The following is a 144,179-nucleotide window of genomic DNA, read 5'->3' on the forward strand; positions in this document are numbered from 1 at the left end:
GATGCGAAACCAAGGTTGATTCGATGGATTGTATTATTACAGGAGTTCGATATGGAAATAAAAGACAAGCGGGGAACTAAAAATGTTGTCACAGATCATCTTTCCAGATTAGAGGGTTGTGAGGGACAAGAACCGGCAAGCAAGGAGATTAATGATTTTTTCCCTGAAGAACATTTGTATGCAATACAGAGTTAGAATCCGAGGGTACTCCATAGTTCGCAGATTTTGCAAACTATATGTCGGGGAAGGTACTAAAGTAAGATCTAAGTTTTCTGCAGAAGAAAAAGTTTTTCAGCGATTTAAAGAACTACTTTTGAGATGATCCTTACTTGTTTCGTATTTGTTCCGACCATGTGGTTCGACGATGTGTATCAAGGGAAGAAGGATGGAGCATTATTGTACATTGTCATTCAGGTCCCGTTGGGGGGCATTATGCTTCGAGCAAGACCGCCGAGAAAGTCCTTGCAGCCGGATTTTATTGGCCAACTCTATTTTAGGATACCCACCAGTTTGTTCTTCGATGCGACAATTGTCAGAGGGCTGGAAATTTGTCGCGGAGAGATGAAATGCCTCAAAATCTGGTGCAAATTTGTGAGGTGTTTGATATGTGGGGAATTGATTTCATGGGACCATTCCCGAGATCTAATGGAAATCAATACATTTTAGTGGCAGTCGATTATGTCTCTAAATGGGTAGAAGCTTAAGCCCTTCCAACCAATGATTCTTGAACAGTGGTGAAATTTCTGAAGAAGTTGTTTGCTCGGTTTGGGACCCCATGAATTATTATAAGTGATCGAGGAACTCATTTTTACAACATACAACTTGCCAAGGTGTTAAAGTGCTATGGTGTACATCATCGTCTCGCTACCCCCTATCACCCCCAAACGAGTGGGCAAGTGGAAGTCACAAATAGAGAGCTCAAGAGGATTTTAACCAAGTCTGTGGAACAAGGGAAGAGGGATTGGTCAGAAAGGTTAGATGCCACACTTTGGGCCCATCGAACAGCGTACAAAACACCAATAAGAACCACTCCATACAATCTGGTTTATGGAAAATCATGCCACCTGCCTGTGGAATTAGAGCATAGGGCATATTGGGCAATCAAAGCCATGAATTTTGACTTGCACAAGTCGGGGGAATAAAGATTGCTACATCTGAATGAGTTGGATGAATGGAGAATGAAAGCATATGAGAATGCACGAATTTATAAGGAAAGAATTCGGAAATGGCATGACAAGAATATTAAAAATCCGAAGGAGTTCAAAGTAGGGAATCAGGTGTTGTTATTCAATTCTCATTTACGGTAATTTCCGGGGAAACTCAAGTCCAGATGGTTCGGCCCTTACACGGTGACCGAAGTTTCACCTCGTGGGGCTGTTGAAATCACTCACCCGGAGAAGGGTATGTTTAAGGTAAATGGACATAGGCTGAAACCATATTATGGAGGAGAGGTTAGTAATGTCGAAAAAGAAGTATTTTTCATTCATGAACCCCCGTGAGGTAAGGTGAGGTACGTCAAGCTTAATGACATAAAACAAGCGCTTCTTGGGAGGCAACCCAAGTGTTTACTGTTTTTCTTTACTAGTTGTAGTTAGTTTTGTATGAATAACTTGTTGAGTGTTGGTGTCTTCATTCAGAATTAGTTGTGCTGCGTTTATTTTGGTGGATGTTTATATCATCATGTGTTTTCATAAGGATTTGGCGAAGATTTGGTCGCTTGAGCTTGTTTCTATTGTTTTTCACTGGTATTTGTTGCATAAAAGGGCAGGCTCTGAATGTGTAAACATGTTCAGGAAATTTCTACAGAGCCTGCACAGTTTTTCAGGTCATCCAGAGAAAACACACGGGCGTGTGGAATTTCCACACGCCCGTTGGGTTGTATTGCGAGCTCATCCAGAGAAGACAAAGGGGCGTGAACTCACCCTTGTGAGCGACCCTGTGAAAGACAAAAGGCCGTGCAGAATTTCCGCACGGGCGTGTGTCGTTCTGCAGAGACTTAGCACATTTTCCCGAGAGCACACAGGGGCGTGAACTCGCCCCTGTTGGAAACTGTGTGACACATACAAGGGCGTGGGTATTTTGCACACGCCCGTGCAGATTCTGCAAATAATCCCCTCTCTATCCCGAGAGCGTACAGGGGCGTACGAATGCCCCTGTGAGTTGCGCCTGTGACGGTCCACGACCGTGCGGCATTTTAGCACGGGCGTGTGAGACATTTAGTGAATCCTCTCGGTTGAACAGAAAGCGCACAGGGGCGTGTGGCTGCCCCTGTGGATCGGGCGCACGAGCGTGGCTAATTACGCACGGCCGTGTGGATGGATCAGAGTGGCTACTATTTTCCCGAGAGCACACAGGGCCGTGTGAACGCCCCTGTGAGCTTCTCATGCAAGGGTACACAGGCGTGTATAACCTTGACACGCCCGTGTGGTTGCGCAGGCGTTATAAAGCTGTATTTTATGAATAAGTTTATCTCATTCACACAAACCCAACTGTATTGAAAACATCCTACAGCATTTCGCCCGACCTACTAGCGATATTCTTTTGCCGGTAACTTGATTATTTCGACGATTTCAAAGGGGGTTGTTGTTACAAATCATCGGTAAAACATTTATTTCATCTTGATGATGCCCTACTTTTGGTTCTACTCGAATTTATTTGTTTAAACTGGCAAATGTGTCTTGGCTTTAAGAAAAAATGATTTGTGATACATCTTCATGATTTTTAGAAGTGAGAGTGAGATGCATTCACTATTTTAGCCAACAGGGTCGTGCGGTTGTCCACGCCAAGTGAATCCACACGGGCGTGTCTATTTTCTCACGGCCGTGTGGATTCCTGCAGAGCCATTTAGGTCGAAACTGATTAAGCTTTCTTTCCTCAAAATATGCAGGTATGGCTCCCAGATCAAAGAGGGCAGTTGGCAAGTGTCCCACAGAGCCTACTCCTGAACCGAAAAGCATAGAATTCATAATTCCCGAACATAAAACTAGATATGAGCGACTGGCGAAGCTTAAGTTTGATCAAACAAGCGTCGCAGACTTGAGTTCACTTAGAGAGGTACAACTAGCGGATGATATGGCTGATGAGGTTGAGGAATTACTGTCAGTGTGTGGTTTGCGGAAGCTGTTGAGTATTCGTGACCCTGCTATCCGGCCACTCACGTTGGAGGTGCTTACTTCATTTGAGTTTGATCGCTCGTTTGCTGACTTTAATAACGTCAGTACCATTCAGTTCAGAACCTTTGTGCAGCATCATAGTATGAGCCTCACGCAGTTTACTATTGGACTTGGGTTATATGATGAGGAGTTCACAAAAACTGAAGAATATGATGAGATGCCGACTGACTATTGTGGAGAATTAACGCCCCAGAAAGCATACCGAATATTATGTGGAAGGGGGCGATACAAGCAAGGAGTGTCCAAGGCTACCTGTCTCTCTAGACCTAGCTACAGATATCTTCATGCCATCCTGAGTAGATCAGTGAACGGTCGCGGCGACAGCATGGGAGTTGTCAGCAAGCAAGAACTTTTATACTTATACTCCATGGTGCGAAACGAGCCGATTCATCTGGGACATATTTTAGCGGAGTATTTGAGGCATCAGGGGCATTATCCCAGGCTTAGTGTCATTTTCTCAGGTCCATACATCACTAGACTCATTCGTGGGATGGGTTTACGAGATACGTTTCGAGGGACTGAGAAGACGACAATACCAGTCCCTCTCGAGTTAGAGACAATGAGGCTCATGGGCATGATCAAGAAATATCCAAACGGTGTTTATGTGCTAAACATACCCACATCAGAGCCAAATGGGACTGAGGAAGCTACAGCCGAAGGGTCTCAGCCAACTCTAGGGTTACAGCAAGAGAGAGATCAGACAGAGGCCGTACATATGTCTTCACCATCTCGGGCCCATGATCGTTTTGAGAGGCTCGAGAGTGCCGGGGAGTTGGCTCGCGCAGAGATTGCAGAGATGAGGGCTACGCAGCCCACTCAGTACACAGAGCTTATGGCACGTTTCAACACACTACAGCAGATTTTAGAGCGAGACGTCTCCTCATCATTCATCCTGCGACCGATGACTCCTCAGGATCCTTCGGCATCTTCACCACCTCCACCATCACCTGCTCCAGTACCGGCGGATCCACCACATGTTTCCTCACCAGCAGCATCACCACAAGAGGAGCCAGAGCGTGGCACCGACACTTGATTTATTTCCTTTATTTGCACTTTTATTTTTGGACTTGTTATCCTCAGAAAGGACTCTCCTTCTGAGTTTAGTTTGTTTTGTCTCGAGTTGTATTGCTTGCTTTATCTTTTATATACTTGAGTTTATTTTTCTTTTATTGAGCACTACTGAACCCCCTCGTGTATGTGTGCAAATGGTCTTGTCAGTATGGGAATTGAGAACTAGTCATGGACACGGCAAAAGTGGGCCGTGTGAGCTTCACAACCCATTGGAACATCACTCCCAAGGATTTGACTCTACTCAAATGCAACACTAGGAGTCAGGGGAGTATTGTTTCAATTGCTTCTCCCACATTTGCATGTCATTAGTATATACCTTTTGAGTGAGCTTGCATATGTACATTGAGGACAATGTACAACTTAAGTGTGGGGGGGAGTTCAAAGTGCACATATTTTTTACACTATTTTTGATTGACATATATGCTCACATAGCCAATGGCTATTCACCATAGTTGCAATAATGGTATTCTTTAGTTTAGGAGAATTTTTAATATTGAATGTTCTCATGCTCTAATTCTTGCTTGAATTTGTAGGAATTTTTGCTCGATTTATACTTGTTGCACTACTCACTCTTTAAACTCTTTTGGAAACTCAAGTTTAAGGTTAAAGGGACTAGTTGTAGTTTGTTTCTTGTGTACCTCAAAAGGAACAAAATGGTTTTATTGTTTAGTTATGTGTGTTGGGTGGAAAGAGCTACCTTCCATGATGTATGAAGCTACTCTCATAAGTCAGATACTAGTTATGCCCTAATGAGAGAAAGAGCTATCTCATGGGATGTATGAAAGCTACCACCCCAGTAGAAAGAGCTACCTCCTCGAAAGTGTGAAAGCCACCTTAGCGGCTGCTTGGGAAAGGGCTACCTTCGAGGATGTGTGAAGCTACTACCATTGTGAATTTGTTGGTACTTTTGTAGATAAATAAGTCCCTTATGCCTAGAACTTTGAGGAGTATACCTTGGGTTGACTTGAGTGAGTCCACACACTTACACGATTTCAGGTTTATTGTCCTTTTTGATTCAAGTTTTTAGCTAGAGCATTAGTTTTTCGTATTTAGTTTTGAAATTTCCCTTGCTATTAGAATGCTTTCTTTGCATGCTTTGGTGAACCTAAGGCCAAGGACTTCTAATATTTCCTTCATCTATGCATACAATGTTTTAATTTTTGCTTGAGGACAAGCAAAAGCTTAAGTGTGGGGGAGTTTGATAAGTGTTTGTGTGATAAAAATGTGAAGTGTTTTTTCCTCATGATGTGCATTACTTTTAGCAGGTTTAAGCGCTAATACATGTGTATTTGTGTTCTTTTGCGCATGTCGAAGCTAATGTGGATCGTAATGCACCAATATTAAAGCCGATTCAGCCCCGATTTCAGTATCTTTTGATCTATCTTTGGCTTATCCTTTTCTCCATCTTTTCCCCAACTTGAGAGAGGGCTGCGGCTAGGGTTTTGAGAGGTATTGGCAAGGTCTTGGAGCTGGTTCTACGGCTCTGACATCGCATCTAATTAGGAAGAAGGTTGGTAAGGGAGCCTCCGTCGGAGTGATTCGGCAAGGCATATCTTATACCGGATGAGGAGATCATTGCGATGAGTAGAGGACTCTTCACAAGACCATCGACATGACTATCGAGGGAGTCTTCCTATGGATTATTTACTTTTGCACTTGATTTCATTATCGTTTGTATTAAACTCCATGGAGAGCTAAACCCCTAGTGGGTATTTGGGTATTTGTGAACCCTAGGATGTATTAGTTTTTTTGAATCTCTTTATTATGCTTTCAATTAATTGATGTTGTTATGAGTTCCAATATTGAATGTTTGTTGTTTGAATACTCCCTTAGAGTGACACTAGAGTTGAGAGTTCACCCGGTTACCCTTGTGAGTGAGTGACACACCACGAGAGTTAGACGAAGCTTGATTGGAGAGGGTTGAGAGAGTGAGTCGAGAGGTACAGGAGCGTCCCTTTTCCCCTCCGGTGTGATAGATTCTACCTCTGTTCCTCGAGTTCTTTGCGGCCACAATAGAGTGATTGGGCTAAGGATGACCTTCCGCTGGGGCTTAATTGCGAGTGCAACGGAGTGAAGCATTGAGATGATTTTAGCATCTAGGGCTTAATTGTGGCTAGGGACCTTTCTTCTGGACCAAAGGGTTAGGTCTATAATTAGGAAGAGATTTATCAATTGGAATCCCCAGAGCTCATTGCAATTCTATGCGAGTGCGAGGTGTTGAGATTGTTCGATTTCTCCTCCGGGACATGTATAGAATTAGGCATGGTTGACCTTAGGTTTGGGACCATGTAGTTAAGGATGTCCACGACTCACCGTTGCATTAGTTAGGAAGCATAATAGAGAGTTCTTGCACTTGAAACTATTGTCCTAGGGGGAGCAATACCCGGGTAACCCATCTTTATGGATTGCCTTACCTTCTCCTCACCCGTGCTTTCTCTCTTGTTGTTTTTACTTTTGTTATTTCACATTACTTGACACACAAATCACTTTTCATCTTTCACTTAGCTAAGAGACAATATAAGTATTTTTATTCCCTGCTCCCTGTGGATACGATACCCCCACTCACCTGGGGAATTATTACTTCGACAACTCCGTGCACTTGCAGAATACCTGTCAACTCGCAACTAAGCCCCAGCGGAGGGTCATTCCTTAGCCCATTCACTCTATTGTGGCCGCAAAGAACTCGAGGAATGGAGGTAGAATCTATCACACCAGAGGAGAAAGGGGGTGCTCCTGTACCTCTTGACTCATCCTCTCAACCATCTCCAATCTCGCATCCGACCTATGTCTTCGCGTTTGAACCTTATCAAGATTTCCTCCAAAGTTGGTGCATTACGATCCACATTGGCTTCTTTCTCTAACATTCGTCTTCACAACCCAACCTACGTAAAAGAATATAGATGCACACATATGAATGCTAAAACCTGACAAAAGTAATGCAAATCATAAGTAAGGAACGGTTCGCATTCTTATCACACAAGCACTTATCAAACTCCCCCACACTTAAGCTTTTGCTTGTCCTCAAGCAAAAATTAAAACATTGTATGCATAGATGAAGTAAATATTGGAAGTGCTTGGCCTTAGGTTCACCAAAGCATGCAAAGAAAGCATTTTAATAGCAAGGGAAATTTCAACACTAAATACGAAAAACCAATGCTCTAGCTAAAAACTTGAATCAAAAAGGACAATAAACCCGAAATCGTGTAAGTGTGTGGACTCATTCAATCAACCCAAAGGTATACCCCTCAAAGCTCTAGGTATAAGGGACTTATTTATCTACAAAAAGTACCAGCAAATTCACATCGGTGGTAGCTTCACACATCCTCGAAGGTAGCCCTTTCCCAAGCGGCCGCTAAGGTGGCTTTCACACTTTCGAGGAGGTAGCTCTTCTACCGGGGTGGTAGCTTTCACACATCCCATGAGATAGCTCTTTCTCTCATTAGGGCATAACTAGTATCCGACTTATGAGAGTAGCTTCATACATCATGGGAGGTAGCTCTTTCCACCTAACAAGCATAACTAAACAATAAAACCATTTTGTTCCTTTCTCTTTTTCATTTTTTTTCGAGGTACACAAGAAACAAACTAAAAATAGTCCCTTTAACCTTAAACTGGAGTTTCTAAAAGAGTTTAAAGAGTGAGTAGTGCAACAAGTATAAATCGGGCAAAAATTCCATCAAATTCAAGCAAGAACTAGAGCATGAGAACATTCAATGTTAAAAAATTCTCCTAAACTAAAGAATACCATTGTTGCAACTAAGGTGAACCGTCATTGGCTATGTGAGCATATGTGTCAATCAAAAATAGTGTAAAAGATATGTGCACTATGAACTCCCCCCCACACTCAAGTTGTACATTGTCCTCAATGTACATATGCAAGCTCACTCAAAAGATAGTTATTAATGAAGTGCAAATGTGGGAGAAGCAATTGAAACAATACTCCCCTGACTCCTAGTGTTGCATTTGAATGGAGCTAAATCCTTGGGAGTGATGTTCCAACGGGTTGTGAAGCTCACACGGCCCACTTTGCCGTGTCCATGACTAGTTTTTAATTCCCATACTGACAAGACCATCTGCACGCATACACGAGTGGGTTCAGTAGAGCTTAATAAAAGAAAAATAAATTCGAGTATATAAAAGATAAACCAAGCAATACAACTCGAGACAAAACAAACTAAACTCAGAAGGAGAGTCCTTTCTGAGGATAACAAGTCCAAAAATAAAAGTGCACATAAAGAAAATAAATCAAGTGTTGGTGCCACGCTCTGGCTCCTCTGCTAGTGCTGCTGCTGGTGAGGAGGAACAATGTGGTGGATCCACCGATGCTGGAGCAGGTGATGGTGGAGGTGGTGAAGATGCCGAAGGGGCCTGAGGAGTCCTCGGTCACAGGACGAATGATGAGGTGATGTCTCGCTCTAAAATCTGCTATAGTGTGTCGAAACGTGCCATAAGCTCGGTGTACTGAGTGGCCTGCATAGCCCTCATCTCGGCAATCTCTGTCCGTACTAACCCCACCGCACTCTCGAGCCTCTTAAAGCTATCATGGGCCCGAGATGGTGATGACAAATGTACGGTGGGTGCGTCCTCTGCCACCGAATGTACCTCGGTCTCCATCAGTGCTGGCTGAGGCTCAAGAGCAAGCTGTGATGCCTCGGCCTCCTCAGCTGTCTCTGGAGCTGGTAGTACCAGAGCGTAAACCCCTGTCCGAACTCTGCGGACCATGGCCATCAACCTCATCGTCTCTAGGCTCAGGGGGTAGGTGTGCACGTCTCCTCGGCCCCACGAATTGTATCCAAGAGACCCATTCCCAGCACTAGTCTCGTAATGTAGGGACCTGAGAAGATCGCTCCTAATCGAGCATAATGCCCCTGATGACTAATGTACTCCGCGATGATGTGTCCTAAGTGAATCGGTATGTGCTGCACCATCGAGTACAAATATAGAAGCTCCTGCTGGCTCAGAACACTAGTGCTATCACCACGGCCACTCAACAACCTACTCATGATGGCATGTAAATATCGATATGCAGGTTGGGAGAGGCCAGTGGCCTTGGACACCCCTGGCTCATACTGGCCCTGACCACATAATGTCCTGTAGGCTCTCTGCGGGATCAAGGCGCCAGGATAATCTGTTGGTAACTGAGAATACTCCTCAGTGTCTGTTAATGCCTCCACGTACAAGCCAAGCATAATCAAAAACTGGGTGACGCTCAAGCAATGGTGGTGTCCAAGTGCTCTGAACTGAATGGCATCAAGACTATCGAAGCTCCCATATGATCTATCGAACTCGAATGAAGATAGAACCTCCAGTGCAAGTTCTCGGATGGCTGGCTCTCAAATTATCAATAACTGTCTCCAACCACCCGTGGAAACGAGATCCTCAACTTCTTCCGCAAACTCATCTCCCTGCTGCAGATCTCGCAATATACTCGTGTATAGAAAATGAGTCTGTCCGAACCTGAGTCTTGACAAGCGTTCATAGCGAACCTAATGCTCTGGAATCGCAAATCTAATGCCCTCAAGCTCAGGAGATGACTCACGCGGCCTCTTATCAGCTTTCTTCTTCGAACAAGGAGCCATAATCTGCAAAATTTTTGAAAGAAACCAATCAAACAAGTTTATAAAACAATGTTGCAGAAACCCACACGGTCATGTGGAATTTCCACACGCCCGTGTGGATCCACGGGGCGTGAAAACCGCACTACCGCGCCTCAAAAACCAACAATACAGCCAAAAATCATCTTCTAATTTCTTTCTAAACATGAATAATTGTTCTAATCATAGAGACGAAGCATTATTAGCTAAATTCATCAATGAAAATCATGAATTGACGAAGATAATAAAAAATAGGGCCTTACCGATGAGTCGAGAGGAAGAAACTTAGAGTCAGCCGGAAAACCTCGCAAAATTCATACTAAATCGGCGCTAGAGGGTCGGGAAGGAATAGAAGAATGTTCTCAGAGCGAGTGTGGGTGTGAAGATGAAGAAAACCGAAAAGATTTTAAAGAAAACCCGCAGCTCTTGAGTTTCTGTATATCCACACGGGCGTGCGGAAATTACCCACGCCCATGTGACTCCACAAGAGAGCTTCACTGGGGCTGATACACGCCCATGTGCGCTCTCGGGATAACACTCTGAACACATCCACACGGCCGTGCGTAAATTAGCCACGCCCGTGTGCCCGACCCACAAGGGCAGCCACATGCCCCTGTGCGCTATCTATTCAACTGAGAGAATTCTCTATGTGTTTCCCACGCAAGTGCGGAGAATCCACACGCCGTGGATATTCAGCAGCGCAACTCACAGAGGCATTCACACGCCCCTGTGCGCTCTCGGGATAGAGAAGGGATCATCTGCAGAATCTCGCACGGGCGTGTGAAAAATACCCACGCCCGTGTGTAGGTTACACAGTTGCCCAAAGGGGCGAGTTCACACCCCTGTGTGCTCTCAGGAAAATGTGCTAAGTCTCTGCAGATTGACACATGCCCATGCAGAAATTCCGCACGGCCGTGTGATAATCGCAGGGTCACTCACAGGGGCGAGTTCACGCCCCTGTGTCTTCTCTGGATGAGCTCGCAATACAACCCCACAGGCGTGTGGAAATTCAACACGCTCGTGTGTTTTCTCTGGATGACCTAGAAAACTCTGCAGGCTCTGCAGAAATTTTCTGAATATGTTACACATTCAGAGCCTGCCCTTTTACTAGTGAAAAACAATAAAAACAAGCGCAAGCGACCAAATCTTCACCAAATCCTCATGAAAACACATGATTATATAAAAATCCACCAAGATGAATGTAGCACAACTAGTTCAAAATGAGGACACCAACACTCAACAAGTTATTCACGCAAAACTAACTACAACTAGCAAAAATAGTAAACACTTGGGTTGCCTCCCAAGAAGTGCTTATTTTACATCACTAAGCTTGACGTACCTTTGTCTTACCTCACGGGGGTTCATAGATGAAAGTTGCCCTCTTTCCCATGGCTTGAAAGCATGATGAGCAAAGTCTCTTGAGAGTAGAGGGTGAATTGTCGGGCTTGGGACCACCTAGCAATGGTTCATCGAACTCACTCGGCTTGCGCACACCTCCAATAGTCTTGGAGTGTTTCCGAAGGCATCTCCTCACCCTCTTCATTTTCCGGATCACCTTCTTCAAGATCCCCGGGGTAGACGGTACCTCTTCATTCAAACCAAGCATCATTACTTCTTCAATCTCCCCGTCTTGGTCGAACAAACCCTCATATGGGTCCGGATTAAACATTTCCTGCACGTATTCATCAATAATCTCATCAGTAGTGTCTAGAAAATATAAAGTATCATTAAAGTCAAGAGAATGCCGCATGGCTTCAGCGAGGCAGTATGTGAGCTTGTCATCTCCAACTCTTAGAGTTAGCTCCCCGCCATCTATGTCAATCAATACCTTGGAAGTTCGCAAGAACGGCCTCCCAAGTATCAAGGGTACATCCGCATCCTCATCGACGTCTAGCACCACAAAGTCGATTAGAAATATGTACTTGTCCACCTTGACAAGCACATCTTTGATGATGCCCCTCGGATGTCGTACCGTTCGGTCCGCCAATTGCAAAGTCATCCGAGTAGGCCTAGGCTCTCCCAAGCCTAGTTTCTGAAAGAAGGTGTATGGCATGACGTTGATGCTTACCCCTGCATCTGCCAATGCCATCTTTTCACCTAGATTGCCAATGTTGCACGGAATGATAAAGCTTTCCCGCGTCTTTCTTCTTATTCGGCATATTCCTTTGCAAGACCGCCGAGCAAGATGCATCTAGAATCACAGAAGCACTCTCCTCTAACTTCCTCTTGTTGGTCAACAAATCTGTCAAGAACTTAGCATACTTAGGCATTTGAGACAATGCCTCAACAAAAGGGATGTTGATGTGCAGTTGCTTGAATAGACTTAGGAACTTCTTGTATTGCTCATCCGCTTGGTCATTCTTCAACCTTGAGGGGTAAGGAATTCTTGGCTTGAAAGGTGGAGGTGCCACCTCCTTCTCTTTGCTTATTCCTTCTTCAACCTCTATGACCTCGGGTGCATTTACATTGGGCCTCTCACTTGGAACCTTATCTTCAACCTCACGACCAATTCTCAAAGTGATTGCCTTCACATGCTCACTAGGATTCATCTCGGTATTGCTCGAGTAAGCTTCCTTGTGGTCTCTCCGCTAGAGACTTCACGATTTGTCCAACTTGGTTCTCAAGATTGTGCAAGGACGCAGTGTGATTACGAAGTATGGCCTCAACTGATTCAAACATCGAATTTGAAGATTGCACAAATCTAGTTAAGGCCTTCTCTAAGTCAGTCATATGGGTCTCCAAGCCAGAAACTCTGTTCTCAACGGTTGGGGCTTGTTGTTGTTGGAAACCCGACGGCCCCATGGCCTTCTGTGGACCTTGATTGCTCCATGAAAAATTGGGATGATTCTTCCAACCCGAATTGTAGGTGTTGCTATATGGATTCCCTTGGTTCCTCATTGCATTACCCACAAAATCAACCTTCTCATCTGAAGATACATCACCAATGGAGATCGGGCAATCGGAGGAAGCATGTCCTCCTCCACATCCGCTATAAGTTGTCATGGCCGCCACTCTATTCGAAGTTAGAACATCTAACTTCTTACTCAATGATTTGACTTGAGCTGCCAATGAAGTTACCGCATCTATCTCATGGAGCCCGGTCACTTTCTTCTTCTCTCTAACATTCCACTGGTAGCTATTTACACCCATTTCTTCAATAAGTTGTCGGGCTTCATCGGGGGTCTTGCTACCTAAGGTACCTCCTGCTGCCATGTCCAAAAGTTTTCATGTACTCGGATTCAAACCGTTATAAAAGGTCTGAACAATCATCTACTCCGGGAATCCGTGTTGTGGGCATTTGCGCAAGAGCTCCTTGAACCTCTCCCACGTCTCAAATAGAGACTCCAATTCTGATTGTACAAAGGATGAGATTTCATTCCTAAGCTTTGCAGATTTTCCGGGAGAGAAATAACGGCCAAGAAAAGCTTCTACCATCTCGTAGCATGTGGTGATCGAGGCTTTAGGTAATGAGTGTAGCCATTGCTTTGCTCTCCCCTTTAGGGAAAATGGGAAGGCTCTCAACTTGATGGAATCATCCGTCACTCCGTTTATCTTGAGCATATCACACACCACGAGAAAGTTATCTATGTCACTGTTTTGATCCTCATCGGCCAAACTATTGAACTGTGCGGATTGCTACAACATGTGGATGAATGCCGACTTTAGCTCGAAGTTCTGAGCTGTAATCGGGGAACGCACAATGCTCGATAGTTTCCCCAATACTGAAGGTCTAGCATAATCAGAGAGTGTCCTCTGCTGCTCATTTTGTTCTGCCATATTGTCTGAACCTTCAACTTCCAAATCAGCTAAATTAGACGGTTCTTCCACAGGTTCTTTCCCTTTTCTTCTAAGTGTTCTTTCGAACTCGGGATCTCCTTCAATCAATATTGAGGGGTTCCTTCGGGTCATCAACCTGAAGCTGCACAAAGGAAAGAAAACAAATCAGAATGATCATAGAAAAGAAGATGTGAAATAGAATGAATGGATGAATAGCTAAGAAAACAAAAGTGCAAAGTATCTCTAAACGCCTATTCCCCGGCAACAGCGCCAAAAACTTGACAGGTACTCCGCAAGTGCTCGAAGTTGTCGAAGTAATAAATCCCCTGGTGAGTGGGGGTATCCTATCCACAGGGAGTAGGGAATAAAAATACTTATATTGTCTCTTAGCTAAGTGAAAGATGAGATAGTGATTTGTGTGTCAAACAATGTGAAATAACGGAAGTGAAATCAACAAGAAAGAAAGTACGAGTAAGGAGAAGGTAAGGCAATCGATAAAGATGGGGTACCCGGGTATTGCTCCCCCTAGGACAATAGTTTCAAGTGCAAGAACTCTCTATTATGCTTCCTAACTAATGCAATGGTGAGTCGTGGACATCCTTAACTACATGGTCCCAAACCTAAGGTCAACCATGCCTAATTCTACACATGTTCCGGAGGAGAAATCGAACAATCTCAACACCTCGCACTCGCATAGAATTGCAATGAGCTCTAGGGATTCCAAGTGATAAATTTCTTCCTAATTATAGACCTAACCCTTTGGTCCAGAAGAAAGGTCCCTATCCACAATTAAGCCCTAGATGCTAAAATCACCTCAATGCTTCACTCCGTTGCACTCGCAACTAAGACCCAGCGGATGGTCATCCCTTAGCTCATTCACTCTATCGTGGCCGCAAAGAACTCGAGGAACGGTAGTAGAATCTATCACACCGGAGAAGAAAGGGGACGCTCCTGTACCTCTCGACTCACCCTCTCAACCCTCTCCAATCAAGTTTCGTCTAACTCTCGTGGTGTGTCACTCACTCACATGGATAACCAGGTGAACTCTCAACCCTAGTGTCACTCTAAGGGAGTATTCAAACAACAAGCATTCAAGATTGGAACTCACAAAAACATCAATTAATTGAAAGAATAATAAAAATATTTAAAGAAACTAATACATACTAGGGTTCAAAAATACCCAAATACCCACTAGGGGTTTAGCTCTCCATGGAGTTTAATACAAACAATAATGAAATCAAGTGCAAAAGTAAACAATCCATAGGAAAACCCCCTCGATAGTCGTGTCGATGGTCTTGTGGAGAGTCCTCTACTCGTCACAATGATCTCCTCGTCCGGTATAAGATACGCTTCGCCGAATCACTACGACGGAGGCTCCCTAACCAACCTTCTTCCTAATGAGATGCGATGTCGGAGCCGTAGAACCTCCTCCAAGATCTTGCCAATACCTCTCAAACCCTAGCCGCAACCCTCTCTCAAGTTGGGGAAAAGATGGAGAAAAGGATGAACAAAAGATAACACCAAAGATGCTGAAATCGGGGTTGAATCGGCTTTAAATAGGGCTGGAATCGGCATCTCACACGCCCATGTGATACTCCACACGGCCCTGTGGAAATAACGCACGGGCGTGTGGAAATTCCACACGCCCGTGTGGCTTCTCTGTTTCGCTCCTTCGGCTGGCTGTCAACAAAACCTGCTACAATTCCCAGCATGAAGTACTCCCGAGTCCATGTTTTCATCAAGATAACGTAAACGGGCTCACGTTCACATCGTGGATCACTTTGCTTCTTCATTGACGGACAAGTTGGTAGGGATCTTGTTCTATATGCACAAATCGGAATGCTTAAGTGTGACTGCCCTTGTTCCCCTCCAAATGGTTGTGCTAACTGAATTATAAGGATGTTGGCACACACTCTAGTGTCTCGCATCCGACCTATGTCTTCGCGTTTGAACCTTATCAAGATTTCCTCCAACATTGGTGCATTACGATCCACATTAGCTTCTTTCTTTAACAAAACTAATGCAAATCATAAGGAAAGAACGTTTCGCATTCTTATCGCACAAGCACTTATCAATTATACCTCCAATCTCTCAGAAAACACCCTTAATCATTCTCCCATCCTCGAATCATTGATTTATAGGGATTTTTACTGAATTTTTAGCTGATTTTAAAGTTTGTATCTTCATCTCATCGGTAAGCCTTGAATCCCTCTTTTATTCGCCATTTCTCATTCTCATTGGATTAAAAATGGTGGATGCGCTTTCGGTTTTCCCCTAGAAGGTTAAATGTGTGCTTAGAAGTAGTTTAGGAACGTCTTAGAGCTATATATTTAAATTCTTGGTGCGCAGCTATGCGGTTTTCACGACTCACGGATCTACACGTGCGTGGGGAATTTCCACACGACTGTGTGGATTTTTGCAATATTACTTTGTGAGCTTCTTTGATCATTTTTTTCTTTCAATTCTTGCAGATATGGCACCTCATTCGAAGAAGCAAGAGGATAAGCATCCTAGGGAGACTTCACCTGAGTTGGCACACATTGAATTTTCGAATCACGAGCACCAAACTCGATTTTAGCTGTTGTCGAGACTCAGGTTTGGACAGTCCCATTTCGTAGACTTGAGTCCGCTTCGAGAGGTGCAGCGAGGAGATGAGTTAGCTAATGAGATAGACGAGCTGTTGGTCATAGGAAGCTAGAGGAGGTTATTATCGATTTGAGAGCCAGTTTTCAACACATTAACGCTGGAGGTATTGGCGTCCTTCAAGTTTGATCGGTCGTATAGGAGGTTCGACAGCATTTGTTTATACAGTTTAGGGCATTCGGACATCAGTTCAGCATGAGTGTCAGTGAGTTTTCAGTTCGAATGATCTTGTATGATGAGACATACACAGATACAGAGGAGTATGGACACTTACCGACAGATTACCTTGGCACCCTGACCCCGCAACAGACATATCAAGCTTTATGTAGACAAGGGCAGTATGAATCGGGAGTGTCCAAGGCTTCATGGTTATCCCGACCGAGCTACAGATACTTACACTAAGTCCTTCGCAAATCTATGAATGGCTAAGGCGACAGCACAGTTGTTCTGAGCCAACAGGAGCTACTCTATTTATATTCCATTGTCCAAAACATGTTGATTCACCTGGGACACATAGTAGCAGACTTCCTGAGGCACCAAGCCAAGTATGTGAGAGTGGGAGTGTTACTTGCTGGCCCTTACATCACTAGAATCATCCTGGGAATGGGCCTAGTGGACGCCATCCGAGGTGCTGAAAAGACAGTAGTCCCCTTCCCACTCGGACTTGATACGATAAGGATGGTGGGGTTAGTACACAGATATGGACCTGGAGTATACATTTTGGCTACGCTTACCCCAGAGACCACCGAGGGCGGAGGAGACGCAGCAGAGGGTTCACGACAAGTCCCTGAGCCTCAGTTTGCACCGATGGAGACAGGGGCACCTTATAGTACATGTGTAAGAATGGCCTTCTTCGATGAGCATTACTTTTATTAGATTTAATCGCTAATACATGTGTATTTGTGTTCTTTTGTGGATATAGGGTTGTGAAGCCAAATATGAAAGAAAGAAGCGAAAGTAGATTGTGAATGCAATATTTGATGAAATCTTGGAAGGAACAAATGCGAAGACAGAAGTTGGGCTTAAAGATACGTGAATATGTGCTAACCTTTATGTATTTAAGAAATTACAATGATTTGGAGGGGCACGAGGGTAGTCACATTTGCGTATCCTGACTTATGCATTGATAGCAAGATCTTCTCTAATGAACCCGTTTATTGAAGAAGCGACGCGATCTACGGCATAAACGTGTGCCGGTTTATGTTGCCTCAATAAAAAGTTGATTCGGGAGTGTTTTTGGGGGGTACTGTAGCAGGCGAAAAATCAGGATTAGAGAGAATCCACACGAGCTTGTGAAAATCACCCACGCCAGTGTGGAAATTCCACAGGGCCGTGTGGATGCTCAATTCCAACCAATTTAAAGCCGTTTTTAAGGATGATTTCAGCATCCCCTTATTTATCTTTTCTCCATCTTTTGAGAGGCCGGCGGCTAGGGTTTAGAGGGGTTTTGGTAAGGCTTTTGGAGTGGTTCTCCAAATTTGACACTGCGATTCTCTCAGAAGATAGTTATTTGGATAGCTTTCGTCGGCACCAATTCGGCGAGATGTGCCCTAGGCTTGACAAGGGGGCCTTTGGAAAGGATGAGGCACTCCATAAGTCCATCAACACGAATACCGAGAGGGTTTACCTTTGGATTACTTGTTTTTACTTTCGATTTCACTATTAATTGTATCTTGCTCCACGGAGAGCTAAACCCCCTACTGTGTATTTGGATTTTGTAAACCCTAGGATGTTATTGTTTCTTTGACCTTTTATATTGCTTTCCCTATTAATGTTTTTAACTGAGTTCTAATCTTGTTGAATGATTTCTCCTTTAGAGTGACACTAAGGTTGAGAGTTTATATTGGTAACCTTTGTGGAAGGGTGACATGCCATGAGGGTTAGACAAAACTAGATTTGAGAGGGTTGAGAGGGTGAGTTGAGAGGTAGCGGAGCGTCCTCTTTCCCCTCCAGTGTGATTTATCCTACCTCCAATTCCTAGAGTTCTTTGCGGTTACAATAGAGTAAAGTACTAAAGGATGAACTCCGCTGGGGCTTAGTTGCACGAGCAGTAGAGTGAAGCGTTGAAGTGAGTTTAGTATCTGGGGCTTAATTATGACTAGGGGTCTTTCGCCTGGACCAAAGGGTTAGATCTACACGTAGGAATAGGGTTTATCACTTGGAATCCCTAGAACTCCATGCAACTTTGCACAGTGTGAGGTGTTGAGATTGAGTGATTTCTTGCTTAGGTTTGAGATTTTTTGCTTTAGGATTTCCACGAATTATTGAGCATTATTTAGGAAGCATAATAGTATATCATGCACTTGAAACATTAATCATAGGGGAGCATTGTCTGAGTACGCACTTCTAACGATTGTCTTTCCTCTCAATTTTATTGTGCCGCTCTTTCTTATTTCCTTTATCTCTTTTTATATCAATCTCATTCATCATACCATCGATTTATTCTTATCATAGTTGATATGTGCTTGTGTGATAAGAATACGAAGTGTTCTTTCCTTATTATGAGCATTACTTTTATCGGGTTTTAGCACTAATATATGTGCATTTGTGTTACTTGCATGCATATAGGGTTGTGAAGCCGAATGCTAGAGAAAGAAGCCAATGTAGATCGTAAATGCATCATTTGGAGGAAATCTTGAGAAGGATCAAACGCGAAGACATATGTCAGGTTCAAGATGCGAGAATGTCTGCCAACCTCCTTGTATTCAAGTTAGCACAATGATTTGGAGAGGAACAAAGGCAGTCACATTCAAGTATTCCGGCTTGTGCATGTATAGCAAGATCTCCACCAATGAGGCTGTTCATTGAAGAAGCAAAGCGATTTATGACGTAAACGTGTGCCCGTTGACTTTACCTCGATGAAAACATGGACTCGGGAGTGTTTCGGTGGCGGTATTGTAACAAGTGCACGGAGTCATCAAGTAATACCTCTCGTGCGAGCACGAGAGGGTCGTATTCCCTGGGCCCAAGGATCCACTCTTACTTCCTCTTTGCGTATTGTCTAGCCGAACGATTCGAAGGTTTCTCTAATCTATTAATTGAAATAAAAGAACTACAAGTGGAGACTAAAATAAGGCAAGGGTATAAAATCAGGGGAAAGAAATGGTCAAGGATGCGGATTCCCTAGGGGCTACTAAAGTGCAAAGGATGCTAAAAATGTCATGCAATTGAAGGTTTGGACCTAGAGATTTCCTAGATTAGATCAACCCGATGGTCACGGCCATTGACCCCTAATCCGGCATAAGTATTGACACAGAATTTCTTCCGATCAAATCCTCATACGATTGCATTAACAAATGGGGAAATCGCTAATTAGGGCCGGAACACAACTTGGTCTAGCCCTAATGGTGGAGGGGTACAGAATACCCGATGGTCATGGCGTATTCGTACATGAATCCCTTCCAAACTTGGCGTGTCTGTACAAGGGCGATAGTCACGCTACCAAGTACAACCTAGCAGTTGGTTTACAGAGTTCTCATGTAAGCAACACATCAAATGCACCAAGAATGAATCACAAACACACAACAATTGCAATAGACAAAATTAAATCATCCAAATACACAAGTTCACCCCAAGGTTCACCGGTATCCGGTGACCTTGGGGTCTACTCGTCCATACAAACAAATACAAGCAACAAGTCCATGAAAACAACTACAAATGGCATAAGAAAACTCCCTCAAACAATAGAAGTAGGAAGACAAGCCAAGTTAGGTGGAAATGCTTCCACGGACGCCGCAATGGGGGCGGCTTTCCTTGTCGTCTACAAACTTCCAAAGAAGAGATCGATGAAGATCTAGCCAAAACCGAGCTTCTCCCTTTGATTTCCCTTCTCCAAAACGTGTGATCTTGCCTCCTAAAGACTGGTGAAAATCGGCTCCAAGAACTCTCCAAAAACTCCTCTTTTTGCCCTAGAAAAATCACCTTAAATTTATATCCCGTCAGTCCATGTGGGCATCCATGCGGGCGCATGGCGCCCATGAAGCTCACTGTCATTCGCCCAGAAAACATTTCGGTGCTACAGTACTCAGCTACAGTGTTTTCCTACAGTACCGAGTCTTGAGAATTTCCAGCAAACCTCACGGGCACCCATGCGGGTGCATGAAGCCCGTGAAGCTCACAGCCAAATGCCCACAGCAAGAATAATGACCTGCTACATTACCGCTACAGTGCTGGGACCTCAAAAATGCCGTTTTTGGTGTCGAATTCATCCGATTTGCAATTTTGAGCATCGTTCGACTCATTTAAGACCTACAACACCGAAATAACCAATTTAGACTTAAACGGGCATCAATTCGTTAACATGTTCACAAATAATACAAGATTAATACCTATATAATACATACATTTAGGCGTTTATCAGATTGCTTATTTTTACTTTCGATTTCATTATTGATTGTATTGTGCTCCATGGAGAGCTAAACACCCTAGTGGGTACTTGGATTTTGTAAACCCTAGGATGTTATTGTTTCTTTGACCTTTTATTATGCTTTCCTTAATTGATGTTTTTAATTGAGTTCCAATCTTGAATGCTTGTTGAATGATTTCTCCTTTAGAGTGACACTAGGGTTGAGAGTCTATATTGCTAACCTTTGTGGATGGGTGACACGCCGTGAGGGTTAGACAAAGCTAGATTGGAGAGGGTTGAGAGTGTGAGTCGAGTGGTAGTGGAGCGTCCCCTTTCCCCTCCAATTTGATTTACTCTACCTCCACGTTCCAAGAGTTTTTTGCCGTCATAGTAAAGTGAACGGGCTAAGGGATGATCTTCCGCTGGGGCTTAGTTGCAAAGACAACGAAGTGAAGCGTTGGAGTGATTTTAGCACCTAGGGCTTCATTATGACTAGAGACCTTCCGCTTGGACCAAAAGGTTAGGTCTATCCATAGGAATAGGGTTTATCACTTGGAATCCCTAAAGCGTTTTGCAACTTTAAACAATGCGGGTGTTGAGACAGAGCGATTTCTCCACCGAGACTAGGTGTAGAGTTAATCATGGTTAACCTTAGATTTAGGACCATGTATTTTAGGATCTCCACGACTCATTAATGCATTAGTTAGGAAGCATAATAGTTGGTTTTGCACTTGAAACGATTATCTTAAGCGGAACAATATCTGAGTACCCCACTTATATCGATTGCCTTATCTCTCACTTTTACTTGTGCCTCTCATTTCTTGTTTCTTTTATTTTTGTTACATCACACTTTATCAACACAATCGTTGTTCAGTTTCACTTGGTTACATAGCAAATTAAGTGTCTTTACTCCCTACTCCCTGTGGATACGATACCCCACTCACCTGGGGTTTATTACTTCGACACCCGTGCACTTGCGGTCACATCCATATTCGGTTGTGTCAATAGTTAGATAGCAATCATTGTGTTTCTATTCACTATTCCTTGTGGATATGAAACCCACTCACCTGTGATTGATTACTTTGAACCGAGATCACCGAGGTCAGGGGTACACAGGTTGCGGAGTACGCATAGATGATGGCGCGTCTTGACACCATACTGTAGTTATTAGAGCGAGACGCGTCCTCACTTTTCATTAGGAGACCGAGGACTCCTCAGACCCCGCCAACAGAACCAGCAGAGCTGACCGCCAATAACATCGACACTTGATTCATCTTTCATTTCTTTTACTTTTGCACTACATTTTGGACATGTACACTCAAAAGGGATCTTCCTTCTGAGTTTATCTTTTATTGTTGTCTCGAGTTGTATTTTATTACTTCATCTTTATATACTCGAGTTGTTTTTTTTTATTGAGCTTCACTGAACCCCCTAGTGTATACATTCAGATGGTCTTGTCAGTATGGAAATTGAGAACTAGTCATGGACACGGCCAATGTTATGTCGTGTGTGCTTCACAACCCGTTGGAACTTTACTCCCAAGGATTTAGCTCCATCGAACGTAACATTAGGATTCAGGGGAGTATTGTTTTAATTGCCACTTCCACATATTTGCTTAATTGCTATACTTTCTATTGTGCTTGCATGTGTACATTGAGGGCAATGTACATCTTAAGTGTGGGGGGGTTCACTTTGCACGTGTCTTTTACACAAGTTTTGATTGACATACATGCTCACGTAGCTAATGGTAGTTCACCTTAGTTGCAATGTTTGTATTCTTCAATTTAGGAGACATTTTAACATTGAATGTTCTCATGCTCTAGTTTTTACTTGAATTGCTAGGAATTTTTGCCCGATTGATATTTGTTGCACCACTCGCTCATGAAACTCTTTTGGAAACTCAAGTTCGATGTTTAAGGGACTAATTAGTTTTGTTTCTTGTTCTATTTTGCTAGAAAAATTGAGAAAAAGAAAAGAAAAGAAAAAAATAGATTGTTAAATTGTGCACTAGAGGTGGAAAGAGCTACCACCTATGTAGTATGAAGCTACTCTCATAAGTCGAATACTAGTTATGCCCTAATGAGAGAAAGAGTTATCTCATCAGATGAGTGAAAGCTACCATCTCGAAAGTGTGAAAGCCACCTTAGCGGCCGCTTTGGAAAGGACTACCTTAGAGGATGTGTGAAGCTACTACCATCCTTTTGTTTTGTTATGCTTATAGATTAATAAGTCCCTTGTACATAGAACTTTGAATAGTATACCTTGGGTTGAATTGAGTGAGTTTACACACACTTACCTGATTTCTGGCTTGTTGTCCATTTTGATTCAAGTTATTCACTAGATCATTAATTTTTCGTATTTAGTGTTGAAATTTCCCTTACTCATAGAATACTTTTCTTGCATGCTTTGGTGAACCTAAGGCCAAGCACTTTCAATCTTTCCTTCTTCTATGCTTCAATCTACTATTTATTTGCTCGAGGACAAGAAAAAGCTTAAAGTGTGGGGGAGTTTGATAAGTGCTTGTGTGTTAAGAATGCGAAGTGTTCTTTCCTTACGATGAGCATTACTTTTATCAGGTTTAAGCACTAATACATGTGTATTTTGGTTCTTTTACGCATGTAGGGTTGTAAACCTAAGTATTAAGAAAAGAAGCCAAAAGTAGATCGTGAACGCACTTGACAGGTGACAGGTGCTCCGTAAGTGCAAGGAGTTTTTGAAGTAATAAATCCCCAGGTGAGTGGAGGTATCGTATCCATAGGGAGTAGGGAATAAAAATACTTAAATTGTCTCTTAGCTATGTAGAAGATGAATTAGTGATTTGTGTGTCAAACAATGTGAAATAACGGAAGTGAAATCAATAAGAAAGAAAGTACGAGTAAGGAGAAGGTAAGGCAATCGATAAAGACGGGGTACCCGGGTATTGCTCCCCTAGGACAATAGTTTCAAGTGCAAGAACTCTCTATTATGCTTCCTAACTAATGCAATGGTGAGTCGTGGACATCCTTAACTACATGGTCCCAAACCTAAGGTCAACCATGCCTAATTCTACACATATCCTGGAGGAGAAATCGAACAATCTCAACACCTCGCACTCGTATAGAATTGCAATAAGCTCTGGGGATTCCAAGTGACAAATCTCTTCCTAATTATAGACCTAACCCTTTGGTCCAGAAAAAAGGTCTCTAGCCACAATTAAGCCCTCGATGCTAAAATCACCTCAACGCTTCACTCCGTTGCACTCGCAACTAAGCCCTAGCGGAGGGTTATCCCTTAGCCCATTCACTCTATTGTGGCCGCAAAGAACTCGAGGAATGGAGGTAGAATCTATCACACCGAAGGGGAAAGGGGACGCTCCTGTACCTCTCGACTCACCCTCTCAACCCTCTCCAATTAAGCTTCGTCTAACTCTTGTGGTGTGTCACTCACTCACAAGGGTAACCGGGTGAACTCTCAACCCTAGTGTCACTCTAAGGGAGTATTCAAACAACAAGCATTCAATATTGGAACTCACAAAAACATCAATTAATTGAAAGCAAATAAAGAGATTCAAAGAAACTAATACATCTTAGGGTTCCCAAATACCCAAATACCCACTAGGGGTTTAGCTCTCCATGGAGTTTAATACAAACGATAATGAAATCAAATGCAAAAGTAAACAATCCATAGGAAAACCCCCTCGATAGTCATGTCGATGGTCTTATGGAGAGTCCTCTACTCGTCGCAACGATCTCCTCGTCCGGTATAAGATACGCCTCGCCGAATCACTCCGACGGAGGCTCCCTTACCAACCTTCTTCCTAATAAGATGCGATGTTGAAGCCGTAGGACCTCCTCCAAGACCTTTCCAATACCTCTCAAAACCCTAGCTGCAGCCCTCTCTCAAGTTGGGGAAAAGATGGAGAAAAGGATGAACCAAAGATTCTGAAATCGGGGCTGAATCGGCTTTAAATAGGGCTAGAATCGGGATCCCAAACACCCATGTGGATACTTCACACGCCCCTGTGGAATTTCCACACGGGCGTGTGGAATTTCCACACGCCCGTGTGGCTTCTCTGGAACCACGATTTTCGGCCGCCTATGAACATTAACTGCTACAGTACCTGCCAAAAAACACTCCCGAATACATACTTTAATCGAAGTAACGTAAACGGGCACACGTTTACGTCATAGATCGTCTGGTTTCTTCAATAATCGTCGCATTGGTGGAGATCTTGTTACACAAGCACAAAACTGGAATACTTAGAATGTGACTGCCTTTGTGCCCCTCTAAATCATTGTGCTAGCTTGAATACAAGGGAGGTTGGCACACATTCTAGCATCTTGAAATCGACTTATGTCTTCGCGTTTAAACCTTATTAAGATTTCCTCCGAATGGTGTATCCACGATTCACATTGGCTTCTTTCTCTAACATTCGGCCTCACAACCCTACATGCGCAAAAAAACAAAAAAACACATGTATTAGCTCTTAAACCTGCTAAAAGTAATGCACATCATAAGGAAAGAACACTTCACATTTTTATCACACAAGCACTTATCAACAGGTGCTCCGCAAGTGCACGGAGTTGTCCAAGTAATAAATCCCCAAGTGAGTGGGGGTATTGTATCCACAGGGAGTAGGGAGTAAAAATACTTAAATTGTCTCTTAGCTATGTAGAAGATGAATTAGTGATTTGTGTGTCAAACAATGTGAAATAACGGAAGTGAAATAAACAAGAAAGAAAGTACGAGTAAGGAGAAGGTAAGGCAATCGATAAAGATGGGGTACCCGGGTATTGCTCCCCCTAGGACAATAATTTCAAGTGCAACAACTCTCTATTATGCTTCCTAACTAATGAAATGGTGAGTCGTGGACATCCTTAACTACATGGTCCCAAACCTAAGGTCACCCATGCCTAATTCTACACATATCACGGAGGAGAAATCGAACAATCTCAACACCTCGCACTCGCATAGAATTGCAATGAGCTCTGGGGATTCCAAGTGATAAATCCCTTCCTAATTATAGACCTAACCCTTTGTTCCAGAAAAAAGGTCCCTAGCCACAATTAAGCCCTAGATGCTAAAATCACCTCAACGCTTCACTCCGTTGCACTCGCAACTAAGCCCCAGCGGAGGGTCATCCCTTAGCCCATTCACTCTATTATAGCCGCAAAGAACTCGAGGAACGGAGATAGAATCTATCACACCGGAGGAAAAAGGGGACGCTCTTGTACCTCTCGACTCACTCTCTCAACCCTCTCCAATCAAGCTTCATCTAATGACACGTCCGAATATGCATGTGTGTACCGCAAGTGCACGGGTGTCGAAGTAATAAAATACCCGGTGTGTTGGGTAGTCGAATCCACAAGGAACGAAAGTATTAGTAATAACCAATTCTTAATTATCTAGTCGAAATCAATGAGTATGATGGATTAAACTAAATTGCAATTAAAACAAACAAGTATGCAAGAAATTAAATAGAAGAGTCTCAATCACTAAGAATGAGGTACTCGGGCAATGATCCGCCTAAGAGCTTCCATGAAACTCAATGATTCACTAAATGTTGTAGAACCGAGTTTAACGAGTCGAGGTAATCCACAAATAACCAAATCTTGTCTCCAAGCAAAAGGTACTAGTCCCCTACAAGGTCCCGGCGCAGAAATCAAACAATCTCAACACCTCACACCTCATATGACCGCAATACGCGCTAAGGAAACCTAAGAGTGAAACCGCTTCCTAAATGTAGATCCAACCCTAATTCCCAGCGAAGGATCCTAACCCCCTACAAGGTCCCGGCGGAGAAATCGAACAATCTCACACCTCTCACCAAATATGGTTGCAAAGAGAAAAGGGAACTCGAAGATAGGAATCACTCAATCGAAGGGGAAAGGGGAAACTCCTATATCCTAAGGCTCACCCTCTCAACCCTCATTAATCTTGGAAATCTAGCTCTAATGGAGGCATCTCACATCAAAGAATGAATTCATGCAAGGTAAATCAATCACAAGGATTAACAACACTAGCAAACAATTAAATCACAAGATTAAAACTCCAAACAACTCGGATTAACTAGAAGCATCAAGTAAATCAATACAAAATATGGATCTTAGGGTTCACATGCCCAAATACCTACTAGGGTTTAGCCCTCCATGGGTCTAGATACAAAGCAATGAAAAATACAATGAAAACCAATAAAACCCATAGATAAAAACCCCCTCGAATTCATGCGGATTGGCCTTGATTGGTAGTTCCATGTCATGAAAGGTTCCTCTCCGAAGCTAGGTCGCCAATGCTTTCCCAATGCTATGACGTCGAAGAAACCTATCAAAGTTGGTGAAGAACTCCCTCTCAATTGGCGAAGACCTTCCTATCAAACCCAAGCCGTCTTTCTCCTTTTGTTTTTTTCAAATCTCAGCAAAAAGTCCCTTTAGAATCGGCTAAACGGTGTATTTATAGCCTCATCACGCGCCTGTCACGAGCCCCCACGCAGCCACGTGGATTTTCCACGCGCCCGCATTGACTGAAGGAATTTCCACGCGGGCGCGCGGAATTTCCGCGCGGGGTGCGTGAACAGTAATTTTGTTACAGTACTTTACTACGATGATTTGCTACAGTTCTTTGCTACAATGATTTTCACAAACGTGATGACGTACATTCTCCTCTTCAGGCTACACAATCGGGCACACGATCATGTAGTAGGCTACTAGGCTTTTCATTCATCGATGCGTCTTGAGAGGTCTTGAACTCTTTACAAAAGAGAGGGAATGCGGGGATATGACTGCCTTTGTGCCCTTCCACTTATGAATTGGCTTGCATAACCATGGAAGTTGGCACACATCTCCGCTTACACGAACTCCTCTTTTGTCTTCTTCCTTCATTCACACAAGAACTCTCAACTTTGTGCCTCAGTAGCCTATCTTCGCTTTCTTTCTCATCCTCCATGCCTTCACAACCTATATGCATAAAAGAACACCCAATACACGAAATGAGACATAAACCATGAAAGATATGATGCTCCATGCATGTAAAACACGTATAAAAACATGTTCACTCAAGCACTTATCATCTAACTCTCGTGGTATGTTACTCACTCACAAGGGTAACCGGGTGAACTCTCAACCCTAGTGTCACTCTAAGGGAGTATTCAAACAACAAGCATTCAAGATTGGAACTCACAAAAATATCAATTAATTGAAAGCATAATAAAGAGATTCAAAGAAACTAATACATCCTAGGGTTCACAAATACCCAAATACCCACTAGGGGTTTAGCTCTCCATGGAGTTTAATACAAACGATAATGAAATCAAGTGCAAAAGTAAACAATCCATAGGAAAACCCCCTCGATAATCATGTTGATAGTCTTGTGGAGAGTCCTCTACTCGTTGCAATGATCTCCTCGTCTGGTATAAGATACGCCTCACCGAATCACTCCGACGGAGGCTCCCTTACCAACCTTCTTCCTAATGAGATGCGATGTTAGAGCCGTAGAACCTCCTCCAAGACCTAGCCAATACCTCTCAAAACCCTAGCCGCAGCCCTCTCTCAAGTTGGGGGAAAGATGGAGAAAAGAATGAACAAAAGATAAACAAAGATGCTGAAATCGGGGCTGAATCGGCTTTAAATAGGGCTGGAATCGGGATCTCATACGCCCATGTGGATGCTCTACACGGCCCTGTGGAAATAATGCACGGGCGTGTGGAATAACACTCTGAACACATCCACACGGCCGTGCGTAAATTAGCCACGCCCGTGCGCCCGACCCATAAGGGCAGCCACATGCCCCTGTGCGCTTTCTGTTCAACCGAGAGAATTCTATAAGTGTTTCCCACGCCCGTGTGGATAATCAGCACGGCCGTGGACAATCATAGGCGCAACTCACAGGGGCATTCACACGCCCCTGTGAGCTCTCGGGATAGAGAAGGGATCGTCTGCAGAATCCCGCACGGGCGTGTGGAAAATACCCACGCCTGTGTGAAGGTCACACAGTTGCCTACAGGGGCGAGTTCACGCCACTGTGTGCTCTCGGGAAAATGTGCTAAGTCTCTGCAGAATGACACACGCCCGTGCGGAAATTCCGCACGGCCGTGTGATAATCGCAGGGTCGCTTGCAGGGGCAAGTTCACGCCCCTGTGTCTTCTCTGGATGAGCTCGCAATACAACCCCACGGGCGTGTGGAAATTCCACATACCAGTGTGTTTTCACTGGATGACCTGAAAAACTCTGCAGGCTCTGCAGAAATTTTCTGAAAATGTTACACATTCAGAGCCTGCCCTTTTACTAGTGAAAAACAACAGAAACAAGCTCAAGCGACCAAATCTTCGCCAAATCCTCATGAAAACACACGATGATATATAAAAAAAAATCCACCAACATGACCGCAACACAACTAGTTCAAAATGAAGACACCAACACTCAACAAGTTATTCATGCAAAACTAACTACAATTAGCAAAAACAGTAAATACTTGAGTTGCCTCCCAAGATGCGCTTGTTTTACGTTACTAAGCTTGACGTACCTTGTCTTACCTCATGGGGGTCATAGATGAAAGTTTCCCTCTTACCCATGCCTTAAAAGCATGATGAGCAAAGTCTCTTGAGAGTAGAGGGTGAGTTATGACAGGTGCTCCGCAAGTGCACGGAGTTGTCGAAGTAATAAATCCCCAGGTGAGTGGGAGTATCGTATCCACAGGGAGTAGGGAGTAAAAATACTTATATTTCTTCTTAGCTAAGTGAAAGATTTAATAGTGGCTTGTGTGTCAGGTGATGTGAAATAACGAAAGTAAAATCAACAAGAAAGAGAGCATGGATAAGGAGAAGGTAAGGCAATCGATAAAGATGGGGTACCCTGGTATTGCTCCCCTAGGATAATAGTTTCAAGTGCAAGAACCCTCTATTATGCTTCCTAACTAAAGCAATGGTGAGTCGTGGACATCCTTAACTACATGGTCCCAAACCTAAGGTCAACCATGCCTAATTCTACACATGTCCCAGAGGAGAAATCGAACAATCTCAACACCTCGCACTCGCATATAATTGCAATGAGCTCTAGGGATTCCAAGTAATAAATCTCTTCCTATGTATAGACCTAACCCTTTGGTCCAGGCGGAAGGTCCCTAGCCACAATTAAGCCCTAGATGCTAAAATCACCTCAACGCTTCACTCCATTGCACCCGCAACTAGGCCCCAGCGGAGGGTCATCCCTTAGCCCATTCACTCTATTGTGGACGCAAAGAACTCGAGGAATGGAGGTAGAATCTATCACATCGGAGGGGAAAGGGGATGCTCTTGTACCTCTCGACTCACCCTCTCAACCCTCTCCAATCGAGCCTGGTGTGTCACTCACTCACAAGGATAACCGGGTGAACTCTCAACCCTAGTATCACTCTAAGGGAGTATTCAAACAACAAACATTCAAGATTGGAACTCACAAACACATCAATTAATTGAAAGCATAATAAAGAGATTCAAAGAAACTAATACATCCTAGGGTTCACAAATACCCAAATACCCACTAGGAGTTTAGCTCTCCATGGAGTTTAATACAAAAGATAATGAAATCAAGTGCAAAGATAAGCAATCCATAAGAAAACCCCCTCAATAGTCGTGTCGATGGTCTTGTGGAGAGTCCTCTACTCGTCGCACGATCTTCTCGTCCGGTATAAGATACGCCTTTATCAGAGGCTCTCTTACCAACCTTCTTCCTAATGAGATGCGATGTCAGAGCCGTAGGACCTCCTCCAAGACCTTGCCAATACCTCTCAAAACCCTAGCCGCCGCCCTCTCTCAAGTTGGGGGAAACATGGGGAGAAGAATGAACAAAAGATGCTGAAATCGGGGCTTAAATAGGGTTGGAATCGGGATCCCACACGCCCATGTGGCTTCCACACGCCCGTGTGGCTTCTCTGGAATTTCCACATGGGCGTGGGTAATTTCCACACGCCCGTGTGGCTTTTCTGCAATTATGATTTTTGGCCGACTGTGAACAGTAACTACTACAGTGAATTGCTACATTGATTTTTGCTACAGTACCAGCCAGCAAAACACTCCCGAATCCATTCTTTCATCGAGGTAACGTAAACGGGCACACGTTTACGTCGTAGATCGTCTTGCTTCTTCAATAAACAGTCGCGTTGGTGGAGATCTTATTATACAAGCACAAAGCCGGAATACTTAGAATGTGACTGCCTTTGTGCCCCTCCAAATCATTGTGCTAGATTGAATACAAGGGAGGTTGGCACACATTCTATCATCTTGAACCCGACTTATGTCTTCGCGTTTAAACCTTATCAAGATTTCCTCCGAATGGTGCATTCACGATTCACATTGGCTTCTTTCTCTAACATTGGGCCTCACAACCCTACATGCGCAAAAGAACACAAATACACATGTATTAGCGCTTAAACCTGCTAAACGTAATGCACATCATAAGGAAAGAACACTTCGCATTCTTATCACACAAGCACTTATCAAGTTGTCAAACTTTGGACCACCTACCAATGGTTCATCGAACTCACTCGGCTTGCGCACACCTCCAACAATCTTGGAGTGTTTCCGGTGGCGTCTCCTCACCCTCTTCATTTTCTGAATCACCTTCTTCAAGATCCCCGGGGTAGACGGTACCTCTTCATTCGAACCAAGCATCATCACTTCTTCAATCTCCTCCTCTTGGTCGAACAAACCCTCATACGGGTCCGGATTAAACATTTCCTGTACATATTCATCAATAATCTCATCAGTAGTGTCTAGAAAATATAAAGTGTCATCAAAGTCAAGAGAATGCCACATGGCTTCAGCGAGGTGGTATGTGAGCTTGTCATCTCCAACTCTCAACGTTAGCTCCCCGTTATCCATGTCAATCAATGCCTTGGAAGTTCGCAAGAACGGACTCCCAAGTATCAAGAGTACATCCGCATCCTCATCGAAGTCTAGCACCACAAAGTCGACAGGAAATATATACTTGTCCACCTTGACAAGCACATCTTCGATGATGCCCCTCGGATGTCGTACCGTTCGGTCCGCCAACTGCAAAGTCATCCAAGTAGGCCTAGGCTCTCCCAAGCCTAGTTTCTGAAAGAAGGTGTATGGCATGACGTTGATGCTTGCCCCTGAATCTGCCAATGCCATCCCTTCACCTAAATTGCCAATATTGCACGGAATGATGAAGCTTCCCAGGTCTTTCTTCTTATTCGGCATGTTCCTTTGCAAGACAGCCGAGCAAGATGCATCTAGAATCACAGAAGCACGCTCCTCTAACTTTCTCTTGTTGGTCAACAAATCTTTCAAGAACTTAGCATACTTAGGCATTTGAGACAATGCCTCAACAAAAGGGATGTTGAAGTGGAGTTGCTTGAATAGACTTAGGAACTTCTTGTATTGGTCATCCGCTTAGTCATTCTTCAACCTTGAGGGATAAGGAATTCTTGGCTTGAAAGGTGCAGGTAAGCTTGGTAAGCTTCCTTGTGGTCTCTCCGCTAGAGACTTCACGATTTGTCCAACTTGGTTCTCAAGATTGTGCAAGGACGCTGTGTGATTACGAAATGTGGCCTCAACTGATTTAAACCTCGAATTTGAAGATTGCACAAATCTGGTTAAGGCCTTCTCTAAGTAGGTCATATGGGTCTCCAAGCCAGAAACTCTGTTCTAAACGGTTGGGGCTTGTTGTTGTTGGAAACCCGGCGGCCCCATGGCCTTCTGTGGACCATGGTTGCTCCATGAAAAATTTGGATGATTCTTCCAACCCGAATTGTAGGTGTTGCTATATGGATTTCCTTGGTTCCTCATTGCATTACCCACAAAATCAACCTTCTCAACTGAAGATACATCACCAATGGAGATCGGGCAATCGGAGGAAGCATGTCCTCCTCCACATCCGCTATAAGTTGTCACGTCCGCCACTCTATTCGAAGTTAGAACATCTAACTTCTTACTCAATGATTCGACTTGAGCCGCCAATGAAGTCACCGCATCTATCTCATGGAGCCCGGCCACTTTCTTCTTCTCTCTAACATTCCACTAGTAGCTATTTAGACCCATTTCTTCAATAAGTTATCGGGCTTCATCGGGGGTCTTGCTACCTAAGGTACCTCCTGCTGTCGTGTCCAAAGGTCTGAACAATCATCCACTCCAAGAATCCGTGTTGGGGGCATTTGCGCAGGAGCTCCTTTAACCTTTCCCATGTCTCAAATAGAGACTCTAATTCCGACTGTACAAAGGATGAGATCTCATTTCTAAGCTTTGCAGATTTTCCGGGAGGGAAATAATGGCCAAGAAAAGCTTCTACCATCTCCTCCCATGTGGTGATCGAGGCTTTAGGTAATGAGTGTAGCCATTGCTTTGTTCTCCCTTTTAGGGAAAATGGGAAGGCTCTCAACTTGATGGCATCATCCGTCACTCCGTTTATCTTGAGCATATCACACACTCGAGAAAGTTCTCTATGTGACTGTTTGGATCCTCATCGGCTAAATCATTGAACTGTGCGGATTGCTGTAACATGTGGATAAATGCCGGCTTTAGCTCGAAGTTCTGAGCTGTAATCAGGGGACGCACAATGCTCGATTGTGTCCCCAACACTGAAGGTCTAGCATAATCAAAGAGTGTCCTCTGCTGCCCATTTTATTCTGCCATATTGTCTAAACCTTCAACTTCCAAATTAGCTAAATTAGACGGTTCTTCCACAGGGTCTTTCCCTTTCCTTCTAAGTGTTCTTCGAGCTCGGGATCTCCTTCAATCAATATTGAGGGGTTCCCTCGGGTCATCAACCTGAAGCTACACAAACGAAAGAAAACAAATCAGAATGATGATAGAAAAGAAGATGTGAAATAGAATGAATGGATGAATAGCTAAGAAAACAAAACACCTACTCCCCGGCAACGGCGCCAAAAACTTGACAGGTGCTCCGCAAGTGCACGGAGTTGTCGAAGTAATAAATCCCTAGGTGAGTGGGGGTATCGTATCCACAAGGAGTAGGGAGTAAAATTACTTAAATTGTCTCTTAGCTATGTAGAAGATGAATCAGTGATTTGTATGTCAAACAATGTGAAATGACGGAAGTGAAAGAAACAAGAGAGAAAGTACGAGTAAGGAGAAGGTAAGACAATCGATAAAGATGGGGTACCCGGGTATTGCTCCCCCTAGGACAATAGTTTCAAATGCAACAACTCTCTATTATACTTCCTAACTAATACAATGGTGAGTCGTGGACATCCTTAACAACATGGTCCCAAACCTAAGGTCAACAATGCCTAATTCTACACATGTCCCGGAGGAGAAATCGAACAATCTCAACACCTCACACTCGCATAGAATTGCAATGAGCTCTGAGGATTCCAAGTGATAAATCTCTTCCTAATTATAGACCTAACCCTTTGGTCCAGAAGAAAGATCCCTAGCCACAATTAAGCCCTCGATGCTAAAATCACCTCAACGCTTCACTCCGTTGCACTCACAACTAATCCCTAGCGGAGGGTCATCCCTTAGCCCATTCACTCTATTGTGGCCGCAAAGAACTCGAGGAACGGAGGTAGAATCTATCGCACCGAAGGGGAAAGGGGACGCTCCTGTACCTCTCGACTCACCCTCTCAACCCTCTCCAATCAAGTTTCATCTAACTCTCGTGGTGTGTCACTCACTCACAAGGGTAACTGATAAGTGCTTGTGAGATAAGAATGCGAAGCGTTCTTTCCTTATGATTTGCATTACTTTTGTCGAGTTTTAGCATTAATATGTGTGCATCTATGTTCTTTTACACAGATTGGGTTGTGAAGACGAAAGTGAAAGAAAGAAGCCAATGTGGACCGTGATTGCACCAATGTTGGGAGAAATCTTGATAAAGTTTAAACGCGAAGACATAGGTCGGGTGCGAGACGCTGGAGTGTGTGCCAACCTCTTTATAATTCAGTTAGCAAGACCATTTGGAGGGGCACAAGGGCAGTCACACTTTAGCGTTCCGACTTGTGCACGTAGAACAAGATCTCTACCAACTTGTCCAATAATGAAGAAGCAAAGCGGTCCACGACGTGGACGTGTGCCCGTCTACGTTACCTCAATGAAGTCATGGAATCGGGATACTTCGTGCCGGTTTGTAACTGGATTTATTGACAGCCAGCCGAAGAAGCAAGAAACAGACAAGCCACATGGGCGTGTGGAATTTACACACGCCCGTGCGTTATTTCCACAAAGCCATGTGGAGTCTCACACGGGCGTGTGAAATCCCGATTCCAGCCCCTATTTAAAGCCGAATCTGCCTCGATTTCAGCATTATATTTATCATCCTTTGTTCATCTCTCCCCCATCTTGAGAGAAGGCTGCGGCTAGGGTTTGGAGAGGTATTGGCTAGGTCTTGGAGGAGGTTCTACGGCTCCGACATCGCGTCTCGGTAGGAAGAAGGTTGGTAAGGAAGCCTCTGACAAAGGCGTATCTTATACCGGATGAGGAGATCGCGCGACGAGTAGAGGACTCTCCACAAGACCATCGACACGACCATCGAGGGGGTTTTTTCTTATGGAGTGTTTATCTTTGCATTTGATTTCATTATCTTTTGTATTAAACTCCATGGAGAGCTAGACCCCTAGTGGGTATTTGGGTATTTGTGAACCCTAGGATGTATTAGTTTCTTTGAATCTCTTTATTATGCTTTCAATTAATTGATGTGTTTGTGAGTTCCAATCTTGAATGCTTGTTGTTGAATACTCCCTTAGAGTGACACTAGGGTTGAGAGTTCACTCGGTTATCCTTGTGAGTGAGTGACACACCACGAGGGTTAGACGAAGCTTGATTGGAGAGGGTTGAGAGGGTGAGTCGAGAGGTACAGGAGCGCCCCCTTTCCCCTCCGGTGTGATAGATTCTACCTCCGTTCCTCGAGTTCTTTGCGGCCACAATAGAGTGAATGGGCTAAGGGATGATCCTCCGCTGGGGCCTAGTTGCGAGTGCAATGGAGTGAAGCGTTGAGGTGACTTTAGTTCTACGGCTTAATTGTGGCTAAGGACCTTCCGCCTGGACCAAAGGATTAGGTCTATACATAGGAAGAGATTTATCACTTGGAATCTCTAGAGTTCATTGCAATTCTATACGAGTGCGAGGTGTTGAGATTGTTAGATTTCTCCTCCGGGACAAATATAGAATTAGGCATGGTTGACCTTAGGTTTGGGATCATGTATTTAAGGATGTCCACAACTCTCAATTGCATTAGTTAGGAAGCATAATAGAGGATTCTTGCACTTGAAACTAGTGTCCTAGGGGGAGCAATACCCGAGTACCCCATTTATATCGATTGCCTTACTTTCTCCTTTCCCATTCTTTCTCTCTTGTTTCTTTCATCTTTTGTTATTTCACATCTTTTGACACACAAATCACTATTCCATCTTTCGCCTAGCTAAGAAGCAATCTAAGTATTTCTAGTCACTACTCCCTGTGGATACGATACCCCCACTCACCTGGGGATTATTACTTCGACAACTCCGTGCACTTGCGGAGCAACCTGTCAAGTTTTTGGCGTCGTTGCCGGGGAGTAGGCGTTTAGAGACACTTTGCACTTTTGTGTTCTTAGCTATTCATTCATTTAATCTATTTCACATCTTCTTTTCTATCATCGTTCTGATTTGTTTTCTTTCTTTTGTGCAGCTTCAGGTTGATGACCCGAGGGAACCCCTCAATATTGATTGAAGGAGATCCCGAGCTTGAAAGAACACTTAGAAGAAAAGGGAAAAGACCTGTGGAAGAACCGTCTAATCTAGCTGATTTGGAAGTTGAAGGTTCAGGCAATATGGCAGAACAGAATGGGCAGCAGAGGACACTCTCTGATTATGCTAGACATTCAGTTTTGGGGACACAATCGAGCATTGTGCGTCCCCCTATTACAGCTCAGAACTTTGAGCTAAAGCCGGCATTCATCCACATGTTACAACAGTCCGCACAGTTCAATGGTTTGGTTGACGAGGATCCAAATAGTCACATAGAGAACTTTCTTGAGGTGTGTGATATGCTCAAGATCAACGGAGTGACGGATGATGCCATCAAGTTGAGAGCCTTCCCATTTTCCCTAAAGGGGAAAGCGAAGCAGTGGCTACACTCATTACCTAAAGCCTCGATCACCACATGGGAGGAGATGGTAGAAGCTTTTCTTGGCCGTTATTTCCCTCCCCGAAAATCTGCGAAGCTAAGGAATGAGATCTCGTCCTTTGTACAGTCGGAATTGGAGTCTCTATTTGAGACGTGGGAAAGGTTCAAGGAGCTCCTGCGCAAATGCCCACAACACGGATTCCCAGAGTGGATGATTATCCAAACCTTTTACAACGGTTTGAATCCAAGTACAAGCCAACTTTTGGATGCGGCAGCAAGAGGTACCTTAGGTAGCAAGACCCCCGAGGTATGCCGACAACTTATTGAAGAAATGGGTCTAAATAGTTACCAGTGGAATGCAAAGGAGAAGAAGAAAGTGGCCGGACTCCATGAGATAGATGCGGTAACGTCATTGGCGGCTTAAGTTGAAGCATTGGGTAAGAAGCTAGATGTTATAACTTCGAACAGAGTGGCGGCCGTGACAACATGTAACGGATTTGGAGGAGGACATGCCTCCTCCGATTGCCCGATTTCTATTGGTGATGTATCTTCGGTGGAGAACGTCGATTTTGTGGGTAATGCAATGAGGAACCAAGGGAATCCATATAGCAACACCTATAATTCGGGTTGGAAGAATCACCCAAATTTTTCATGGAGCAACCAAGGTCCACAGAAGGCCATGGGGCCGCCGGGTTTCCAACAACAACAACAAGCCCCAAATGTCGAGAACAGAGTTAATGGCTTGGAGACCCGCTTGAATGACTTAGAGAAGGCCATGACCAGATTTGTGCAATCTTCGAATTCAAGGTTTGAATCAGTTGAGGCCACACTTCGCAATCACACTGCGTCCTTGCACAATCTTGAGAACCAAGTTGGACAAATTGTGAAGTCTCTAGCGGAACGACCACAAGGGAGCTTACCGAGCAATACAGAGATGAATCCTAGAGAGCAATTAAAAGCGATCACTTTGCGAAGTGGTCGCGAGGTTGAAGGCAAGCTCCCGAGTGAGAAGCTCAATGTGCATGTACCCGAGGTCATAGAGGTTGGAGAAGGACCGAGCAAAGAGAAGGAGGTGGCACCTCCACCCTTCAAGCCAAGAATTCCTTATCCCTCAAGATTGAAGAATGACCAAGCGGATGATCAATACAAGAAGTTCCTAAGTCTATTCAAGCAACTCCATATCAACATTCCTTTTGTTGAGGCATTGGCTCAAATGCCTAAGTATGCTAAATTCTTGAAAGATTTGTTGACCAACAAGAGGAAGCTAGAGGAGAGTGCTTCCATGATCCTAGATGCATCTTGCTCGGCGGTTTTGCAAAAGAACATGCCGGATAAGAAGAAAGACCCGGGGAGCTTCATCATTCCGTGTAACATTGGCAATCTAGGTGAAGAATTGGCATTGGCAGATTCAGGGGCAAGCATCAATGTCATGCCATACACCTTCTTTCAGAAGCTAGGTTTGGGAGAACCTAGGCCCACTCGGATGACTTTACAATTGGCGGACCGAACGGTGAGACATCCGGGGGGCATCATCGAAGATGTGCTTGTCAAGGTGGACAAGTATATATTTCCTGTGGACTTTGTGGTGCTAGACGTTGATGAGGATGCGGATGTGCCATTGATACTTGGGAGGCCGTTCTTGCGAACTTCCAAGGCTTTGATTGACATGGATGGCGGGGAGCTAACGTTGAGAGTTGGAGATGACAAGCTCATATACCGCCTCGCTGAAGCCATGCGGCATTCTCTTGACTTTGATGACACATTAGATTTTCTAGACACTACTAATGAGATTATTGATGAATATGTGCAGGAAATGTTCAATCCTGACCCGTATGAGGGTTTGTTCGACCAAGAAGAGGAGATTGAAGAAGTAATGATGCTTGGCTCGAACGAAGAAGTACCATCTACCCCGGGGATCCTGAAGAAGGTGATCCAGAAAATGAAGAGGGCAAGGAGACGCCACCGGAAACACTCCAAGACTGTTGGAGGTGTGCCCAAGCCGAGTGAGTTCCACGAACCATTGCTAGGTGGTCCCAAACCCGACAATTCACCCTCTACTCTCAAGAGACTTTGCTGATCATGCTTCCAAGCCATGAGTAAGAGGGCAACCTTCATCTATGAACCCCCGTGAGGTAAGACAAGGTACGTCAAGCTTAGTGACATAAAACAAGCACTTCTTGGGAGGCAACCCAAGTGTTTACTGTTATTGTTAGTTGTAGTTAGGTTACATGAATAAATTGTTGAGTGTTGGTGTCATCATTTTAATCTAGTTGTGTTGCATTCATCTTGGTGGATTTATATTTCATCGTGTGTTTTCATGAGGAGTTGGCGAAGATTTGGTCGCTTGAGCTTGTTTTTATTGTTTTCACTGGTATTTGTTGCATAATAGGGCAGGCTCTGAATGTGTAACATGTTCAGAAAATTTCTGCGAGCCCTGCGGAATTTTTTCAAGTCATCCGAGAGAACACGCGGGCGGTGGACTTTTCCACACGCCCGTGGGGTTGTATTGCGAGCTCATCCGAGAAGACACGGGGCGTGAACTCGCCCCCGTGAGCGACCTCGCGATTATCGCACGGCCGCGCGGAATTTCCACACGAGCGCAAGGTCGTCCCGTAGAAACTTAGCACATTTTTCTCGAGAGCACACAGGGCGTGAACTCGCCCCGTGAGTAATAGAGGTGATATACACATCAGGCGTGCGTATTTTCCACACGTCCGTGTGAGTTCTGCAGATGATCCCTTCTCTATCCCGAGAGCGCACAGGGGCGTGCAAATGCCCCTGTGAGTGGAGCCTGTGAATGTCCATGGTCGTGCGGCTTTCCCACACGGACGTGTGGAACACTTAGAGAATTCTCTCGGTTGAACAGAGAGCGCACAGGGGTGTGTGGCTGCCCCTGTGGGTCGGGCGCACGGGCGTGGGTAATTTACGCACGGCCGTGTGAATGTGTTGAGAGCGTTATGCCGAGAGCGCACAAGGGCGTGCGTGCGCCCCTGTGAAGCTCTCCCGTGGTGCCCCACGGGCGTGTGTTATTTCCACACGGTCGTGTGGATATACAGAAACTCAAGAGCCGCGGGTTTTCTTTAAAATCCTTTCGGTTTTCTTTATCTTCACACCCACATTCGCTCTGAGAACACCCCTCTATCCTTTCTCGACCCTCCAGCGCCGATTTAGTGCGGATTTTTGCGAGGTTTTCTGGCCGATTTCAAGTTTCTTCTTCTCAACTCATCGGTAAGCCCTATTTTGGATTATCTTTGTCGATTCATGGTTTCCATTGATTGATTTAGCCAATAATGCTACGTTTCTATGACTCGATCGATTAGCCATGTTTAGAATGGGTTTAGAAGATAATTTTCGAGTGTATTAGTGGTTTTTGAGGCGCGACCATGCGGTTTTCACACCCCGTGGATCCACACGAGCGTGTGGAAATTCCACACGACCGTGTGGATTTCTGCAGCATTGTTTTCTCAACTTATTTGATCGAGTTCTTTAAAAATTTTGCAGAGTATGGCTCCCTGTTCAAAGAAGCAAGCTGATAAGAGGCCGCGTGAGTCATCTCCTGAGCCTGAGCGCATTCAATTTGCTATGCCAGAGCATCAGGTCCGTTATGAGCGTCTGTCGCGACTCCGGTTAGGCCAGACTCGCTTCCTGGACACGAGTATACTGCGAGATCTACAGCAGGGAGATGAGTTTGCAGCAGAGGTTGAGGATCTCGTCTCTACGGGTGGTTGGAGGCAGTTATTGATGGTTTGAGAGCCAGCCATCCGAGAGCTTGCACTAGAGGTCCTATCTACATTTGAGTTCGACAGATCATACGCGAGCTTCGACAGTGTAGACGCCATTCAGTTAAGAGCAGTTAGACACCACCATTGCTTGAGCGTCACTCAGTTTTCCATTTTACTTGGCTTGTACGAGGAGGCATTCACAGATACTTAGGAGTACTCTCAATTACCGACAGATTATCCTGGCGCCTTGACCCCGCAGAGAGCTTACCGGATGTTATATGGTCAGGGCCAGTATGAGCCAGGGGTGTCCAAGGCCACGTGCCTTTCCCGACCTGCATATCGATATCTACATGCTCTTATGAGCAGGTCGGTGAGTGGCCGTGGTGATACCACTGGCGTTCTGAGCCGGCAGGAGCTGTTGTATTTGTACTCGATGGTACAGCACATACCGATTTATTTAGGCCACATCATCGCCGAGTACATCAGTCACCAGGGGCATTATGCTCAATTGGGAGCGATCTTTGCAGGCCCCTACATCACGAGGCTAGTACTGGGCATGGGTCTCTTGGATACAGTGCGCGGGGCCGAGAAGACGAGCACACCTGCACCCCTGAGCCTAGAGATGATGAGGTTGATGGGGATGGTCCGCAGAGTTCGGGCAGGGGTTTACGCCCTGGTGCTACCAGCTCCAGAGACAGTTGAGGAGGCCGAGGCATCCCAGCCTGCTTCTGAGCCTCAGCTAGCACCGATGGAGGCCGAGGTACCTTTGGCGGCAGAGGACGCTCCCACCGTACATGTGTCATCACCATCTCGGGCCCATGATCGCTTTGAGAGGCTCGAGAGCGCGGTGGGTGTAGTACGGACAGAGATAGCCGGGGCTCGCACAGAGATTGCCGAGATGAGGGCTACGCAGGACACTCAGTACACCGAGCTTATGGCACATTTCGATTGTTTACAGCAAATATTGGAGCGAGACGTCGCCTCATCATTCGTCCTGCGACCGAGGACTCCTCAGGCCCCCTCGACATCTTCACCACCTCCACCATCACCTGCTCTAGCACCGATAGATCCACCTCATGTTTCATCCCCACCAGCAGCAGCACCAGCAGAGGCGCCCGAGCGTGGCACCGACACTTGATTTCATTCCTTAGTTGCATTTTGATTTTTTAGACTTGTTATCCTCAGAAAGGACTCTCCTTCTGAGTTTGGTTTGTTTTTGTCTCGAGTTGTATTGCTTGCTCTATCTTTTATATACTCGAGTTTGTTTATTTCTCTTTTATCGAGCTTTACTGAACCTCCCTCGTGTATGCGTGCAGATGGTCTTGTCAGTACGGGAATTGGGAACTAGTCATGAGCACGGCAAAAGTGGCCGTGTGAGCTTCACAACCCGTTGGAACATCACTCCCAAGGATTTAACTCCATTCAAATGCAACATTAGGAGTCAGGGGAGTATTGTTTTAATTGTCTTTCCCACATTTGCACTTCAGTAATATATATCTTTTGAGTGAGCTTGCACATGTACATTGAGGACAATGTACAACTTAAGTGTGGGGGGGAGTTCATAGTGCACATATTGTTTACATGATTTTTAATTGACATATGCTTACATAGCCAATGATGGTTCACCTTAGTTGCAATAATGGTATTCTTTAGTTTAGGAGAATTTTTAACATTGAATGTTTTCATGCTCTAGTTCTTGCTTGAATTTGTAGGAATTTTTGCCCGATTTATACTTGTTGCACTACTCACTCTCTAAACTCTTTTGGAAACTCAAGTTTAAGGTTGAAGGGACTAGTTTAGTTTGTTTGCGAGTTAAAAAAAAAATTTGGAAAAGAAAAGAAGGAACAAAATAGTTTTCTTATTTAGTTGTTCTTGTTGGGTAGAAAGAGCTACCTCCTATGATGTATGAAGCTACTCTCATAAGTCGGATACTACTTATGCCCTAATGAGAGAAAGAGCTATCTCATGGGAAGTGTGAAAGCTACCACCCCGGTAGAAAGAGCTATCTCTTCGAAAGTGTGAAAGCCACCTTTAGCGGCCGCTTGGGAAAGGGCTACCTTCGAGGATGTGTGAAACTACTACCGTTTTGAATTTGTGGTACTTTTGTAGATAAATAAGTCCCTTGTTCCTAGAACTTTGAGGAGAATACCTTGGGTTGATTGAGTGAGTCCACACACTTACACGATTTCGGGTTTATTATCCTTTTTGATTCAAGTTTTTAGCTAGAGCATTGATTTTTCGTATTTAGTGTTAAAAATTTCTCTTGCTATTAGAATGCTTTCTTTGCATGCTTTGGTGAACCTAAGGCCAAGCACTTCTAATATTCCCTTCATCTATGCATACAATGTTTTAATTTTTGCTTGAGGACAAGCAAAAGCTTAAGTGTGGGGGAGTTTGATAAGTGCTTGTGAGATAAGAATGCGAAGCGTTCTTTCCTTATGATTTGTATTACTTTTGTCGGGTTTTAGCATTAATATGTGTGCATCTATGTTCTTTTACACAGATTGGGTTGTGAAGACGAAAGTGAAAGAAAGAAGCCAATGTGGACCGTGATTGCACCAATGTTGGGAGAAATCTTGATAAAGTTCAAACGCGAAGACATAGGTCGGGTGCGAGACGCTGGAGTGTGTGCCAACCTCTTTATAATTCAGTTAGCAAGACCATTTGGAGGGCCACAAGGGCAGTCACACTTTAGCGTTCCGACTTGTGCACGTAGAACAAGATCCCTACCAACTTGTCCGATAATGAAGAAGCAAAGCGGTCCACGACGTGGACGTGTGCCCGTCTACGTTACCTCGATGAAGTCATGGAATCGGGATACTTCGTGCCGGTTTGTAGCTGGATTTATTAACAGCCAGCCGAAGAAGCAAGAAACAGAGAAGCCACATGGGCGTGTGGAATTTACACACGCCCGTGCGTTATTTCCACAAGGCCGTGTGGAGTCTCACACGGGCGTGTGAAATCCCGATTCCAGCCCCTATTTAAAGCCGAATCTGCCTCGATTTCAGCATTCTATTCATCATCCTTTGTTCATCTCTCCCCCATCTTGAGAGAAGGCTGCGGCTAGGGTTTGGAGAGGTATTGGCTAGGTCTTGGAGGAGGTTCTACGGCTCCGACATCACGTCTCGGTAGGAAGAAGGTTGGTAAGGGAGCCTCTGACAAAGGCGTATCTTATACCGGACGAGGAGATCGCGCGACGAGTAGAGGACTCTCCACAAGACCATCGACACGACCATCGAGGGGGTTTTTCTTATGGATTGTTTATCTTTGCATTTGATTTCATTATCTTTTGTATTAAACTCCATGGAGAGCTAAACCCCTAGTGGGTATTTGGGTATTTGTGAACCCTAGGATGTATTAGTTTCTTTGAATCTCTTTATTATACTTTCAATTAATTGATGTGTTTGTGAGTTCCAATCTTGAATGCTTGTTGTTGAATACTCCCTTAGGGTGACACTAGGGTTGAGAGTTCACTCGGTTATTTTTATGAGTGAGTGACACACCACGAGGGTTAAACGAAGCTTGATTGGAGAGGGTTGAGAGGGTGAGTCGAGAGGTACAGGAGCGTCCCCTTTCTCCTCCGGTGTGATATATTCTACCTCCGTTCCTCGAGTTCTTTGCGGCCACAATAGAGTGAATGGGTTAAGGGATGATCCTCCGCTGGGGCCTAGTTGCGAGTGCAATGGAGTGAAGCGTTGAGGTGACTTTAGTTCTAGGGCTTAATTGTGGCTAGGGACCTTCCGCCTGGACCAAAGGATTAGGTCTATACATAGGAAGAGATTTATCACTTGGAATCCCTAGAGTTCATTGCAATTCTATACGAGTGCGAGGTGTTGAGATTGTTAGATTTCTCCTCCGGGACATGTATAGAATTAGGCATGGTTGATCTTAGGTTTGGGATCATGTATTTAAGGATGTCCACGACTCTCAATTGCATTAGTTAGGAAGCATAATAGAGGATTGTTGCACTTGAACCTAGTGTCCTAGGGGGAGCAATACCTGAGTACCCCATTTATATCGATTGCCTTACTTTCTCCTTTCCCGTACTTTCTCTCTTGTTTATTTCATCTTTTGTTATTTCACATCTTTTGACACACAAATCACTATTCCATCTTTCGCCTAGCTAAGAAGCAATCTAAGTATTTCTACTCACTACTCTCTGTGGATACGATACCCCCACTCACATGGGGATTATTACTTCGACAACTCCGTGCACTTGCGGAGCAACCTGTCAGTAACCGGGTGAACTCTCAACCCTAGTGTCACTCTAAGGGAGTATTCAAACAACAAGCATTCAAGATTGGAACTCACAAAAACATCAATTAATTGAAAGAATAATAAACAGATTCAAAGAAACTAATACATACTAGGGTTCACAAATACCCAAATACCCACTAGGGATTTAGCTCTCCATGGAGTTTAATACAAACGATAATGAAATCAAGTGCAAAAGTAAACAATCCATAGGATAACCCCCTCAATAATCGTGTTGATAGTCTTGTGGAGAGTCCTCTACTCGTCGCAACGATCTCCTCGTCCAGTATAAGATACGCCTCGCCGAATCACTCCGACGAAGGCTCCCTTACCAACCTTCTTCCTAATGAGATGCGATGTCGGAGCCGTAGAACCTCCTCCAAGACCTTGCCAATACCTCTCAAAACCCTAGCCGCAACCCTCTCTCAAGTTGGGGGAAAGATGGAGAAAAGAATGAACAAAAGATAAACAAAGATGCTGAAATCGGGGCTGAATCGGCTTTAAATAGGGTTGGAATCGGGATCTCACACGCTCATGTGGATGCTCCACACGGCGCTGTGGAAATAACGCACGGGCGTGTGGAATTTCCACACGCCCTTGTGGCTTCTCTGTTTCGCTGCTTCTTCGGCTGGCTGTCAACAAAACCTGCTACAACCCCCAGCATGAAGTACTCCTGATTCCATGATTTCATCGAGGTAATGTAAACGGGCACACGTTCACATCGTGGATCGCTTTGCTTCTTCAACAACGGACAAGTGGTAGGGATCTTGTTCTATGTGCACAAATCGGAACGCTTAAGTGTGACTGCCCTTGTGCCCCTCCAAATGGTTGTGCTAACTGAAGTATGAGGAGGTTGGCGCACATTCTCGCGTCTCGCATCCGACCTATGTCTTCACGTTTGAACCTTAGTAAGATTTCCTCCAACATTGGTGCATTGACGGTACACATTGGCTTCTTTCTCTAACATTCATCTTCACAACCCAATCTGCGTAAAAGAACATAAATGTACACATTTTAATGCTAAAACCCGACAAAAATAATGCAAATCATAAGGAAAGAATGCTTCGCATTCTTATCGCACAAGCACATATCAGCACTATTTGGTGGAATCTTGGAAAAAACAAACGCGAAGACACAAGTGGGGATCTAAGATACGTGAATGTTTGTCAACCTGCATGTATTCAAGCCATTACAATAAGTTGGAGGGGCACGAAGGCAGTCACATTTGAGTATCCCGACTTGTGCATTGATAGCAAGATCTTCAACAATGAGGTTTTTGATTGAAGAAGAGTTGTGATTTAAGCCATAAACGTGTGCCCATTTATATTGTCTCAATGAAAAGTGTGGAATTAGGAGTGTTTTGGCGGAGTACTGTACCAGACAATGTAGCAAAAAAACTGTAGCAATATACTGTAGCGGTTACTGTTCACAGCCGGCTGAAAATCAGGTTTCTAGAGAATCCACACAGGCGTGTGGAAAGTCCACAGGGGTATGTGGATGCCCGATTCTAGCCCTATTTAAACCGCGATCCAACCGATTTTGGGAGCCATCTTTCATCATTATTCCCATCTTTTCTCTATCTTTTGAGAGGCTTGCGGCTAGGGTTTAGAGCGGGTTTTGGCAAGGCTTTTAGAGTGGTTCTCCGGTTTCGATGCCGCGATTCTCTTGGAAGATAGTTATTAGGGGAGCTTTCGTTGGCACCGATTCGGCGAAGTGTGCCCTAGACTTGACAAGGGAACCTTTGGAGAGGACAAGACCACTCCACAAGACCATCGACACGGATACCGAGGGGGTTTTCCTATGGATTACTTGTTTTTACTTTCGATTTCATTATTGATTGTATCTTGCTCCATGGAGAGCTAAACCCCCACCTGTGTACCTGGATTTTGTAAACCCTAGGATGTTATTGCTTCTTTGACCTTTTATTATGCTTTCCTTAATTGATGTTTTTAATTGAGTTCCAATCTTGAATGCTTATTGAATGATTTCTCTTTTAAAGTGACACTAGAGTTGAGAGTCTATATTGGTAACCTTTGTGAATATGTGACACGCCATGAGGGTTAGACAAAGCTAAATTGGAGAGGGTTGAGAGGGTGAGTCGAGAGGTAGCGGAACGTCCCATTTTCCCTCCGGTGTAATTTATCCTATCTCCGTTTCCTAGAGTTTTTTGCGGTCACAATAGAGTGAAGTGCTAAATGATGAAATCCGCTGGGGCTTAGTTACACAAGCGATAGAGTAAAGCGTTGAAGTAAACTTTAGTATCAGGGGCTTAATTGTGACTAGGGGCCTTTCACTTAGACCAAAGGGTTAAGCCTACATATAGGAATAGGGTTTATCACTTAGAATCCCTAGAGCTTTTTGCAACTGTATATAGTGTGAGGTGTTGAGACTGAGCGATTTCTCTACCAGGGCATAGTATAGAGTTAGTCACAATTGACCTTAGGTTTGGGACCGTGTGTGTTAGGATTTCCACGACTCATTAAGCATCAGTTAGGAGACATAATAGTTGGTCTTGCACTTAAAACATTAGTCCTAGGGGAAACATTGTCCGAGTACCTGACTTCTATCGATGGTCTTTTCCTCTCAATTTTATTGTGCCTCTCTCTCTTATTTCTTTTATCTCTTTTTATATCAATCTCATTCATTATACCATCGATTTATTCTCATCATAGATCTCTTTTTATATCAATCTCATTCATTATACCATCGATTTATTCTCATCATAGTTGATAGTAATCGTTGTGTTTCTATTCACTATTTCCTGTGGATACAATACCCATTCACCTGGGATTTATTACTTCGACAGTCATGCTCTTGCGGTTTACACGCACATGATGTCCATGCTGACCTACCTAGCACATTAGGTCAGCATGGACATCATGCGCTTACACGATCGTGTCTACCCCTTGAGATTTTGGGGAATTCTGCTCAGATAATCAGGGGGAAGGACACGCCATGAACATGATTGCGCTTGTCCCTAGTTCACATACCATAACACTGATGGTCATGGCACGCAGATTGTTGAAACACCGATAATTTAACAAAGAGAGTGATGCAAAGGGCCCAATCGGTCATTCCACCATCCCAGATTGCTGAAACACTGATAATTTAACAAAAGGCTATAATATTATTGCACCATATGCATAGGATATCTAGCTTCAAAACAACAAGAGTCGTAATACACAGAGCTATTCAATGATGGCCATCAATTGCTTCTCAAGTCCAGTGCATGAGATCGAGTCATCATGACTTCTATACTTCTATCATAAACGATCTCTATCTTTCAATAAAAGCACCAAAATAAAAGGTTCACACAGGATAATGGTAGAGAAGAGAGAGAAAGAGAGAGAAGAGGGGAAGGAAGGAGGGAAGGGGGAAGGGTCTTGTCATTCCACCATCCTAGATTGCTGAAACACCGATAACTTAACAAAAGGCTCATAGTATTGTTACACCATATGCATAGAATATCTAGCTTCCAAACAATAAGAGTCGTGGTGCACAGAGCTATTCAGTGATGGACAATCTCTATCTTTCAATGAAAGCACCAAAATAAAAGGTTCACAAAAGATAATGGTAGAGAAAAGGGAGAAAGAAAAGATAATGGTAGAGGAGAAGGAGGGGGAGAGAGAGAGAGAGAGAGAGGTAGAAGAGGGAGAAAGAAAGGATAATGGTAGAGGAGAGAGAGAAGAGAGAGATGTGTGTGGGGGGGAGAGAGAGAGGGAGAGAGAGAGAGAAAGAGAAAGAGAGAGAAGAGAGAGATATGTGTGTGTGTGTGTGTTGGGGGGAGGGGAGGGGGCACAAAGGATTGAAGAAGAGATAGGGAATATTTTTTCTCTATGATTCTTCATCCTTTATATGGTAGTGTAGTATTTGTTACAACCGTTTTCATCGTAACATCCTATGTCACCTTACATTTCCACTAACAATTTTTCTTAATAACCTCTCAGACATGATAAAATCAGCGAATTTGGTGAGCCTGGATGACAGCTTATTTGGCGCTCACTTGGACGTGCCTACCACATATATTATGCTGCAGATCACTGATGCTCGCCACACACATTACATCTCATCATGACATACTGTCATATTTTTTATAAACATAAAATCAAAATTATTCTTAGTACCTAAAGCACATAACTCTCCTTAAACGTCAGCATTGGTGATGATTCCCACAGTAGAGGGAGCTATGATAGCCACAAGTAGCTGAGATTATTATGCTTGAGTTCATTTTGTATGTACAATGGTTGGCGTATAAAAGCTGACTCTCAGAATTATTAAACACAAATACTAAAGGCTCATTTGGCATTGTTGCCAAATCTTTGTTTTGTTGCCAATTCCAAATTTTTGAAACAAAATAAAAAAAACACGTTTGGTAAGGTGTTTTTGTTTCCAAAAATTTTGAAAACAACACCCATGTTTCCAAAAAAAAATGGAAACACAATTTTTTTGTTTTCAACTATTTTGAAAATGTTTCCAAAACTTTAACTTAACTCATTAATGATATTAATTGTTTTCTCTCTCATAAGCATTAATGGTTTAGATACACTTTTAAGGATCTTTAACTATTTTTTTTTTCTTCATAATTGTTTTTTTTGGTTTTTTCTCGTTCTCAAAATTTATTTTCTTCCATCTTTTTTTTAAGATTTATTTCTAATTTTTTAAGACAATTAGGAAATTTAAGATAGAGATTTGAGATTTTTTTTAAATTTTCTTTAGTTTTTTTTCTTTTTAAATTCCTCCTCATTTTCCCAAAAAAAAAATCTATATATCATGTGTTCCTTTTTTTGTCACCAATATAAATTTATAAAAATTTGGCATTTCTATATTTTATTTTTTTATAAAAATATATAAAAAAAACTTTGTTTACTAATGCGACTTAATTTTGTGTACTAATATAAAAAATTATAAAAATTATATTAATATAAATTAAGAAAAACAATACAAAATTTTATAATATTAATATTTTTGCTTTTTGCACTTTTTGCTTTCCCAAACATAAAACTTTAGTATCCAAACATTTTTTGTTTTCAAAAAAATTGCTAACAAAACAAAAACAAAATAAAATCAAAATAAAAATAAAATAAAAATAAAAAACAGAAAAACAAGACTCCTAAGTTTCTTAAATTAAAATACTAAACTGAAAATCAAAATACTAAATTGTCGGGGCAAAAATTACGCACCCTATGATGAAATAATTAGTAGAATAAATCATTGAAAAGAATGTTAGATATAGACTATATATTAGAGAGAATCTTTGATAAACGAACCAAAAATTACATTTGAGGATGCGAATTAATGATCGATAAATTGCTCTTCATCAATCAAAAAAATGTTTACCACATTCTCAATGTTGTGAACATATATTATTTGAAAATCCTCTTGATTAATCATGGGCATGTCATGCACTACAAAAAAAATCATGGGCATCAAAGTCCTTGATTAATCTCCAATGTTGGAAGATAGACCTAAGTAACCTGTCTTTGCTCCTTGTACCCAACAATGACGACATACAACAGCATAATGTACAACAAAGAAAAAGTTGAACTCAAATAGAACCTGAAGACTGCACTATAAAATCTAAAAAGATACATAGATCTGCTAAAATGAGAAGACCAAGAAAAGGGGGCAAAGCACCTTATAACAAACCATAAATTTGGTAAACAAACATTGATAATGAAAATCCCCATGATGTAAAAAGTAAAAATAAAAATAAAGCAAAGCAGTACTCTGAAAAACATACAATGATAAAAGTAAAAAAAAAAAAAGGAAAAGGAAAAATTGGAAAAACATGTAGCACTTGAAATTTGGACAGTCAGAATCTAAAGGTAACTAAAAAATTAAATTCTATCAAGAAGAACAAACTGATTATTGATAAAATTTCAAGGATTATTTGCTAAGAAGCAACTACATATATAGGTTTATAAATTATGTATTATTAATTATTAAAACCCAAAGGTTTCGAATTCAAATTTTTGGTGTTTAGATTTCGTAGTTAACATTTAAATCATTTGGTTGCGTGTTGCCATAAACAAACCAAGAGAGACAAACCAACTAATATCGAGAAAAATAAAAAAGCTGCTTCTCAGCAATTTCTTTGGACAAACCAAGAGTGAAGGTTTTCAAGTTTAATCCTAGTACTTCGCCCCGTAAGCTCCTTATACTTTCAAAAAAAATGAGTTTTCTGGTGGATTTTGATAGCCTCTACAGAGGAACAATGTATAATGGATCAATGAATTTGTAATTTACAAAAAACATAAATACATAGCTAACAATTGTTACTCATGTCAGCAAAATACGCGCTAGATACAGAAAGTAATGCACAATGCAACAAGAAATGGTGAAAACATTAAACTAGCATTTGAACAGTGAACAGCCACACTTGAAGTGCTTGAAGTAAATCCAAAGTCAGGAAAACCAGAGAACTACCTTGTTAAGACAAGGCAGACAGCCCCCATCTATTGGATAAACTCTTGATAGCTGAATACAACTCTTTGATGTAACTCTTTGATGCTGTTGCAAGAACATTCATGTCAGCAATTTACACCATAAATGTTTAACGAAATAAAGCCTTTAGGTAATTAATAAGTGAAAAGTACATATTTGAAAAGACGAAAAAGAGTTTTAGGACCCGTAATTAGCGAACCAACGTCATTCTGCACCAAACCCATGTATCATAAATAATAACTGAACTAAAGAAAAAAAGAGACCAAATAACAATAATTATACATAGATATATATACATAACATGATATGAGGCATATCGCAAATTCTCTCTTCCCTTCGTTCTGACCAACCCATCCTCTATGTTTTAACCATCAAACCCTCATATCTAAGGGGCTTCCTGAATCTACTTGATCAAGACATGGGTGAAAGGGAGGGAAAGAAAACGACGGTGGGAAGAAAGGGGAAAACCTGCTTCAAGCCACCTATGCCCTGACACACACACACACACAGAGAGACAGAGAGAGAAAGGAAGGAAAAAAACACAAAAACAAAAAACGACTCTAGGATATTAACAACCTTGAGCATGAATAGGCAAGTAACATGAAAATCAAAATGAGGGCCCATGCAACAAAAAAGCAGGAAGATGCCATTGTGGGCCACCCCCAACTCACTAAGAATAAAGAACCACAAGAAAATCGCTATAGAGCACCTATAGAAGATCTCAAGTTCCAACAAGTCGATTTGCCTTTAGATGCAACCAGAGATAGAATTGAGTGAAGAATCACAAAGACATTCATGAGGGACACCAAGAACACAAGGAGCAAGAAGAAAATGCTGTAGAAAAGCTTTAAGAAGATTCAGAATCCTAAATGAATCTTTTTGCGTTAAGATCGGCTCAAGTAATGACCTAAACATGTCAATTAGACAGATGATGAAAACAAAAGTTCAGTAGAGGTGTTGAAGGACAATAGTGCAAAAAGTCCTGCATCTTCCCAATGTTGGAGGGAAACAAATTAAGAGGCAATTTTAATGAGTTAACAACAAAGGCAGAGATTTAGTGGTACATTGAAGGTGACAAAAATAAATTTGGGAAATAAATCATAAAAAATAAAAGATTTGGTGATTGTCCACCCATCTCAATTAGGGAAAGAGAAAATGGGATGAAAACCTTAAGAGGGCATTTGGTACATTGGAATCTTGTTAGATTCCTCACAATCACATCAAGGCATGTGGTATACACAAGTTTGGTGGGACCTCTTTTCGTAGAATGGCCGAGGGTATAATATTCTGACCAGGAATTCCCATGTCTAACCAAAGTAATCTCACCCACCTCGACAGAAAGTGAAGTAAAATCTTTATTTCCAATATACTTTGCTAAAAAATCAAAGTAATCTATTTACTTTCAAGCATATTTGCAGCCTTCCTTGTTAACAGTCATGAAGGAAATCTATTTTATGGCCAAAATATTTGTGTACACATGAGGGAAAACAAGCAGACTTGCTAGCAATGCAATTTCTGTTCTGATGCATTGTTGTTGTTGTAAGATGCTTTCCAATCATTCTTACTCTAGCCCATGTCAGACCCTATATATATATATCAGAAGGATCCAACTTTTCCATAAAGGTAAAACATTTTTTGGTTGACAAGACTCCCATCGAGGTAAATTGAAGACATTTTCAAAAATTATACTTTCCATATTATACATTCCCAATAAGTAAACCAAACATACAAACGCACAATATCTGTCAATCTTTGAACTAACTCACTAAAAAGCAAACATGCACTTTTCAAATTCTTGGGAATCATATTGCCAAAGAATACATTCCTTAGAATCTTGCTTTGCAAAGGCATCTATCAACCCACAAACCAAATGCCCCTAAAGATTTTGAAAAAGAAATCACCCCCAAAGAGATTGAAGAGAACCCGAAAGTGAAGTATTCGAGATCCTAGGTTCTTTGGAGTCAGATCTACAAAGATGTCAAGTACAAGCAAATTTGAGCAAGAAATCACCCATACATATCTATACAACATTCATTCTGTACACATACCTTGACTCAAAAAAAGAATAGGGGATGAAAACACACCCGAAAAGGAAAACAGAGGTACTGAAATGGCGAATGGAGGCTAAGAAGGGTTGCACATGTCTCAACCGCTAGGTGTTGAGACAAAGGAATAGGCATTAGGTGTATGACAGCATTCAAAAACTCATCCAAACCTCATGACGGTCGTGTGAGGGCTGATCCGGGTTCTCAAATCCAAGGATTTGATGCCAAATATATCAACTTACTACTGTTGGGTAACTAAAATTATACCATAATTTGAAAAACAATCCAACCAGATAATGGAATTCCAAGTTAAGGCAACGGAAGTTATCAGTAAGTCCAAATACAACCAAACAAGCTATCCCTCAGTATATTAGCCCAATATAAGAGGTAAGACCATAGTTGTTAGAATCGGCCGATTCCCAATTCACATAGGTGATTAGGTTCGATTCAACCCCCTTACGAAACGTATCACAGAAGTGAACACAGCATCCTTTGAGTCAGTGTGAATCGCCCAATTCATAAATGATTTGATTTGATTCGTTCAATGCACAATTCACGCCAATTCAAAAAATACACTAAATATGGGCTATTTTGTGTTGGGCTTCTAAAATTTTTAAAATATAAAAGCTCAAGCCCATAACTCAAGTCATATTAAAAAGTCCTCAACCATCATGATAGAAAGGCAACACCGGCTCCTTCCATCCCAATTCCTCCTCCAGTGGTGGCTGGCCTGACTCTTTTCTTCACCAGCAGCGGCAGCAACAACAATCACACTTGCTGGTGGCATTGAGAGTGGGATATCCTCCTCACTTTGGCAACACCAATGATTTGTTGTTGCCATAGATTACAAAGATAATATTATTATGTGTTTGTTCAGGATTTGTCATGGCTCCTAAGCTAAGAATAAAAAGGTTGATTTCAATGGGAAATTTGTTACAAGATTGATGAAAGTAGGATGAGATTGGAATGCAAGAATTGTTGAACTAAGTATTGGGATGGTGTGATTAGAATGAAATATCATCTTGCCACAATACAAGGTGAAATTGCTGCTTGTAATGATGTTCCCCTTGCAATGAGAGAGTTATTTCAAAAGTTTTTGGACGAAAAGAAAAGAAAAAAGAATGATAGAAATGATTGTATGATGAAGACGGAAAGTTCGAGTGACAGAAAAGAAGAGTAAGATGGAGTCTTTTCTCTTTAAAAATGGGAAGACACAACAATGAACTTTGAATAAAATGATCAAGCTAAGGGAACCACTCATACAAGATATATGTCGATTTTTGTAAGGTCATGTTTTGCCATTTAATTTAGTGAAAAGTCCATTGTTCATTCAAAAGTTGAATTCAGTTGGTGAGTATGGGAAAGGGTTGAAATCACCTAGTTATTATGAGGCTCGAGTTTCATATTTGATAAAAGATGTTGAAGCCGTTGAAGCAAATTTGGAGAAGTTTAAAGATAAGTGGAAGAAAATGGCGTGAACATTAATGTCTGATGGATGGACAGTTGTTAGAGGTTGACTGCTAACTAATTTTCTTGTTTATAGCCAGAGTGGTACCATTTTCTTGAAGTCACTTAATACTTCCTACAAAGGAAGCAAAGAAATTATTTGAATTGTTAGATTCAATGATTGACGATATGGAAGAGAACATGGTTCAGTTTGTAACTAATAGGGCTTCAGCATATGTTCCGGCTGGTCTTATGTTGGAGGATAAGAGAAACTGCTGGTGCTGGTCTCCTTGTGCTGCACATTGCTTGGACTTAATTCTCCCTGACCACAGTCTTTCTCTATCGTCCATCTTCAGTCCTTAACCTATTCAGGAAATATTCAGAGATGGAGAGCTAGCAAGACTAGCTGTGACAAAATTTGCATTGGCTTTCATTACATTAAAATCATTGTGAAGTAAGAACGTCGCTATCGAATCGATGTTTACATCAGGAGCTTAAGGGAAAAGCCCAATTTCAAAAAGGAACCATATGAAGGCTGCAGAGGAAATTGTATATTACATAATAAAAGATTTTGGAATGCTGTGAAATTTTCTCTCTTTGCAATAGCTATTGTGAAAATATTGAAGTTGGTTGATGGAGATGGAAAACCCGCCATAGGTTATATTTATGAAGCTATGGATAGGGCTAAAGAACAAACAGCTTGAAACTTCAACAATGACTTGCATAGGTATAAGCAAGTTTGGGAAATTATTGATACGAGGTGGAATTTGCAACCTCCTAGACCAATACATGCAGCAGTCTACTATTTAAATCCCAAGTTTTGTAGTTTTATTATGAGTCTATGACTAGATTCTATAGTTTTAATCGAAGTTAAGCTAATACTCATTTATCTTATAGGTTTCATTTCGATGCAAATTTCAATCTGGATGAGGAAATAAAAATGAGTTTATATAAAACCATTGAGAGGATGTAAGATCAATGCTCAACTTGAGAAGTTCAAAGGAGCTTAAGGCATGTTTGTAATCAGCATAGCAGTAGCAACAAGAGATAAGAAGCAACTGGTAATTTTGTGAAATTATTTAATTAAATGTTTTTTTGTGATGAAAGCTATATACTTCTAGAACATATAAATTTTTGCAGCTATGTGGTGGAAGAGCTATGGTGCACAACGCAAAGAACTCCAAAAATCGCCCATTCATGTACTAAGCCAAACATGTAGTGCAACGGGGTGTGAAAGAAATTGGAGTATTTTTGCTTATGCACATTCCAAGAAAAGAGATCAATTAGAGCAACAAAGATGAAATTCACTAGTTTATGTAAACCACAACATCAAACTTCAAATGAGGAAAATCAAGAGGCAAGAAAAGAGTGAAACCTATAATCCAATATGCTTGTCGGATATGGATTCCGATAATGCATTGATGGATGTACAAGAATGCTTTAGCATTGAGGAAAGAGCTCAAACAATTAAAAGAAAGAGATGTAATTTTTTGTTTAGATTAATCACATTTGAATATCAAAAACAAATAAGCTAAATTCTTTTTTATTTTAAATAGGCCCAAGAAATTTGAATGCAGATAGAAAAAGAAAAACCAAGTTTATAGAAGTTGAAGATGATTTTAATGATGATGAGGATGAGAAGGAAGATAAGGAATTGGTTTTGTTCAATGAAGATGGAGACATGGAGGAAGATCAGGATGTCTTTGACTTGGCTGAATTTTGATTGCCACAAAAGGGTATTTTTTTTATTTTTATTTTTTTTATATTTTCTTTTTGTGATCATTGAACAACATTATGTCAATATCATTGACAAAGTTCGTAGAGTAATTATAGGTGAATGATGATCCTTTAATAGTAGAACTTTAATTTTTTTTTGGCTTAGAATTTAAACATATAAGAAATTTATTTTACATGCAATTTTAGGACTTATTACTGACTCATCCAAATCACAGTTCAGTTCGATTCCTGATTAATTAAATGAGCTTTCTAATTCACGATTCAATTCATGATATGACAACTATGGGTGTGACATAAAATTGGAGAATACAACAACTGAGGTTCCTAAACCCAAATACAAGATACAAGGCTATGACAGATCAAATTGGCCAAGAAAGCATGTATAAGACTAATATCAAAATATAAACCTGCCAATTAACCAAAAACAACACTGATTTACAAAAATAATGAATTCACAACAATAAGAGCAAGATTAATCCAAATTAGTCGGTTTACCAAGTAGAAGGATAAGACCTACAACATACCCAAGTCCGGATTATCAACTATGTAACATACACCTTAAATTCAAATGGAACTAAGATAAAAACAACTGAAGCACATTTTCAAGGTGGATTTTCATTTTCAAATCTCAAACGTCAAGATTTCAAGCTGAATTTTACTGAAGTCAACCTTAGTATGCTAAACAGGTATATGGGAAACTCCCGATGAGGACATTAATTTTCTATCTTTAAAGTTAGAAAAGAAGCATTGTGTATTCTGCATTGCTGAAATGAGTCCATTTAAAGTAACCAAAACTTAGAAAAAGGTGGACTGATGAATTTCGGGGAAGCAGGGAACTAACCTTGTTACATGATGCACGCATAGAACACTTTGATGGATTATCATCACCGAAATAAATTCTCTGTTAGAACTTGTCCAAATACTCCATATTTTCAAACTCGCCAAAATTTTCATTATTAGCATCATCATTCTCAGACACAATAGAGGATTCAATATCTCCAACCTGAGGAAGAAAGCCAGGAATCAGCACAATTCCAAGAAAAAACAAGACAATAGAAAAGTGAAATACATTACATGGTTTTCGAATGACTCATAGCCAGATTCTATTTGGTCCGATTCGCAAGAATTTTCTCCCTCAACTTCTGGGTAACCCTTTATGCATGATTTCAGAAAGTTCACAGAAGACATTAAAACTTATAGTATTAAGAAGAGCACAACATCTAATAAATAATTTTATGGAGATAAAAAATATCAGTAGGGAGCATAAATAATTGGAAAACAATTCCTTTCACACATGCATAACGTATTAATATAGTGCTTCGCCGATCATATTGGACGGAATCAATAAGATAACAAGCAAAATAATTTAAAAAAACCAATGACAAAAGTAAACAAGCTGAAGTCAACATAACTTCGTAATGGTACAGAGAAACTTTGGTAGATATTCAATCCATTTATCCACATAAACAAATATAAAATCTACTTAAGTCGAATTCTTCTAGCAGGTTAAAATAGAGAACAAAAATATTAAACTTGATCAAACTAAAGAAAACTGTGATTTTCCAGATGTTCTTCTCAATTAATATAGTATAATTTATGTTTGCTAGACATTTGATTATGGGCATTATTTCAGGTCAACATCTGAATCACAAATATTTATGAGGGGTCATTCTGCAGCGGATTTTGAGATAAACCACATGAGGGTTCCTTTGGGTGTGATTCATTAAACATAGATCCAATTTTTATTGCTCTTTTGTAATTCATCAAAAAAAAATTTCTATAGCCACAATTACATAGCCCAGTTCATGGCAATTGCTCATGTTTTATTCCCCCACCCACCCAAAAAACAAAAAAAAGTGAAGTTATACTATGCATTTTTAAGAGTTGCATTTAACACATCTTATATTAATGATGCACAAATTAAACTTTACTGCTTTCATCAGTTACAGTTGCATTAACATAGAAACACACTCTATTGGAAATATCAAATGATAACAAATTCTAGGTAAGCCTCTGTAAATGTCAATATTGTAGAGACAATTTTCTTAAAAAAAAGGCATTTTCTTTTGAAAAACAACAGTTCATTTTCTATTTAAATTAGCTAAATATTATACTATACAAAGATACATTCCTTTAAAGAACTCCTATGATCGGACCACATTACCTATCCTACCTCAGCATTATTGTCCAACCACCACTTATCATCCACATCTCTCTCTAATTATCTGCGGCCTTTTCACATCTTCTGTGCTATTTACAACAAAATTGTAATTTGTTACTTCTTTGTTGCCTCACAAACAGCACATACCCATGAAATCAAGACAACTTATTGCAACTTCTCACAACAGCAAAACTCAACTAAATTACAGTTGAATTCAACCTCATGAGGGACCAAGCAAGTTGAGATAAACTTCAATCAAGCCCAAAATCAAGCCATGTTTTATATTGAGTCTTAGTCAAATAAAAATCCACTTTATGTAATAATGGTATTTTAAAATCAACGCTTCAAGAAGCTATTAATTTTATACATAGAAGGCAAATTATAGAAATTGTTTAGCAACTTTGGTTGAACAAGAGGAATAAAAAAAATGAAGCAAAACAATCCAGTTAAGAAAATCCGTATTAAGTGCTACTTTCGGGTTTAGCTGTTTGAAAATTTTGAAATGCAAAAAATGTTTAGTCGTACAATTAAAGTGTACTTGTCCTTAACCACAATTATCTATGCAAAATGACTTCCATACCCTGCCCATTTTCTAGTGCCCATCATACCCTGCCTAACAATCATCTTCTCCATTTTCAACAATCAGTCTTGGATAGCATTTGAATTGTCAGCTAGACCCATATAGATCTTGTTTCAATTGAAGAAATAGGCATTGTATACCTAATTGTCACCTTAGCACTATGTAACTCCCCATCATGCATCGCATTGAAGTAGAGTGGGAGTACAACCGGTGGTCCTTTGACTTTGCAGAGGCTTCAAATGTCCAGCAGAGTTGAGCATGAGTGATTGATTGAAAAGATAGGGATGATGGGAGGAAGGGGAAAGCTAAATAGGCCCTTTGTTGAAGTATGGATGTCAACGGGGCCGAGATTCACCAGAGGATGTATTCCCCAACCCTAACCCCAATTTGTCAAACCCATCCCCGACCTCATCCCCTAACCTGAGTTCGGGGAAAAAATTTTCCCCGTCCCCGTCCCCGCAGGGATTACCCAGGTTCAAGGATTCCCCATCTCTAATTTTTTTGGCATCTATTAAATAAATCAAATATATTATCTTTTAATAATATATATTTTTTATTTAATATAAATAATTTTCTGATATTATATATGTATATAATATTAAAATTCTATATTTGAGAATTTACATCCTTGCCCCTGCTTGGCGCCAACCCAGTTCCCCTAATTTTAGCCCCGGCCCTGGCTCCATCGGGGTAGGTAATCACGTTCCCCATCAGATCCGAGCCAAATTGACAACCCTAGGTTGAAGATGGAGGTATTTTTTACTTGAATTTGTATTAGACTATGTCTTAAGTATGTCTCAACTAAAGCCTAATTGCACAATTCCCTTGATTTTGAATGATGAAAGATTTTAATCAACCATATTGACTAGCAATTATAGATGATTTTTGGTTGATAAGGGTACGCACGGGGTCAAAAGGTTAATTTGTTTTTGTTTATACTACAAGACTACAATTTGAAATGCTTACCCCCACAGAGGCAATTGGTGGCACAAAATGGGTTAAATACAGTTAAAACTGGTTAATGAGCTGCCAAACACCTTTAAATAGTTTTATGAGAGGTTGATTAAATAGAAAAGGTACAAGACAAGTTGCAACCAACATGGAAAACTAACGTTCCCAAGTATTTTATCAACATTTTGTTCAAACCAAACAAGGCATCTTAAAAAATACTAAGTATCAAAATCCTAATCATCACAATCCTATAGAGCACGTTCTCTATCATCAACTTTGATCTTCCAAAACAAATACTCAGCAAGTATGTAAGTATAAATCTGAAAAGAAAATACAACGAGGAATGTCAAACAAATGCCTTTAGCAAGTTATGGAAATCTATTTTTAATTACTGTATGATATCATGTGAATGGCTTCAAGCTCACTTGCCACCTACACAAGTATCAAACTATAAATTTAAAAAGAAAATACAAGGGATGTGAAACAAATGCCTTTAACAAGCTATGGAAATCTATTTTTAATTACTATATGATATCATGCGAATGGCTTCAAGCTCACTTGCCACCTACACAAGTATCAAACTATAAATTTAAAAAGAAAATACAAGGGATGTGAAACAAATGCCTTTAACAAGCTGTACATTAATCATACGGTCTATAACAGAGAACCATAATCAAAAGCATTCACAATGGCCTTTTTGACTTTTACAAGGTTACCTTAGGTATCAAAATCACAATAAGAGCTTATAACACTTGCTATTACCCTATTAAAGATCACAGAAGGGCCAATTTTCAAAGAAAAGCCAAGGAACAAGAGAGTCATTGAAGCTCCAAATGCTTCTTAATAAGATGTATTTAGAGAGACTTCCCTTGCTCTTTAGCTTTCCTTCATCCACTATGAACTCTAGTGTAAGATCTAGCCACACTCTGTAGCTTCCCTTCTGTCCACTATGAACCCTAGCGTAAGATCTAGTCACGGGTCAAGGCACAGGAAAGCAACGTTCTTCCCTCTCCCTGGAGAAACTATACTAGCAGCCAAGGATGAGACTCATCCTCTAACAGAGTCTCCATCCCAACACTAATTCGTGGTAAAATTCTGGTTGATTCTCTTATTAACAACATCCCCTTAAATCGGCTTCAAAACAAATATTAACCATAATTAGAAGTGCTAATTAGGCAAAGCCTATATCAAAATCATAACCTAAATAAGAAGCATAATATTCTTAAAGTCTAAAACTACCAAATCAAATATAATAGAATCAATCCCAAATCTTAGTTGTCTTGTCAGCAAGCCCTCTGCCAAATTGGCTGTGTCAACTACCACTGTTCTTTTTCCCTCAATAAGCCTTGCCCTTGCCCACAAATGAATCATTAACATTACTCACCTCCTCAACATCTGCAACTTCTCCAAACTAGCACATAATTTGATTCATTTCATCTTAATCACTCTAAAAAGTCCAACCATATTGTATCAGCCCTCCCCAACTTTCGCAAAAAGAATTCAATCTAATTATTTGCGCAAGTGAGCTAAACCTATGAACCTATGATTAATAAAATCATAACAACCATGATATCAGCAAGCATCCTTTTAGACAATAATGAACAGTAGCGATCCCATTAGACTAGCTGTCTTTCTGGGTCAGGCAGCATGATTCTTTGCACACCAATGTCATCCTGCCCATATCTGAAGATGATGGTGAAATTCAAGGCCCCACAGTTTTGATTTTGTGTGAAGTCTCAAGTATGAATTGAGGAATTGATCAGGCCTTCTATTTATGACACTTTCCTTTCATTAAATTAATTGGATGAAGAACCAAAAGTAATGAAAAATAAAACTATTGAAATATGCCCTTGCAAAAGTTTATGGTACTCTTATGGAAGCTGAATCAGCTAGTTGGAGGTTGCATAGGGAGCCTCCATACTTCATTTAAAAAAGTGATAAAGAATTAAGTTAAAAAGTAAATGGACAGGTGATGAATATTGTTGAGCTGTAAGCTTATTAGTTTGATGAAAAAAACTATTCTCTCCAAGGATAGCTAATAAAACTGCTAACCTCAAAGTTCAGGCACTTACATCAATTGCTGCCAAGCCATCAACCAGATGAAACTAAGACATGAGATGTTGCAATTATTAGAAAAGCCAAAAACCCAAATCCCAGGTTAGAACAAAATTGGAACTCGAGGAGACATGTTCTTAAAGTTCATAATTGACATTTCAATGGTAACCAGGATTAAAAAGTCTATGGAAATGCTGTCCTTATCTCATAAAAAGAGCAGATCACAAGATAAGCCACTGAAAATCACACCTAAGTTTAGGGATCCTACAAATCCAGACAATAGCCAAAATAGATTTCTATCTGTAATATGATTACACATTTATAAAATTGTATAGAACATTTCCAAGAAAGCATGATTAGCATGTACATGCACATAGATAGCCAACTGTGTGGGTATAAGAGCAAGATCAAATTAATATTTAGTGATTAAAACCATAAAAATTCCCCAGCCAACATAACATTATGTAAATACTTACCAAATCCAATCTCATCTGCTTTATTGTTTTCTCCAGCTCAGTTATGTGTTGACTGAGTGCCTGCATGAGTTATTTGAAATCTATTATACCTTTATAAGCTTGCAGCCTTGCTCTGACCTAATTATATACATCATACTGTGCTGATTTTTAATAATAGTATAATGTACTCAATCAAATTGGAAATAAAACAATGCAAGGCAAAAGAAAGTTTAAAAAACCTCATGACGTTGAAGTGCAACTGAACGTTTCAACGCCTTTGCCTTCGTTAGCAGATTTCTAGGTCTTATGCTGATGGGACGTTGATAGTTCTTTCCACGATAATAAACAATTGCAAAGCCTTTGGGAATTCTTTCAATTGCAACCAATATTCCACCACTCTCATATTCCAACAGTCGAGCTGTGTCCTCAACAAATGAAAGAGTTTTTTGTTTGGAGATCAGTTTCACCAGTTCTCTATGTTTCCAATGCAAGTGCATATTCTCAATGACACCATCAAAAACACCGCGAATGCCTAAATATGAAGTGAAAAGGAATAGTGAGTTTCAGCACCAGAATAACCTTCCATTTGCCTGTAGAATTAACTAACCAAGGGGCAAGTATGCCTTCATCCGCAAGCCCATTCTACGATAAACGGAACGTTCTTCATCAGTTATTGTTTCTATATCATCAGAAGGATGGACTGGAATCATAGATGTCTCTATCTTTGCTAACAATCTCTCAGCTCGTAGCTTTTTAGCTTCAGCCTGTAAAAAAAAGGGCTTGGTCAATAGTGTCAATCATGCACCTCATAACCCAAATAAAATCATAACGATGAAGAAATAAAATAATGGCGGCAAAATCAACATTAACTCTCTAGCCTGTGAAGGAAACTGCAACTGAAATCACAAACCAAGCTAATGCCTTCACATCATGCCATCACATCAAAGATATGAATTGGGCATGGAAGAAGTAACCACAGGCCCAATACAAGCAAACCATTGCTAAAGGCAAGTTGTAGTGCTATTAAACCTGCACCTCACATTCTAAATTGCAACTCATATCTCAACTCAATAGGCATAAATAAATAACAGTTAATGATCAAAGCTCATGAAGATTAGTTATTTTGTAACAGAAAAAGTTTCTGACGTTATATGTTGAGTGTTGGATTTTAATTTGGATTAGTAAGTTATAAAACAACATATATCATGTTTTTATTTTAAATTTTTAAATATTTTTATTTGTATTTTTATTTTTTTTCATTTTATTTTTATTCATTTTTACCCTATGTGATTTCTAAAGGGTACTATTTGAAGTCATGAAGCAACTTGCACAAATTCTAATTTTGAAGATAAACTTGCTGAATTTAGTCGCACTACAGAGTTGACTTAAAAACATCAAATGTGCCCAACTCAGTAAAGAAAGTGGGGAAGCAACTTCGGATAAAATTTAAGTCACCATCTACTTATTATCTTCAAGTTATTGATTTTCAACTTTTCTCAATTAACTCTTCTTTCTTGTGATTCTTTTGATATATGCTGCATCAGAAAGTTTTGCACAATGAAACAAGTTATCATCAAGGACGTAAACCTTGTTTTAAAGGGCTACCGCACTCGACATTAAGAAAATAAGTTCTTTAATTTCAGAGCAAATTAGTAACTTAGCATATAAAGAAAACATCACTCTTTTCAAGTATGAAATCTTGCTTACTAGAGAAAGCTTATGTTGAATTCTTTTCAATTGCCTGTCAGCCTTGAACCGCGAAGCTGCTTCTCTCAGTTCTTCCTGCTCTTCAACAGATATACTTCTTCCCCATCGTGCTTGAGCTTCCTGAAACTCAGCTAAAGTACCTGCAAGTGCATGTCCTTCAATGCCTTCCGTACAAGGATCCAAAGATATCCTGTTGCGTGTTTTCTCTTCAACATCTTGATTATCCTTCGTCAACTCTTCCCTTTCAGCCAAAGCAGCTGCTACGCTTGGAGGAAGAAAATCTTTCCCGCGGTATATAACAATGTAAAACTTGTTTCGAAGCAGTAATATACCTCCGGTCAGTTTCTGATGAACAAAACAATAAAATGTCATACATTTAGAACCTTGAACTGATCTGATATATGGCTGTTCTACTGATTCTTTTTTTTTATGGCAATAAATCAACAAGTAAAGCACTAATAAGTATTCTTACAGACTACCCAGATATTTCAAGATCATTATGAGTTCTAATAGGACATATTTTGATTTTGTTTATTGACCTTGATATTGACTAAGATTTTATTAATCTAATTCATTGCATATCGTCTCTAAAGCGCTCTAGGTCTGAACTATTAGAATAAGAAAGTAAGAGCCACCCATGAGGGTAGGGGTGAGCAAAACCGGGTACCCGACCCGGTTTTTAAAACCGGATCGGGTACCCGGTTTTTTGGATCGGTAAAAGCTTGACCCATATACGATCCGGTTTAAAATGGGTACTAAAAACCGGATATCCGGTTTAAACCGGATCGGATATCGGATATCCGGATCTAAATTTAAGTTTCATCGACTCCATGGATTTTTTTTTTATATAACATCAACATTCATTTAAAAAAAAAATATGAGAAACTTGTAACTTATAAAGAAGATTAAAAACTTACATTATTCTCCCCACAAAAAAAGTCAAAAAAATAATAAAGAGTTTCATCAATCTTAGACATAAAGATTTGGAATTTTTTTTCCTTTTACTTTTAATCCCAGAAGAATTTAAATTTATTAATTGTATATATATAAATATAACTATATAAGTAACTCTTTAAGTATTTAAACGAGTGATTTTAATTTTTTTTCTACTTAAACCCTTGTAAAATTTTAAATTTATTAATATATATATATATATATAATAAATTTAAATTTATATGGTCTAAAATAATATAATTATATATATATATATATATATTAAAGGTTTTAAATAAGGGATTTCGATTTTTTTTCTTTTTTACTTTCTAGACTATAAAATTTAAATTTATTATATATCTAATTATCTATCTATATATAAATGAATATATTAAAAACCGGATTGGATTCGGATACCCGGTTTTTAATTTCTCCCGACCCGTATCCGATCCGGTTTTCACCTTAAAAATTCGGATCGGGTACCCAACCCTCTTTTTCGGATCGGGTACTCAAAAAATTCGGATAAAAAAACCGGATATCGGATCGGATCATCGGATCCGGATTTTTTTGCTCACCCCTACATGAGGGCATGGGAATCTCATTACAATTAAGGGATTTTTAGTTTTGCTCCTTTGTCAATATATAATAATTTTGACTATTTATTCTCCCTCCTGCTTGACACCTTATTTCCAACATGTATGATTGGACCAACAAGAAACTGGACAATGAAGTATAAAGTAATAACAAGAAGGAATGAATATAATAACCATTCAGCTCCTCACATAGGTGAAAACTTTAATTTAGGCACTAAACTTGAATACAAAAATGAAGATAAATAAGGTAGCCTTAACGGGAACAGAGCAAGTGATTTTGGCAGTAGCAACATAAAATAATTTTCTAAGGATATCATAATGCAACATCAACTGTATTCTCAAGCAACAAAACTAATGTGTTTTGGGCAAAAATAGGCTATCTTTGTTACCTCTGTGAAATTATAAGGCCCTTTGATGTGCTCAACATGTGTGATTGAATAATAAGAACCATAAAATATGACTGCCCATACAGCAATGATGTCAACCATGTTATTGTTAGATGTGTGTATGTATATTAGATATATGTATGTATATACATGGGTATACCTGTATATTTGGCTTCTATATGAAGCCTCATGATCACACATGTTTGGGGTAATAGATGAGCATTGACCCACAGCCTTTCTTTTCTATCATTCTTCCCTCTTCTAACATGGTATCAGACTAGGTTATCTTCTTCGGCCATCTTCTCCGGCCACCTCTCTAGCCTTCACCAGTCTCTTCTTTTTCATCTCTTCCTCTACTTTTTCATTTCCGAAAAAAAAAAGGGCTTCTGTTCCCAGCCTCGCCCGCCGCCGAGCTACCCATGCCCCAGCTGTGCCAAACCCCAGCCTCGCCTGCTGCCGTCGCACCGCCCATCGCCCTCGAGCACCGCGCCCGCCACGCCCTGCAACCGCGCCCGCCACGCCTGCAACCGCACTCGCCCGCGCCACGCACCCGCGCCCGGCCACGCCCAGCGATCGTGCCCCGCGCGTCCCCGCATCTCGCGCTCGGGCATGCCCGCCCTAGCCGCTGCCCGGCGACCGCCAGCGCGTCGCTGCACGCGTGTCGCTCGCCGGCCGGCCACTATCGCTCGCCGGAGACTGCTGATCGCCGTCCTGCCGGCTAGCCTCCACCTCTTTTTCAATCATCTCTCTAGAATAAAGGCTTGGAGTCTTTTCCAAGCATATGAAGACAAACTGAAGTGACACATTCCATTCAAAAGCCAAGACAATGATGTGACTTTTACTATACTCATGTGAAAAAAAATAAAAATTTAAAAAAAAAATTAAAAAAAAAATTAAAAAATGGATGCTTATGGATTTAGTAGGGTGCTACCTGAGATGCGTCACCGCAATCTCCATCATTCCGATGTGGTACTTGATGGCACCAACTACATCGCTTGGCGACTCACTATCAAGCGTATTCTCGATGGCATCCGCGTTCTTCGCCACGTTGATGGTACATGTACTGCTCCTACTGCCCCTTCTGTGCCAGACACTATTCCCTCCACTGAAGCCTCTGCTCTTCTCATGGCATTTGAGCAACAGTTTGAGAAATGGGCTGCTGACGACTCTACGGCCAAGATGATGATATGTCAGACGGTCACTCTTGATATTCGTACTCAGATTGTTGATTTTCCCACCGCTCAGGCGATGTGGGACTATCTTGAGCGCCATTACTGTGGTTCCAGTCAGGCGCAACTTTACACCTTATATCAGACTCTCTCTAGTCTTCAGCAGGGCGAGGACATTGTCGACCAGTTCTATAGTCGGTATTGTGCCTTATGGCGTCAGATTGATACTCTGACTCATCCCTATTGTGTTGTTCATGCTGCCCAGATCCTTGTTCTGAGTCTTGCTCACGTCGCCGTAGCCATGATGAGACACGACGTATGTATGAGTTCATTATGCGCCTTCGTCCCGAGTTTTGCAAACTCTGGCTCAGTTACTGCATGCCCCCTCGGTCTATTCTTTGGATAATGCTTTCACCTTTGTTCGTGCTGAGGAAACCCGTCTCCGAGCTTCCTTCACAATGGGAGGTAGTGCTCTTACTGTCTCTCGCCTTCCTACTGTCTCTTCGTCCTCATCTACTAGACCCCCGACACCCTCTGTCTCATCTCGGCCTTCTTCTACGAGGCCGAAACGCACTATGATTTGTCACTACTGTGGCATGTTTGGTCATCTTGAGCGTGAGTGTCGGAAGAAGCAGCGTGGACTTCTGCGTACTGCTCCTTCACCACCTCTTCTACCGCTGCCTCACTCCCACCAGCAGGCACATTCTGTCCAGGTCTCTCCTGCTCCACCGTCTCCAGCTACATCATCTTCTCCTTTGCTGTCTCCTGCTGATCATCAGTTGCTGGCGATGTTTCGACAGTTTCAGCAGTCTCATCTAGCAGACTCCACTGGCCATGCACGGTCGGCTCAGGTTCCTCCTTCTGCTTCCTTCTGCTCCAGGTAGTTCCTGTCCTCTTTGGCTTCTTGATTCTGGTGCTTCTCTTCACATGACACCTAATGCCACTCATCTTCATAATTCCCGTCCACCCTTACATATTAAACGTGTTCGTACTGCTGATGGCACCCTCCTCCCTATTTCATCTACTGGTCATTTTTCTTCTACTTTCTTCTCTATGCCCTCTGTATCTCATGTTCCTCGTTTATCCATGAACCTCATATCTGTTAGTCAGCTTACTGATTATGACTGTCAAGTTATTTTTTACTGTATCTCATGTCGTCTGCAAGATCACAGTGTGACAGTGATTGGAGCTGGCCGCCGCCATGATGGAGTTTATGTGTTGGATACCCTTCATCTGTCATCTTCAGCTAAGCCTCTTCATCACTGTCATGATACCGTTTTATCTCATCATATTTGGCATCACCGTCTTAGTCATTTGTGTCCTCGTCTGTCATCTCTTGTTCGTCTTAGCGTCTTAGTAGCTGTCTCTCCTTCCTCTGATGTTGTCTGTGTTGGCTGTAAGCTTGGTAAACAGCTCCAACGTCCGTATCCTATGAGTGTATCTCAGACTACTGCTCCTTTAGAACTTATTCATTCTGATGTTTGGGGTTTTGCTCATTTTGTTTCTAAAGGAGGTAACCGCTATTATGTTATTTTTATTGATGACTACACTCGCTTTACTTGGATCTACTTTATGCATAATCGTAGTCAGTTATTATCCCCTGAGTAGCGGACTGCCATGGCTGAGAAGCTTGATGCCTTGTCTCAGACTCACACATGGGATATTGTCCCTCTTCCTGCTCATGCCATTCCCATTACATGTCGTTGGATCTATCGGGTGAAAACCCGTTATGATGGATCTCTCGAGCGCTATAAAGCGTGTCTTGTTGCTCGCGGCTTTCAATAGGAGTATGGTCGAGACTTTTGTCCCCGTGGCTCATATGCACACTGTTCGTACATTAGTTGCTGTTGCAGCTGTTCGTCGGTGGGTTCTTCATCAACTTGATGTGAAGAATGTCTTTCTTCATGGGGACCTGAAGGAGGTCTACATGACTCCTCCTCCTGGCCTTCAGGTGCCTCCAGGATCTGTTTGTCGCCTTCGTCGCTCTCTATGGTTTCAAACAGACTCCTCGTGCCTAGTTTGAGAGATTCAGCATAATTGTTGAGGCTGCTGGATTTACTCCGAGCATACATGATCCGACAGTCTTCATTCATTTTTCACCTCGTGGCCGGACCATTCTTCTTCTGTATGTGGATGATATGATTCTTACTGGTGATGATTCTGCTCATATTACTTTTGTGAAGCGGAAACTGTGAGACCTTCTTGATGACTGATCTCGGTTCTCTTCGTTATTTTCTGGGTATCGAAATCACATCTTATCCTGATGGCTATCGACTATCTCAGCAGCGTTACACTCTCAATCTTCTTGATCGCTCTGGCTTGACAGATACTCGTACTGCCGCTACACCGATGGAGTTGCATTTGTAGCTTTGTGCTTCTGATGGGATTCCCTTACCAGATCCTTCTCACTATAGGCATCTTGTTGGTAGCTTGGAATATCTTGCTGTTACACGTCCTAACATTTCTCACGCTGCGCACATTCTCAGTCAGTTTGTTGCAGCTCCCACCTCTGTTCATTATGGACATCTTCTCCGGGTACTGCAATATCTTCGTGGCACTGCCTCGAGTTGTTTGTTCAACTCACACCAGTCCACTCTTCAGCTACAAGCCTATTCTGATGCCACTTGGGCCAGCTCCCCTGATGATCGGGTCTCTGTCACTAGCTACTGTATCTTTCTTGGGTCTTCACTTGTTGTTTGGAAGACTAAGAAACAGCAGACTGTTGCCAAGTCCAGTATTGAGGCTAAGGTTCGTGCTTTGGCTTCTACAGTAGAGGAGGTGCTTTGGATTCACTCGATTCTACAGGATTTTTGTGTATCGATCCATTCTCCTATCCCTATTCACTCCAACAGTACGGGAGCCCTTCAGATTGTTGCTGATCCGGTCAAGCATGAGCTGACCAAACACATTGGTGTGGATGCACACTTCACCCGTTGTCATGTTATTAAAGCACAGACACGTGATCAGCATCTATTTATATTGTCCAAACTCAAAACACATGATCCGCCTTGAGTTTGAGGGGGGGTGTTAGATGTGTGTATGTATATTAGATATATGTATGTATATACATGGGTATACCTATATATTTGGCTTCTATATGAAGCCTCATGATCACACTTGTTTGGGGTAATAGATGAGCATTGATCCACTGCCTTTCTCTTCTATCATTCTTCCCTCTTCTAACAGTTATAAGCACTTCAGTTGCAATACATAACCATTATTGGATTATCAAGTTAATAACTCTAATCTGCCAGACCTATTCATACTGCATTCAAGTCAAGAGCTGTATGCGATGATTGACCACATTCATGTCAGTCAATGGTTATTGGCCACAAGGATCTCAATTCTCAATAAAGAGACAAATAAAAAAGTTGGGCAATAATGTAATAATCTAAGTTCTTCAGGAGAGGTATTGGTATTGCCTTGGCATTACAATCACTAAGACTTGTAAAAAACAAGAATAATCATATTCCACTCTCAAAGAGTATCTACTTTAACATAAACAATCAGCTACCCTCAAATCTAAGGCTTTGGTTTAGTCTAGTTAATTACAGTTGCTTAAAGTTGTATAGATGAAACTCGATCCACAACAAAAATGAAGACTTCCAGAAAATTTTAAATCACTGAGTGGATATGACTTTTAGTACATGCAATACAGCAAAGAAGGTCCCACAAGTTGTTATCCTAGTTTGATACAAATTGCTTCATTATAAAGGCATCATAGAAGTAATAATGGAAATGTTAACCGAGACATAGTGCTAGTCACACAAAATATAATCATAAGTCGGAAAGGATATAAAGATCACCTTCGAAACACATATGAATATACCAAAATGGTAGAAATTATCTACAGTTACATACCTTTAGCTCTTCAGCCATTATTTTGTTGTTTGTATTTTGAATCCCCCGTTTGACAGCAATTTTGACAACTAAACTCTTCTCCCAAAGCTTTAGAATAACAGTTGCAAGGCCATGATGATTTCTGTTTCTCCCTTACCACAAGAAGTTAAGAAATTATAAATAGTTGAAAAATATCTATATAACAAGCATTTGGACTCATCTGATTTATAGGAGAAATACCAAGAGCAAAGTGAGTGGGAAGTTTCCTTGCCAACTTCCGCAAATTAGTCATCTCAGAATTTGTAAGACGTGACCGCATTCCATTGGGAAGAAGCCTAAACGGTGTCTTGTAGCCAGGAATATTTTGAGGCAGTAAATCAGCATCTACAGGTAAAATTCCAGTTCCCCACCACTCAACAAAGCGAGGACCTAAATCATCTAATAAGCGATTGAATTCTATTTCCTCGTCCGTCATATTTTCACCAGCCTCAATACTTAGAGGTGATGGTTTTATCTTCTCAACAGTGATAAACGAATCTTGATTATCACCAGGCAACTTATCAGCACCAGAAGCATCAGGAATAAATAACTTATCTCTTTCATTAATAGAAATGGCTTGGGCATCAAGAAGCTGAAAGCTTGAAGGTCTTTTGTAGTTGCTTCCTCGATAAACTATCATAACACTTCCAGATCTCCATATAACCAGTCCTCCTGTGCGACGCTATCAGGGAAAAAAGAGAGCATCAAAACAATGCATCTTAGGTTCAAGACAGATAGAAAATTAAGTATATATTTTGCATTGTAAAAGTATTCCCTATACTTAGTTTGCCTATCAAATATGATGCATGTTGCTGTCATAATGGGATCAAATGATTAATAAAGTATTTAGTGAACATTATTTTGCCATGAGACAAGCTAAGGGATACATCAGCAAATACATGACTTTTTTTAACAAAATATGTAACGTCATCATAGTTTGCAGATAACATCCTTTTTATGGATGAACAGAAATGCATCCAGACATCGACTAACCCAAACCAGTTATATTCAAAGAATAATGTGAAAAATTCAAATAATTACTAACTTAAGAAGCACTCAAGAAAAGCATGTAATGTCAAAGCATTACTAATGCAGCACAAAGAATAACAATGATCAGAAACATTCAAACAAGCGCATCCCCCATGGCTATAATTACATATAGCACCAACATACTACCTAAAAATAATAACGCAGGCCACATTTCCACCATTATTACTGAACATGATATGCAAGATATTGTAGCTAGATCTGGTAAATCAAAAAACTCAAGGCAGGAACACTCACAAGACACATACACATGTAAAATTGAAGTACATGCATGTATATATACTAACATTTCTTACAATGCATTGAAGAAGATGGGAAACTTCAATGAAATTTGCAGTAAATGTATTACACAAACAAGAAAGCTAAGATTATGAATTCTAGTGTGTTCTAACCACAGCTTGTGTATAAAGTAACCATTTGCAAGCAAACAAACAAAAAGAAATGACTGTGGTTAAGTTTCTAAAACATAACTGAACAAATATTCCAGACATTGTGAATTGCATGTCCTTAACATGGAATTCTAAGCTCACTGACTTGCAATAGATACAATGTAGGTACACTGTATCACCTATAAAGAATGTAATGTACATTATGAAACCAATACAGCAAAATGATCAATGTGACACTTGTGTAAAGAAAAAGGTGATTATCTCACCAAAGAAAAAAAAAAGATGATTATGCATTAAGAAGGGCAGGCATGTCCTTAGAGTTTTAGACGACCAATGGTGGCCCTTTAAAGAAAAGTGGAAGCTCTTCAAGTGGAGGATCGTAGAAGAGGAAGAGATAGACCTAAAAGTGTATAGAGCAAAAAAACGTTATAAAATGATATGTCTAATCTTGGTATATCTATCTTTTGGCTCTTTATAGGACAATCTGGAAGGAAGGATTCACATAACCCAACCCCAAATAGTTGGGACTAATGACTTTGTGGTGTTGTTGTATGCAGCATGAAGGATACAGGTTTTAGTTAAATGGCGTACATATATAAAGCATGACTGAGGCAATGTGCCTAACCCATGACTGAAAAATCAAGCTTAAGAACATGTATGTGACAAACTTAATTGCAGCAATCAAGACTAGGATAGAATGAAACACCATAGCTAGAGAGTATAAGGACAACAAAGAACATAACTCGTTCTAAATGATGCCTTCAAGCTTAAACTTATTTTATATAAGTTAATTCATCTGCAATTTCAAAGGGTAAGTAAAGCTCCAAATCAAATAAAATGGACAAATTGCTAAAGTTGTCACCTCAAACTAAAATTATCTATAGTGTGTTGAATCTCCGTAGAAGCAAATCAATAATGGTGCAAGAAAGCTCAATGATAGACATGACTAAGTTGTCAACTCAAATCAAAATTATCTATAGTGTGTTGAATCACCGCAGAAGCAAATCAATAATGGTGCAAGAAAGCTCAATGATAGACATGAGTAAGTTTAAGGGAAGTAAGGAAAAAAAAAGTGATTACGAATTGACAATAGAAGACTTGAGCTCAAAGTGGATACCCCATTCTTCATGATGAAATCGTCTATAAATTAAGAAAGAGAAATCAACAAGTTGAAAGTGTTGACAAACCATTAGTCAAAATTGGCAAGTGTTATGCACATGAAAAGCAAGATGAAGAAAATAAATAGATATACCATTCAATCAGTAATTAGAAAAATAGTTAGGTAAAATAGATCGCCACAAAGAAGCAGTAATTTGTGAGAACATAAAGTGTGACAAAGCAGTACAAACCTCAACTATCTCATGTGCTGTCTTCATATCATGTGCCAGATCCTCATGAAACTTGAGCCTCACAAGCTCCGACTTTCGCCACGCCTCATGGATTTTCTCCAGCACAGCCTGAGTAACCCCAGCCTTCGGCACAGTGGTCCTCTCCCTTAGCGTCGCCCCAAGCCGCCTCAGCCTCCTGAGCTCCGAGTCCCCGATTGTCAATTCCGCCATGGTCGGCGCCCTCACCCTCCTCATCTTCAAACCCTTACCGTCCTCCTCATCCAAAAGCCGGACATCATTCTCATCTCTCTCCCACGGGAGCACCACATTATCAATCTCAAGAAGGTCTGGGCGATTCCAGCGGCGCTGCAGCAACTCACTCAATCGCTCTTCACCATCCAACGGTGCCTGGTCGTCGGCGTACTCCTTCTCTTCCTCCTCATCCTCAACCCCAAGCCCGAGATTGCGCAGCCGGTGAACGATTCTCTCAATAGAGGTGCTACCGCCGTCGGAGCGATCCAAGCAAAGGCGATCCTCTTTGGAGATCTTCTGCTCACTGATTTGAGTGTCAGGAGGGCTCCATTGCCGGAGCCATGGCGCCGAAGGAGGTTTGGGGCGGAGAGCAGTGTCAGAACGTTTCCGGGGCGTTTCGTCGCCACGGGGGTTTGTTGGGACGTCGGAGTGGGTGGTGCGGAGGGAGGCGGAGGAGGAGAAGAGGAAACGGAAGCGGCGGCGGAGGGAGAGGGAGAAGGAGATGGAGAAGGAGGGGTGGGAGCATAAGGGGATGGGGGTGTGGAATGGGAGCTCTGATATCCTTGCGGTGGACAGAGCCATTCCGGCGATGTCGGTTCTCGTTTGAGCGCCGGAGATGAGGTTTTTGGTTCGGATTTTCAGTGCTGTGGCGCCATGAGAAAAAGATAAGCCATTGTGACGGGTACTCTGGCTTTAGGGGATATTTTGGCAAGGCAGGCAATACCATTATAACGGGTCGCATTTCAACTGTTCTACTTTTATCATGGCTCATGCCACATGGATAGAATTTAGGGCCCGTGAATTGAGGAATAAAAAATGAGAATTAAAAGAATAGGTAAAAGGAGAGAATATGAATACAAATAAAAGGGAATAAGAATAATATGTTTGGTTCAAAGGAATAAGAATTGAAAATAAAAAAAGTAAAAAAAAAAGATATAGTAAAATTATATCAATACTCATGTAGAAAAATAGTATGATATTGTGGGCTTCTTTTTTTCTACCCGACCTTTGATTAGGGTTGACCGGTTAAAAATATGGATCACAAATCAAATTTAATATTTTGTAGACTTCAAGGGATTGTGGGTTCATAACTTCCATTAGCGGCAAGCCCCTAATGTTAATTACTCTGGATATTATCGCAAGAACCTCCGATTAAGAAAATAAGTGTAAAGAAAGGAACAGATTCTAACAAATAAATTTCATTCATAAATTCATAGACTTCATTGAAAATACAAGAAATTTGGAATTTAATCATCTTGACACAACTATAATTGTAGTCTTTTATCTCCTTCCGACTATTTCGCCGAAAAGCGTGCTTTGACTTTTGTTGACTTTTGCTCTTCGTCAACGGTCAAAATATGAATCTTGAACAGATTTAGAAACTAACGAAGTTATGTCTTGGATATTTGAATTTGCATCTTAGACTTGATTTGGAACTTGATTTGACTTTTCATAAGCTTCGGCCTTCATGCTTTTGAAACTTCTTTTTGCAAGTTGTGAACTCTTCAACGCTCTAGCCTTGAGGTTGTTGAGCTTATTTGTTGATTTGTTTAAAACTTGGAACTTGAGCATTTGAACTTGCATTTTTTATTTGATTTGATTTGAATTTTCATAAGCTTCGGCTTTCATGCTTGTGAAGCTTCTTTGCAACTTGTGAACTCTTCAACGCTTTAACTTTGAGGTTGTTGAGCTCATTTGTTGATTCATTTGAAACTTGGAACTTGGACTTCGAACTTGCATTTTGGATTTGATTTTTTATAAGCTTCGGCCTTCAGGCTTGTGAGGCTTTTTGCGACTTGTGAACTCTTCAACACTTTAACTTTGAGGTTGTTGTTGAGCTCATTTGTCTTGGACGTTTTGAGTTTGTCTTGAATTTAATTTAGATTTTAAGTTATAGATTCTCTGTATTGATGAATTGCAAACATGGTTTGGCTTTTCATGAACTTCGGCTTTTATGCTTGTGAAGCTTTTTTGGCAACTTGTGAACTCTTCAACTCTTCATCCTTGAGGTTGTTGGGTTCATTTGTTGAATTTGCATTCTTTGATTTTAGAACTTGACTTGACTTTCCATAAGGTTCAGCTTTTGGGCTTGTGAAACTTTTGCAATTTGTGAACTCTTCAACACTATAGTCTTGAAGTTGTTGAGCTCATCTGTTGATTCATCATTTTTTAATGCCTTGATTTTGATTTGATTTTTTTTCCTCTTTTTTTTTGTTTTAAAATGCTTCGCTTTTTAAGGTCTTAAAATTTCTTCATCACTCTTAAGAGAGTCAATGGCCTCAAACAGGGTCCATGAGCTCAAAGAGAGTTTTAAGGGTTTTTGGAATTTTTTTTATCACTCCTAAAAGAGTCAATGCCTCAAATAGGGCCCATGAACTCAAAGAGAGTTTTAAGGGTTTTGGAATTTTTCATCACTCCAAAGAGAGTCAATGGCCTTAAATATGGTCCTTGAACTCAAAGTGAGTTTTCAGGGTTTTAGAATTTTCCATCACTCCAAAGAGAGTCAATGGCCTTAAATATGGTCCTTGAGCTCAAAGGGAGTTTAACATGATCTTCAATAGCCTACCCACTTCAGTGACTGTTAAGAGGCAATGAACATGACCCTCTCAAGGAGAGCAGTCGACATGCATTAGACATCACGGTAAGCTTAAGGGGAGGGTCTTCTGAAATTACCAAACTACCCTTCATCTTCACTAAAAACCCTTTTTTTCTTCTTTTATTTTATTATTTTTTTATTTAGATCCTCTAACTTTTTCATTTTTTTCTCATTTTATCAAATTTTGCCAATAAACCCTCACACTTTCATATTTTCATATTTTTCATGGATTTTGCAATTAAACCCTCGAGCTTTCATATTTTCATACATTTTCACAATTCTTTGCATATGTGTCCTCAAATATTTCATTTTTTTATCTCTCCATATATTTTGCAATGAAACCCAATTTTTCTACAAAATTTTTTTGCGAATTTTTGTATGAGTCCCTTCTCTCTCTCTCTCTCTCTCTCTCTCTCTCTCTCTTTTCTCTCTTCTTTTTTTTTTTTAACAAAGAATCCAAATATCGAACGATAACATTCTGTCTCGGATTACATCGAAATATTAGCCAAATCTAAAAGCCAAGACATAAGGTGGAGGTTTTGATTAAGAGAGCATGTTGGCAAGTAATACATAAAGACATACCACCGTGGTATGGGAATACATGAACAGTGAAGCATGGGTTATGAGGATTTTGTTTTGTAAAACTAAAATCTAGACAGTTTTTGCATGGATGCAACAAGAACATGTATATGTATATATATTTTTGGATGGAATTCTATAAGAGCATCTACCTCTTGGAAGTCATAAGCACTTGACGAGCTTCTCATGCATGCCATCGATCTTCTCAAAGCCTTGGGATGGAGATCAAGATCTAGGATCGGAGAGGAAAACTAGCGGTGAGGCTTCTTGGGTTTTACCGGGGTGGTGACGGCGATAGAAGCCATATATCGTCATCACCACGTTGTTGTCCTTCATCTTGTCCTTGATTTTCTTGGGCTCATCTCGTGGTAGTGTTTGGAGAAAGAAAGAGAGAGTGGAGAGCAACTAATAAAGCCGAAGGACCATGGCCGGACTCTAACGATGTTTGGATTCTCAAGTTTCTCTTCACAAGAATTGGTCAGTGATCTCCTCAATGCCTTGGAATGAAGAACGGAACCTGGAATCTGAGAAAAGAGATAAAGATGAGGTGGAGCAAGGTCTCCGACGACGCCACGGCCATCACCACGCCAATTCTCTTCGTCTTCTTCCCTTTCTTTCTTCCTTCTCAGTCTCTCCTTGTTCCTCTCCTTTTTTTTTGTCTCTGTCTCTCCTTTTTTCTTCTCTGTTCCCATAAATCCTCAACTTCCTCCGAAATTCCTCACCCTCGGGAGACTTTTTCTTCTTCAATTTTTTTTTTTGAAATTTCAAGTTTTATTTCAAAAATCCCTTCTTATCCATTTCTTTTTTTATTTCTTTTATATATATATATATATATATATATATATATATATTCTCACTCATTTTTTTATTTTTGATTTTTAATTTATTTTTATTATTTTTTTCACTCGACAATTTGTAGGCGCATGTTTTTTAATTTTTATTTTTTTCATTTTTGGCCCTTATATATCTTTTTTATTTGAATTTTTTTCTAACTTTTTTTCTTCTATTTCTTCTTCTTTTTTTTTAAAAAAAGTCTATATAAACAGATATCATATAAAATAATGGATTATGTTTAATGATAAATATTTAAAATTATTTATTATTAATTATTTATAATATATATATATATCAATATATTATAATTATATAATTAATCTTAATAATTTATTTAACTATTACATATTTATTAAATTAGTTAGCATCATTAAATACATTTAATTTATTGATTTTAATTTTAATTTCCTAAAATAATTTAATTAAATTATTTAATAATTAAAGCTAAGTAGGGTTTGTCTACTGGAGAATGGGAAAGAAAAAGAGAGAGTGAGAAAGAGAGGCTTTCATATATGATAGGGATATATTAGTAATTTTATGACTAAGGAATACTTCTCCCCCATTTTTTGGTGGAATAAGATACCTCTCTTGGGAGTAATCTTTTTCCCATACATGGAGGCAACCCATGCCTTTTCTGGTTACCAAACAAGGGCTTGGGAATGAAATTCCCATTCCTAAGCCCACAATCCATGATCCAAACGCCCCTTTAGTTTTTTTTTTCTTACACATAGGAATCTAATAAAAAGCCAAAGATGTGCACAAGCAGGGTAGATCTTTTGAGTGGGTACTATATTATGTATTATGGTCATTTTTCATGTTAAACATCGAACTTCAATTTATATCATTTTGATCACTTAGTTTTAATATTATGTAAGGTTTTCCATGTTAACACTAGTTCTCATGTCATCTACATCCATGGATATATTGCGTCATCAAAGAGAGCCACGTGGCCACTCTTATTGGAAAATTCGTTGAGTTGACGTGGTATGTCCGTGCTAATAAGAGTGGACATGACCCTCTTTGTATGTAAATGGCACAATGAATTGGTGTTAACTTGGCAAATCTAACATACATGTAATCAAATTCTCTCCATGATTCTCTTGGTACCCTAACGGTGAACACAAATTAAAGTTAAGTGATCAAAATAATATAAATTAAAGTTCAATGCTCAAAATGAAATATGACCATAGTATAATACCTACACAAGATATTTACCTTGCACAAGTATGAAGTAAGCTCAATAAACACTTGTGCCCTTACTTTACCCTGAAACAAACACTCTTCACAAGAGACTCGACCTAGTGGTGGAGCCACGTTTGAGATAAGGGAGCAATGGCAAGCCAGACAATTACTATTATAAGGGTTCGCATTTCAACTATTTTACCATGGCCATGGCCCCATGCCCCATGGGTAGAATTTGAGTAAAATTTTTAAAAGGTCACTGTACTATAACCATTTTCCCACTTTACTCACTGAATTTCAATTTGTTTCTTTTTTAGTCACCCTACACTGATTTTCTTTCACCGGAAGGTCACCTATAAGAATCTGATCAAAAAAGCTGAGCTGGCCATCAGAATTGGCTGAGTTGGCTTGGTGATGTGTCCAAGACAACTCAGCCAATTCCGGTGACCAGCTAAGCTTTTTTTACCGGATTCTTATGGGTGACCTCCTGGTGAAAGAAAATCAGTGTAGGATAACTAAAAAGAAACAAATTAAAATTCATTGAGTAAAGTGGAAAATGGTCATAGTACGGTGACCTTCTAAAATTCAGTGAGTAAAGTGGTGGCCATGTGACAGCGCCACGTCTCTTGAATGCCAAAGAATTTGTTAGCAATTCCGCACGGAGCATGAGTATGAGGGCATCCAATATATCATCATGGACATTTTCCTTCCCATCAAGGAGGATGAACAGATGGGCACAGGTGGTATACCCGTAGTCATTATCATCCCTCCACATGATAGAGCTACATAGAAGAAGCACTCACCGAACATAAATACGCACATGTAACAATAGTATACACAGGAAACTAAATATTTACACACGAAATTAATTATAAACACAATAAACTAAATACTCACACAATAACCTAAATATATACACATGAAACTAAATATATACACATTAAACTGAGAACATAAACAATAAAAGATATAATTTACACATGAAGGTGAAAAAGTACCAGTCAACACATGTGTTGAGGAAGATGGTGAGGGCTGCCTTTTCGAATTGCTTTAGCCTTCCCCAACCCGGGTACGACTTCTTTTGTGGTAGGAAGGCAGTGTCAACCTACTTTTTCTTCTCGAAGTACACCTGCCCTTTTGGTTGAGGCTGGTATATATGTGAATATCGCGAGCAGCGCTTCTGCAGATTTTTCTTTTCTCAAACCATTCAAGGATTGAAGTAGTGCGTCTACAGCGTGTAATGCTGCCTCATTATTTCCGGAGTCGTCACTCGAGATGGAAACCTTTTCAGCAGGGTTGAGCCTTTCTCAATGGGGGTATTTTTGGCCGAACCCGTTTTAGCGGCGTCTTCTTCGCTGGGGCTCGTGGAACCTTTTTCAGAGATGGACTACTTTGATATTTGTCTTGTGTAGCCATACGTCATGTAACACATTTGAGGGGAGCATCTTCGGCCTCTACAGTGATCTTAGTCGCTGCTGGGGCCTTATGAGGCGGGACATCAGGTGCAGTTTCATCTATGGCCTGTGATGCAACTTCTAGCTCTTCTATTTCGGATTTAAAAACTGGAATTTCGTCACTACGGACAAAGCTCTCAGAAGCGGGGACCTATGATGCAGCTTGTGGTTCTTCTTCCTGAGTAACTGCTGGTAGGACATGAACACCCTCAGAATCATCTTCATCATACGGTGCACGGATTTACGCATCGTCTGTATACTTCGTACTATACTGCGTAGACATGCTTATCCAAAACCGTGCAACCCTTTTGAACCTAACGCCAGGACTAGGAGACGGTCCTATTGAAGGAGGGCGACTGATATCCATTGCCTTGACAGGGGGGACTTAATCCTGATGCGGTGATCGTGACTTAGACCTTTTTCACTTTGCGTCTTTACGTTCACGCTCGTCTATACGAGCTTGAAGGTCACGGAACTCTGATAAGACTTGATTTAATAACCGCCGGATTTCATCGTCACTTTGTGGAACCTCCCTCGGCCTTTCTGCCGATGACTGTCTCCGATGCTCTGACAGGAGTCTGCTTTTGATGACGCTTAATATTGCCAACTAACATATTCTTCTCGTCGTTAGTTGGCAGAAGTTCGGAGAACTATCAAGTAAATACAAGACATTGGTAGAACATTATACACAGTAATTCTATAATATACACAGTAAGTAAGAAAATATACATAGAAACACTATATCATACACATGAAAATGATATTATACAAAGGAACACGATTTTATACACATGTACAACATTGAAAAACACTGGGAATAACACATTCATTAAAATCACCAATCATGTTAGACAGCAATAGGATTGTCTTACTTTTCTCCCTTTAATTGACTTCAGTAGCGGCTCGATAGATGCTGACTTGATGAAACTGGAATCCCTATAGCACATGATACAGGGTGTTTGGCCTATTCTTTGTTTCTTGACACTGCCCATCACCTCATAAAACCAAATAATCTGATCAATGGAGCAGCCTCTCAAATACCCTACACTAGGGCAGTTTCCTTTACAACAAAGTTTGACATGGGAGGCTGTCGCAGGGATGTCTTCTATTATCCACTTATGAGTAGCGTGCGCCCATACGTAACGGCCCAGTGACCCAGATCGTGAGCGTACCTTACCACGAATGGTGGAGTATTTAGATAAGTGTTGGGAAACAAAATCATTGTCACACAGTACACCACAAGTAGCTTCACAAAGGCCTCCTCATCACTGTGTTTGCTGCGTACAATTCTCAGTAGGCTATCTTTGATTGCATCTCGGTGACGATTGTGCATTTTATAAAAAAGGTTCTTCTCAAATTCTAACTGGACCCTCTCGTGTTTGAAAGAGACAGTATCTCCATGGCAACCAGGGATGAAAGTCGCCGGAGATCTCGAAGGCGAGTTTTTGCAAGAAATAAGATGAACAGAAAAAGGGACTTTGATGCCGTTCACCAATATAAGAAGAAGGAGAGACGATGCGACCTTTGGCGGAAGGGAGGGTTTTGTTCCTGAATCTCGAGGTTTCACTGTCCAATCAAACATCGCTAGGGGTTCCCAACGAAAAAAGTGGGGGTAAAAACATCCTTTCACCCGGTTCAATTCAATTCAAAGCCCTCAACTCTCTTAGGGGCAGATTCATCTTTTCACAGCCCATTTCACGCCTCCATCAACTCCGTCAACCACTTTTGGACTGAAAAGGAATTTAAAGGAAAAAGAGGGACCCCTGCAAAAACACAAACTTTTGGGGGATTAAAAGGAATAATTGAAACTTTTGAGGGATTTTCTGGTACTTCCCCGTAATAATAATAATAATAATAATAATAATAATAAGGAAAAATTACTGTTTACCCCTCATGATTTTCAAAAATTCATAAAAACCCTCTCCAACTTTTGCACACCCTAGACAGCCCTTCCGTTATAGTTTAAATTTCCTTTTACCCCTTATCGGCCACTTCAAGTGGGTCCATGTTATGAAATTCTATTTTTTCCCATGCAAATGGCGGGAAAATACCGCCCAATCATATCATGTTCGACCTTTATGCATACAATTTTGCATTTTTTTTTTGCCTTCCTTCTTGCTTTTTGTCAAACAAAGTTTAGAAGGCCCATTACATCTTATTCTTCTTTTTCTTCTTCTCCTCATTTGGTTTAATCGATTTGAGTTCTGCCAGTTTCTTGATAAGGTGAGAATTTGTTCATTACTCTCACTTTGATCGTTCTGCGGGAGGGAGTAATAATTTATAAAAATGCAGCGTTATTATGGAGAGTTTTTGTGCTAATGCTAGATACAACGGGGAGGGACAAGTGCTAATATTCACAGCGCTGACTTCTTGAAAATCAGTGTTAGCTAAGATATGTGAGCGATGGGGTCTCGATATTTCCCATGTCAGGGTGATGTTTATCACACCCGATGGATATAAAACGGTTTGTCCAATAGAAAACGAGGTTGACTTCCAGCGCATGTGCCACGTGTCTCCATCTTCAAATGTACTATAGTCGATCTTGTTGTTGAGACAGATGATGTGCCATCGTATCCTATTGAAAATGAGTTCTTCTTGTTTAAGGTTCTTCTCTTTTATGTTTATCTAGTTGTAGAAGTTAATTATTGTTTAATTATTCCAGTTTCTGTTTAACTATATCAAGTCTCCATTTAAAAATTGTTCTCTCTACTTAAATTATTCTATTTCTGTTTAAATATTTGTTTTAAAATTTAAATTTTATAGTTATTGTTTAAAAATTTTATGTTTCTGCTTAAAATCATGATCGTTTTCATTTAAACTAAAGTGTTGGCAGGAATTCGGATTATGGGAGCGCTTTCTGTTCCACCTCATGGCTACCCTGACGGTGTGGTATGCCTTATTTCCTCATCAGATTAATATGAAGTGTTGTCATTGGATATCAGACAACGTTTTCAAGGTGTTGAACATTTCAGAGGCGCACTTCGGAATTTTGTAATCAAACGAAATTTTGACTTCAAATTCTTAAAGAATTAAAAACATGGGTAACTGTGGAATGCCCTGCCGATGGTTGTCAATAGCGCCTTTATGCATCAAAGGAATATAATAAAAATACTTTCAGAATCAAGACAATGCACCCGTCACACTCATGCGGTGGTGGAATTGGATCGGTGTTACATCAGAAAGCGTTCAAAAAATGGGTAAGCGCACGAGTGATTCAGAAGCTGAAGGACCGACCTTTGTACAAGTCCATCGACATTCAGAAGGACATGTTGCGGGAACATGGTGTCCACATTCCAAACAAGCAGGCTTGGTTGGGAAAAGAGCATGCTTGGGTGATCCTCGACAGTAGCGACATCTCCAGCTATGATTTGTTGCTTTAGTACGTGGATAAGGTGGTTGAGACAAACCCTACCAGTATTGCGATTGTGGAAAGAGATAGTGGGCGTTTTAAACATGCATTCTTTTTCTTTCAATGCGTGTATTGTGGGATTCAAAAGGGCTTGCAGGCCGCTGCTGTTTGTCAATGGTATCCACCTTCTTAGAAAGTATCGGGGTACTCTACTGGGTGCCATAGGTAAAGTTAGAAACAATGGTTTTTCACGTCGCTTTCAATATTGTCGACAATGAGACCGATGCTTTATATGATGAAGGAGATTATCAACAGATAAATACATTCATGTCGGACAGGTCTAAGGGCCTTATGAACGTTATTGCGAGAGTCTTCCGTTCTTTTCCACATGCATACTGCCTTCGACACTTGGAGGCCAATTTTATGAAAGTCAATGTCAGACTTAGGAAGGCATTGAGGAAGGAGTGTTGGTCCATATACTTTCATATTGCCTTGGCATCCACAGCTAAAGAATTCGATGATACCATAAATGAACTACAGGCCACATCACCTGAAGCCCATCAGTGGTTGATTCATAAATCAGATATGTCAAATTGGTCAAATTATTTATTCAGAGGTGAACACTGGGGTGAAATGTATTCAAATGTCACAGAGTCGTTCAATGCGTGGATCAAATAAGCTCAGCATTTACCGGTGACGAAAATAGTCGACTCCATAAGGTATTCGAATGTTGATTTTATTTAATGCGTAAGAATTGTTCTTATCTTTTAAAAATTTTCCTTACTGTTCAAATATCATTGTCTGCGTTTAACTATCTGGATCTTCGCTTAATTTATTATCCTACCATTTAAAAAAATGTGTTTCTGTTTAAATATCAATGTCATTGCTCAACTTTATTTAAGTTTTCATGTTCTATGTTGTACATGTTTAAGTTGATGCGCATGTTATCCAACCGCCGTGAGCAAGCAAACAAATGGGAGATCTACTTATGCCTGGACATACATTCGAAGGTAGAGATACTTGTTGAGGAAAGCCGAAATCTTCATGTTGGTCGTTGTTTTGATGATCGTTATGAAGTGATTGACCAGTACAGCAACTCTATAGATCTTGCCAATAGAACTTGCTCATGTTGCAGATGCCAAGTTCATGGTATCCCATGCAAACATGCTTGCGTTTGCAATAATGCAGACATACACCAATGTTCATCTATTTATTAGCGTCTACTTCACCGTCGACAATTACAAACTGGCATATAAGGAAGCTATATTCCCTATACCCAACAATGACAAGTTTACGGATGAAAATCACGAACTGCGCTTACGACCGCCTATGACGAGAAGGCAACCTGGGTGTCCTAGATGAAAGAGGATCGAGTCGTAAGTGTCTGAGGCCTGGGAGTTACATTGCAGCCGCTACCACGCGTCCGGTCATAATCGTAAATCTTGCAATGAAACTATCCCTGACTAGGCATTGTAAATAAACAAATTTTTAAAAAGAAACAAACTTATTTAAGTGTTAACTTTCGATATTTAAACAAAGAAAATCTAATTTTCTTATCATTCTTTGTTATTTAAACATAGACACTGAAAGTTAAATAGAAGCGCTTATTTTTGAATGTTAACACCTATATTTAAATAGAGACATTGTTGTTTAAAAAGAGAATACTTCATTTTTAAAAGAAACAATTAATTAAATTTAAATTAATAACGACAAAACTGTTTTACATTTGAAAACAAACAATATCAGGTCAACTCTGTTTCCCCGCATTTGAAGACCCCTCTTTCTCAGTGATGCCTACTGCGCTCCCTTCTATAAGTATGAGAGAAACATACTTTAATCTCAGATAAGGGATGTCTGTTTGCAGTAGCCGTAGCTTTTCATCGTGGAGTAATTGCTCGATAAACCATATAACATAGACGGCACAGTCGACACTTTCTCTTTTTTGTCGTAGGGTTTCAGTGTCGTGAACTAGCAGGTACTTTACACTCACTGTATCGCCAAACTCCATATGGATTATGCAGTCGAATAGTCTCCGTTGTCGAGGTATACAATTTGAGATTAGATTATCGATTATTTATCAAACTCTATTTATCAAAGAACTTACTATTTAGAATACGTCATTATCATACTAGTCATTTTGGCATGAAGAATAATTCATATATTCTTGTTTATTATTGTTAAGGACCATGACATGGAAGTGGCCATTCATAATTATCGAGAGGATAACAATGTCAACATCATGCAAGTTGTGCATGGCATCTCTGATCACAGTGAAAGTCATGTTAGCAGCGTCTTTCTGCTTTGACATAAACAGTGTCAGTGGTCGTGTGATAGAGGCCCGCTTTTTATAAAGATATGGTACTCTGGTCAGAGACTTTTGTATTATGTATACGAAAGCATCCATCACATCATCTTTTACCATCTCCTTCCCCTCAAGCAGTGTGAATAGTCTGGCCAGTGTGGTGCTGACAGAGTCATTCTTCCACACGACAGTCTTGTGGTTAAACGGTAACATATATAATTAAATAAAAGCACAAAATCTTAAGAGGAAATATATATTTTTAAATGATAATGTAAATATTTAAATGGTAACTAACAAGGTTTACGGATAAAGCAATCATTTAAATGATAACGCAAGTATTTAAACAAAAACTACATAACCTAAATAGGAACATATATATATTTAAACAATAACATAAAAACTTCATACGTACATCTCCATAGAGCAGTTGAGGAAGATCCTCATCAACTCTTGCTCGAATTTGTTGAGGCGCGATTGTCTAGGGTATCTTTTCTTCTTTCGAATAAAGTCTTTCTGAACTTCTTCATATTGTTGGTTGGCAAGGATCATATCTTTCAGTTTTTTTCGGTGATGTTCCCTTGTCTCTCGTCAACAACTTTTTTGGGATCATCATGTGGCACTATTATTGATGGTTATTAGTTTTCAGCACCAGCAACATCTTTCTTCGATGTGGGCATGACGACAGCATCAACTGTAGACATATCCTTAGATGCTTCTTGTTGTTGTGGGATTGTGTCCACCTTCGATGCGGCACTGTCGGCCGACGGTTCCACCGTGACGGGGATTTCATTGACAACAGAGTTAATGATCTTGTCAACCGTGGCCATGGCAACAGCATCAGCGGGAGACACACTCATAGCTAGTTCTTGTTCTTCAGGGATTGTGTCCATCTTCGATGAAACACTGTTGCCCGTCGGTTCCACTATGATGGGGATTTTGTTGACAATAAAGTCAATGATCTTCTCAACTACGGCCATGGCAATAGCATCAATGAAAGACACATTTTTTGCTGATTCTTGTTGTTCAGGGATATTTGAGACTGCGCTATGTCTCATAGATATTGCTGGATGGAATGCGGCCGAAAGTTATATAGACTGATGATGCTGGGAATCTCTCTAGGATAGCAGAGAAGTGCAATGGGGAGAAGGATGATGTCAAGGCTAGGGAGATGCAAATGAAGGATGCCGAGGGACCATGTCAAAGATGTAGAAGCCGCCAGAGATGTAGACAAAGGTGGAGATGCCGACTATTACAAACATTTTCGTACTATAGGACTAACCATGAAAATGTTTTAATTTCATACATAAATAAGTTAATTATACTACCTGTGGGTAAAATGCCTATTTCGACTTGTAAACATTTCCGCAGATAAAAATCCATAATATTGAAAACACATCTACACAGGAAAATAGATCGGTATGCAGGAGCATCATATACTAAACAAGTGCATCTCCAATTACACAGGACCAAACATAAATAAACATTAATGAAAATAATTACACATTAACATTATACACTACACATATACATTTATAATTAAACAGGAACAAAACATCTTACACACGAATATGATATACTACACAGGTACATCTAACATTACACAGAAACATATATAATTACTAACACACCCACCCCTTTTACTAAGGTAAATGTGGTACCCATCAATTAAAAATCCATTTTAACTGAAAAGCCAAATCAGACTTTAGAAAAGATGACTGACAAGTTTACACCAGCTACAGGTTCAAATACATGAATACAAGACACATATTACTCCAACATGCAGGTAGGTACAACCGCTACAAAATCATAACACCAACAATAGAAAGAAAAGGGACCCACTGTAACCTGTATTCAACCCTGACTGGCTCTATACTCACACAGACAATCTAGTAGGATCCTGCTCTTGTAATTGTAACACATTTTAGTTGGTTGATATTGACTTAATAATTTCAAATAATTAAATATAGCATATATAAAGTATATAAAGATCAATTTTTCTCAAATAACTTCCAAATTTTCATAAATACTAGAATTTTTGGCAAAATACAAATTTTAAGAGCTTTTAAAACATAAACTCATCACGAATCATCATCAAATCAATTTTCTAAGGAAATATAAATTTTTATAAGAGAGTGCCCTCTTAAGAGCGACAGTTGGCTTCTCCCCTCATCACAATCTAAAATAACATGTTTTGCACAACTAAATTATAAAACCAATCTCAAAATCATTGGCTTAAAAACACTCCCCGACTTAGCCACTATTGCAAATAGGTTGAGAGCCATCAAGGTATTCATAACCTTGACGTTAGCCATTGAAATCTCCGTGTGGGAACCCCGGGTTTTTCACAAAAATAAATCCTGTCAATGGCTCTATGCACCTCTTGACTAGGGGTAAACTCAGGGTTGACCACGCCGTCTCCCATCAAGGCCAGGCCATGGGACCCCCACTGTAGTGTCGGACTAAAGTCCGTAGTTATCATCAAAATCTGTGAATGCTCCATACTACAATATATACAAAATATCCCTTAAAGTCCAGATCCATGATTCCATTTCTATACCATGAATGAAAACCAATTCCACATGCATAGACGGTAAGACAATTTAATATGCACACATAGTTTCACAAATCATCTCAAAATTAAGGTACACATAACCATTAAAATAAATACTTGAAATGAATAATTAAAACATATATACATGTATTTTCCACAGTTGAAACTACATATAATTATACAAAACAAGATGTACCAATTCGATCGTCATGGCACAACAACGACAAATAAATATAAGTATCCTTTAACATTATAGACAATTAAACATAATGAAATGAAATAATTAAACAATTATTTCCAAAATACTATCTATTAAATAATTGTTAAAAATAATAACAATTAACCAATTATTCAAAAATAATAGTCACTACCAACTCACTTGGTCTCCTTTGGGTTTCTCTCTATACCTGGACCTCTCTCCCAAGCTTGAACCCCATCTAACAGGACAACGGAATAAAATAAATAAATAAGACAAGCTAAAGACATAACAGAACCCAAAAGAAAATACAAAAAAAAACAAATAATTGACTCTCTAATCAGGTCAACTCACTCCAATCGGTTCAAACCCGATCTTACATAATCAAACTAGTCTCCAATTGCACTTAAACCAACTTAATTTAGGCCAAACTCCTCTGAACCAACTTTAACCAACCTCAATTTCACTGAACCATGTTCAATTTCACCAACCAACATTGAACTAATACCAATTGTTATACAAAATCTCTTGAACTAGCTTGGTTCAACTGAACCCAATTCATGTTGAATTGGTTCACCCCAAAGTCATTAGCCCAAAATCTGAACCAAGCCCAAATCAATCTCAACCAACTTAACCTAAATTCAACCGAACTCAATTACACATTATGCCCAAATCAAATCAATCCTCAAGTTGTTGCACTAAACTAGTTCTTTACTCTCATTCAAACCCAAATGAACCCAACCTACTTTAACTTGGCTAGCCAAACCTAACTCCAATCCAATTGAATGAACTTGACTAATTCAAGTCAATCCCATTTCACTTGATTTGATCAAGCCCAACTCAACCAATTTGGCTAAGCTCAATCCGATTGCTACAGTAATTTGCAATAACCGAGAAATACTCCGCCATTCCAAGCAAGATCCATCTTAACTACAAAGATTTTTCAAACAAAATTGAAACAATAATTTCATCATTTCCATCATGAAACTCTTCTTCTTTTGCAAAAGAGCTTCTTCAATCCAAAATACACACACATACATCCAAGTATATCAATAAATAAACCATCAAAATCCTTACTAAAGAATGCTTCATCCTATTCTTCCTCCATCAAGCACCAAGCTTTATCTCTCCCATTCTCTTCCTTCTCTCTTTTTTTTTAGAATACTATTGCAGCCTCCATTGAAGAACATGAAGAAAACCATCATAAAAGCTAGCAATTTCCAAACTTTTTATCTCTAATTTGATTTCTGCCAAAATTCACTTCAGTCACTGATTATAAAATTTATTACAAAAAGGTCCCTTGGAAATCCACCAATGGTCCCTGAATCATGACATACTATTTCCAAAAAGTCTCTGCAAACTTACCTTTCAGTTCTTGGTTTTAGGAAACACTTTAGATCAAACCTTTTTATTACTTGTGAACCCAAAATCTTCTATAAACTTTCACACTTATGTCCTTGAGTTTTCCACTTGGGTTTCTCAACAAAATTGCTCTGTAGGAAAATCTTACTGCAATTGTGATGATATCTTGAATATATATTTTTTATCAGGTATCCAAAGGTTCAGGATATTACAATCCTTCCCCCTTAAGAAAATTTTGTCCTCAAAATTTCCTTAGTATATATCAATTTGATATCACTGAATTCACTTACTTGTTCCAACACCTGTTCTCTTGTTCCAAATCTGCTCAACAGCGCACAAAAATCCTCTGAAAGTATAATCAGCTATCTGATAATAATCAAAGTGAACCTGATGTTGTATACGGTATACAACACTCTTCTGATGTGCCATTCTGATTTCTTACTTCCAACACTTGAACAATAAAACAATCTTGAAATTTTTCCATACTGTAGGAGTAAATCAACTTCTTATTCACAAAGTAGAAATACAACATACTGAAGATATACAAGTGGAATACAAACATCTCAAGCACACAAGTGATAATACAAATAGGTTATTCCACTATTCACAAGTCCTCATACAACTACTGAACCTCACCCTTGTCTACGGTAGCAACATAACCTTTCCCGATTCCATTGCTTAACTGTTGTACCATAGTTAAAAACTGCATGGGCATCATCATATGCCATTGCAAACTCCTCAGGAACTCTATATCTCTTTCTCAATTCTATCATTTATGTCTTGTTAAGGTGAAAACATTCCATGTAAATATTCCTCAGCTTTGAAGCAACTATTGAGCTAAAATCACTAGTATTCATGGCCACCACATAATGAGCTTGTGGGAGATAAACATCAGTCATTGGTTGCTCATGATAACTAGGCGCAATAGTAGAACTGGAAGATGCTGGGTAATATGAGTAGAGCTAGAGGATACTTGAGCAGCAATATGATCTTCTCCTCTATTTAAACACAACTAAAACACACTTAGAGGAGATAGTTATAGTTCGTCCAAAGTCTGACAAATCAAAGCTCGAATCAATGTCATGTCATGACACACCTTTTAAGAAACAATAGAAAGGTCATAAAGAAGACTGGTTACTCACGGGCTAAACCCCGCAAAGTTCAGATCCATGTTATCATTCCTATACCATGAATGAAAACCAATTGTACAAGTATAGACGGTAAAACAATTTAATATGCACACATAGTTTTACAAATCATCTCAAAGTCAAGGTACACATAACCATTAAAATAAATACCTGAAATGAATAATTAAAACATATATACATATGTTTTCCATAGTTGAAATTATGTATAATAATGCAACACCAGATGTATAAATATGATTGTCATAGCACAACAACGACAAATAAATATAAGTATCCTTTAACATTATAGATAATTAAATATAATAAAATGAAATAATTAAACAATTATTTCCAAAATACTAACTATTAAATAATTGTTTCAAAATAATAACAATTAACCAATTATTCAAAGCAATAGTCACTACCAACTCACTTGATCTCCCTTGGGTTTCTCACTAAACCTGGAACTCTCTCCCAAGACTGAACCCCACTTAACAAGAGAACGAAATAAAATAAATAAATATGACAAACTAAAGACATAATTGAACCCAAAAGAAAATACAAAAAAAAAGGGCTCTCTAATTGGGCTAACTCACTCTAATTGCCCAAAGTAGATGTAAATTCACTGACTGCCTCGCCAAACTCTTTATATGTTTACACGTATACAATTTTAATGATTATTGCCCAGCTTTGTTCTTTCAATGCTTTCTTGAGTCTACCATTGGCTTTCATGAAGTTAGCTTCTAAATGGCGCAGACAATAACCATATGGCGATGAAGGAAATACTCTCGCAACTGCGTTCACATGACCATTGGACTGATCTAAGATAAATGTAATAATTTTCTCGTAGTCATCTTAATCGTACAATGCCTCCCCGAGAGTGGCAAGAAATAAGCCCGAAATAAGAAGAAAGCCCATTTAAATCACTCACAGTAATTCTCAATGATGAAAGCACTGCTGGGATTCGTCTCCGCAACTAACCTCGTTACCATGAATGGAAGCTCTCGCAACCTTCTTCCCCATCTAAGCACACTTATACGACAGGTGAACACCATGGTCCTGTAATATATCTTTCTCTATGTCGATAACTCTATACAATGGTTGTTCCTTGAGTTTTTGCATTACACAGTGAGAGACTCATTTTTTGCTTGCTTTAGGGTGCGTTGTTGTACCAATACCTCCAGCACAAATGCGCGTTGCTTGCGTTGTCTTCACCTAGAAGGTGTTTATATTTCTGTCTCTGGATGCATGCACACTCCACTGCCAATCCGGAGCAACGCACTTGATGGTCATCCGAAGTTTATCATTTTTTATAAATGTAAAGTCAAAATTTTGTCTTATCGTAATGTTGCATAGGCAATCTTTGAAGTGGTTTGCATTGTCAAAACTTTGGCCAACTTTTAAAGTCGATCCATCAAATGTTTGTGAACACTGAGCAATACTCAGCGCCCCTATGGGAGGATGTTGGGACTGAAAAGTCTCAACATCGGCGTTCGTGCTTGTTGAGAAGGTATCCCTGCATGATAATGCATAACACAAACAATATCAATAACAACGTTTATTACATAGAAAATTTAAAAACTACATGAAAACTGATAATATGACACAGGAACACAAAATATTACACAATAATTATGGATAATACACAGAAAGTACTTTTACTACATAGGAAACATGGTTAATAGAGTGAAGCTAATTTAATACACATGAAAGTATTTAAATACACAGAAACACACAAATTAAAAGTAACCAGCAGTAGTTACCATTGGTATTACGATGGAATCAATGAGCCCGAGTTGCCATCCGCTGAGCCACTCAATTCCTCAATGGTAATGTTGATGACAGTCTTGTTGAATGTATGGTGTATATAACACATGCGTTGAAAGTCTTCTTCCAACTAAATTGCACAAAGTGTTTTGTATGAGGTAGGTGTCACAAACTTAACCTTTACCCGAGACATGTCTAGTGCCCACCGCACACATATGTTACCCAATACTGTTTCCCATGAGCTCAATACGGTGAATTGAAGCAGACGTCCTTCTCCTTCATATCCACCACGTCACAATTACACATTGAGTCCAAATCAAATCAATCCTTAATTTGTTGCACCAAACCAGCTCTATACTCTCATTCAAACCCAAATGAACCCAACCTACTTCAACTTGGCTTACCAAACCCACTCCAATCCAATTGAATGAACTTGTCTAGTTCAAATCAAGCCCATTTCACTTGATTTGATCAAGCCTAACTTAACCAATTTGGCTAAGCTCTACCACTTAATCTCCACCCATTACCATCACCATCTTAATCATCATCATCATCATCACTTAATTAATCAAAACAAACCCTAATCCCGATTACTACAATAGTCTATAGTAAAACTGAGAAGTTCTCCACCATTCCAAACAAGATCCAACTTAAATACAAAGATTTGTCAAACAAAATTGAAACAACAATCATTACTAACAACAATTTCATCATTTCCATCATCAAACTCTTCCTCTTTTCAAAGAAAAATGCGAATTTTAAATCCAAAATACACACATATACATCCAAGTAAATCAATAAATAAACCATCAAAATCCTTACAATTCTCCCTCCATCAAGCACCAAGCTTCATCTCTCTTATTCTCTTCCTTCTCTCTTTTTTTAGAATACTATTTGACATACCCCTTGCGTATGTGTACTGCAAGTGCGTAGTTATCGAAGTAATAAAATACCCCGGTGAGTGGGTAGTCGAATCCAAAGGAAATAGATGCTCAGAAACAACAAGTATTGTTATTTAGCTAGAGTGAAATCCAATTTTTGATTTGATTGAAAATGTTAATGCAAAATAAAAGTAAAAGAGAGAAGAGAACAAGCAAGAGTAATCAAAGAGGACAATTAATGGTAAGATGGGTGTACCTGGACAGTACTCACCCTAGGATTATTGTATAAAGTACAAGACCAATATTATGTCTCCTAACTGAAGTTTAATGAGTCATGGAAATCTAAAGACACACGGTCCCAAACCAAAGGCCAACTGTGACTAGCCTTCTACACTATGCCTCGGCGGAAAGGGATACTCTCAACACCTCACACTGTGTAGGACTGTTTGAGGCTCTAGGGACTCTAAGTGATAAACATGATTCCCTAATTTAGATCTAACTCTTTGGTCTAGGCGAAAGACCCCTAATCATGATTAAGCCCAGTGGAGTTCGTCTCTTAGCGCTTCACTCTATCATAATCGCAAAGAACTCTTAGAACATGGAGGTATGATAAATCACATCGGAAGGAAAAGGGGACATTCTATTATAATACAACAAATTAGCTCTAATGAAGTTGTCATCTCTTCAATGGATTAAATAGATGGATTCTCAACCTTAGTGTCACTCTAAGAAAAAATCACAACAATAATCATGCAAGATTGAAACTCAATTAAAAAATTAATTAAAGAAGCATAATAGAAGTCAATGAAACAAAATTATCATAGGGTTTACAAGTCCAAGCACCCATTAGGGGTTTAGCTCTCCATGGAGCAATACAAGGACAAAGATGAAATAAAAAATAAGTGCAAGTAATCCATAGAGACAACCCCCTTATTGTTCATGTCGATGGTCTTCAAGAGCCACCTCATCTTCTCCAAAGATTGAGCTTAGGGCACACCCCACCGAATCAAAGCCGTCGGAAGCTCCCCCAATAACTTTTCTCTGAAGAAAATTGATGTCGAATGCCGTAGAAACCCTCCAAAATCCCAGCAAAAACCTCTCTAAACCCTAGTAGCCCTCTTCCCAAAAAGATAGGCTAAAGATATGAAGAAGATCCCCCAAAACAAACTTGCGAAGCGGTATTTAAAGGGCTAAAATTGGGCATCCACACACCTCTATGAAAATTTCACACGGGCGTGTGGATTTCCAGGCTTCTTATTTCCTATGCACTATGAACAGTAACTGCTACATTAATTGCTACAGTACTTGTGTTACAGTACTCCATACTTCAATTTCTTCATTGAGGCTTCATGATTGGGCACACATCTATGCCGTAAATCATGTCGCATCTTTACTTTTAAACACATTGATGAAGCTCTTGACAATATTACACAAATCGGAACATATGAGTGTGATTGCCTTTATCCCCCTCCAATTTGTGTATTCACTTGAACATTTTGGAGTTTGGCACACAACTACATGTTTATGAGCACAACTTGTGCCATGATCTAGTTTTGCTTCCTTTCTTTCAAACTTGTCTCCACAACCCTAAATGCACAAAAGAAAATAAATACACATGTATGAGACATAAAATATGATAAAAGTGATGCTTAATGTAAGAAAGTATACTTAGTAATACTTATACATAATCACTTATCACTATTGCAGTCTCTATTGAAGAAGATGAAGGAAACCACCATAAAAGGCAATAATTTCCAAACTATTTGTCTCTAATTTGATTTCTGCCGAACTTCACTTTTAGTTCCTGAATATAAAATTTCTTATAAAAAGGTCCCTGGAAAGTCACCATGGTTCCTAAATCATGAAATACTATTTCAAAAAGGTCCCATGCAAACTTATGTTTCAGTCCTTGGTTTCCAGAAATATTTCAGATCAAACCTTTTTTTATTACTTGTGAACCTAAAATTTTCTATAAACTTTTACACTTATATCCTTGAGCTTTCTACTTGGGTTTTTTTAACAAAACTGCTTCGCAGGAAAATCTAACTACAACTATAATAATACCCAGAATATATATATTTTTCAACAGGTATCCAAAGATTCAAGGTATTAGAATTACACAAAGAAACACACATCACATATACATGTAATGTAAACACACACGTACTTCATACAAAACATCAATATAGGAAAATTAACTGTATAAATGATCTTTGATTGTTAGTCTGCAATAACTGCATTATAGGATCGACGATTATGTCCACTTTGGTGACACCTATTACAATGTAAGTTGGGAATATCAAATGCCTATAACTCGATTCTCTTCCTTCTCAGATAGGTGGGTCATTTTTTTGCTATCGGCAGCTGAGTTCTGAGTTCACGGGTATCATCGAGGGCTTGTCACTGTCAAGGATAGGGTATATTGGTTCGATATATGCACGATGATACCATTTGACTGTAAAAAATTCATCTACATAGCTGTGTACATTTGTGTCAGTTAGCATAATCACGACAGCTATATGCTTGCACGGGAGTCCATGTACTTCTCATCTCCTGCAAAAGCATTTCTAGAATCGTAGGTTAACAACACTATTGTGATCGTCAACCACTTTGTAAGTATCACTGCTTGATCATCCCACATGCAAAAACTGATTATCTTCGATAATTTGTTCAATCTTCTTGCATATCTCTAGGTAAAGGTGTGTATCCCACCTGGTAGACACTTCACAACGCTCAGCTAGCATATTCATAAGCTTAAACATGAGTGTTAATATGTGACAAGCCAATTAAAAGTTGGTAATTTATATAAACAAACAATGTTACACACGAACTTAAAATAATACATAGCTATGCACAAGAATACACAATAACTATATCTACTACACGTGTGATTAAGATATTACACATAAACTTATTATTGTACACAAGAATCCGCAATAATAAATAGCTTTGTGATATTCTAAATGGCGTGGACAATAACCATGTGGCGATGAAAGAAATACTCTCGCAACTACATTCACATGACCCTTGGACCGATCTGAGATAAATGTAAAAACTTTCTTGTAGTCATCTTGACCATACAATACCTCCTCGAGAGCGGCAAGAAACAAAGTTGAATTCTCATATGTTTCTTCGTCAATGACAGCGAATGCTACATTGAAGATACCATCATTGTCATCTTTATCGGTTGCACCTAATAAAATCTAGCCATACTTCCCAAGCAAATGCTTTCTGTCAACAAAAATTAATGAGCTACACGCTTGCTTGAACCCTAACAAACAAGGCTGAAATGATAAGAAAGCCCGTTTAAATCACTCACCGTCATTCTCAATGATGAAAACACTACCGGGATTCATCTTCGCAACTTTGTCCTCATACTAGAGAAGTAAATCATAACTACTAACCTTGTTACCATGAATAGCGACTCTTATAACCTCCTTTCTCATCTAAGCACACTTATACAGGAGGCAAACACCATGGTCCTGTAATATGTCTTTCTCTATGTCGACAACTTATACAATGGCCATTCCTTGACTTTTTGCATTACACAGTGAGAGACCCATTTTTTGCTTGCTTTAGGGTGCGTTGTTGTACCAATGCTTCCACCACAAATGTAGATTGCTTGCATTGTCTTCACCTAGAAGGTGTTTATGCTTCCGTCTTATGATGCATGCACACCCCACTTGCAATCTGGAGTAGCGTACTTGACGGTCACCCGAAGTTTATCATTTTTTATAAACGCAAAGTTAAAATTTTATCATATTGCAATGTTGCATCGGCAATCTTTGAAGTGGTTTGCATTGTCAAAACGTTGGCCCACTTTTAAAGTCGATCCATCAAATGTTTATGACTACTAAGCAATACTAAGCGCTTGTGTGGGAGGATGTTAGGACAGAAAAGTCTCGATATCGGTGTTCATGCTTGCTGAGAAGGAGTCCCTACATGATAATGCATAACACAAATAATATCAATAACAATGTTTATTACACAAAACTTAAAAACTACATGAAAACTAATAATATTACACAGGAACAAAAAATATTACACAGTAATTACGAATAATACACAGAAAGTACTTTTACTACACAAGAAACGTGGTTAATAGAATGAAGCTAATTTAATACATATGAAAGCTTTTAAATACATAGAAATACACAAATTAAAGGTAACCAATAGTAGTTATCATTGGTATTACGATGGAATCAATGAGCTTGAGTTGTCATCCGTTAAGCTGCTCAAGTCCTCGATGGTAATGTTGATGATAGTCTTGTTAAATGTATGGTGTATATAACACATGAGTTGAAAGTCTTCTTCCGACTCAATTGGGCAAAGTGTTTTGTATGAGTCAGGTGTCATGAACTTAACTTTTACCTGAGACAATGTCTAGTGCCCACCGCACATATATGTCACCCATTACTATTTCTCATGAGCTCAATACGGTGAATTCAAGTAAACATTCTTCTCCTTTGTATCTGCCATGGCACAAAAAGTTTCCATTGATTATAAACACATGTATAGAATTTGAAAAAGCTTAAAAAAGGTTAGCGCTTGTTACTCCAGTGTTACTATAAAAGATGATATGATGAAAAAAGCATAGGAAAGCTCTTTCCATGGCCTCTATAAGATGGAGAATAAAAATATGAGACGATGACGAACCTAATAAAACTCTTTCGGCCTCTAGAAGATGTAGAGTAGAATAATAAGGACAATGAAGAATCAAAACAGGAAAAACAACAAGAAAACTTCGGCAAAGAAGATGAAGAATAACAAGATGAAGAAGAAGATGCAGATTAAAAAAAATTGAAAAGCTTCTAACATTTAAAGCTTCCTTGGGATTTTCTTTACTTTTCTTCAAAAGTTGATGTGATATGGAGCGAAAAATGGTTCAAATCTTTGCTTGTGAGACAAGGGCAAGCATGACCATTCACACCAACTTAATGGATGGCTTTGACGACAAGGACTAAAAGGGATTGGGCAGAATAAAGGAGGGACTATATGGCATATTTGGAAAATCTGAGAGACTAAACAGGAAGAATGAACTTTCCAGAGACTAAAAAGTAATTTTCCCATAAATAAATAATAAATACATAATAATAATAAACAATATAAAAATAAATAAATAAATATCATTATAATAAATAATAATAAGTGTAAACAATTTAACATAATAATAATAATAATAATAATAATAAGTGGAAATTGCCAAAAACACCTTGTAAGTTTGCAATATTGCCAAAAACACCCCGTTAGTTTTGCACTCCTCAAAAACCCCTTCCTTTTGAATTCAATGATTTTTTAAACCCCCCAAACATCTAATAGTGATTGATAGAATTAATTTGGAATTTTTTGGACGAAATTGTCCCTTGCGTGGGAAGTTGTGGCAAGTGTGACAGGATTTGACTATAATGCCCTTGGGTGCAATGAGTTTCTATTTAAAAATGAAGCTTCTATTTAAAATATGAGGTATGAGGTTCTGTTTAAAAAATGAGTTTCCTATTTAAAAAATGAGTTTTCTATTTAAAAAAATGAGTTTTTGGTTTATAAAAATGAGTTTTCTGTTTAAGAAATGAGTTTTTTTCTGTATAAGAAATGAGGTTTCATTTAAAAAAATGAGGTCTCTGCTTTAAGAAATGAGTTTTCTGTTTAAGAAATGAGGGTTTTTGTTTAAAAATGAGGTCTCGTTTAAGAAATGAGTTTTTTTGTGGTGTATTTATCACCCCCAAAATCTCTTTATTCGAGTTAAATTTTGGGCCAGGTGAGACAAAAAGCATGCGGCTCACAATCACGATCACGTTGCATGAAAAAAATGGGATTTCAAGTTCGAGAGAAAAAGGTGCAACCTTCGATGCCTTCGCTCGACGACGAGGAGCATGCGGTCTTCCCCGAGGTCGACGACGAAGAAGATAAAAGAGATGAGGTCGACGACAGGGAAGACGAAGACGGCGAGATCGAACCCTCATCGGCGCCGCTTCCTCCCTCCGTTCCTGTCACCGACTTAGGCACCATGGATCCAAACCCCAGAATGATCCCTAACCCTAACCCTATTGCTATCCATGTTGCGGTCTCCGCAGTCGAGAATTGTTCCGTTCAAGTTCAGCTCGTCTTATCCGACGTCACCACCGAAGACCTCACCACTCCGACCGCCGAGGAACGTCGCCAACCGGATCGCCAACGCCGATAAAGATTTCTCCTTTAAGACCCCACACGCAGCGAGGCCACGCCGAGATCGCTCGCCAGATCTGGAGCTCAGCACTCAAGCGTTCGCGCGAGATCAGCGACGATGAGATACTCAATGTCCCTACTCAATGAGGTCTCTGTTTAAAAAAATAAGCTCTCTGTTTAAGAAATGAGTTCTCTGTTTAAGAAAATGAGTTCTCTGTTTATATGTTTGTTTGTCTTTGTTTAACTATCAATGTTTCTGCTTTAATATATTGCGCTTACGTTTAAAAAGTGCTTAAATATCGTTGTTTCTATTTAAATATGTACGAGTGCAACCTTTTCGATGCCTTCGCTCGACGACGCAGGAGCATGCGGTCTTCCCGAGGTCGGCAGCGAAGAAGATGAAAAAGATGAGGTCGACGCGAGGGAAGACGATGAAGAGCGAAGGCGAAGGCGGGCGAGATCGAACCCTCATCGGTGGCCGCTTCCTCCCTCCGTTCCTGCATCGCGACTTAGGCACCATGGATCCAAAACCCCGGAATGATCCCTAACCCTAACCCTATTGCTATCCATGTCTGCGGTCTCCGCGATCGAGAATGGTTCCGCTTCAAGTTCAGCCCGTCTTATCCGACGTCGCCACCGAAGACCTCACCACTCCGACCGCCGAGGAACGTCGCCAACCGGATCGCCAACGCCGATAAAGATTTTCTCCTTTAAGACCCCACACGAGCGAGGCCACCTCGAGATCGCTCGCCCGGATCCCGGAGCTCGAGCACTCAAGCGTTACGCGAGATCGGTGACGATGAAGTACTCAATGTCCCTACTCAATGAGGTCTCTGTTTAAAAAAATAAGCTCTCGTTTAAGAAATGAGTTCTCTGTTTATATGCTTGTTTGTCTTTGTTTAACTATCGATGTTTACTGTTTAATATATTGCGTTTACGTTTAAAAAACTGCTTAAATATCGTTGTTTCTATTTAAATATGTACTGAGTGGCCAAGATTAATTGGTTTTTATATCCAGGGATTAATTTATCACGTAAATATTTATTTTTACATTTAAATATTAATGTTTTTGTTTAAAAAAATGAGTTTTATGTTTTAAAAATGAGGTTTCTGTTTAAGAAATGAGTTTTTCTGTTTAAGAAATGAGTTTTTTTGTTTAAGAAATGAGGTTTCGCTTTAAGAAATGAGTTTTTGTTTAAGAAATGAGGTTTCTTAAGAAATGAATTCTCCTGTTTAAGAAATGAACTCTGCTTTAAAAAAATGAGCTCTCGTTTAAGAAATGAGTACATGCAAAAAGGAATGCAAAAAGAATGAAAAATATATGCAAAAAGGTTTAAGGGCAATGATGGAATTTCATAATGCAGGGGGTAAAAAGGAAGTGAAACAATAAAGGAAGGGTTAGTGCGAGGTATGCAAAACTCACGAGGGTCGTTTGGGAAGTTTTGAAATTATCGAGGGAGTAAATAATTTTTCCCTAATAATAATAACAATAAATAAGAAGAAGAAATAAATAATAATAATAATAATAATAGAAGAAGAATAAAAAATAATAAATAATAATAAATAAATGATAAGAAGAATAATAAAATAAGAAAAATAATAAATAAATAATAATCATAATAAAAAATAAATACATAATAATAATAATAATAATAATAATAATAATAATAATAATGAGGAGGAGGAGAGGAAATAAGAAATAAGAAGAAAAAGAAGAAGAAATAATAATAACAATAAACAATATAAAAATAAATAATTATAATCATAATAAATAATAATAAGTATAAATAGTTTAAAAAAATAATAAATAAATAAGAATAATAATAAAAAATAAATAAGAAGAAGAAGAAGAAATAACAATAAGAATAAAAATAAATAAATAAATAATAATAATAATAATAATAATAATAATAATAATAATAAGGGAAATTACTGTTTACCCCTAGAAATTTCAAAACTTCCCAAATACCCCTGTAAGTTATGAAAACACCGGACAACCCCTCCATTATCGTTTCACTTTCGTTTTGCCCCCTGTTGGTCACTCAGACTATAGGTCCATGTTGTCCTTGAAAATCATGGGAAAAAACAGCCCAATCACATCATGTCCAACCTTGATCACCCTCCATTATCGTTTCACTTTCTTTTTTTGAAACCAACTTTAGAAGACTTCTATGACCTTGGAGTCTTGGAGTTTTTCAATTCATGCCCATTTGGTGTGTTGGAGTTCTGCCTGTTGCCTGATATGGTGACAATCTCTTCCTTGCCCTCACCTTGATCACCCTGCGAGAACCTTGATCATCTTGCGAGAGAGAGTAACATTTTATTTTTATGTAGGTTTACTATGGAGAGTTTTTGTGCTATTGCTAGATATAAAGGGGAGAGATGAGTACTAGTGTTCACGCCACTGACTTCTTGGGAATTAGTGTTAGCGGAGATATCTGAGCGATGGGGTCTCGATGTTTTCCATGTCAGGGTGAAGTTTATCACACTTGATGCATATAAAATGGTTTGTCCAATAGAAAACAAGGTAGACTTCCAACGCATGTGTCACGTATATGCCCTCTTCAAATGCACTGCAGTCAATCTCGTGGTTGAGACTTCTACTATTAACAATGATTTCTTCTCGTTGTAAAGTTCTCCTCCTTTATGTTGACATAGTTGTACAAGTTAATTATTACAGTTTCCACTTAAACTTATGTTTTTTCTCAGCTATCCTTGTCTTGTCCCCGTTTCTAGTTAAAATTATCCAATTTCCGTTTAAACAGAAATGTTTCCTTTTAAATTTATCAAGTTTCAGTTTAAAATGTTATGTTTCTACTTATATTTATCCAGTTTCCTTTTAAGCAGAAATGATTTTAGCTGGTATTCGGATTCTGCGAGCGTATCCGTTCCACCTTAGGGTGACAGTTTAATAGGCCTTCTATCCTCATAAAATCAGTCTGAAGTTTTATCGTTGGATGTCAGACAATGTTTTCTAGGCGCTGACCATTTTAGAGACGCACTTCGAAATTTTGTAATCAAGCTGAATTTTGACTTCAAATTCATAAAGAATGAAAAACACTAGGTGACAGTAGAATGCATTGTCGTTGGTTGTCAATGGTGCCTTCATGCATTTAACGGATACAATAAAAGTACTTTCAGAATCAAAATAATGCACTCGTCACACACTTGTGGTGGTGGAATTGGGTCGGGTGTCACACCAGAAAGCGTCTAAAAAATGGGCGAGTAAGCGCATGTGTGATTTAGAAGCTTAAGGACCAGCCTTTGGACAGGGCCATTGACATTCAGAAGGACATGTTATGAGACATGGTTTCCACATTCTATATAAGAAAGCTTGGTTGGGTAAAGAGTATGCCCGGGTGAGCCTAGAAGACAGCGAGGTCTCCAACTATGATTTGTTTCTTTGGTATGTGGATAAGGTGGTTGAGACAAACCCTAGCAGCATTGCGATTGTCAAAAAAGATAGTGAGCATTTTAAACATGCATTCTTTTCTTTTCGTGCGTGTATCATAAGATTCAAGGGTTGCAGGACGTTGTTGTTTCTAGACGATACCTACCTTCTTGGAAAATATTGGGGTACTCTATTGGGTGCCACAGGCAAAGATGGAAACAATGGTTTTTTTCACGTGGCCTTTAATATTGTTGATAATGAGATTGATGCCAATTGGACATGGTTCATTTCAAAATTAAGTGATGCTTTATACGATGCCGGAGATTATGAAGAGATTATTGCATTTGTGTCGGATAAGTCTAAGGGCCTTATGAACGCCATTGCAAAAGTCTTCTCCCTTCTTCCCCACATGCATACTACATTCGACACTTGGAGGCCAATTTTATGAAAGGCAATGTTAGATTTGGGAAAGCATTGAAGAAGGAGTGTTGGCCCGATATACTTTCATATTGCACATGCAGCCATGACTAAAAAGTTTGATGATATAGTGAATGAAATGCAGGCTACATCACTCGATGTCTATCACTGGTTGTTTCATAAATCAGATATGTCACATTGGTTAAATTATTTGTTCAGAGGTGAATGTTGAGGCGAGATGCATTCAAATGTCGTAGAGTCATTCAATGTGTGGATCAAAGAAGCACGTCATTTATCGGTAATGAAAATGGTCGACTCCATATAGTATTTGAATATTGATTTTATTAAATGCTGAATATTGCTTGATATCATTTAAACATGTTTGTTTCTGTTTAAATTTCAAGGTGTTCGTTTAACTTTTTCTTGTTATCATTTAACAATTTTCGTTTCTATTTAAATTTTATCTTTTCTTCGCTTAACTCTGATTTTGCTATCATTTTAAAATTTTTTTTTTCTGTTTAACTTTTAGTTTCTTAGTTTAACAATGTTTTACAATGTTCAATACGTGTTCTACGTCATACAGGTTCAAGCTGATGCGCATGTTATTCACTCATCGTGAGCAAGCTAACAAATGAGAGACATACTTATGCCCTGACATACATAATAAGATAAATGAGCTTGTTGCGAAAAGCCGAAATCTTCGTGTTCGTCATTGTGTCAACGACTGTTATGAAGTGATTTATCAGTGTAGCAAGTCCGTGGATCTATCAAGTAAAACTTGTTTATGTCACAGGCTGCAAATTTATGGTATCCCGTGCAAACACACTTGTGTTGCAATATTGCAGACAGACATAAACATTCATTGATTTATTAGCGGCTACTTCACCGTCGATAATTACAAGTTGCGTATCAGGAAGCTATTTTTCCTATACCTGACCATGAGAAGCCTACGGAGGACAATCAAGAACTGCATTTGTGTTTGCCTGTCACGAGAAGGCAACCTAGGCGTCCTAAATAGAAGAGAATCGAGTTGTAAGAATCCGAGGTCCGCGAGTTACTTTGCTGTCGTTGCCACGAGTCCGGACACAATCGTAGATCTTGCAATGAAACTATCGTCGACTAAGCATGGAGAATAACTTATATTCATTACATATTTTTGCCACAAACTATCACATAGTACTGTACATTTTGCTCGTTATTTATGAAAATCGTTTTTGTAAATAAACACAAATTTTAAAAAAATGACGATATTTAAATAGAAACATTGGTACTTAAACATAAACATTGAAACTTAAATAGAAGAGTTGAAACTTAAATTGAACAATCGATAGTTAAAAAGAAACAATGATATTTACATTAAAAATTAAATCTAGCCATCCTAGAAAAATGTGGATCGAGTCGCAAGCGTGCGAGGTCCGCTATATTTAAATATAAATTTAAATAAACACAAATTTAAATAGAAACAATGATATTTACGTGCCAACAATAGATCTTTAAACAAAACATTCATATGTTAAACAGAGACTACGATATTTACAATACAAATGAAATAAGTTAGTGGAAAAGAATAAGTTAGCATGAGAGTACATTACAAACAAGCTTAATTCCCCCTCCCCACCGCCACCCCCAGTTGATGTATTGCCTTTGTCACTAATGCCGGCTACGCTCCCTTCTATAAGTATGTGTGCGACATACTTTAGTCTTAAAAATAAGGGACATAAGTATGCGGTAGCCGTAGCTTTTCATCATCAAGTATTTGTTTAATAAACTACATGACATATACAGCGTAGTCGACACTTCCTTATTTTTGTCTTGGATTGTCTCTATCATGAATTAGGGTGTATGAGGTCATCACTGTCTCCCCGAACTCCATCTCGACACAATTGCCGAATAGTTTCCGTTGTGAACAAATACAATTTAAAGTTAGAATTCTAATTAAGAAAATACTATGTGTGTGCTCCATTTAGCATGTAATTTACCTTGTTGATGGCATCTCTGTCGTGCTCCTTATTTTCACATGAAGAATAATACCTGTACTCTTATTTGTCATTGTCCAGAACAAGAACATGGAAGTGGGCATTAAGGATTATTGGCAGAATGATGAAATCAACATCATGCAAGTTACGCGCGACATTTCCGATCATAATAAGAGGCATCTCAAATGCTTCTTCCTATTTAGACATAAATAGCGGCAGTGGTCGTGTCATGGAGGCACGCTTCTTATACAGATATGGTATTCTCTTTAGCGACTTCTGAGTTATGCACACAAATGTGTCTATGACATCGTCTGTGACCATTTCCTTCCCGTCCAACATCGTGAACAGGCTGGCTCGTGTGGTGTTAACACAATGATTCCTCGAAATGACAGTCCTGATGTTAAATGGTAACACATATATTTAAATGACAACATAAATACTTAATTAGAAACTCTATGTATTTAAATGAAAACATACATATTTAAATAGAAACTAATACTGTTAAATGGTAACACATAGATTTAAATTGTAACATAAATATTTAAGCAAAAACTACTTATCTTAAATAGTAACATATATATTTAAATTATAACATAAATACTTCAAACTTACGAGTGTACCTGGCGTATCTTTTCTTCTTAGGAAGAAAATTCTTTCGCATATCGTTATATTGTTGGTTGGCAAGTCCTATACTGTCCACGTCAATAATCGTTATTTCTTTATTAATGTTTCCTTGTCCTTCGTTAGTAGCATCTTTTGGTTTTGAGTTATCACCAAAGCGTTCATCAACAGGAATAGCTGAGACATCTTCGACTCTTGATAACGGTCCTTTGAGTGATGTTGTTGATGGTTGATGATTTTCTTGCTTGGCGCACAAGTTGTTGCTGCTTTGTGTTGTTGTAGGATTGTGTCTTTCTTTAATGCGGCATCGTCGTCTACTAGTTCTATTGAGACAGGGATTTTATTGGCGAGAAATTCAATAATCTTGTTAACAATGGCCGTGACGACATCATCAACAAGAGATACATCTGTTGGAGGTTGGTTCACTGCAGATGGTGCTACTATTGGGGCAATTTCATCAGACGCTACCCTTGTATCCAGCCTATCAGTCACGGGTTGGTCCACTGCAGGTGGAGCTACTTTTGGGCCAATGTCCTCAGTTGATACTGCTGTTTCAACGTTAGCCGGTAAAGATAATAACATTGTTGATTTTCTTCTCGTTGCAAGCCTCTACCACGCGGGCCTCATCAGATGGACATCCCAATTACGTATCGGTAAACACCGGTGCTGCGTCGGTGGCGAGTACTTCATTTGTTGGTAGGCACATTGTATTTTACTGTAACATCCTTCCAACGCTTCGACACGAGAAACAAGCTGAGGGAACTCTTTTGTCAGTATTTCACACGCTTGCAACCACCGTGCAATGACGTTATCAGTTGTCGTCCTCGGGGGGCATAGGGGGGCCTTATTCGACGCCAACAAGTGCATGCACGGGTTGGGCTGGGAGAAAAAGAATGGCATTGGACGCTTCTTGAAGAGGTTGACCTTTCATTTTTCTTTTGAAGTAGTGGTGCAGGAGCAATATCAACTCCGCGGTGGGTGGCCTGAACAAAGACTTCTTCATCCAGTATTCACGGTGACCAGTTCAGGAAACTAACAGTTGTAAACAACACAATATCAGTGAAAACCCTCAATTTAAACAATAACCAATGTTGTTAAACACTAAAAGAATATTTTTAAATGGTAACCAGTAAAGTTAAACAATAACCAACATTGTTAAACACTAAAAGAATTTTTTTAAACAAAAAATATTACTGTTAAACGATAACAAGTAAACTTAAAAAGAAACAAAGTTTTCTACTAAAAAATGACACTCTAGACAATTGTTAACGTAAAATGTAAAATTGTGACACACATTGTTAATGATTTATTACCTCCTTTTCCTTTGAGAGATGACAACATGGGTCCTATCGATGCCTATTTTCGATAACTATTCTCACCATAACATAGTATCCTTGGGGTCTTGCGAAAACGTAGCTTCTTGCCTGTGTCGGTGAGCTTATAAAACCATGTGTTAGTCTTCTTCCTAGCGCATCATGCTTGTACTCAAGCGGCCGTTTGTGGAACGTCCTCCATAAGCCACTTGTGCGTTACCTGCGGCCATGCGTATTGTCTCATGCCAAGTAGGTTATCTACATAATCAACGATCCAATTCGGAACCAACCATGAGGTGTTTGGGAAGAGAATAGTACCAATGAGGTACACAATAAGGAGTTTTACAAAATTTTCTTCTTCTCCCCTCTACTGAACAATTTGGTCAAAAGATGAGTGTGTCTTCTTATTGTGAAATAATGAGGTACACCATGAGGAATTTTTAATAAATATGTGTTTTCAAAAGATGAGTGTGTCTTCTTCTGAAATACGACTATAGTAATACATTAACTAGGTTGACAGCCATAATCACAAGCCTATGACAACAGTAATACATTAAGCAGTGTTAAGAACTCTTAAACGGAAAACAATGTTTTAAACCAAGAAAAAAGATACCGTTTTCTCTCAAAGCGAAAAAATCATTGCAGCCAAAAGTGTTATGGTCAAACCATGTCTCACTTGCCACAACTTCCCACGCACGGAACAATTTTGTCAAAAAAAAATTCAAAACTAACTCCGTTACGTGCTGGGGGGGTTTCAAATTCATTCTATTTGAAATAAGGGCTTCTATGGATAATCAAATTTAGGGGGACAATTTGTACATATTGCAAACTTAAGGGATATTTTTGGCAATTTCCACTAATAATAATGATAATGATGATGATGATAATCATAATAAATAATAAATAATAAATAAGAATAAATAAATAAGAATAATAATAATAATACATAATAATAAATAATGATCATAATCACAATCATAGTCATAATCATAAATAAATAACAAAAAAGAAGAAATAATAAATAATAAATAATAAAGAAGAAGAACAAGAAATAAGAAAAAATAATAATAATTAATTATAATCATAATAAATAATAATAAGTATAAAGAATTTAAAAAATAATAATAAATAAATAAATAAATAAGAATTGTAATAGTAATATTAATAATTAATAATTAATAATTAATAAATAAATAAGAAAAATAAAAAATAAGAAAAATAAGAATAAAAATAATAAATAAGAAGAAGAAGAAGAAGAAGAAGAAGAAATAATAATAATAAGAATAAAAATAATAAATAAGAAGAAAAAGAAGAACAAGAAGAAGAAATACTAATAAGAATAAAAATAATAAATAAGAAGAAAAAGAAGAACAAGAAGAAGAAATACTAATAAGAATAAAAATAATAAATAATAAATAAATAATATGAATAATAATAATAACAATAACAACAAATAATAAATAATAATAATAATAATAATAATAATAATAATAATAATAATAAATTTGAGAAAGAAGAAGAAGAAAAAATAAACAATAAATAACAAAGAAGAAGAAGAAGAGCTAATAATAAATAATAAATAATAAAGGAGGAGGAAAAGAAGAAATAAGAAATAAGAAATAAGAAACAAGAAATAAGAAATCATAATAATAGTAATAATAAACAATATAAAAATAAATAATTATAACTAGAAATTGGAAAAACACCCCCTAAGTTTGCAATATGCACAAATTGTCCCCCCAAATTTGATTATCCATAAAAACCCTCCTTTTAAAAACAAAGAATTTGAAACCCCCAACACGTAATGGAGTTAGTTTTGAATTTTTTTGGACAAAATTGTCCCTTGCATGGGAAGTCGTGGCAAGTGAGACATGGTTTGACCATAACGCCCTTAGCTGCAATGATTATTTTGCTTTGAGAGAAAATGGTTTCTTTTTTCTTGGTTAATACCGAGAGAACACCATTACTTGCGCCGGTTTCTTTTTCTCTCTTCGCCTTTTCAGCTTTTCCCTTTCCAAAGTTGTCATTACTTGGACATCTTCTGAAAGACCGGACCACTGTCTTGAAGGAGAACTCCCGCTCAACTTTTTGGCTTTTCATTAGTTTGCGCTCTAAGATAATGAGGTGAGGTGGATGTCGTTGAAGATGTTGTGTAGTTTTCTTTTGTTTTGACATTCTGTAGGTTTTTTTCCGGTTTGATTTGTAAAGTATTCTATTAGAAAGAGAGATTTTATGGTTTTATGGTGTGATTATTGGATGATCTTCCAATTTGCATGGAGATTTTTTGCCTGGGGTTTTGTTTTTGTTTTTTTCATTTTCGTTTATGTACACGATCGAAAGCGATAATAGTATACTGAAGGAGATTTTTTGATTGTTTTGCAATCTCATTGTACTCTGTAATGTTTATAATGTATGTTACCCCTTTAATTTGATATGGTTGCAGTATGTAGTGTTTAATAGTATTAGTGTAAAAAATGAGGATTTTGTTTAAGAATTGAGTTTAACATTTAAAAACATAGCTTTCCATTTAAAAAATGAGTTTTCTCTTTTCTGTTTAAAACATAGCTTTCCGTTTAAGAGTTCTGAATACTTATTAATGTATTGCTATTATTGTAGGCCCGTGATTATGGCTGTTAACCTAGTTAATGGGCGATGCCACTTGACACCGATAGTGGAGAGTATGGCTGAATTAAAAGTTTACATTAGTGGACAACATTGGGAGATCATCTGAAGGACAACGTTTGCAACACTCACTGAACTGGAAGCTGTATTCCAAGAGAGGGCCCTTCTTGATTCTCTGTTGCAAAGATACTATGACCGAACTAATAAATTCAGGATCGAGGCAAGCTTACTGAGTTTCAGGTCTGAAGATGTGGCTCTCATTCTTAGTCTATGATGTGATGGAGATGTAGTCGTATCACACTTATCTTTTGAAAACAAGTATCTATCGAAACTAAAGAAAGACATAGAGACTCCATCAAGAGAACAATTGACCAAATTGTTTGGTAGAGGAGAGAAGAAGAAAATTTTGTAAAACTCCTTATAGTGTACCTCTGGGTACTATCCTCTTTCTAAACACCTCATGCTCAGTTCCAAATTGGATCGTTGATTGGGTACATGACCTACCTGGCATGGGACAATACGCATGGGTGCAAGCGACGAACAAGTGGCTTATGGAGGACGTTCCACAAACGACCGCTTTAGTGCAAGCAAGATGCGATGGGAAGAAGACCAACACAGGGTACCTTAAAGGTTACTCGGTCGCACTTAACATATGGTTTTATGAACTCACCGGCACCAGCAAGAAGCTATATTTTTGGAAAACCCCAAGGATACTGTGTTATGGTGAGAATAGTTATCGGAAGCAAGCGTCAATAGGACCCATGTTGTCATCTCTTGAAGGAAAAAAGATAATAAATCATTAGCAGTGTGTGTTACAATTTCACATTTTATGTTAACAATTAGCTGGAGTGAAATATTTGTGTTGAAAACTTTGTTTTTTTGTAAGTCTACTTATTATTGTTTAAAAGTAATAGTTTCTATTTAATAAATTATTTTGGTGTTTAAACATGTTGGTTAATGTTTAAGTTTACTAGTTAAGGTTTAAAAATATTTTTTAGTGTTTAACAACATTGGTTATTGTTTAAAGGGGTTCCCACTGAGATTGTGTTGTTTACAAATGTTAGTTTCCTGAACTAGTTGACGCGAATATAGATGAAGAAGTCTTTGTTTGGGCCAGCCGCCGCGGAGTTAATATCGCTCCCGCACTACTGCTTCCAAGGAAAGATGAGAGGCCAACCTTTTCAAGACAAGTTCGACGTCGTTCCCCTTCTCCCAACCCAACCTGTGCATGTACTTCTCAACGTCGGACAAGCCCCCTCCCCCCTCCTCGATGGTGACAATCGACGACGTCACTGCACGACTATTGTAGAAGTGTGACATACTAACGAAAGAGTTTCCCCCGGCTTATTGCTCGTGTCGAGGCGTTGGAAGGACGCTCACAATCGAGTGCGACGTCCCTACCAAGAAATAAACTACCCGGCACCGAAACTACTAGGAATAGCCCTGATGCTACAGATGCAACCCCGGCACTTGCCGACGACGACGTAATTGGGATGGCCATCCAAAGATGCCCGTATTAGAAGAGGCTTGCGACGAGAAGAAAATCAACAATATCTCTCCCTCCACCAGATCATGTTGAAACAATAGTAGCACCACCAGCGGTTGATCGGCCAGATACAAGGAATGTGTTTGAGGAAATTGTTACAACAGTTGTGTCTGAGGAAATTGCCCCCCAATAGCTCCACCTGTAGTGGACCAACCTCCAATGGATGTGTCTCCGGTTGATGATATCATCACGGTCGATGTTGACAAGATCATTGAATCTCTTCTCAATGAAATCCCTGTCTCAGTGGAACTGGCATACGACAGTGCCACATCGAAGGAAGACACAATCCCACAATAACATCAAGCAGCAACTATTGCCAACGAACCATTGTTGGACCAACAGGAAAAAACTTGTAAAACATTGTTAAACTAAGAAACTTAATGTTAAACAGAAACAAAAAATTTTAAATGATAACAAAACCGTGTTAGGTGAATACCCTAACATTTAAATGGAAACAAAAATTGTTAAATGATAACAAGAAAAACTTAAACAAAGATACTGAAATTTAAATAGAACATTCAAATAAAATCAACATTCAAATACCTTATGGAGTCGACCATTTTCATCACCGATAAATGCTGAGCTTCTTTAATCCACGCATTGAATACATTTTGCCCCAACGTTCATCTCTGAATAAATAATTTGACCAATATGAAATATCTTGTTTGTGAAGAAACTAGTGCTAGGCATCGGGTGATGTTGCCTGCAGTTCATTCACCGTATCATCAAATTCTTTAGCCATGGTTGCATGTGCAATACGAAAGTATATGGACCAACATTCATCCTTCAATGCCTTCCAAGTCTAACATTGCTTTCATAAAATTGGCCTCCAAGTGTTGATGGCAGTATGCATGTGAGGAAGAAGGAAAGACCCTTGCAATAATGTTCACAAGGCCCTTAGACCGGTTCGACACAAATGTAATAATCACTTCATAATCTCCGGCATCCCATACAACATCACCTAATTTGTAAATGAACCACGTCTAATTGGCATCGGTCTCATTGTCGACAATACCAAAGGCCACGTGAAAAAGCCGTTGTTTCCATCTTTGCATGTGGCACCTAATAAAGTACCCCAAAATTTTTCAAGAAGGTGGGTACCGTCGAGAAACAACAACGACCTATAATCCCTCTTAAATCCCATGAAACACGCACGGAAAGAAAAGAATGCATGTTTAAAATGCTCACCGTTTCTTTCCACTATCGCAATGCTCCCAGGGTTTGTCTCACCACCTTATCAACGTACCAAAGCGACAAATCATAGCTCGAGACCTCACTACTGTCTAGGCTCATCAGGCATACTCTTTACCCAACCAAGCTTGCTTGTATGGAATGTGGACACCATGTTCCCGTAACATGTCCTTCTGAATGTCAATGACCCTGTACAAGGGCTGGTCCTTCAGCTTTTGAATCAGACATGCGCTTACCCATTTTTTGGACGCTTTTGGGTGTGACACCGAGCTAATTCCACAACCGCAAGTGTGTGACAAGTGCATTGACAACCACCTGCAACGTATTCTACAGTCACCTGGTGTTTTTAATTCTTTATGAATTTGAAGTCAAAATTCCTCTTGTTTGCAAAATTTTGAAGTGTATCTCTGAAGTGGTCAGTGCCTAGAAAATGTTGTCCGACATCAAACGACAAACTTCTGACTGATATGACAAGGAAGGAAGGCCTGCTAAACTGTTAGGGTCGCACTGAGGTGGAACAGATACATTGGCAGAATCCGATTACCTACTAAAACATTTCTATTTAAATAGAAACTAGATAAATTTAAGCGGAAACATAACATTTTAAACATAAACTTGATAAATTTAAATGGAAACATTTCTATTTAAACGAAAACATTTATGTTTAAACGGAAAAAAGATAATTTTAAACAGAAACATGGAAACGGGGACATGACAAGGATACTTGAGAAAAAACATAGTTTTAAATGGAAACTGTAATTATTAAGTGGAAATGTATAATTTTAAGTGAAAACCGGGATAATTGATCAGTAATTAACTTGTACAACTATGTAAACATAAAGGTGGATAACTTTACAACACGAAGAAAACATTATCAGTAGTAGAAGTCTTGACCACGAGATCGACTGCAGCGCATTTGAAAAGGGCGTACACGTGACACGTGAGCTGGTAGTCTACCTCGTTTTCTATTGGATAAACTGTTTTATGTGTATTAGGTGTGATAAACTTTACCCTGATGCGGGAAACATCCAGACCCCATCACTCACATATCTCCACTAACACTGATTCCCAAGAAGTCAGTAGCGTGAACACTAGCACTCGTCCATCCCCTTTGTATATAGCAATAGCACAAAAACTCTCCATAGTAAACTTACATAAAAATAAAATGTTACTCTTTCTTGCAAGGTGATCCCAGTTCTCGTAGGGTGATCACGGTGAGAGCGAGGAAAAGATTATCACCTTATCGGTGAACCGGCAAAAGTGCAACACACTAAATAGGGATGAATTGAAAAACTCCAAGAATCCAAGGTGATAGAAGTCTTCCAAAGTTGGTTTCAGAAAAGGAAAAAGAAAGGTTAAAAAGGTTGAACATGATGTGATTAGGCGGTTTTTTCCCATCAATTTCAAGGGCAATGATAGAATTTACAACATGGACCCAGTTCGAGTAACGTACAGGGGCAAAAAAGAAGTGAAACGATAACGGAAGGGCTGTCTGGAGTATTTATAACTTATAGGGGCTGTTTGGGAAGTTTTGCAATTTTCTAGTTGTAAACAGTAATTTTTCCTAATTATAATAATAATAATAATAAATAAGTAAATAAATAAATAAGAATAGTAATAATAATAAATAATAATAATAATAATAATAGTAATAATAATAATAAAGAAGAAGAAGAAATAATAAATAATAAATAATAACCATAACAATAATAAATGAAAAAGAAGAAGGAGAAATAATATTAAGAATAAAAATAAATAAATAAATAAATAAGAAGAAATAAGAAATAATAAATATTCTGGTAAGATATATACAGAGGCTAACAAAATGGATTGAGAAAAATAACATTACCTTCTAAGGAGTATGATAGATTTCAGTAAAATCACCACGAGCAATTGTTTTAGTTGAAGCAATCTTAATGAGCTCTGCTGCAACTGCATCCCTCATTTTAGACCATTTAGGGTCCGTTTGGTTAGGAGGAATGGAAATGGGAATGGGGAAGGTGAAGGGGATGGGGATGGGGATAGAAATAGGAAAAGGGGATTGGGACGGGAACAAAAGTAATGTTTGGTTGGAGGGGATAGGGATAGGAATAGGAGATGGTATAGAGAAAATTTTTAATAAAATTACTTTTATACCCTCTAATATTTTAATTAAATAATATATCTTAATTGTAAAAAAAGTAATTATTAAATGACTCCAATTTTTATGAAAAATTTTAAATAAGTTATTGATGTATTTATTTTTTAAATAAAATTTTAAATAAGTTAATTATATTTAAGTATAACTAATTTTTTAATTTATAAAATAATTTAAACAAAATTATTCATTTGAATTATTATAATTAAAAATCCACTTTACTTATTATAGGATGTATTTAATTAAAGAGTGATTTAATTATGGGAGGTATTGGGTGCATTATAAAAATAAATTTTTTATTTATTAAGGGTAAAATAGTAATTAAAAGGCAAGGAATGAGTAATCCAGGTTTTGAGGGGATGAAGCCCCTCTCAATCCCATCCCCAATCCCATAGATGCATGCCCAAACATAGGCATGCACATGCCACAAGGATTGATCCCCATTCCTTGGGGATCAATCCTTGCAACCAAATGGACTGTTAGTTGCTTTCTAAAGGCACAAATAATAAGCTCTAACTGAACTGATGGTTGGAACTTCATAACCAAATAATAAAGCAACAATATAAGTAATAAGGACAAGAGAAAACATACCACGCCATCCGAAAATCCTTACTTATCCAAAGGAGTCAGTATGTCAACTGGATCCACAAGCTCATAACTTTATTTTTAATTGCCTTCTCCATAGCTTCATGAAAAATCAATTTTAAACATGCACAAGGGCCATGAATCATAAATAACATGTACTGGGAAGGTACCATATCACCATTAGCAAACCAACTAAAATCAATATAGCAGAGCATGCATAAAAAGGTCAATGCAATCAAACAGTCATTTAAACCTAAGTTGATAGAAAAAGCACACTCAAAATCTAAAGCCAATCAAGATGTCATAAACATGACATTATCAACCAGGGCATCACATCTTGAATTGTTGCCTCAAATGCCACGTGAAACTCCATCTTTATGTTAAATTATACATACATATGCTAAACAAAACACAGACAGACTAAATTTTAAAAACAAACAAAAATCATACCAAGAAAACATCAACAACCTCCAACTTCACCCATGGCATAAATATAGCCTGAGATTTCTCCACCGTCTTAGGACATCCTGTGAGGTAATTTGTGACAATGGCATCACAGGTTTTCATTTGTGTACCTTGACCCAAATAAAAAAAAGGGTAAATAGCACAAATGGTCACCCACCTATGCGGGTGTTTCTGTTTTAGTCATTCACCTAAAAAAAGTTACGATTTGGTCACTTACATTTGTCATTGTGTTTTTTTTTTAGTCACAGAGCCTTACGGCATTAATGGTGAGCCAACGTGGCTTGCCACGTTGCACACACTCAGCTAAACAAGTTCACACGTGGACTCCCACCTTCTTCTCCCTTTTTCTTTGGCGTGTGAGAAAATTAACACCTTCATCTTCCACTAGAAGAGCTATCTAACCCTTTCTTTTCTCTTCTCCATCACAAACCCTAATTTGCGCCCCATTGCACAGCGACTGGAGTGGAGGCATTGTGAACAGAAAGGGAAGGTTGGTACATATACCTAACACTTCGGACTCTTTATCTTCTACTTTTTAAAGAAAATTTGTTGTTTTAGGAAGGCCTTCGAACCCTAATCTGTTAATTGTAGCCATTTTGCACTAGAAGGTTTATGTTTATTGAAAAAGGATATTAATTTAAATAATGATTTGTTTAGGAAGGCCTTCGAGTGTGTTCTATTTTTTAAAGAAAGGAATATATTGTTTTTTAATGTTTTTCGGTTAAAGAACAATGATTTGTCTCAATTATCTCACTTGGTTTCATTGCATTGGCATGTCCAATATTAGCAGAGTTGAATGGAATAGCTTTTATGAATACACTTTCACTTCAAACTCAGAGATTGGAAAGAATAATGTATGAGTACTCTTTGATAAGAAAGGAATATATTTGATCATAAAATACTTTGTCAATTGCTTAATTAAATAGATGATATGAATGGACAGTTTGATCATCAACATTAGTTACTAAACCACAAAATTGTGTATGTGGATGGGTGGGCCTAGGTATAGTTATTGAATTTTATGCTTAATTTTTCAGTTTGAATGGTTGAGGAATGACAGTATTCCAAGAGAAAAAATTGCCAAGGGGGAAAATTGACACTGCAATAGCAGCATTCTACAACCAGTTGAATTTTGATATTTGTTGTTTTTTTTTATCAGGTGCATGGTGTTGCTCTTTTGTTTAATAATCAAGTGGTTGTTTAGCAAATGGATCTTGTTGGTTCTGATTCTGATAGAAGTAACTCTGACTCTAATTTCATTGAGAGTGACTATGATTTGGAAGATGATAATGATGATGAAGTCTTTGAGGTTAATGTTGACTTAGGTATTGAAGGAGATATGGGTTGACAAATAGGTTCAAGAGTAGGATGTGGATTAGGATCTTCTATAAGGACAAAGGGTGAACAAGATAATGAAGACTCAGACTACAATTCCTTAGGTTCTTTGCACAGTTTACACAGTTCTGATGTCGAAGATAATTCATCAAGTAGAAGATTTCAAGAGTTCAACCAGGAAATAGACATGGAAAGCCCTGTTTTAGTAGTAGGGATGGTGTTTGATGACAGGGAAACTTTTAAAGGAGGCAATCAGGCAATATGGGAGAAAGAATAGATACAATTTGAAGTTTGAAAGAAATGATAAGAAAAAGGTTAAGGCTGTTTGTAAAAGAGAGTGCCCATGGGTGTTATGGGGAGCTAAATTGCATCCATAAGATGCTCTAAACTCTACATGGCAAATAAAGGCATATACTAGTGAACACACATGCTTGAAGGAGATGAGGAACAGGTACATTACATCAAAGTGGTTGGCACACCATTATTTGCACAAGTTTAGCACTGATGAAAGTTACTCCATTACTTCTATGCAGCAGGATGTGAGGGCAGATTTCAATGTCCTGGTCGCATTAACTAAGTGTCATAGAGCTAAATTAAAGGCACTAGAAATTGTCTTGGGGAATGCAAAAGAGCAGTATGGAATGATTTATGATTATTTGGAGGAGCTAAGGCAGACTAATGGAGGGAGTACCACAAAGTGTTATTTAGATTCCAGATTGTTCTTAAGGATGTATATTTGCTTGCAAGCATGCAAGGATGGCTTTAAAGCTGGATGTGGACAAATTATTAGTCTTGATGGATACTTCTTAAAAGGTTATTATGGAGGCCATTTATTGGTTGCTGTGGGTATTGATGTAAACGATTGCATGTACCCTATAGCCTTTGTTGCAGTTAAAAGTGAGAATTTCAACTCATGGTGATGGTTCATTGAGTTGCTAAAACAAGATTTGGAAATGGCTAACTCTTACCATTGGTCATTTATGTCAGATAAGCAGAAGGTACATTTTTTTTCATGTTTGAATTATTAAACTAGTATGAACTGGTATATATGCTTATATGGTTTCTGAAGACATCAATTGTTGACCTTTAATTTATCCAGGGACTTGTGGAGGCCTTACTAGAATTGGTGCCACATGCCGAGCATAGAACCTGTGTAAGGCATTTGTACACCAATTTTAAGACTCAAACTAGTAGCAAAGGAAGGACACTGAAAGATTGCATATGGAAGGCTGGCAGAGCTACTTATTACAAGGAGTATGAGGATGCAATGATTGAAATGAAGAACTTATTTGAGCCTTCACACAAATGGTTGCAAGCTAAAGACCCCAAGCAATGGTCTAAGTCACATTTTTCCACAATGAACAAATGTGATATGCTACTAAATAATCTCTATGAGTGCTTCAACAAATATATCCTTGAGGCAAGAGGGAAACCTATTCTAACCATGATGGAAACAATAAGGACAAAGTTGATGCATAGAATTGCAATGAAGAAATCAGCTGCTGCAAAATACACAGGTACTTTGTGCCCTAAAATTCAAGAAAAACTTGATAAGATTATTCAAGATTCTAGTAGATGTTGGGCCAAGCATGCTGGTGGCCCCAAATACCAAGTGAATTGTGGTCCGGCAAACCAACATGTGGTTGATATGGAGCTCCAATCATGTACATGCAGAAAGTGGGATCTTACAGGCATCCCATGTGTCCATGTAGTTGCAGTAGTATTTGTTATAGAAGAAAGGCATGAAAACTATGTGGATCCATGCTACCATAAAGATACACAACTGAAAGATATACTCACATTTCATTTGACCAATTAGAGGTGCAAAACATTTGACTCATGTGGAAAATATGGAGCCAATTTTACCTCCCACTCTGAGAAGGCCCCCAGGGAGACCAAAAAAAAAGCAGGAGAAAGGAAGCAGATGAAACATCTCGCACTCAATCCAAAGTTGGAAAGAAAGGAATGCAGTTGAAAATGTGGAAAATCAGGCCATAATGTGAGAACATGTCAAGGAGAGATTGGTTGCAATAGAGCACTAAATTCAACTAGTGTAACAAAATCAAGACCAACTAAATTGGTTGTAAGTAATATGTCTTCTATATTTTACTTTATTAATTATCAATTTTAGTAGACATCTAGTATGTTAACTAACAAAACTTAATTTATTCTTTCTTATTTATTAGAGTAGGAGAAGCAATGGGACCACCCAAAAAGAAACTTCACAAGATCATGAGGTAGAATTAGTTTATATCTTATTTAAATTATGTATATAACCATTGTTATGATATAATGTCCAGTTAATATAAATTGTAACATTCTATTTTCTATAGCAGGCTAACATAAATTGTGTAACTAAACAGATAGAGACCATAGCCCAAGGTAATTGAAATGAATATTGAATTGGCACTTGATTTGCAATAGTGTTCTGTTTTAACACAATCGCAAGCATTTTATTTTATAGAGATGTACTGCACCAAATCAAAATGATGGTGGTTTAACTCAGCCATCTGTAGTGACTGTAAGATGGATGCCAGAAGTGAGTTGCACAAACCTTTTTTATAAGCTTTATTGGGAATTAATTTTCTAACTTATGTTATTTGGGACTATGTTAAAGGGTTCCTCACAAGTTGTTTACAGAGAAGAAAGTTCTGTGATTGGGCCTAATGCAAATCCACCGAGGCAATAGCATAAACAACAAGGAAGACAAGTCCCCTCAAGGTATTTGGCTAAAGGGAAGGGGAAGATACCCCCATTACCTAGCAATGCTGAAGCACCAAGTAGGACAAGGCAATGCAATGGCAGAAACAGGGAGAATTGCTACTAGGGAAATTATGCAAAATGTGCACACATTAACTAATTCTGTCTTTTAGAAAGTAGCATGTCAAAGAACATATGTTTATTTTGCTTTTATTTCTTGTTTTAGAAACATGTAACCACTGACATCATTGTCTATTTTGTCTTTATGTATTACAGTATATACTATAAAAGTTTTGTATTTTGTGAACAAATGACATGTGCCTATTGGGAATGATCATTTATGAACAAAGTGTTCTAAATCTGAATGGTATTTTGTATTCTATATACATATTGAATTTTTCTAGAAGCTTTTAGTTTCTACAGGGATATAACACAAGATAAAAGCAATTTACCTTATACATGTGGATTATTGCCTTATTTTAGCATCCAAGATAAGCACAAGTATTATAGCAGCTTAGAGAGATTTTATAGCTTCATTTATAAGCAAGAAAATTACAATAGAGAAAATTGAGGCCAATTTCACATTTGTATTCCATAGAGATTAACTTTGTTGCAAGGAACCTACAGAACAACGGAAATGAAGAGAAGAGAAGAAGAAGAGAAGAGAAGAGAATGAGAGGAGAAAAGATGATTCGAGAGAAGAAAGATGGATAATTTGGCCAAAGATGGCCTTCCTTTCATTCTTGATTCCACTTATATGCAAATCATTACAAAATGGTAACAGAATTGAAACAAACTAATGACCTGGCATTTCAACAAACACGTTCTCTGCCAGAACATTGTGCAAAACAATCATAACCTTCTTAATTAACCTCTTTCTCCTAATTACATCATTCATCATTAATTATGTAATTAAGAATTCCACTAATTACTGAATTCATCCCATCACATAGTCTTCATACATGTTGGGCCTCTTTCCATGGTTCGGACGCACACTCCTTCTCACAGCAGTGACAGTCCTATTGGTAGAATCTGGGTTGTTCACCTCCTGTGCATCAAACTTTATGGATGAACTCACCCAAAGCTCGTCCTTTCTCGACCGAACAAGGAAGATGACAGTCGTTGTGCTTGCGATGGGGCAGATTAGGGTTTCATGATGGAGAAGAAAGGGAAAAAGGTTAGTTTGCTCTTTTCGGCGAAGAAATGGGGGAATAAAAGGGCGGGAGTCCACATGGCATCCACATGTGAACTTGTTTAGCTGAGTGTGTGCGACGTGGCATGCCACGTTGGCTCCATGTTAACGCTGTAAGGCTCGGTAACTAAAAAAAATACAATAACAAATGTAAGTGACTAAATCGTAACTTTTTTTAGGTGAGTTACTAAAATAGAAACAACTGTATAGGTGGGTGACCATTTGTGTTGTTTACCAAAAAATATGAAAATTAAGTCAGTAAAACACAACACTAAGAAGCACGCACGCACTCAATCCCAACAATCAATGCTGATCCTTGTCTGTCATCCCTACCTCCCAGCATCAGCATCCGCCATTCTTAGAAACGCAATCAACGCGCCAAGTGCCTTCTCCTGCACGGGTGCGTTCGAATCCACAACTGTCCTCCTGAACAAAGGCCCTGAATCATAATACCAATGAATAAATCCAAACCCTCAAACCAACACCAATCAGGATCTAAACAACAACCAAACCACCAAGTCCGAAGCGACCCGGGATTGAATCTTTAGGTTTGTACTATTGTTGTGGTACTGTGCAAATATTGTAGAATCCTATAACAACATAGCAGCAGATTTATTAACTTGATTTAATACTTTAAAATCTGAACATTTTACTGAGTTAGTAAATTCCTAAGGATTTCTTAAGTCATTAAAATTAGTGCACTATTGTACTTGTCTGCCTCTCAACAATTCTTTAGTCAGGTGACACTTATTGCTTTTGTAAAAAAACAAGTTTTACAAATATTGAGAAGTGTTTTGAGTTAGTATTTTTTATGCAAATTACAACAATTTTACTCTTATATAAGCAATGTATTTTGAGTTAGTATTTCCTAAAAGCCATCTGTTAATAAGAAATGCTTTTAAACCATGAAATTACCAGTAATAATATTTGAGAGTAAAATCAAGCATTTTTATACATTAATTTAATATAAAGTAATACTCAAGTAGCCTATTTAAATAGTTTTATATTTTTATTATTTAATTTTCCTTTTTTTAAACATTCAAATAAATAGATATGTATTACCTGCTTCCTTATAAATAATGAAAGGATAGATGATTTTTGGGAATTTATAAGATGAAAATTTAAAATAAAAATTGCTTGAAATGGTTTGGTTAATGTATGCATAGTTGCTATCATTGATTATAGTGTTTAGGCATACATAGCCAACCAACCTCTATTGGTTAAATAATTAAGTTTAAACAAAATATATAATATAAAAATAATTAAAATGAAAAAGTAACTTAAGGTCCCCAAATTTAAGAAATCCTCACATGATCAAAATAAGTTTTATTATCCCTAATCAATCTCTCTTTTTTCACAAGTTTATTTTTGAATGCATTCGACCACTAATAGGGTTATTTTTTTCCAAAAAGACCACGATACCCTAATCTAATACTTGAACTATCTCTCATAGGAAATCAATTTTTTGCCCCTTAAACCATTTTGACACCCTCCAACATTAGGAAACGACAATTACAAGAGGTTTTTCATTACAGGAACAACATTTGTGTGTACCATTAGTTATCTCTTCACCTTCCATTTTATTGCCAAACACCAGGCAAATTTCTTAGCTGAGTACTAACTTTTGGTCATATCTCACTTTGAGCACTTACCTTCAATTCTTACCAAAGTGAGCACTAAATTTCTATTCTCTTTCACCGATTGAGCATTTGGCCTTTTCCAGCAAGAAACTTATGACGTGGCCACCGGATTGCTTGCGTGGACTCTTATTTTCCATATAAGAGGTTATTGTGGAGCCTAACACGTCAGCGACATAACCATATCAGTGAGAAAAGGACCCACGTCGAAAGCCACGTAGGCATCTTCCAAGTGAGCACTTAACTTCAAATCACTTTAACCTTTTAACCCTAGTTTTTTGCAGCGTGTGGCGAGGGTGAAATCGACGACAATAGTGCACTGGTTGAGGCATCTAAGAGAAGGGAAGAAAGAGGTACGACAGTTTCATCAACGATCGGTGTAGAGATTGGATCAGAAGCCCATCAGAATGAAGGGGAAGCTTTGGCGAGCAGTGCAGCCGAAGGAGAAGCATCATGAAGATTAACTGGGCTATAAGGCCGCATGAGGTAGAACCACCAGTTTACCTTAAGTTGAATTTAATGTTATGGGCTTGGATGAATGTAATTATTGTTGATGTTAGGGTTTGAATGGTTATTGCTTTCAAATCCATGTGTATTTCTGCGAGTTCAGCAAAAGTTCTGACATCTTGTCTATGCAAAACCCTAGAATTTTTATTGTTTAACTATATGAGTGCATTTTCTATGGAGTATTGGGTTTATCATGATTATTGTATGACAACCATTTTTTCAAATTTCTTTGAAAACATCATGGAAATTTTTATGGATGATTTTTCTGTGTATGGCACAACCTTTGATGAATGCTTAGCTAACTTGTCTAAGGTGCTATAAAGGTGTCAAGAGATGAACCTCATCCTTAATTGGGAGAAGTGCCATTTCATGGTACAGGACGGCATTATGCTGGGACATGTGGTGTCCGAATGTGGCATTGAAGTTGATAAAGCAAAGATGGAAGTCATAGAAAAAATGCAGCCACCGACAACATTTAAAGTAGTCCGTAGTTTCCTAGGACATGCAGGATTCTATCGGCGCTTTATTAAGGATTTCTCAAACATTGCAAAACCTTTAACTAATTTGTTAGCTAATGATGTTCCTTTTGATTTTGATCATGACTGTTTGGATTGGTTCTGCAAGTTGAAAAAGTCATTAACCACTGCACCAATAATTCAACCACCTGATTGGGAGTTACCCTTTGAAATCATGTGCGACGCAAGTGACTACGCTGTAGGAGCTGTGCTTGGGCAGCGGAAGGAAAAGAGATTGAATGCAATCTACTATGCAAGCAAGGCGTTAGATGAAGCCCAGTTAACTATGCCACAACAGAAAAAGAACTCCTGGCGGTTGTGTTTGCTTTTGACAAATTCAAGTCCTACCTCGTTGGCTCTAAAGTAATAGTATACACAGACCATGCTGCGATTAAATACCTGTTAAGCAAAAAAGATGCAAAGCCAAGGCTAATTAGGTGGATTCTCCTCCTTCAAGAATTTGACCTTGAGATTCGTGATAAGAAAGGTGCAGAAAATGTGGTAGCCGACCATCTCTCAAGATTACATCAGGATGTGGATAAGGATAGAGAGACTGAGCTGGCTATTAATGATGCATTTCCTGATGAACAGCTGCTGAGAATTTCCACAATTGAAGCTCCATGGTATGCAGATTTTGTAAACTACCTGGCTTGTGGAATTCTGCCACCAGACTTGAAATTTCAGCGGAAAAAAAAAGTTCTTTTCAGACTTGAGACATTATTTTTGGGATGAACCATTCCTTTACAAGCGGTGTGCCGATGGAATACTTCGAAGGTGTATCCCCGAAGATGAAGCAGAAAACATCCTGTTCCATTGCCATTCTTCATCTTATGGTGGTCACTGTAGCTCTTCAAAAATTGCAGCCAAAATACTTCAAGCTGGGTTTTATTGGCCGACACTTTTCAAAGACACGAGGAGATTTGTGCTTGCTTGTGATCGCTGTCAAAGAACATGAAACATTTCAAGAAGACATGAAATGCCTCTTAATTACATCCTTGAAGTGGAAATCTTTGACGTTTGGGAAATAGATTACATGGGGCCGTTTCCATCTTCATGCAACAACAGATATATTCTTGTGGCTGTGGATTACGTTTCCAAATGTGTTGAAGCTATTCCATCCCAACAAATGATGCTCGGACTGTAATTGAGCTCTTCAAACGGGTAATTTTTCCAAGATTTGGAGTTCCTAAGGCTGTCATAAGTGATGGAGGGTCACACTTCATAGAAAGACAATTTGAAATCCTCCTTAGAAAATATGGGGTAACACACAAGATTGCCACACCGTACCACCCTCAAACAAGTGGGCAGACAGAAATTTCAAATAGGGAGATCAAAAACATACTTGAGAAAACAGTCTCAACAACAAGGAGGGATTGGTCACTGAAACTTGATGATGCCTTATGGGCATATAGAACAGCATACAAGACCCCAATTGGCATGACACCATTTTCGTTTAATTTATGGCAAGGCTTGTCATTTGCCGGTTGAATTGGAACACAAGGCATTCTGGGTAATTAAAGCTCTCAATTTTGATATGAAGACAGATGGAGATAAGAGGAAGCTTCAAATACAAGAACTAGAAGAATTGAGATTGGATGCCTATGAAAACTCAAAGATGTACGAGGAGAGAACCAAATTGTGGCATGACAAGCAGATTTTTCGTAGAGAATTTCAAGAAGGAGATTTGGTCCTGCTTTTTAATTCACGATTCAAGCTTTTTCCAGGGAAATTAAGGTCAAGATGGTCAGGACCTTTTGTAGTGACCAAGGTCTTCCCATATGGAGCTATTGAAGTCCACAGTGAGACAACATGCACATTCAAAGTCAACGGACAAAGACTGAAGCATTATATTGTTGGAGAACCTATTGAGGAAGGGAGAACTTATGTTCTCTCTAACTCCTTACATTATTGAATAAATGAATAAAAAGGGGTCGTGCTCGCGACCTTAAACGAGCGTTTGTTTCTCTTTTTGATTTTCAGTCTTTGTCTTATTTCTTTGTTTGTGTATACAAAATCATCAATTATGTTAGCTGATTTAAGTTTAAATGTTTTCTGCAGGTTCAAAGTTGTTCCAGAGCTCCTTTCAGCTTATCTGATGTTTCAATTATACAGACTAGATCACCAGCAGCCAATACAGACTCGTCAGGTTCACCTGGTAAGAAACACAACCGAAGTGCGTCAGGGAGCACAGGTGTGGATCGTACGCAGACTAGGAGAGTCCAAAAACAGTTTTTCCTCTAAATTTTCCAGTCTTCTGCTCCTAATCCCAATGCCCACTCCCACTTTCCACCCACCCCCATCACTTTTTCACTCGCCCCAAGACTAACCTAAACACTACCTATGCCTTTCCCCATGATCTTATTGTCCTTGCCTTTACGCCACATTACCTTTTTCCTACTACCAAGACACTCTCATAACTCTCCCATCCCATCAACTATCCATCTCCTCAGCCCATCTCCAACACTCATTCATTTTCCCCACAGCCCTTACTTTTCCCACTACTCTCTCACAGCTTAAACCATCAACCTGAAAACTTCATCACCTCCAACCACTCTCGCCAGCCTTTTTCACCATATCACCCTGAGCTCCGCAACACTTTCATCATGCAAACAAGGAGAACTAGACGAGCAGCCGTTGTAACCAGCTCCGAGGACCAGCCCCCGCGACCTCCTCCGGTGAGCCACCCCAACATTGAACAGCTGCTTAACGCTTCTACTCACAACATCATATTCAAGGATGCTTTCCAAAGGAATAGGTACCGAGTTCTTTCTAAACGGAAAATCATCCCAACCAGGTATGTTGACGACAATCTTCTCCGCAACTTGGGTATCCTTGATGATGTATATTGGATGGTAGGCAACCTAGGGTGGACCGCATTTGTTAATATGAGATTCCCCACTTATGAACGCCTCACCCTAGAGTTCTTAAGCTCAGTTGATGTCCATGTCCTGTACGGCCCAGGTAGTGAGGAAGGTGAAATCACATTTAGACTCCTCAACCAGGACTTTTAAGCTTAATTTGGCCCAGTTTAACCAAATTTTCGGTCTTCCAACCGGTGGTGACCGTCAGGACACCTAAAAACTTTGATGCCATTGATTTTTGGCACACCCTCACCAATGAACCCAAATTTGAACCTTCAACTGCTAGGGCTACCAGTCTTAGGAATCCATGTTTCCGCTACATCCACCATATTATGGCCCTTTCTTTGTTTGGTCGTGGTGAGTGTGAGGCCATTGTTAGGCAGTCCGAGCTCATGTTTCTCTGGGCAATGCTCCACAACACCCCTTTAGGCATTGGTTCCCACTTGGCCCGTCAATTTGCTAAAGTAGGCAAGGCTTCCTCAAGAGACATTGTCCTTGGTGGTCTTATTACTCCTATTGCCTTTGCTTTTCGTTGTGACTTGTCTCCATTTCAGAGTATCCCAGGCAATATTCGGCTGGACATGGAAGTTGCATTACAATGAAGATGATTGTCAAAGAAACTGATGTCCACTACCTCATCCTCAAAGGGACACCACGCTATCCTCTTCCCGAACCCGAGTGGGACCATTGTCCATCGGCTTGAACTCCCCTACACCACGACATGCTAGGTATTTCCCTGCAGAACAAGCTCCATAACCCCCGCAGCAAGTTCCACAGACTGCAGACTATCTCCCAAGCATTATGACTGCCCTTGACTCCATTGCTGCTGAACAACAAGCACAACGGCCAATTTTACACCAGCTTCAGCAGCAAACTAATTCAATCTACGAGTGGCTAGTCGAGTAAGGCCACTTTCCTCCTCCACAGTAGCCCGGTCAGTTCCACACTCCCTCACTTGCTTACTTTTCTTTCTTAACTTGTTAACATTGAGGACAATGCTTAAAGTAGGCTTGGGGGAGTTAGTAGTTAGTTTAGTAGTTACATCCTTTCATGCATCTCTTCATGCGCTTGCATTTGTATATTTATTTAAAAAAAATCAGCAACGAAAAAAAAAAAAAGACTTGTCATCAAAAATCCTATGATGAATTGTGTAGCATGACACAAAAAGGCCATGGAATAGATTGTCTTATCAAATAGTGATTGGACTGCGCACTTGCATTTGCATGAGTCTAACTTTGCTAATCTCATTGCTTATGATCTTGCATTTTAATTTAGTATATACATTTGCAATGGATTCTTCTTGAGATTTTGTGATCCCATAGCATTTTCTTTGCCTAAGTTAAGTTCTCAAATAAGAGGGAAATGATATAGGTGATGTTTTGAATTTTGAATTGAAAACTGAAAAAATGAAAGAAAAAAATGAAATGAAAAAAAAAGAAAAAAGAAAAAAGAGGTCTATGGCAGCACTCCTCTGTTTCATGGGCTATTTTCTATCGAGGCATGAGTGCGTCTATGTAGGATTGTAACAAGTAGAAGGGTGACTCTTGTGCCTAACGCGCATGTGCACCCTTCGAAAAAGAAAAAAAAAGAAAGAGAAAAATGACATCCTATGTTAGTCGGACAAAGAATTGAAAAAAAAAAAAGATGAATGAATGGTTAAAGAAATCCTATTGATCCCTCTAATAAGCAACTTGGCATGGATTGTGTAAGGGAGTTCTATGAAGTCTCTAAGACTCATTGCATCTATATATCCTATCTTAAATTTCAGGATCATTTGCATGTGAGGTGAATCAAGTTCTTTTGTGATGCTTGTGTACAGTCTATCTTATGGGAGAAGCTGAATTACTCCATGACCTTTATGAACTTTACTCATAAGTTATGCTTGTGTCCTGTGCTAGATAATGTCATCATTTGAATTCTGTTAACTTCCCTTGTCATGTTGTTCAAATGTAACATTGCTTGAGGGCAAGCAAAATTCAGGCTTGGGGGAGTTTGTTGCACATATAAATTGCATTATAAACATCATGCATTTAGCTAGTATTCATGCATCTTTCCTAGTTTTTATTGTTATTTCCCTTTCTTTTTGTACAAACTACTCTTTCTAGTTGTTTTCATTGTAGGAAGCTGGAATTGGCTGAAAAACCTGGAGACTGGGAAGAAACACAACCTATATGTGGTCTGCGAGAAGTACATGTGGTCTATAAAGTGACTGGAGGCCCAGCTTTTATCTTTTGGCTATAAAAAGGAGCAAGGGGCTTTAGGGCAAGGGAGGAGGTCAAGAGCAAGGGGCTAGTGGCTGGAAAGGCAAAAAAGAAGCTCTAAAGACCTGGAGAAGGCTAGAGAAGGAGAAGAAAGCTGAAATTGAAGATCAGACTCATAGGGAGTTTTCTCAGCCTGTTGTGCTGCTTCCTGCAAGATTTCTTTTCTCTCTATCTTTTCTTTGTAACTAAGATGGTGTGTGAGTAGAACCTTTTTTTCTTAGGTTTGGGATTAGCCCAAGGTGTTTTGTGTATGATGTGTTGACACTTTTTGTATGGATCTTTTATACTTAATGGTAGATTTCTTGAGCTGATTTTTGATTTGATTACACAGCTTGTGATTGTGAAAGCATTGCTTGCTATCTTAGAGATCTAGGTCAACTGAAAGGTTAACTTGGGTCTTGGAACCTCTTTAATCACCATGAATATACTGAAAGGTAGTTCTTGAGGGTCTTTTGCTTAATCACTGTACTTAATCAGGTTTTGAAGAGGTTTATCTACCACGAAAGTAGGAGGTAGCCTAATCAAAATCTAACTTGTTATCTCTTGAAAGAGAGTGACAAGTAGTTTAGGATTAATGCCCTTCAAGAGATCTACCCAATTCTAATCTAGATCCAACACATCATTCATATTATACCTTATGGTGAGTTCCCAAACCTAAGTCTATTTTAATCTGAAGTACAATCCGCAGCCCTGTGTTCATTCAGCCCTGATTGTGTTTTATTCCCTGTTTCTTGTTGTTCTTAATTCCCATCTTTTTAATTGTCTAGATAACCTCTTGTTGCAATAGGTTGGTAATCATACTTGGTCCTCGAGGGATCGATACTTATTTACTATTTGGCAAAAACCGTGCGCTTGCGGTTAAGCAATATACATCATAAGTTTCTCACCGGAAATTGTGACCTCATGCAGTAACAACAGGAACTGTAACCTCTACTATCACTTCAAAGCTCGCTGGACATCACACACTTGCTTGCCGGACATCAACGGACATGAGGCACTATTACCAGCGATCGCACGCTCGCGGGAAGCACGGTAAAAAACTAGGGCTAAATGTATTCCAGGCTTCAATGATGAAGACGATACTTATGTGGGTAAGTCGCTGACGTAGAAGGCTCCACGACAGCCTCTTATGTGGAAATAGGAGTCCACGCAAGCAATCCGCAGGCCACGTTATAAGTTTCTCACTGGAAAGGGCCAAATGCTCAATCGGTGAAAGAGAATAGAAACTTAGTGCTCACTTTGGTACGAATTGAAGGTTAGTGCTCAAAGTGAGATTTGACCAAAAGTTAGTACCCAACCAAGATATTTACCCCCCAAACACTAATGACAGAAGGTTTGTTGAATCCTTCCCCTTGTGATAATATCATATTCTCATATTCTATATCTCTTCATTTCTCAAGCCCTTACCTTTACCAGTTACCAAATTGCTTCCATAGCAAGGTGTTGTTTCATCGATGTTATCTCAGCATCAGAGAAGTTCCTAGTAAAGAAAAACCTCTGTGAAGAAGGAAACAAACAAAACCGCCAATGCACCCCAAGGCACAAACTACAAAGGTAAGTTTGGTGTGTGAGGACAAGATCATGTTTTTTTTTTCTTTTATCTTGTATGCATTTTCAGTTGAAGAATTTTACCAATAGATTACAGATTTTAGATTGTTCTAATTATTAGATGTCCTATTTTGAGAATTTTTATAATAACACCAATATTAACAACAACAATAAGAAGAACAAGAAAAAGAAGAAATAATAAATAAATAAAAAGAATAATAATAATAAATAATAATAAATAATAATAATAACAATAATTATAATAGGTAATGCCCTATAAGTCCCTCCATATTTTACAGAATCCTTAAACATCCCTTTGAAGGTTGCTTATTCCTCATAGGTTCCTCCTCCTTTTCAAATTAATTCCTTTTTAAATCCTAATGGCTCTAATAGTCTTTAATGGGCTGTTAGATGGGCATGGAAATGTCATGTTTGCCCCTTGTGCAAGTTCCAAAATCAGGAGGGGAAATGCCAAAAATGCCCTCGACGGGTGTTGGAAACTGCCCAACGGTTGGGAACTGGCAGCCCGTAACCGACTAGGTGACTCTTTGTGTTCTTCTTATACGCGTGGTCATAGTGGAAACCTTTTCTTCTTCTTCTTCTTCTTCTTCTTCTTCTTCTTCTTCTTCTTCTTCTTCTTCTTACGCGTAGGACTGAGTTCTACTTATTCGTTCGCTGACAAGCTTGTTCTTCTCTTCGCACTCTTGGCTTCCCAGAAAATCATGAGCCTTCCTGGAAACAAAAACACAAGCGAAAAGGTAAGGAGAAGTCGCCCGAATTTCGTGTGATTTTCGTGTGTGTTTTTGTGGATTTCATGTGTAGAATCTGACATTCGGCGATATGGATTTCATGTTTTCGTGTGTGTATTATTGTGGGTTTTTGGAATTTTTTTCTGTGTAATATATGTTATGTCCTGTGTAACATATCCTTCTTCTGTATAAAATGTGCTCATTTTGTATAATTTCAATTGAATATATAAATAGCTACCACTCTGGTCAATGCTAGGTGTTACCTGGCCCCTGTCATGGAGACGATAGAGGGTTTGAAGAAAGGAATAACCAAAATGCACTGGTAGATCCTCCGCCGGACCCCTTTTGCACACATGATGGACTTGGAAGCCATGGTCCAAGAAAGGGGGTGCTGGACGTACTAATCTGTATATATGATGGCCGATCAGAAAGGTTCAAGATTGCTGACAACATATTGCCGTTCAGGCCCGAGAACATCGGCACCGTTATGGGCGTCCCATGCGTGGGAGAGATTGTCTCCTTCAGACACGAAGGGCAAGGGGTCTCATTTGAATTTGAGGTTGCCTACCTAAACAAAAATGCACAACCGGCATCGCGATGCCATCAAAGATAACTTGTTTAGACTAGTTCGAGGGAAGTCCAGAATGGAGGAGACTTTCGTGAAGCTCCTCGTCTTATTCTTCATGACCACTGTCTTCTTCCCGAACACATCCCTCAATACGCCCACCTTCATGGCTAGGTATGCAGACAACCTGGAGACTATAGGCAACTACACCTAAGCGCATGCCATCCACAAGTGGCTGATGGACGATCTTCCCAAAATGGCCGCATAGGTGCAGCTGCGCTGTCAAGGGAAGTACCACAGCACTGGATACCTTAAAGGGTGCTCAATCGCCCTCATTATCTGGTTCTACGAGGTGACCAGAAGCGTGAAGAAGCAATGCGTTATGGGGAGAATATATTCATCAAGGCATCATCAATCGATCCGCTTTTAAAATCATTCGACGGGAAAAAGGTGGGGTTTTCTTTTAATATTGTGTAATGTTAAAGCTGGCTAATTTGTTGGTTGAACACCTCATTTACTATCTGTCTATTTTGTTGTTGTAATTACTGTGTAATATCTCCTTTACTGTGTAATATATTTAACTTCATGTTCAAGATATGCCCCATTTTGTATAATATACTCTATTTTCTGTATAATATACTAGCTTTATGTCTAATATCATGCTGTTCTGTGTAATATACTATATTCCCTACGTAATAAACTCTAGTAGTGTCTAACATACTTGCTTTATGTGTAATATATTGTTAGGCTAACATCTTATCTCTTGCTTCCTTTGCAGTTCTATGCTCTTGTCCCAGCCAATGATGAGGAAATTGCATTTGTTAGCCATGGAGGAGGAATGGCTAAGGAAACTTATGTAAGGTTGTCTTAATTGGGTGACTCAAAGAAGAGGGCCCGACTACATTCCCCTCCAAGAAGGACAATAAGTAAAAAAAATAGGCCTAACAGCGGAAAAAGGAGAAGAGGATCCAAAGACGAGGAGCCGACAAGGTGTTGGAAAACGAGGTGAGGATCCAAAGACAGGCTTGACAAAGCTACTAATGTTCCGAGCGGTGATGATAATATACGTGGTTTACTTACGGCCTACATGCTGAGTTCGATGTGCTGCTCGCCTCGTATAGATGAGTGTGACGCCAAAGATACTTTCCGGGACGAGCTCGATGAGCAGACCTCGCCAGTTGAAGATGTACTGAAACAGCAAAAAGATGAGTTTTGTCCGCTTTTTTCCTGTACCCGTCCTCGGTCGGGTATGCTTTTCAAAAGGGTAGTGCGGAAGACTGTTAGACAACACAATGCTGATAAGTCGACCGACGAATCAACCCCTGCGACTGCAATTGAGGCCGAGTACTCGGATCCTGCGGTGCCAACAGAAGGTCTACCAAAAGTCCAGGGGCAAGAGTTAGCGGACGCGTTAGAAGGTGAACAAGAGATTGAAGGAGACTCATCACCATCTGCTGGAAAAGAAAAAGCTACAGCCCAAGTAGCATCTGATGGAAGTCCCGATGAAAAGGTCCTAGTAAAGAGGGCCCCACTGAAAAGGGCACTACTAGCCAAGCCCCCGCCAAGGAAAATGCCTCTAAGGAGTGGCCGGTTATCAAGGGTGCCCCCTAGAAACGTGCCCCACCTCAGTTACAGTCGTCCCATGAATCGGACAACATACTCCTAGTGTAGAAAAAAAGGCGACAAGGAGAGGTCGGTCATTGATGACCCCCGCACGGAAGCTTGACCCCTCCCCCAAAATTGGCTCAGTCGTTCAATGAATCAGATGACATATTTCTTGCGGCTATGCACGTCATTGACAATCTCCTTCACACACTTTCATGAGGGAAGAGTGTTAGAAAGGATGACAAAGAATAACTTGCGATCGTACCATACGAGCATAAGCCGGATACACGGCCATACACTGAGTTACAAATCCCAACTAAGGAAGATTTCATGTTAAGGAAGAAGACATATCCCGGCTTCACAAGGCTGAAACAACTTGAAAAGTCAACGCTCAATCTCTACCTAAACACTCGCTTCGATAAGTAACTTCCTCCTTCTTAAGTATATAATTTAGATATGCCATTTCCGAATATATATTCTTGTGTAACAAAATTTTCGTCATATGTAAACTATTTAGGTTTATGTTTAATATTTGTAGTTTCTGTGTAATTGTTTTTATTTCTTGTGTAATATATAGAGATCAATTTTGACATTACTATTTTTGTTTATTTCGTAGTTTTGTCATATGGAAGGATGAGTATGGGTTCACAACCCGTCACAATCTCTTCGTCCTGCTTGAAGAAAAGGAACAGGTGCCCGACAATGTTGTCACCGTCCTGGTCCTAATGCTGCATAAGAAGTTATTGTTTAATCACAACGCGCATAAGAGACATGCAGTTGTCACTTTGCCATTGGTGCTTGCAATGCGGAAGTCTGGATATGCCGCTGATCAGGGACTGTGCATGATGAAGGATGTCATCTTTGGCCATAAGAATGCGTAGTTGATTCTTATGCCCATCGTTTTTCATGAGCATTACCATCTAGTTATCCTCGACATTGTAGGGCAGACATATATGCATTACTCTTTCCTTCAATCGCTAACATACGATGCCGACGCCATTGAAATAGTAAGTTAAACCTAAACAGCAATTCCTCGCGCTTGCAGTTTGGCTATTTAATATACAATATTGGTAAATTAATGCTAAGAATGTCTGTTTTTCCCATCTTGCAGCGGGATCTATTTGAGTTCATCATTAAAGTTAACACAAAAACAAATCCGTTTAAGCACCTACTGATGATGCATGTCTGGTCCTGCTCGCAATAAGCACCCGACAGTGTAGACTGCCCCGTCTTCCTTATGTGTTTCATGGAGCAAATCGTGGACAACGAAATGCTCAACGTTCTGTTAGCGGAAGTCCCATTCCTACAGCTTCAATACATCGTGTGGATACTGGTGGACGACATTCAAAAGAAGATCATTGCAATAGGAGATACAGCAAAAGGACGCCATTCTCTAACAAAAACCCCAAGACGATGCCGTAGCGAACGACCAAGGGGGTGACGACGTGGCTGGGGGCAAAATAACATTGACGCTGTCCACGAGACCGAACCACGAATTAATTCTATGAAAACGCAAGCCCAAGTGGTTGACAAACCTGTAGGGATGGAAGAGACCGGTGCCACCGAGATGGAAAGGCCGAATGAAGCCGAGGGAGACACAGAGAAGTTGGGCGATGTAGTCGACGCCATGTAATCGAAAGATGAGGTTACGCCTGATGTTGCCGTACCCCCAATGATACCTGTATCTTGTCCAACTTTAAGTATATTGGAATTAGTTATGTACTATCAAATTTTAACTTGTTTTGATTTACTTGTGTTCTATCAAACTTTTCAAACGTTTGTAGGATTTTGAAAATGCGAATGTGAAGTCAACTTCTTTCTTACCTAATGTATTACACATAAACAAAAAGAAAAAAAACAAAAATGTATAATACACATATATACACATATATACACCTATAATACATAGAAACGACTAACAACACACATAAACCTAATATATTACACACGTATATATATATAATAAACACTAAACCGCTCATGAATGTATATATTACACAGACCTTATGAACATACATATTACAGAAAAACACTAGTACAATAGTTCAGTCCGCTATAACTGCGTCACATGATTGACGGTTATGGCCAATTTTGTGGCACCGACTACAATGTAACTCGCGGACTTCGAATCCTTGTGACTCGATTCTCTTCCTTCTTGGACGGCCGGGTCATTTTTTGGTGATGGATGGCCGTATTCACAATTCACGGTGATCGTCGTTTGGTTTGTCAGTGTTAGGGATTGGATATATAGGTTCAGTATACGCACGGCGGTACCATTCCATTGTGAAGTAATCAGCCACATAACTATGCATGTTTGTATTTGTTTGCATGATTGCCGCACATGCATGCTTACACGGGAGCCAATGGACTTCCTATTTTCTTTAAGAACACTTCCGATTTTGTAGACTTGCAGCATTGGTGTCATTGTCAACTATTTTGTTAGTGTCAGTCGTTGAACGACCCATCCTCAAGAACCTGCTATCTTCAATAATCAGTTCAACCGTTTTGTGTATCTCCGGACAAAGATGTGCATCCCACTTGTTTAATTGTGCGCATTTATCAACCATCATATTCATAAGTTTTGAACCTGTAAACATATACTCTCACTTAGTAAAATCCATGTGTGCAGAAATACGTATATTACACAATTCTTGCATGATTTTACACAAAAATCAATTACATTACACAAAAACAAAGAATAATATACAGGAAAAATGATATTACATGGTTAATAAAACCTAATACACATCAATGCCATGATTTTACACACAAAAGAATATAATACACGGGAAGTAAGGAGAATTACACATGAAAGCATACCTTATTGAGTCAACCACGCTTGTCACCGGTAGATGCCACGCCTCTTTGATCCAGACGTTGAATGACTCTGCAACATTGAAGTACATCTCACACTGATGCATACCCTTAAGTAAATAATTAGCCCAGTGATCGACATCAGACTGGTACACCAATTATGGGTCTCCAGCAATGCCATCGCAAGTCCGATAATGGCATCATCAAACTCTTTGCCTGTGTAAGTGTATACAATTCTTACAATTATAGCCCAACATTGCTCGCGCAATGTTTTTGCCAAGTTTAGTGTTCGCTTTCATGAAGTTTGCCTTCAAATGTCAGAGGCAATGATGACGGGAACACTCTCACGATCGAGTTTATAAGGCCCTTCGACCGATCCGATGGGAAAGTAATAATTTCACAATAATCGTCTTCATCGTATATTGCCTCACCTAGTGCGGCGAGAAACCAGGTCCAATTGTCGTTAGTTTCATTATCGACAATAGCAAATGCCATATGGAAGATATCCTCGTTCCCTCTTTGTTGGTTGCTCCCAATAGAATTCCGCTGTACTTGCCAAGCAAATGAGTTCCATTAACAAATAGCAATGGTCTGCACACTTTTTTAAAACTAACCAAAGACTCTCAAAAAGAGAAGAAAGGGCATTTGAATCGCTCCCCGTCCTTCTTAGCTGCCACAATGCTTCTTGGATTCGTCTTTACCACCTTATCGGCATACCACAACAACAAATCGTAGTTGCTGACCTTACTACCGTGAATAGCGGACCGAGCGACCTCCCTACCCATCCATACACGCTTGTATGGTAATCGCACGTCGTGTTCTCAAAAGATGTCTTTCTGTATATCAATGGCTCGATACAATGGTCTCTCCTTTAGTCTATACATAATACAGTCGCCGATCCATTTCTTACTGCCTTTCGGGTGGGTTGTCGTACCTATGCCCCATCACAAGTGTGCGTCACTTGCATTGTCTTTACTCAAAACGTTTCATCGTTCCTCTCTTTAGATGTGTAGACATGCCACTGGCAATCCAGAGAAGCACACCTTACAGTCGAGCGAAGTCTGTCATTTTTTATGAATGTGAAATCAAAATTTTGCCATATGGTGTGGCTGTGCAAGGCATCTTTGAACTTATACACACTCTCGAACCGTTGTCCTACTTGCAATGTCAGTCCATCAGATGTTTATGAACATGAAGCAATACTAAGCATACTTGTACGAGGATGTTTGGACAGAAACGGCCCCATGTCCGCATTCAGGCTTTCTGAGATTGACTCCCTGCGGATGCCAACACATAAGGTAGGAAACAAGTCACGAACAATACATATGAAACACAAATAAATACACACGAAATCAATATAATACACAGAACACGTGTATAATACACACAACATGCATATAATACACATTAGTATATAGAAACATATACAACTACACGGAAAATTAGAAATAATACACAACAACATAATAAGTTTGGTGTATGTTGCTAAATTACAATGTTGGTAAGGAGCTGTTAATGGTTGCTTCCGGTGCCCTACTGACTTCTTCAGCAATGATGTCCACCACACTCTTCTTATAAGTGTGGTGTATGTGGCACATGCGTTGGAAATTAGCATCTGACTCAATTGGGCAAACCATGCCGTATGAGTCAGGTGCCACAACCTTCACAATAACTCGAGAAGTGTCCAGTGACCAACACTCACATATCTCGGCCACAACAACCTCCCATGCAATGAGGACCGTGAATTGGAGTAGCCGTCCTTGACCTTTGAAACGAGCCACAACACAAAATGTCTCCATAATGACTAACACCTACGTAAACATTGGAGGCTGCAAAGAATGAAGATGTTGCTTACATGAATGACAGAAAGAAGGCCGCAAAGAAAAAGAACAAGAATAAGGAGAAGAAGAACAATGACAAGGAGAAGAAGAACACCGGCAAGGAGAAGATGAACAAGACACAAAGAATGAAGAAGAAGACGAAGTACACTCTACCATTACATACCCAAAAAGGATGATGTGATTGGGCAGGAGAGAGTACTTTTCTAGTATTTCAAAGAATACTGACTAACATCTGTAACGCTAGGAGCTAATAAGGAATATGTGTAAAAAAGAGAGACCACATGGGAAGTGCAAATGTCAAAGGGACTACAGAGGAAAAATGAAACTTTATAAGGACTTTTAAATAATTTTCCTTAATTATAATTATAATTATAATAAATATAACAATAACAATAGTGATAATAATAATAATAATAACAATAATAAATAAATAAATAAATAATGTAGAAATAAGCAGGGGTATTATTAGCTAGAGATTACCCAAGATCCCAAAGCCGTAGATAAGAAGCAGTATTTGAGACCGTCCCAAAACTTTTCCTTTCAGCATTATGTTAATGTTTTCACCAAATTTGATCAGAAATTGAACAGGATCTTTGTTAAGAAAATGAATAGTTGGTAAAACATAATATCTGATGTGTCCCATGAATTATATATCTTTAGCAAGGACGGCTATTTTATGGCATGATTGCCTACATTATAGAGGAATAAGATTCTTTGGCTTTTGTTTTCTTTCCCTTCAAAACTTTTATCCTCATCTTTCCCACACTAAATGTATGCACGGAATTTGATAGATGATCATGCCCATTAATCTGGGGAATAATTACCTGTGACAACCGTACCCAAGGTTAATACTTTACTGACTGGGACAACATGTCCTTTTAGTATGCAATGCTGGACATTAAAAAAAAAAAATTGTTGATCTAATGTCATTGAAAGAGTTGTTAAAAATGGTAGGAAAAAGAACTTACATTGAAACACTGTTTCAGCTAACAAGTATCTCTACATAGTTTTCCAATCCTGCAAGTCAGAAAAATAGATAAAAGACTTTACTGCAACCGACAATTTTATAAGGAGAATAAAAGGCAGAATTTGGTAGTATTCAAAATTCAAATGAACAGATATTGGTCAATAAATACATTACTAGCTAGTATATTATTAGATGAAGAATAGACCTGAATTATTATCAGAAAAAATGAAGAATTAAAACTGCATCATTTTCTGATCATCATCTAAGATGGACTAAACCTCAAAGATACAATGAGAAGCACTTTTACACTCTCTAAATGAGATAATTAATAGACAATATACTTGAATAGGCAATAAATAAATTAGTTAGATCAATGTAAGATGCCAGTTTAATAACTGCATTAAACCTAGAGAAACATTTTCCCTACTGCAAACTGGTTGTCAATGTTACCCTGTCATCATTGGGAAAAAGTTCCACTTGCAAGAATCGCCCAACATCAAACGGAATAAACAAATTTAGTCGCCCCTGCAGACGGTGCAGATTACATACACATTAGAAGCAAATTGGTTGTTTATGTTTGTCACAAGGGCAGTGATATACAATAAACTAAATAGTACTATACAGAGTCCAACATACCATTCAAACATAATGTGCGCCAAACATATGGAAAAATGGTATAAACAGAAGAAACAAGTAAATATTTTTGAAGAATTGAGACGGCGTTTGATTTAATCTATAGGCTCAAAATATATATAAACAACAAAAACAGACATATTTATGCACTTTTGATAATCAAATCATCCATCCAGTATGTTGCCGTCTATGGATGACTCTACCTGAAATTAATTCATTCTTGTTTGCTTCAGGCTGAATATGATACCACTGAATAGAGCAATTGGATAGGTCTGATGCAGAATCTATTTGTGACAAGACACATAAACCAGAGCCTAAACATTCAAGGCCCTCTAACTCAAACAAAAGGGATTTGTTTTCCACAAGCCTTTTGTTCACTGCAAGCTGGAGAAAGTTTTTGGAAAAAAATTTAGAAAAAAATGAGACATGGGATCAATATAATAAAGATAATAAAAATAAACTATTCTTCGAGTTTGGAGATATCAGTCTTCACCGTATGTTTAGGAGGGTATAATCTGACACTTGCTTATGGCATCAAAATTCCAGTTCTTATGATGCATGTTCAGATTATGACTATGGACTCGGTTATGTTTTATAGATTACAGATTATGACTGCAACCCAGACTATAGGTTAAGAGCAAATCATCAGAGATGAAATAGTTTAGAGGTTAGAATAGTGACACAAGCATAAATTTCTATATTAAAAGGAGACACTGTATTTGAAATTTTTGAAAAAACCAAACTTTTCAGGAACTTTGATAGGAAGATAAGGTGACAAACAAACCAAAATACATAAATTCTATATTAAAAAGAGACATTGTATTTGAATTTTTTGAAAGAACAAAGTTTTCAGGATCTTGATAGGAAGATAAGGTAACAAACAAACTAAAACTCAAACAATATTGAAGTTTAAAAGCGGAGGACTTTGCATTTTACAAAGCCAAAACAAAAGACAGATCCTGGTTTATCAACTTTAAGTGATGCTGAAGTAATAGAAGAAGAATGTTTCAAACTGGTACCTCTTTACGAAGCTTTATAATCTGCAAAGACTTTTCTACAATCTGGCCACGTAATGCTTGAAGTTCACTTTCCATGTCCATCACCTATTAATTGACAATTTGATTTCAACTCTTTCATCAGTAGAAAGTTAGAACAAACTGCATGCCAATTGTGATGCAAAAATATAATATTTAGCTAATAGAAATCTAAGAATAAGTATATAAAAAACAAATTATACTGCACAGAACATCTACGAATGACCTAGATGGAACAAACCAGCCTACATTTTGTGGAATCCAACATAATTACATCACACAATTCTAGTGAAGCCTCTTGACCCTCAATCATTAATTCTTCCAAATCCTACAATGAAAACATAGATGCATGTCAATAACACCATTGCACAAGGTACATTATTTCTATCAGAAAAAAGCAGGTAGGAACAATAATGAGTTAAACAAAAGCAGTAATGAATTGCAGACATGTTCTACAGGATACCTTAATTCTGTCTACATTTTGAGAAACTGGCTTGTAGCAAATCATGTGGCATTAAAAAAGAATGGTAAACTCAAGTGAGCAACAATAATTTCATGAACAATGTGGGTTCATTATTAATTTCATCAAGCATCGCATGCTTCTGTATAAAATTAACTGGGCCAGAAACAATACAAAATGTTTCTATTGGCTACTGTGCAAAATTTAGAGCCTGAGACAGATTTCTTTGGTGCAGAGATGACCCATTGACAGGCAATAAATCATATGGAAATGAAGCTAGAGTGAAATTATTTTCATGATTTAAATGTACTTTTTGTTAAGACTTATGCAAGTATTACACAAGCCATGGAAAATAGCACAAGAAAGCTATACATATGTGTCTATATATATATATATATATATTCTTCACTTAGCCCTCACTAGCCAAAATGTTAAAGTGCATGAAGGAGAGCAAAATTGATGTAAGTTAGGAATTAGACCAGGCTTAGCTTCAAATTAGAGAACAAAAAGGTGATACCACTCATCAGTACACAAGAAGGCAACAACACTAATCATAATAATACCCAATACTATCAGTTATTTCTTTTCTATGTGAGAAGTTGAGGTTTATGTCCAGAGCACTATCAGTTTGACAGTGAAGAAAAGAAATTTGGGATCCAAAAATTTCATTCATTTGCACTAGCCTGCTCCTCCTCACTTGCTGAAATCTGTTCCTTTCCGAGAAGAGCTTCTTCAACTCTTTGAACTGCTGATTTGACATTCTCAATTTTAGTACAAGCATAAGCCCTTTCTTCTTCAATAACTTTTTTTGGCATCTTCAGAAGCTTGGAGAAACCATACGAAAAAGAAAAAAAGAAAAATGAATCTATAAGATGCCTAGATGTAAAAAACACTTTGAATATATAAACTTGGTACAAGAATAAAGTCCCCAAATTATAATCAAATCACATAGAACATAAAAATAAGTTTAAGGTACTATTTATTCTTTTATTTGTCCTACTATCTCCAATCAAACACAACAGTACAATCATCAGTTTATAAACATAGTTTATTGTTTTAGTTTTGGCCTGTGATCCTCAAAATTCCCTAATCCATGTTTCTTTTAAATCCTAAGAGATCAAATGTAAGTGTGGGTGGCCATTTCTAGATATCTATGAGATATCTATGAGGTCAAATAAATTATTAATTGAAACCCTGAGTATTATATAAAAAGGAAAATGAAAGCAAATGATAAAGAGGAATTAACTGTGCAAAAATAAAATATGATGAATACCTGTCCAGGTAGCTTGTTGATGTTGACATTATGTAGTCATATATATAACTGAAATTATATAGTGGTATGCAACTTCAAGACTAAAGAAGTAACATAAGTCAACAATAATTAATGCCTAATGTCAAAATACTAAGTATTCCATAGTTGCTTGTAATCAAGAAACTCCAAAGGTCAAGAGGCAGTGAAAAACACACAATTCATTTAACATTTTGAAAATTAGGTCACAGAAAATAAACATCTGGTATAATAGACAAGTCTCAGAAAATTAACTGCACTGACTAAGAAGTTTCATGATTCTTTCAAGACATATTTCTAAAAATTTTAACAAATATTTTGCTGAACAGAAGCATTATAACAAATAAAATATTTGCACTTGAAGTCCACAGCAAATTGTAAATAATCAAGCCATGCAACTGAAACTTAATGGAAAACATGGAACTTCAATTTATAATCTGAATGGTTAAGCATATGCTTATTGAAAGGGAAGACAAAACATATGGTGTTTTTGATAGACACAACATACCTATCAGATACAAAAGCAAATCTCTCATTAAATGGATCCTTTAGTGCATGTCTAAGCAAAATACGCTCTGCTTCAATCATGCTTGATTCGCCCCAGCCCACCTAGGCAGAGATCAAAATCGGTTTAAAAGGAAATGTCAGCTATACAAGGTGTGGGCTCCTTTCTTTTCACCCGGCCTTTAATTAGGGTTAGACCGGTTAAAAAGCATAGATCATAAATCAAATTTTAATATTTTGTAGACTTCAACGGATTGTGGGTTCATGACTTCCATTAGAGGCAAGCCTCTAATGTTAATTACCCTGGACATTGTCGCAGAAACCTCCGATTAAAAAAATAAGGGTGAACAAGGAAACAAATTATGACAAAATAAATTTTATTCAT

The 144,179-nt window shown here is 39.2% G+C and overlaps 1 protein-coding gene and 3 non-coding genes across 4 annotated transcripts; 2 read left to right on the forward strand and 2 right to left on the reverse strand.

The window, feature by feature from the left end:
• The first annotated feature begins 13,118 nt into the window (after window positions 1–13,118).
• LOC120251985 lies at window positions 13,119–13,225 on the forward strand. The gene has a single exon (XR_005533543.1). It is a non-coding gene; the product is annotated as a small nucleolar RNA R71 (small nucleolar RNA).
• Window positions 13,226–32,711: 19,486 nt separating this feature from the next.
• On the forward strand, window positions 32,712–32,818 carry LOC120251971. The gene has a single exon (XR_005533531.1). It is a non-coding gene; the product is annotated as a small nucleolar RNA R71 (small nucleolar RNA).
• A 3,915-nt stretch (window positions 32,819–36,733) lies between these two features.
• LOC120252068 lies at window positions 36,734–36,840 on the reverse strand. The gene has a single exon (XR_005533619.1). It is a non-coding gene; the product is annotated as a small nucleolar RNA R71 (small nucleolar RNA).
• Window positions 36,841–50,780: 13,940 nt separating this feature from the next.
• On the reverse strand, window positions 50,781–74,883 carry LOC120251087 (CRM-domain containing factor CFM3A, chloroplastic/mitochondrial). The gene is made up of 10 exons (XM_039259626.1): window positions 73,942–74,883; window positions 71,358–71,838; window positions 71,139–71,269; window positions 64,197–64,541; window positions 63,097–63,253; window positions 62,729–63,021; window positions 62,511–62,570; window positions 57,362–57,439; window positions 57,129–57,290; window positions 50,781–51,125 (listed from the first exon to the last, which is right to left on the reverse strand). The coding sequence occupies exons 1-9, from the start codon at window positions 74,752–74,754 to the stop codon at window positions 57,192–57,194; spliced, it is 2,457 nt and encodes an 818-aa protein (XP_039115560.1). The 5' UTR covers window positions 74,755–74,883; the 3' UTR covers window positions 50,781–51,125; window positions 57,129–57,191.
• Between the last annotated feature and the right edge of the window lie 69,296 nt (window positions 74,884–144,179).

Source organism: Dioscorea cayenensis, chromosome 20 (assembly GCF_009730915.1).
Source record: "Dioscorea cayenensis subsp. rotundata cultivar TDr96_F1 chromosome 20, TDr96_F1_v2_PseudoChromosome.rev07_lg8_w22 25.fasta, whole genome shotgun sequence".
Classification (NCBI taxonomy): Eukaryota; Viridiplantae; Streptophyta; class Magnoliopsida; order Dioscoreales; family Dioscoreaceae; genus Dioscorea; species Dioscorea cayenensis.

Coding starts and splice junctions, on each gene's coding strand:
- LOC120251087 (XM_039259626.1), bottom strand. CDS start 74,754: ATGGCTCTGTCCACCGCAAGGATATCAGAGCTCCCATTCCACACCCCC. Junction 71,270..71,357: donor TCCCACTCACTTTGCTCTTG/GTATTTCTCCTA, acceptor TCTTGTGGTAAG/GGAGAAACAGAAATCATCAT. Junction 63,254..64,196: donor TTCAACATAAGCTTTCTCTA/GTAAGCAAGATT, acceptor TTTTTTTTACAG/GCTGAAGCTAAAAAGCTACG.